Genomic DNA, 139,745 nt, shown 5'->3' with positions numbered 1-139,745 from the left:
TACTGTAATATTTATACTAAAATATTCTAGAATAATATGCAACATGACTATTTCCTTTCGGTCGAATGTGTGTTGAATGTCCAACGTCAAACTAACTCACCCGTGATTTGTATCACAGGGTAGAAACGATACATTACAGCAGCCAGTTTTTAGGAATCCTTTTTTATAGTACTTGTAGTACAGGAGAGCAGGGTTATTTCTAGGGTGACACATTTATTGAATGATAATTTTGATTTGGTATTTATGTTAGAGAAACTCAGGAGGGCTGATGGTAAGGAAAACCAGGCTACAGAGGGTGATGAGGGCAATAAAGGAGACATCACGGGGGCAGGAGGTTCGGAGCAGCGAAGATGAGGTGGTGGTAGAAATTGTACACGGTCACTAGATGGCGACAGCTCACTGGCAGAGATGACCTCGAAATTCTTGTAGATATTTCATGCATACAGTTTTCAAACCCTGACAGCATGTGTGTGTGTGTGTGTGTGTGTGTGTGGTGGGACTGATGTATGTGTTTATAAAAACTGCACGGAGGAGCAACTATCATAGGGTGTCTACTATAGCCCTGAACTATTCCCAAAAATGGCCAGAACTGTACACTCAAATTTGAGAAAACTGGTAGAACATTGATGTTCAACTGCAATATGCAACTGTGATGACTTAAGACAACTAATGCAAACTTAGCTTGATCCCAGGAGAACACTGGAACACACAAAACACTGGAACACACTGGAACAAATTTAATATACAGTATATCAGACAATTACACATGCATGGAATAAATCAGTATCTCAGAAATTCATAAAAAACTTTAGAACATTTTACTATTTACAGATTAATCATAATGTACCCGGGAACTCTGGTTTACAAACATAGTTTTGTTTCTAAATATATATTGACCTAATATTTTTTAAATTGCTTTTAGTAAGGTGTATGATATATCAAGAGCTAATATATAACTAATAGAAATGTAGTTTTTTTTTCAGTACTATGTCTGTGTGTATCTCAAGTTGTTGCAGGTATCTAGTCTAGAAGTTAGCTGGTGCTGGGGGACTTCTAGGGCGAAGAGTCCAAGTCATCCCACCTTCCCTGGTCTGGATCAGGGCAGTGTTTCCTGAGGGACAAGGCACCTATGTTGGACTTAGACCACCTGTGAAATACCTAAATTATTGTTTTTGTGGCAATACCTCAATAAAAGCTGAAATATTATACAAAATTTGTCTGTTTTCCCTCATGAGGTATATACATACAAAAATAGTTCAGTGAAACAGCAATAGTCAAAGCCAACTTTATTTTTAACCAATGCACCAGCACCATAATGCTGGATAAGTTACCGTCACAGTTCAGGTACAGTCATGGGCAGTTGGTTGGGGAGATGTGAGGATCTTTTTTGTCTTCACGTGTTGGAAGACGTCGGAAGCAGTGGAGGATGCAGCTGTTTTCCTCGACGCCACTCTAGAAGGTATAAAGAATAGAATAGCAGATTAATGAAATGACAAGTATTTTCTATGTATCTCACAACCTTTACAGATCTAAACAATAAATAGAGGTAGTTAGATCAGTTTTAATGGTGATTGGAGCAAACACGTTTTCAACTTATTTTATAGTGCTGGTTTGTTAAATCTTAGCATGACATTAATGACCTCCTTTCTGTCAGGTTGCTCAAATTCTGCTCAGAGGGCCGGTGGGACAGGGATGTTTACAAGGTCCTCCAAACAACAAGAAAGACACACCTGAGTCCAGCAGGACTTTATTGAAGATGGTCTCCATCACATTTTTCACATAATCTGCACCATAACACTAGAGTTATAAATTACCTGTCAACAGACTAAAATATCAAAATAAATTGACCAATTGCATACAAAGTAAATACATAGACAATAATATAGATCAGATTATACATACCACAACTACTGAAATGTGAAATGCAAAATCTCTGTCAAATAAAATATTATTGGCCAACAAATGATTATACTGTTGGAAAATGTACATACCTTTGCTCCTGAGGTGAGCTACAACTCTTCTACAAGGTAGCCGCGTGTCCACAGCCTGCAGTGGCATCAGTTTGAGAAGCAACCTCCTCGCATTTCGGTAGCTGGCATGCGTCAGCCTGTATAAAAAAAAACACGTCACGTTTACAGCTAAAGTAGCTGACTAGATAAGCAACAACACACGTTAGATTTAGATAGAACTTGCAATAACCCAAATTCACGGGTCTACTCGGGCTACAACATACACACGACAGGCTCGGTAGTAATTAGAAACACAGCTGACTCTCACAACTTACTAGCGCTAGCCGCTAACGCTAGCCGCTAACGCTGCGCTACCATCGCGCTAGCAGCTACAATGTGAGCTGAGTGAATGACCTTAGTACCATATATCACACGATTCGAACCGGACAAATGCTGGAGAGGCTTGGACTCATCCAAATTGATTGTCAGCACCTTGCAACACTGTGTCTCTCTGTCGTTGTAGCTGTTAGATTCAATGTTTCAGGTACATTTAGGGGTCCAGGTTTGTCTGGGGGTGTGGGCTGGTTCTGCGATTGGTCAAGCGAATGCAGACGTATCCGGTCCGCCAAATTTCAAACGATGCGAAGCGAACCGAATTGGATAAACTCTCAAAAATGTGAAATAAGTAGTGAAGTGAATTTTGCATATGCGGGCACCTTTAAACGTCTTCTCTAAAGAGTATGTTCATGACATTTATCATGCTGTACATCAATGCTTACCACCACGTTCTGGAGAGAGGTGGGCAGTTTATGACCGGATAAGCAGTGTTCCCAGACATCACTGGACCGAGGCCGTTACTTCTGCCGGCTACAGCCACAAACACAGTGGGTACGCCATCACCTGGAGAAAAGCAAATGGGTGTTATTCTACACAAACAGAAAGCCCTTGTTTAGAAAGCAGTCAGCATGCATCTAAAGTGAAACCACACCTTCATATTGTGCTTTGATGCGGAGCGTCTCATCTGGACCTTTGTAGGGTGAGGTGACTATTAAGTCTATTAATTAAGACTATTATTATTAAGACTATTATTATATACATGAAAAATAGGATTTCAAATAGTTGTGTTTTTTAAATAAACGCAAATATGCTTAAACAAATATGATGTGTAAAAAAATCAAGTGAAATCTATTAAACAGGTTGGTCAGCAGGGTAATGCAATTAGATTACAATAAATTAATGCTAATCCAGAACAATTGTATCCATGGACACAGGCTTTAAGGTAATCCCTTATAACATGTTTAAGATTCCTCCCACTCACCCTCCAAAAATAAAAATCAAAATCAAAAGTCAAAATAAAATGACTGAGGCTAAAATCATTTTAATCATTGCAGTGCATTAAAAAACAATAACTTACTGTTAAAATGAAAAAGAATAAATGCGCACAGCAATTTCTCAAAGCAGATTAATAACAAACTGGACGACTAATGCTGTAAATATTGTATCAGCCCAGGGCTCCAGTAAGAGTCCAGGAAAAATTTCCACTCAGCCTGAGGATTTTTCAGAAGAGATGAAAGTATTGATTAAAAAAATAGCAGATCAGAGCCCCAAACTTCAGAAAAAAATTTGTCTGAATAAAAAAATCTTTTATTTACCAAAATGGCAAACATGTCTCATCACTGTAGTAAAACATACAACACAGTAATAATAACATATACCATATTTCCTCAGGTGGAGCAACAACAGAAAACAAGGGAGATCAGGAAGCAGCAGCAAACTGACCAATCACAACAGAAGGAGGCAGAACAAGAAAGTCTAAGTAACATAGCAGGTCTGTTGTGAAAGCAGACTACAGAGTCTTCCAACAGGAACCTCATGTACTAGAAAAACCAAGTGTTGGTAAACTGATCCTGTATCTGAACTCCTGCTTCTACAATATGGAGACTTTGAGCTGGTTGTGGTATTACAAGAAAATGAAGATGCTGCTGGTGTTTGTGATCCTCTGTCACGGTAAGAGAAACTGTGCAGGCAGGTTAAGCCAAATATTGATTTGATTTGTCTTTTGTTTATTCATTGCATTGCACAGTAGATCCAACTGTCCCTAATAAGGATGTTTTACAAAAAATAAAACCTCTTCAAAACAAACCGTGAATTGTACTGACAGTTAAAGGGTGTGACTGTGAAACAACCCTTTACCTGTTTTTTTACATTCCAAAAGCTGCTTTTTATGTAAACTGAAACTAAGGGTGCTGAGTGTCAGGAGATGTGATAACTAAGAGTGGTAGTGGATCGACCTCCTAGGGTTACGGTTGTTAATTAGTTGTACAGTTTTTTATTTGGGTAATTGGCCCAAGTGTTAGCTCAGATAGAATACCTACTGTATGACCCTCATAGAGACAGAGTGGTTGGCTTTCTATTTGGTTTGATTCTTCTGCTCTAGAGATGAACTATGCAGCATCTGTTAGAATGTGTGTTAGAGATGCAAATTTATATAGCACATAAAGTACTTTACCAGCCAAGACTCCTGGATTTAAAGATACCCATTCAGTACAGTATGTCACCTTTGCTAGGGGACATGCTACAAGCTATTTCATGTAGAACAACACAATATCCTGACTGAGCAGATTATAAAAGATTGTATAAGATTGTATTGCTTTTGTAGGACAGTAGTTGCTGCATCTGTGCGTTTAAAATCATCCATCCGTCTTCTACTGCTTATTTCCATAGGGGGTTGTGGGGGGGCTGAGGGCAAGAGGCAGGGTACACCCTGGACAGATCGGGAGACAAACAACCATTCGTGTACACACTCACGCCTACAGTACTGGCAATGTAGAGTAGCCAAAAACCCCAAAAGAATAAACAAAATGCATGAATATAGACAAAGTGATTTATTTGGGAGCTGTTTGGTGACATTTTTTATTGCACCAGGGCCATAAAACGTGATCAGCCAGTCTTACTGGCTACCAGTCCTGTCAATCTTATGTTGGTGTTTTTAGGCCAATTCATGTAATCGAAACTAACTTTTTGCTGAGTTGATGTGCACCGATTGTGCTATGATTTCATGGGGGCTAGAAGTTTCAGCAGCCTCTGCTTTACTGATATATTCATTCTACTATTCATTACTGAAACATTTAACTTTTCTATTATTCATAAACATCCCATCATTAACACCTACACTAATTGTACACCTGATCTTACATCTCACAAGTGTCCCCTACATTATGACACTATTTGTTTATTTTCAAACAGTCTTTGTGGTTCCAGAGATAAATTAATCTAAATGGAGCTATGCTATTTTTCAGAAAATAGGCTAACTAAGTGCACGGTTCTGGACCGTGGTAGGAAGAGTGGTAGTGGAAACACGTGAACACGGGGAGGACATGCAAACGCCACACAGAAAGGCAACAGTGCTACCCACTGCACCACCGTTGTTTAAAATCAGTGTATTGAAATAACATATCAGACATGTCCAAGCCTAATGTTGTAATGAATCATCTGTTTATCTGGGTCATTTGACATGTGGAGCCACTACGTTCACCTGTTTATGTTTCTCTTGTTGTGTCCTCAGGTTTCCTTCATGTCTTGTGTGTGGAGGTGCTTGAGGGAACACCTTCAGTGGTGTTGCCCTGTCAAATCTCCTCAGTTCCGATAGGTCCCACTGTTGTGTGGAGCCGCAACAAACTCAATCCATCAACTATCCTCCAGCGTAATGCGAATGGAGACAACCTCAAAGACCAAAACTTGTGTTACAGTGGCCGGATATCGATGAAGACCGAAGCTCTAAAGACTGGAGACCTGAGTCTCACACTGAGAAGACCCAGTGTGTCTGACAGTGGCAACTACACCTGCACTATCACAGCATTTGGAAACGAACGAAGACTGGCCGATGTGGAACTAAAGGTCAAAGGTCGGACACAAGTCCTAACACCTACTGTAGATATGGGTCAAATATCAGAACCCGAAATGTCTTTTACAGTTTTTATCAGTCGCTTTGACGCAGCTGTCCTGTGAAACAACACATTCTCTTTACAGATCACACACAGGTCTAAATGCTCCAATGTCATAATAACACACTTTGTTTGCTAAAGGCCCTAACCGTGTCAAAACACTAAAACTACAGATGGAGCGGTTTGTTTTCGCTGATTTCAGTCGACTGTCAGTCACCTTTCTGACGCTGATCACACACTTATCACACCCTCATCAGCCCACTGTCAGCAGCCCCCCTCCTTGGTCTGTCTGGGGAAGGTGTTAAAAATGTTAATAAGGTCACCTCCATTTTAGCACCAAAGACGCAATTCCAGGGTAAAACCAAAAGGTGGAGCTTTAGTATCTGACCTGTAGAGTTAGGGTCAAACAGCAAGTATAGGCACATTTCTGAGAACAGGACATAGATCTGATAATGTCAGTTCTACACTGTTTGCTAGGGCAGACAGACAGACAGACAGACAATAGTCTGTCCAAACAGTCAACTAAAAAGTTGAGAAAACTTGAAAAGTTGACTTCATGTCAGAATTGAATGTTGTTTAATCATAGATAAGCATCGGCAGCTCACGCTGCCACAGCTGCCAAACTACCTTCTGGAGGTTTATCAGTTACTGGCTGTATTAGGTTGAGTTGGACTTCACAAAAGTACCTAATGAAATTATTAAATTCTCATTCTATATATTATTCTTATTCACGTGAATGTAGTGTGTGTCAGTCTGCCTGCTTCAGGAGCTGTTTTAAATTAAAAAAAGAACATTTCAATGTTCTAATCAAGCTTAGATGAACATAACAATAGAGAGCCTTTTTTCAGACAGAACGACCAATCCACAGCACTAGTTAGACTGGTTTCACACCACCCCCTTCTTCCCAAAACACCAGAGTCCTGCAGTGCTGTTACCTGATGTGATGTAACCAGATACATTTGTGAACTACTTCATCCATCCATCACTTATAAGAGCCTAGTGGTTAAAGCACAAAACTTCTCACCCACAGTTTTTAAATAAACTGTTTTTGTTAGTTGGTGGTTTAAAATAAGAAACTTTTATATCCTAAAGCCATAGACTTAACACTTTCTTTTTAACAAGTTTTATTTACAGATTTTATAAACGTCCTTCAAGGGGGAGGTGGTCTTCACACCTTCTCACAGTCCTTTGTTCAACTGATGAGCCAGTTCTTTACAGGTGTGAAGTGAAGCCTATTGTAAATAGAGGATAGTGCCTAATTTTACTCAGACTGAAGGTTCCTGCACTTTTGGTAATGCTTCTGCTTTAAGAAAAGTCTGTAAGTTAACTTGAAAATTACTGAGCAGTCACAATCAGCTGATTGCGGTGACATTTGGCAGTAAAAGGTGACTGAAATGACACTGAACTGAAAGAATATCAGCTGGCATAACTCATGACACATATGTATGCAGATCTCTGTATTTTGTGTCAACTGAATTTGTGTGGTAAACAAAAGACACCAGAGGCAAGTTCACACCAGGAGTCTCTAGCTGGGAGCTCCTGTGCCTTAACCACTAGGCTGTTGGTCCTCTGAGGGAGACCTACTGTATGGACGGTAACTAAATTCCTTCATACAGCATTATGTTAACAGAGATTTTATTTTAGTGTATTCTTTAAAGTTATGGATCCATGAAGAATTTTCTTTTTAAGCAGTTTACAAATATATCTGGTTTTCATGGCTCAGGTGAAGTTGTGTGGAAGTTGAGTCAGGTCAACTCTTTCAGTCTGGTGTCCTTCTTGGGGGAGGGTTCATCACACCTACTCACTTTTGTGTCTTTTGTTCACGTAACGAGCCAGTTCTTTGCAAGTGTGAAGTGAAGCCAAACTGGTGGATAATATGGAACTTCCCTCAGACTGAGGAAGCTTTTGGTCTTTTGTCAAAAAATGCCAGTAAATTTAGAGCTAGACATTACAATACAGTAATACATACAATACAGTATAATTAAAACAAAAAAATATCCATGTGGATGTTGACTGAATGTTTGACTAAAGGGCATTGTATTCACAACAGCTGTAATTTTCTACTTGCTTAGACATAAATAACTTTGTGTCATCTCTCTCTCTCTATATATATATACTATATATATATATATATATATATATATATATATATATATATATATATATATATATATATATATAGTACACAAACCTCATGCACTTCCAATCTACCTGTGGGCCTGGATTACACATCACTGCTCCACCTGGTGCATGAATGTGCAATTGCAGGTAATTTCTGACCTGCAATGGGTGGTCATGACTGGTGTAGGGGGGCTTGGTGGAATGGTACCTAAGTCATGCTGATGTCATGACAAGATCAGTGTGAAATCCTGCAGCAACGAGGCAACGAACATTTGCCTCTGTATGCTGCAGAAACTCATTTTGCCTTCAAACAATACAACTTGCAACCAAGTACATAGACACGTCCAATCAGTCATAACAGAGTGGACAGCAACATACAAACCAATGATCTCAGTGTGAATGATTGCATCATTGATTGTAGTTTATGTCTAATTTACCTTCTATGCAAAGAATTGGATTCAGATTGTCAGGAACACACGGAGGAGGACCCAAATGCACAGCGCAGACGAGGTATTGGGTTAATAAGCAGCGTTTATTGTCTAGGCGTAGTCAGGCGATCCAGGTCATACACGATAAATCTCAATTCTTCAGGTACAAAGGAACAGGCAAGCTCAGATCCGGCAAACAGACAGAGGTTCGGTGCACAGGTAAACTCGGCAAAGGTAAAGGCAAGGGCTAGGCAAAACTCAATGGTCAGACAATCGGGAACGATACCAAGATCTCCAGGCGTAGGTACAGACAGGGTGTATGCAGAAATCGGCGGTCGGGTTCTGACAGGATCGTGCAACAGGTTAGCTATACGAGAACGCTGGAAAGTGGTCTTGGCAACTCAACAATCTGGCAAGGTACTGGGGTAAGAGGTGGTGCAGGTGTGGATAATGACTGGGTGACGCAGATAGCAGCTGAGACATGATGTAAACAGAAAGTCCTTTCAAAGTTACGGCGGAAGTTGACCCAAGACGTGACACAGATGAAGACATGCTTTGATTAATTGAATCAATGACATGACAACTGTGGCTGAAAACTGAAATATTGTGAATATTACAGAAAATATGTGTAAACTAAAATGCAGTCAAATTTATTGGAGGATGAGACACTGTTGATACTCAGTCTCTGCTTTAGACATCCTCCATCCACGCTGGTAAAAAAACACACAGACCTGACACCTTTTTTAAGATCCAAAGACTGATAGCAAATTGAAGATTTTTGTGGAGGAGTGTCAAACAGATGCTATGGTGAGTTCATACTGGTCTTGCTGGTTTCTAATAGTTAGGAACAGGAACAAGTTTTCTATTTGGTCACCAAAGCCAACACAATGAAGTTTAGACTGTCTGAATGACATCAGTGTTAACTGTTTTACAAAAGGTTGTGTCAACTCAATAAGAACGCATTTACACATTTGCTTCATGTGTCTGCTGCTCTACTGGAATAGTGATGATGAAGACTGAGTGGAAACTAGTTTCATAAAACAGGTCAAAGTGACTAATAAAAACTGTAATATAGCATACGTTTTTTTTTCTTATACAGTAACTTGTAATTGTTATTTTACTGTACTTGTTGCTAGTACCACTCTTAAGATCTGCAGATGTAAATGTAAACTCCTGGCCATCTTTTCCATAGTTACAGTAATGAAAATTGTTTGAATCTGTTTGCATTGATGACCAAGTAAAATATGTTATAAGAACATGACACAACTTTACACAAAATCTATTTGTACCACAAGTGAATTGGAACTTTCTTTCCTCCACAGAACTGAAGAGTCTGCCAGTTGATGTCTCAGTTCTCCTAAGTTTCTTGCTCATGTCGCTGACTACCATTATGTTTCTTGGAATTTACCTGTGGAGATTGAAAAACAAAGGTATGGATATGAATTTAGTGATTCTGGTATACCATGGGTGTTGTTGTTGTTATAATATATAGGCTTTATTCTGTGATGCAATGAGTCATTCCTGATGAGATCGGAACGATAGTATCCCATACATACATATGTAAACGTTGTTACTGCAAACTACCACAGTGAACAAAAGTGATGTACAAACAGTACTCAATAAATATAACACAATAAATATATAATAAATATATACGTGAAAAAGTAAAGTGTAATAAGCAAGGGAGAAATAAAGAAAAAATGCTAAAATGCTAACATCTTAAAAAAAATTTAAGAAGAGATTTAAAAACAGAAAATGAAGCAGCTTGTTAAATGTGCATAGGGATGTGCTTAATGGTGAAGAGAGAGGTAGCCAGGTACCAGATAAAAGGTTTATTCATAATACAGTATTTATTTATTTAACACGTGTGTAGACGAGTGATTCAATTAAGAGCAATTTCCTTATACATAAAAATGGCGACGCTATATACAGACTGGGAAAAAACATATACATAGTGAAACAAACATGTACAAGACCTACAATGACTGGACGAAGTGTACCTGTGCAAACGAAGGTAGTGGAAAATAAAAATTCAAAGTAACCGAAAAAGAAGACTGTTACAGTTTATGAGCGAATGTAATGTAATGATTTGTTTACGACTAAGCTGTCCATACTCTCAGACTGACGTTAGTTAAATGGGGCGATAGCTGTAACAGAACAGAACAGCGGGCAGTGGAAGAGGAAGTGTGTAAGGACGATGGCAGTTGTAACCGCTTACAAGAACTACTCTCCATGATGGCGGTTAAACAAAACAATCTCGCAGAATTTGAGGGGGAGATTGAAGAGGAGATACCGATGGACGAGCCGGAGGCGGACAGTCGATTACCAGGATAACGTAAGCATGTGGAAGGCTTGCGCGACGATGATGCGGGTGAACGCCGTTGTTCAAGATTGACTCGTTTCCAGTTTAACTGATGACCGACTTCCGAATGCTGCTATGGTTGTTCTTAGTTACGGCATATGTTTGAAGCATAAAAAAGCGGGTCATGTATTCTGGGATGCAAGTGAAAGAGTTTACACTGCCTCGACTTGAGTTTATGGGAGTCCTAATCACAGCAAGAATGGGAAACAATCTGTTAAAGATGATGAACATGCAGCCATCTCAGATTTGTATGTGGTCTGACTCCATGATAGTTATTTAGTGGATTCGCAGCTCAGCACACAGGTGCAAACCCATTGTAGCGAACAGAGTGATGGAAATACTGACACTGACGGTCAAAGAAGTCATTGCATCCTGTGTCACCTGTAAAGATTCAAGACTAAGGCTGCACAGCAGATAACAGCACCATTACCAAAAGACCGGATAACAGAGTCACCCCCATTTGAAATTGTTGGAGTAGACTTTGCAGGTCCCCTCTATGTCAAAACCAAGAACACACCGGAGAAGGCCTACATAGCACTATTTACCTGCAATGTCACTCGTGCTGTGCACCTAGGGTTGGTGTCGGGTCTATCAACAGAAAAATTCCTGCTGGCCAGGTAGATTAAAGGTAGACTTTAATTTGTGGAAAACTGGACAAAATGGCTATTTTAGGTTATTAACCTAAATAAATATACACTGTACACAAGGACACAAGTAATACCTAGATCTAACTTATAAAAAGTGAGGCAAACGGCTGCATTGGATGTTTTAAGTTGAGTCAACTTTCAGCCTTTTTAAGTGTAAGAAACACTGTAATAACACTTAATACAAACACAACAAAATTAAGTTAAGTTAACTAATAGTACTAGTATTGCCCAGTTAGATGAACCTACTTTTATTGGTACAGGTAACTTATTTATGGGTTGCCACAAGTAACCTGTACTCATTTTAATAATAAGAATAAGAATAAGAAAACCTTTAATAGTCCCGCAGTGGGGAAATTACGTCTCACAACAGCAGTACAGATGAGCGAGAATACAGGTACAGAACAGTATGTGTTGGCACAGTGCAAAGCAGTACAGTACAGTTAGAGTGAGTATGAGGTCATTGCAGGGTTATTGCACAGTAATGGGTATAAGATTTGTACCGGTAACAATATACATGATTGTTCACAGATTTACACAAATATTGTGCAGAGCAGGTTGCTATATAAACCACTGATGCAGTGGGTGAGTGACTGTAGTGGGATGTGGTCAACAGTTCTGATTGTACAGTCTGACAGCAGCAGGTAGGAAGGATCTACGATATCTCTCCTTCACACAGCGAGGGTGGATCAGTCTGCTACTGAAGCTGCTCTCCAGAGCAGACAGCGAGTCCTCCAGTGGGTGAGAGACCTGGTCCATGATGGATGTCAGTTTAGCCAGGACCCTTCTCTCACTCACCTCCTGCACCGTGTCCAGAGTGCAGCCCAGGACAGAGCTGGACTTCTTGATGACCCTGTCCAGTCTCTTCCTGTCCCTCACTGTGATGCTGCTGCCCCAGCAGACCACACCGTACAGGATGGCTGATGCCACCACAGAGTCATTAGGTTTTATAACTTTATTTTCTTAGTAAAATGAACCTAATCATATGTGAATAAACATTTTAATTGAGTGCTGCCTATAACCTCAGTTTATTCAATGTCAACCAGTGTCACTTTTAACTGAACAATAAACAATAAAGAAAAATAACCATGTAAATTATATTACCTGAGCAACTTGTACCTGTCAAATGAGTCTTAAGGTCAAAAACAAACAAAAGAAATCTGTAGGACTACTTATTTCAAATCAAAATACTAGTAAAATTCAGAGACAAATATTTATATCACCCTGAAGATGATCCAATTATCTTGATTAAGTTACAGTATGTTTTTGTAGGCATTTAGCAAACTCACCTAACATACATAAAAAAACATTGCCAGATGCCACTGAGAAGACAACTTGGTAAGGGCATACTCGGATGATGGTTTAGGATGTATGGGGTCCAATCTCACAAAGAGCCTCTGATATATCTTAAAAGTATGCACCATTTTGGAGGGATATTTGAGGTCGAGGGCATAGGTAAGTCCAAACAGGAGGCAGCATGCTTTCGACAGGTTTGGTAAACCTCTGAACACAGGCTGTCCTTCTATGATGATTCCAATGGTGTTGGGCTGATGGCACATGTAAATGTTCAGTGGGCAACTGCCTGTCAGGGACTCGAAGCAGGCAGACGGCGAACCCACATGCACAGCACGGAGGCGATATTATAATCAACAAAAGGTTTATTCTTAAGGGCACGGTCAGACGGTCCAGGTCATACACGAAAAGGCTCGGCGAAAGTACAGACAGGGAACAGGCAAAAACTCACGGTAAGTAGATAATCCAGGGTCGGGCAGGATACACGATACAGACAGGAACACGACACGAGAAACACGAACACTCAGGGAACTCAACTCATGAAACACGAACACTCAGGGAACTCGAATACGACAATCTGGCCGCGAACTAAGGACACAGGTGGTGGTTAAATACACAGTGACTTGATGACTAACAGAGTGCAGGTGTGGGTAATGAGCAGGGACAGCTGTGACAAGACAAGAAACCGGAAGTAAAGCTAGAACACAAAACAGAGACCGGGAGACTACCAAAATAAAACAGGAAACGGAAACTGGAACCAAAATAAGACAAGCAGGACATGACGTGAAAACAGGGAACAACTAGAAACAAAGACACGGATCATGACAGTACCCCCCCCCCTATGGCGCCTTCCACGGCGCCTACGGAAGCCTCCCCCCCCAAACCAGGGCGGGCGGAGGGTGGTCCCAGGCGGAGGGACCGAATCCCTACCCCTCAAGGTACATGAGCAGGGTGGGTGGAGGGAGGACCGGAGGAGGGCCAAAACAAGAGTCCACACGAAAACCTCAAAGTCCATGAACAGGAAAATAAAAAAAAGTCCAGGGATTCCGTCACGGAGGGTGACGGCGTGGCGAGATCCTGCTCAGCAGCCGCTGAGCCAGGATGGCACTCTTAGTGCCCTTGAGCTGGGACCACCCCGCATGGCAGCGTCCACCAGGCGGACGCTGATCCAGGCGGTTGAGGAGTCGAGGCGGACGGCGCCGCAGGAGGCAGCGCCATCCCAGCAGCAGGATGCGCCGAGGGCGAGGCCACCAGTCCGGCAGCAAAGGCAGAGACGAGGCAGGAACCAGCGGCGTCCTCCTTGGACCACCGCGACGAGAGGCAGGAACCGAAGCAGATGCGGCCGGAGCCGGACCGCCAGGGACCGATGCAGATGCGACCGGAGCCGGACCGCCAGGAACCGATGCAGATGCGGCCGGAGCCGGGACGGGAGCGACCCCCTCCTGGAGGTCGGCAGGAGCTACGGCGGGAGCGACCCCCTCCTGGAGGTCGGCAGGAACTACGACGGGAGCGACCCCCTCCTGGAGGTCGGCAGGAACTACGACGGGAGCGACCCCCTCCTGGAGGTCGGCAGGAACTACGACGGGAGCGACCCCCTCCTGGAGGTCGGCAGGAACTACGACGGGAGCGACCCCCTCCTGGAGGTCGGCAGGAACTACGACGGGAGCGACCCCCTCCTGGAGGTCGGCAGGAACTACGACGGGAGCGACCCCCTCCTGGAGGTCGGCAGGAACTACGGCGGGAGCGACCCCCTCCTGGAGGTCGGCAGGAACTACGACGGGAGCGACCCCCTCCTGGGGGTCTGCCGGGACTGCGGCGGGCGCGACCCCCTCCTGGGGGTCTGCCGGGACTGCGGCGGGCGCGACCCCCTCCTGGGGGTCCGCCGGGACTGCGGCGGGCGCGACCCCCTCCTGGGAGTCCGCCGGGACTGCGGCGGGCGCGACCCCCTCCTGGGGGTCCGCCGGGACTGCGGCTGGCGCGACCCCCTCCTGGAGGTGCGCAGGAACTGCGGCTGGCGCAACCTCCTCCTGGAGGTGCGCAGGAACTGCGGCTAGCGCGACCTCCTCCTGGAGGTGCGCAGGAACTGCGGCTAGCGCGACCTCCTCCTGGAGGTGCGCAGGAACTGCGGCTAGCGCGACCTCCTCCTGGAGGTGCGCAGGAACTGCGGCTAGCGCGACCTCCTCCTGGAGGTGCGCAGGAACTGCGGCTGGCGCGACCTCCTCCTGGAGGTGCGCAGGGACTGCGACTGGCGCGACCTCCTCCTGGAGGTGCGCAGGAACTGCGACTGGCGCGACCTCCTCCTGGAGGTGCGCAGGAACTGCGACTGGCGCGACCTCCTCCTGGAGGTGCGCAGGAACTACGGCTAGCGCGACCTCCTCCTGGGGACCGGCGGGCGCTGCGGCTCCACGGGTGACGGGGACTGGAACGACCGCTACAGGGCCGACAGGAACGGGGACTGGAACGACCGCTACAGGGTCGACAGGAACGGGGACTGGAACGACCGCTACAGGGTCGACAGGAACGGGGACTGGAACGACCGCTACAGGGCCGACAGGAACGGGGACTGGAACGACCGCTACAGGGCCGACAGGAACGGGGACTGGAACGACCGCTACAGGGCCGACAGGAACGGGGACTGGAATGACCGCTACAGGGTCGACAGGAACGGGGACTGGAACGACCGCTACAGGGTCGACAGGATTGGGGACTGGAACGACCGCTACAGGGTCGACAGGAACGGGGTCAGAGACAGGGGTGACCTCTACTTGGCCTACGGGAACGCCCTCAACTTGGCCTACGGGAACGCCCTCTACTTGGCCTACGGGGACGCCCTCTACTTGGCCTACGGGGACGCCCTCTACTTGGCCTACGGGAACGCCCTCTACTTGGCCTACGGGAACGCCCTCTACTTGGCCTACGGGAACGCCCTCTACTTGGCCGACAGGGACAGGAGCTGGAACGACCTCAACTTGGTCGACAGGGACAGGAACTGGAACGACCTCAACTTGGTCGACAGGGACAGGAACTGGAACGACCTCAACTTGGTCGACAGGGACAGGAACTGGAACGACCTCAACTTGGTCGACAGGGACAGGAACTGGAACGACCTCAACATGGCCGACAGGAACAGGAACTGGAACGACCTCAACTTGGTCGACAGGGACAGGAACTGGAACGACCTCAACATGGCCGACAGGAACAGGAACTGGAACGACCTCAACTTGGTCGACAGGGACAGGAACTGGAACGACCTCAACATGGCCGACAGGAACAGGAACTGGAACGACCTCAACTTGGTCGACAAGAACTGGAACGACCTCAACATGGCCGACAGGAACTGGAACGACCTCAACATGGCCGACAGGAACTGGAACGACCTCAACATGGCCGACAGGAACTGGAACGACCTCAACATGGCCGACAGGAACTGGAACGGCCTCTGCTTGGCCGACAGGAACTAGAACGGCGTCCTCCTCTGAGGAGCCGACAGGAACTGGAACTAGAACGGCCTCAATATGGCCGACGGGAACAGGAACGGCGTCCTCCTCTGAGGAGCCGACAGGAACTAGAACGGCGTCCTCCTCTGAGGAGCCGACAGGAACTAGAACGGCGTCCTCCTCTAAGGAGCCGACAGGAACTGGAACTAGAACGGCCTCAATATGGCCGACGGGAACAGGAACGGCGTCCTCCTCTGAGGAGCCGACAGGAACTAGAACGGCCGCAACATGGCCGACAGGAGCTGGAACGGCCGCAACATGGCCGACAGGGACTGGAACGGCGTCAACTCCGGAGCTGGCATGACAGCTTACAGCTGCCGAGCTCGACGGGGAAGACGTCGGGCCTGATTGGGTGGGGTTAACAATCGTCAGACGGGCGGTGCCCTCTGACGGGGACAAGGACGGAACTGGGGTCTGGGCAACACACGACTGATCTGGGGTCTGGGCGACACACGGCTGATCTGGGGTCTGGGCGACACACGGCTGATCTGGGGTCTGGGCGACACACGGCTGATCTGGGGTCTGGGCGACACACGGCTGATCTGGGGTCTGGACTAGGTTCGACTGGGCTGGGGCCTGGAGACGACAGGGCTGCACCGGGGCATGAGTAACACACGGCTGAACTGGGGTCTGGACTAGGTTCGACTGGGCTGGGGCCTGGAGACGACAGGGCTGCACCGGGGCATGAGTAACACACGGCTGAACTGGGGTCTGGGCAGCGCGCGGCTGATCTGGAGACTGAGCAGCGCGCGGCTGATCTGGAGACTGAGCAGCGCGCGGCTGAACTGGAGACTGAGCAGCGCGCGGCTGAACTGGAGACTGAGCAGCGCGCGGCTGAACTGGAGACTGAGCAGCGCGCGGCTGACTTGGAGGCTGAGCAGCGCGCGGCTGACTTGGAGCCTGAGCAGCGCGCGGCTGAACTGGAAACTGAGCAGCGCGCGGCTGAACTGGAAACTGAGCAGCGCGCGGCTGACTTGGAGACTGAGCAGCGCGCGGCTGAACTGGAGACCGAGCAGCGCGCGGCTGAACTGGAGACTGAGGGCCGCGTGAGAGCAGGAAATCCTCCCAGGGAAACAACCATGGAGCTGGGCAGGTTGGTGTAGGCACGACGATCCGACGGGGCGGGGAGAAGGAAACCGAAACCATCGGCGGTGCGACTGGCGCTGGCGTGGTACAGAGCGCGTCGCTTAACTCGTCAAACTTCGCGCACAGTCGCTCGTAGAGGCGATGAACGCTGGGGTGATCTAACGCGGTGTCATCGTCCTCCAGCGTCACTATTGCCACCTCTACGGCGCTGCGCTGATCCTCCGAGTTACTAGCCCGTCGGTAATCCTCCGCAAGGATCTGGAAATACTTATGTAGGTCGCTGGGTAGCTCGGCGCAGGTAAACTCCATACTTCCGCGGGAGAGTTATATTTGCCGTAAAAAAAAACAAGGGAAAAACAGTCACTGACCTGACCGGAGGCTAAGTGCTGGCTGGGTCCAAGTGTGGCCAGATTGTTCTGTCAGGGACTCGAAGCAGGCAGACGGCGAACCCACATGCACAGCACGGAGGCGATATTATAATCAACAAAAGGTTTATTCTTAAGGGCACGGTCAGACGGTCCAGGTCATACACGAAAAGGCTCGGCGAAAGTACAGACAGGGAACAGGCAAAAACTCACGGTAAGTAGATAATCCAGGGTCGGGCAGGATACACGATACAGACAGGAACACGACACGAGAAACACGAACACTCAGGGAACTCAACTCATGAAACACGAACACTCAGGGAACTCGAATACGACAATCTGGCCGCGAACTAAGGACACAGGTGGTGGTTAAATACACAGTGACTTGATGACTAACAGAGTGCAGGTGTGGGTAATGAGCAGGGACAGCTGTGACAAGACAAGAAACCGGAAGTAAAGCTAGAACACAAAACAGAGACCGGGAGACTACCAAAATAAAACAGGAAACGGAAACTGGAACCAAAATAAGACAAGCAGGACATGACGTGAAAACAGGGAACAACTAGAAACAAAGACACGGATCATGACACTGCCAAGCTCAGTTTGCACCAAGAGTTTGGTCAAACAGGTAATGACAATAACAAATGTGCCTCACAATGTAAATACATACAAACAGGAAAATAAATGGGTAGCTTTAAGCCCAGTACATACGTGGTGGACACTGATGAGGTTTTCTTGTCTCTGCCCCGTGTACTTAATCAGGCATCTCAGGACCACTTCTCTTCTTTTCTGCACAGAGGCAGATGGATCCTGTTAAAAAGTAAAATCTGATCAAAATTCACAGCAAACTAATCTCAGCCCCCCAGTACAGTAGGCGACTTCGCGTTACTTTACATCACCAATCATTTGGTTAAATTGCTCTTACCGTGTTAATAAGTGCGTGAAATTTAGATCCGCTGCAGCCAAGCATCTGTGAAAGTCTGCGTAAAAAAAGGAAAATGAAAACTTAATAATTTAAAAATATTTATGTTTCATTAACACGCCTCCCACATCAGCAGCTGCTCTAATAAATTGTGTATGTCAACTCACTTTTATAACATTTCTTGTACACAAAATACATGTACAAATAACTAACCTGAATAAATGACTATTGTTTTATTTACAATATATGGTTATATAAAAACTGATATATTTTAAGTAACGGGGAAGTATATTGATACTTTTTAGTAAAAAACTAATATAATCTACTATATTACAAATATTTAAAGTATATAAAACTTTGTGGGTGCAGCACTTTTTACAGTGTTGTTTTCCTCTCCACTGCCAACTGCTCAGTTGAGTTCTATATAGTAGTATCTTTTTATTGTGTAAGATATTAAACCTGTTTAGTACAGTTAGTTCTTACTCTTAATTAGTTTTAAAGGGCACCAGGTCAGGACCCAGTTGAAGTCCACAGACTCTTTTTACATTACTTCTCACAATCTTGCTACATTCATGTTTTGTCTAAGTTCTAAATAAGATTGCACTGTCAAAGTTTCGCACAACTCATTTTAAAAGAAAAGAAAAATCATCTGGTGATCTGATGTGTTTTATCATTTCAGCCATACAGGCCGTAGCAGATTCAGGAGAGGAGTCTGTCCTGCTTTTCTGCACAACCACAGCTTACTTGCCTGAAGACATCAAAGTGGAGTGGTGGGACAGTGATAATGATAAGGTCCATGTGTATGAGAATGGTTCTGATCAGAATAAAGACCAACACAAGTATTACAAAGAACGAACAGAGATAAAAAGAAACCTCCTAAGAACTGGTGATGTCAGTCTGAGCCTAAAATACCCAACAGATGGAGACACAGGGACCTTCACCTGCATTGTCTACAACAGGGAGGGAAAAATCTTGATGAAGAAACAGGTGGATCTGCTGGTCAGAGGTCAGTTAAAACTATTTTACCTCAAAGTCAACTTTGGCCATAACATTGCAAAACCAGCACACCAGCACGCAATCCTATTGCCAGAGCACCAATCACCTGACAAAACAGACAGAAATGTAAATGACACTCCGGAAGCAATCTTGACCCAGCAATATGTAACTGCAACAACATCAAAAGAAAAAGACAGATTAATTACACATTACACATTAGAACACATTACACATTATAACACAATCATTTCCTTTTGTTCCTGCTCTGATGATGCAGCTATTATCATGTCGTCTGCAATAACATAGGCGCCCGGAATGTCGCCCAAGGTCTTGCAGTTCTTTTGTTGAAACACTTCACTGGCTGATTTGATGCGAAATGGCAGTCTGAGGAAGTGGAGCTGACCCCATGGCGTGTTGAAAGCACATAGGTTTGATGGTGGTTTATCTAGTTCATTCTGCCAGTATCCATTCTTCTCATCCACAATGGAGAATATAGATTTTCCTGCCGGTCTGGTGCATACATCTTCTGGTGTAGGAATAGAGAAGTGTTGGTGTTGGACTGCCTGATTCTGTTCACAAGAATCCAAACACATCTTTAGCATCCCAATCTTTTTCTTTGTTACGAGACTGGTCATTCAGTCGGTTCATTACAGTTTTTCTTGGTTGTTTTGACCTGTTTCGCCTAACTAGGTTCCACTCATTTTCATCATCACTATTACAGCGGTGCATCAGACACATGTAGCAACCCTCATAGAATAGATAAGATGCAGTTCCACAGCAATAGATGAAGCTCCACACAAGAATCTCCACCCAGGGTTAGTTTGTTGTCCTTACATCCATCCTTAAATCCATCACAGCTGTTGGCTGTTTTATATGAAACACAATTTCTTTCTCTGCTTTCATTTCCATGTAACATTGCTATGTACACCAAGCCATCTTCATTTTCTACGTTCACATTTCACAATGTTGTTGTTCTGAAGCTTGTGCCCTTGGCAGCATTCGCTTTTCAAACCTTCATAAAGTGGTTGTTCTTGCCATATTTGTGACACTTCATGCTCCATATGCTGGATACTGATGAGGCTAATGTTTATTGCCACATCTGGGACACTCTGCAGGTTGTTTCTTTTTTTTTTTTTTGTTCTGTCCAGCAGTTTAACAAGCAGCATATCTTACGCTGAATGCCATATTGTGATGGACAGCTTTGCTTTAACAAGAGGAGTATATATGAAATATATAAGGGGTGCAACCAGCTGCTGAAAGCAAGCAAATATATAAGGGGTGCAACCAGCTGCTGAAACCAAGCAAATCTGTTAAGTAAACAATTGGAGCAAAACAAATAAGAAGCAGGGATGTACCTTAGGCTAACACATTCATAACTAAACAACTTTTGTACTGTGGTTTACCTTGGAGATTAACACTAATACCAATAATAGTGTTAAGGTATGTGCACATACTCATACAAACATATGAATATCATATACATACACATGTGCATTGTTATACATATCCCATACTACTTAATAAAATTCATGACATACAACACCACAATTTCCATATTCACACATTATTGATATTGGTAGTGATAAGTATCAGTAATACTTACAGTTGGATTTGGAAAGTGTCCCACTACAAGGTTAGTAAGGCTGTAGCTTAATATTATTCACCCAGGGGTAAGGCAGGCCCTTTTTGGCCCGACCTCATCCCCTGGCACAACACCGGCCTGCACAAGGCCAGCAATTGGTGAGGGTCAGCAGAAAAGAGACCACCCGGGCAGATGATCATCGAACCCTGGGCGGAAAACCGGACCCCCCACACTCCAACCGCACCACACGCATACAAACTCACACAAACACAGACGCATACACCCACCCACACGTACAACACACATCCTCACATCAACACACACACACCATAAACTCTCTCACAACAAACTAGTCAATCATACGTGAACCAATGCACTCTCAGATACATTCTCGCACCCACACCAGTCGCTTGATCACATTCGTGGGGACGGTAGGTCTCCGGCCTGCCGTCCATGTGGCCCCAGGCAGGGACCGCAGCTCCTCCCGAGCCCCGCCCAACTCCCCCAACCCGGGGGAGGCAGAGGGCAGCCGAAAAGGCACCCCAGAACCCTGCAGCCCAGCTTGGACGTGAGTGTGTGGAACTAAAGTGCACTGAAGGTGGGTAACACCTCCAGGAGCACGACCGCTGGCTGACGGTATGTCCCCCGGACAGTGCCCCGCCTCACCGTAAATGTCTTTTTGCAGTTAAAACTGGGTGGTGATCTCTCCACCAGGGCCAGTGGGCGAGACCACAACTGGCCTCAGCCCGAGGCCCCATGGAAAGAGCCCACCCCCGGCCCTAAATGTATGTGTATGTGGCTAAGTATGAGGAACTTTGGGAGATTGCCAATTCTCCGAGGGGTCCAGCAGACAGAGCCATCAATGGGAAGGCTCCGTCTTTGCCTCCTCTCCTCTTTGCCAAAATTGCTGCACAGGTGACCATGACCAGAATGCATGTAGGAATCTATCTGCTGTGTTATCTGTACAGTGAGGGCAAATATTTGAGTTTGTGAGACCCATGTGGAACATCCTCTGTCCTGTATAGTGAGTTCTATGAAGAATTTTGTATTGTATTAGTTGTAAATTTGTATTTTTTGTCATTCTGAATAAATTAGTTATTCCAGAACGTGTAATGAGTGGTGATGTTGACATCAGCTTCCCATTTAGAGATTGGAAGGCTCACTGTCTGGTCTACATTGGAAATAAGATATAGATTTTGGATACTGTCCTTTTCCCTGATATATCAATAAATGGCTCTATTACTGGTGGTGGTTGCATGTGGATGGGAGTATTCTTACTTTTTGCATTAAGTATTGACTTTAGTTGTTGGTATTCTAAGAAATTGGCACTAGTGATTTCATAGTGGGACACTAATTCTTCAAAAGAGGTAAACTTGTGTCTTGTGAAAACATGTTTCAGATGTGTTATCCCTTTGATATGCCAAGTTGGAAAGTGTATTGCCTTTTTGTTTTGTATGATGTCTGGATTGTTCCAGAGAGATGTGTTTTGGCAAAGAGTAAGCGAAGACCCATTAATTTTAAGAAAATCCCACCAGGCTGTCAGAGTTGCTTTTATGCTAATGCTCTGGTAACAACTATGATGTTTGATTTTGGTGCTGATAAAGGGCAGATCTGCAACTTTAATATTTCCACAAAATGTTTGTTCAATGTCCATCCAGGAGGAGTATGCTGGCATGGGTTTTATCCATTTGTGGACATGGTTCAGTCTATTGGCAAGAAAATAGTGGTGGAAGTTAGGTAGTTCTAGGCCGCCGCAGCGTCTGGTTTTTCGAAGAGTTTTTAAACTAATTCGTGGTGGCTTGGTTTTCCACAAAAAACTGTGAGATGTAGGAGTCTAATGTCTTAAACCACGCCTGGGCTGGCTGAGTTAGAATCATTGAGAATATGTAATTAATTTTTGGCAGGATCATCATTTTTATGGTGGCAATTCTTCCCATAAGTGAGATGGGTAAGGACTGCCATCTTTTGAGGTTGGCTTCTATTTGTTTTAATAATGGATTGTAGTTTAGATCAATAAGCTCTGATAGCCTAGATGACAATTCAATGCCCAAGTATTTAATGTTCCCTGAATGGAGTGTGGTAGAAGAGATGTTAGTCACCTTAAGGTTAAGTGGTAGCACTATAGATTTGGTCCAGTTAATAGAGTATTCTGAAAGTCCTGAGAATTCATCCATGAGGCTGATAGTTGATGGGAAGAGACGTCTGAGGCTCCAGGAGAAGCTCCAGGAGAAACAGTAACGCAGCACTGTCGCCTCACAGCAAGAAGGTTCTGGGTTAGATTCCCGGAGGCGGCCCTGTGGCCCTTTCTGTGTGGAGTTTGCACGTTCTCCCCGTGTTCGCGTGGGTTCTCTCCGGGTTCTCCGGCTTCCTCCCACAGTCCAAAGACGTGCATTAGGTTGGACTCTCTCCATTGCCCGTAGGTGTCAGTGTGTGTGTGAATGGTTGTCTGTCTATGTTGCCCTGCGATGGACTGGTGACCCGTTCAGGGTGTACCCTGCCTCTTGCCCATAGCCAGCTGGGTTAGGCTCCAGCTCCCCCCGTGACCCCGCATATGGGAATAAGCGGTTTAGAAAATGGTTATTTGGTCGATATTCCAGTAATTCCTTCATGGTGTCTTATTGCTGCGGCTAGAGTTTCAATAAATATTGCAAATAGTGATGGGGAAAGTGGGCAGCACTGACTTGTCCCTCTATGCAGATTAAACCTTGGTGACATCTGGTTGTTTGTTCTGACTGCTGCGTTTGCTGAGCTGTATAATATTTGGATCCAGTCTATGAATGATTTCCCAATGCCGAATTTGTGCAGAGTGGCTAAAAGAAACTTCCAGTTTACTCTATCGAAAGCTTTTTCTGCATCTAAGGAGACGATGGCTGACTCTAGTTTATGGGTGGTGACATAATCAATTAAGTTGATTAATCTGTTCATATTGTTGTTGACTGTCTACCTTTAATGAAGCATGTTTGATCAGAGTGAATTATATATGGAGTGATTTTTTCTAATCTTCTAACAAGTGCTTTACACACTATTATTAGATCTACATTTATTAGTGAAATTGTTTTTTTGGAGCAAGCTCTGCGAGGGAACGAGTTTGAATACTGGATGTAAAGTTATAACACTTAGTTGCATTGCATCAATTATTTTTTTAACAAACCTTTTATATTAAACCATTTTTTACATACCTGCTAGTACAGCCACGGAGTTGCTTCCCGGTCCCGGTAGAGCTCTCCGTTGACGTACAGTTTGTCGCCGCTGATGACAGCCCTGCAGCCTTCTGCCTTAAACTTTTTGCGGATGGGGAACAGTCGTTGACGGCGGTCGAGGAACTCCTTGGGGAACTGGTCGTTGACGCTGTAGTCGGTTCCCTTCAGCTGTCTGTCCGGCTCTTAACCAGTTCCTTCTGCTTAAAGTCACGAAACTTGGCAACGATGGGTCGAGGGCGCTGGCCATCCGGTCGTCTTCCTTCGAGTCGGTGGGAACAGTGAAATGCCATCTTGTCGACAACTTCCACTGGAATCTTCATCTGTTGTTTAAGGAAGTTTTTAATGGTGGTTTCCGCGTTTTCATCCGCCTGTTCTGGAATCCCCAAGAACACCAGGTTGTCCCTCATGCTGCGGGCCTGCAGATCAATGATGCCTTCTTTTATTTTTTTTATTTTCAGCCGCTATCCTCCGTCAGGGACTGCACCGTTCCCTTCAGGGCCTCGTTCTCGGTTGCGAGAGAAACCACCTGCTGCTGGCTAAATTCCAGAGAGTGGCGGAGGGCCATAAACTCTTTGTGGAGGAGTTTCACTAGCGCAAGACGCGCCTTGAAGCTTGATATTTTTTTCTCGATGGACTCCAGGATGTCCGTGATGTTTTTGTCCGCCGAGCTAGCTTCAGGTGACTCAGGTGAGTCAGACGGACGGGACCTCTTGTTTGGGGCCGTGTCCTTTTTCCCCTGTCAGGGTTCGTTCGGATGAGGACCCACATGCACAGCACAGTACAAGGTTTTCTGGTGTTAAGGAGTGTAGTTTATTCCAATATGCGGAGTAAGGTCCAGGCAGGGTCATACACAGGCGATCAAACAGGTTAAATGGGATCAGGCAGAGACGTAGTCAGGAGCAGGCACAGATCATATCCGAGAGGTGAGTACAATACCATACATCAGGCGTTGAATCGTGGTCGGGCAGGCAAGGTCGGTAACAGGCGGGTACAACACCAAGGCAGACAGAACAGGCAGGGATTAGGCAGGCTCAGAATCAGCAGTCCAGAAACAAGATACGTAAAACACGGCCGGACAGAATCAAAGAAACTGGGAACTATGACGGGTACACACAAACGACGATCTGGCGGAGAACTAAGGACACAGGTGGTGGTTAAATACAAAGTGGCTTGATTATTGATAAAGTGCAGGTGTGGATAACGACCAGGTGAAGCAGGGACAGCTGTGACAAGACAAAAACCGGAAGTAAAGCTCGAGCAGAAACAGAAACCAGGAGACTACCAAAATAAAACAGGAAACAACTAGACACAAAACCCAGATCGTGACATCCCCATCAGACGCTCGAAGCACTCGTCTATGTACTCGAAACTTTCTTCGGTGATATCCGGAATGGTAAGATGGTTGATTATTTTCCATAGAATGAGGTAGTTATTTATTTATTTAAATTGGCGGATAGTTTGTCGCGCTGTTGTTTACTACCGGTGTTGCGCCGCCTTGTTGAATTTCTCGTGCGTTCTCTCACAGCAACGTGCCTCCTCACCTCCTCAACCTGTTTCTGCAGGTTGTTTCTTACCGTTTGTCTTCTTTGTGAAGTGTTGGTCTGTCCTCGCTTGTCCTGTATCTTGAGTGCATCCACTGAAGCATCGTGGAGAACAGACAATGACTGCATAGCTTGTATCTGTATTTTGGCTAACTCTGCTGATCTGCAACTTTTTATGGCATTTTGTAGGTTGCGCTCATTTCATGCTGAATAGCAGTGTATGTTACAACCGGGTCAAATTGAACTATAGAACCAGGCTCACCATGAGCGAGAAAACAGGGCTGCTAAGGCCTACAAACGAGACAAGAGAGAGAAGCCAAATGAGACAGCCCAAAAACTCAATTTTAACAATTAAAGTTTTAATCAAATAAGAAGATAATAAGAAAAAGACAAATAATAAAATAACTAACTTAAGGCACTGTTAAAGCAGGGAAACGAATAAACCTAAACGTGTATCTAAATCTTTAACAGGAACGAAAAATCACTGCATTGATGGACATGATAACATGAGGCAATGAACCAACAAAGACTGTAATGTACACAAACAAAGCTTTAAATACAATTTAAAACACGTGAACCCAATCCAACTAATCACAGGCAATGATCTAACAGGAAATGAAATGACAATTAGGAGAGGACATTAAAGAAAAAGGAAATCAGAGTGCCCCCTCGCGGCATAGCCCTCCCCTTAGGGCCTGCTTCCAGACGGCCAACATCAAATCAAATCAAGTTTATTTATATAGCACTTTAAAAACAACATCTTGTTGACCAAAGTACTTTACATAAGAGAGAAAAAGTAAAATAGATCTGGTGCTGCTCTGACATCAAGAGGCAAGCTATTCCATAGCCTAGGAGCTAACACTGAGAAGCACTCCAACATTTGCGATTTTCCCTTGGGACAACAAAAAGAAACTGATTATCTTGCTGGAGTGTGAAGCTGTAACAACTTGCTGAGGTAGTGTGGAGCAAGTCCGTTTAAAGCCTTAAAAACTGAGGACAATAACATGCACGAACCAGATGAGCTCGGATGGGTGGAGGAAGGTCTGGAGGAGGGTCAAAGCAAAATGCATGTATAGAAAAACAGGACCAGAACTAGACAGAATACAGATAACATAACTGAAACACACAACAGATCAATGTAAAACAATAGCAAAATAATCCAAATAAAATGCAAAGACTGAGGGAGTCCATGAAGTATGTCTCTTAATGTCTGACAAATCTGACAGATCACAGTGGCATTTAACAAATCCACCCTGCAGCCACTGGGGACAAAATGGAACTTCCAGTGCCAAGGTTTAAACTCAAAGACCTCCAGGAGGTTGGTGGTGAAACAAGACACCTTCAGGGTCTTGTGAGCAGCAACAGCATCCTCTAGACATATGCCGGCTTGGTGTCATGGATCCAGAATCATTATCATGTCTGTGTGTTGTTTCCTGCTTTATTATTGGTTTACTTCCTGTTTAGTTCCTGGTCTGCGCTAGTTTTCTCCCGTTTTACTTTCCAGTCATGTGATTTCACCATCTGCATTCAATCGGTCATTAGTTGGTTGCTTATACTCCTTCACTCACCATCTTGCTTTGCCAGATTGTCTGTTCTGTTACCGTATTTACATAAGTCAGCATTCCAGTGTTTCAGTCCTACCGGTTCTGTTCTTGCCTGTCCTGACCTTGCTCTCCCCAGTCTTTGTTGAAACCTCAGCCTGTATTCGGATTTACTGTTGTGTACCGACTTTTGACGACGAAGAGCCTGAATAAACCCTCACCTACCAGAGTTCATGCAAGCTGTGCGTGTGGGTCCTTCACCTTGAACCGTGACAGAACAGTCTGGTGAACTTTTGGCTTTCAGTTGTTTTGAGTGGCGTGGAATACGTTTTTTTTTATTTTGGCTATGGCTTTTACTTGGCCCGGCTTGCCCGAGGACCTTCGGTGGTGTTTCTTGGAGCTCGCAAGAGAATATGTGGAAGCCCCGGACAAGGGGCTTGGCTCCAGGTGGTGAAATGCTGAGTTGCTGCAGCATCAGATGAACCAGACGACGCAGATGAGGGTGGCGAACCAAAAAATGAAGACGAACCAGAGGCTTAGATGCCTGACCTACTGCAGCCAAAATAACAGTCCAGTTCTAAAAACTAGTCTGCTATGCCTGGAACAGAAACAAGTTGTTGTGTGGTCAAAATAAAGTCCATGGCCTCATAACAGACTCTACTCTTAGCCCACATGCTGGAAGCAACAGCCACTTCGACCAAAAATTGCTTGGATTTATACTTTCCCTCATGTGAAGAGCAAACCCGGCACCACAAGCAAATCAAACTTTGTTCACACCTGGGATCAGCTGAACTCACTAAGTTTTGCAGCAAAATACCTGACTCTGCCAGAAACGTCAAGCTTCCCCGAAGAAATAAGGAGGAAAATGAGGGGATGAAGAAGAGGCAAAAAGACTTGTAGAGGGAATAAAGACCGAAGAAAGACGCTGCACAAAGAGTGGAGAAGAAGAGAAGAAGAAGAAAGGTGAGCCGCATCTCCCTTCGCTGATTATGTGCAACATGAGATCACTGGATAATAAAATGGATGAACTGACAGCTCTAGTGAGAGAGGATAAAATCTTTCCTGAATGCAGTTTTTGTGTTTCACGGAGACCTGGCTGCATGACGGCATCCCAGACTGCAGCGCTCACATTGACGGGTTCAGCACCGTGCGCTTTTACAGAGACTGAGTGGGGACCAGGAAGAAGCGAGGAGGATGGGTGGCCGTTTTTATTAACAATAAATGGTGCCATCCTGGACACGTCACGGTCAAAGAGCGGATCTGCAGCCCTCCTATCGAATTGCTGGGCGTGGGCCTCCGTCCATATTATTTACCCGGAGAGTTAAAGTGTCAGTGAATAAGACGTAGCTCTGACCTCTCACATCATGAAAGCTTTTGAGAGGCTGATCCTGGACTCCCTGCGTTCTCTGGTCAAACCCTCACTCGACCCCCTCCAGTTTGCATATCTAGCACAACTAGGTGTGGATGATGCCATCATACATCTGCTCCTTCACACCTACAACCACCTAAACAAGCTTGGTGCCTCAGTGAGGATCATGTTCTTGTTCTTCTCTTCTGAAGGACATGCAGGTTGAGGGATGGATCATGGACTACCTCACCACCGCCCCCAGTACGTCCGCCTGCAGAACTGTGTGTCTGACATGTGGTCTGCAGCACAGGTGCTCCACAGGGGACAGTCCTGTCTCCCTTCCTCTTCTTCCTGTACACCTCAGACTTCAGGTACAACTCAGAGTCCTGTCATTTCCAGAAGTTCTCTGATGACTCTGCTATTGTAGGATGTATCCAGGGTGGTGACGCCACAGAGGTTAGGGAGTGGTGGACAGCATTGTGGACTGGTGTGGACAGAACCACCTCCAACTGAGCATCAGTAAAACTAAGAAGCTGGTGATCCGAAATCTGGGAGTTCTGTCAAGAGGTGGAGGCCGTGACTGAGTACAAATACCTGGGAGTGTACTTGGACAATAAACTGGACTGGAAAAAGAGCTGTAAACAAGAAGGCTCAGAGCAGGATGTACTTCCTGGGCCTCCTGAATGTCTGCAGCACCATGCTGAGGATGTTCTATGGGTCTGTGGTGGCGGTGTTGTGTTATACGCTGTGGTCTGCTGGGGCAGAAGCATGAATGTAGCAGACAGTAACAGACTAGACAAACTGATCAGGAGGGCTGGTTCTGTTCTGGGGGTGGAGCTGGACCCCCTACATGCTGTAGCTGAGAGGAGGATGCTGGTCCAACTCCTCTCTATCCTAGACAACACCTCCACCCCCTACACAGGGTGCTGGTTGGACAGAGGAGCACCTTCAGCCTGAGGCTGATCAGTATTAGGTGCTCCACAGAACGCCACCGGAGTTCCTTTCTACTGGTGGCCATCGGTCTGTAACTCCTCCTCCCTCTGTAATGGTTGATCCATACAATAACATGTATAATAAAACTTTAGCTAGTAATTAGATGTAATTAGACAATAGTAATTAGACTTTATGTGAGTGTGTGTTGATGTGTTAGCATTCTTATTTTTAATCTCCCTACCTTCTTGTGTGTGCCTCCAACTGTGACAGCGATCAAAGTGTGCAATATAATTTCCTTCCGGGAATTGAAGTAACAGTAGTACTTACAGCTAAGTTTAGAAAGCCTGTTTATCAGCTCAGGTGTCCCACTACAAGGTTAGTAAAGCTGTAGTTTAACATTGTTCAGCTAAAGGGTGAGGCAGACTTTGGTGCATGAACAATGCCACTTGTGAAATCCAGGCTGATTGGAGGAGCTTGGCCGCTACACCCAGCCAACGAGCAGAGGAGAGAACCCTAGCAGCCAGGTAGCCCACACACCTTCAGTTTCACACATATGTGTGTGTGTGGGGGGGACCCACATTCAAGGCTGACTGCGAAGCAACTAGTAGTTTAGTGTTCCAACATCCACAAATGGCAACTGCTATCACAACTTGAGATTCATGAGATACAACACGAATGCTACGGCAAGGGGGAGACAGGACACCAGGTCAGAGGGGAAGTTTCACCATCTCCCCAACTGGAAATTGGGTACGAAGCCCCAATGAGCACAGAGGCAGAGCGAGGCAGCGACTGACCTGAAAGATAAGATCATGGCGAGATTGAACAGGCAACCCCGAAACCAACTACAACGGCTAAGTGAAGTACCTGTCACGGAACGGCAGATACAGGACCCACATGCACAGCACAGAGACCACAGGCAGGTGGTAGAGTTAAACAGTTTAATTCAGAATTCGGTATCACAGACGGTCTGGGTCATACACAGTAAATCGCGGGGCTTCGGTACCGGTGGGGCAGGCTGGGTCAGATCCGAGGACAGGCAGAGCTTCGATAACATGAGGACACAGGTTACAGTACTGTTCGGGAGCAGGCTGTCTCGTAGTCAGGCGGTCAGGTTCGGCGTTCTGGAAATCCTCAGGCAACAGTACGGGTTAGGAGCAGGCGAGAGTCAGGAGTCAGAAAACACAAACGGGATCAAAAACATGCAGGCAGGATAACTAGGTGCTGGAACGTGAAGACTAGAATACATACAACGATCTGGCAAGGTGTTCTGGGACTGATGGTGCTTAAGTATACTGTGGGTGATTACTAATACGGAGCAGGTGTGACTAATGAGGACCGGAAGTAAAGCTGGAACCAAAACAGAAACCGGGAGACTACCAAAATAAAGACAGGAAGTGGAAACTGGAACCCAAAACATGATGATAAGACAGAACAACAAAGTGCCTTCAAAATAAAACTAAAAACAGAGCCAGAACCTGACAGTACCATCGGAAAGTCTCATGGAAGATGTGAATGCAGCATTGAGAGCGATCCCTACCACAACAATCACAGAAACCAATGAGCTGATATACGCTTCAGCATCAGTGATCCTAGAGATGCTTGGGTATAAGAGCAACCATGGGAGCCATGAGAAACAATACCCACCATGGAAACGAAGGTTGGAGGCAAAAATCAAGGCAGTTCGGAGGGAAGTGAGCCAAATGACAGAGGCCCAGAGAGGTGCAATGCAAAGACGGATGCCCAAGAGGTACAGCCAGATGCCCATACCTGAAGCACTCGAAACTGCCAAACAAAGGCTACAAGCCCTGGCCAGCCGCCTAAAAAGATACACCAGAGACAACGAAGCCAGACGAATCAACCGGCTGTTCGCAACACAACCTGCGAAAGTATACTCTCAATGGCAGGGTATTAACAGCAGAGCAGACCCACCAAGGCTGGAAACTGAACAGTACTGGAAGGGTATATGGGAGAGGGAGGCATCACACAACAGCGATGCACAGTGGCTGGTGGATCTGAGGGAAGACCACAGCAACCTCCCTGAACAGAATCCAGTGACTATCACAGTGGCAGACATCCAACAAAGAGTCTCAGGTATGAAAAACTGGACAGCACCTGGCCCTAACATGATCTAGGGAGCTTGAGGGTTCTGCGCAGTATCCTTGCTGTTCCTAGGACTGCACTTTTCTGGACTGAGATGTCGGATGTTTTTCCAGGGATCTGTTGTAGCCACTCCTCCAGTTTGGGGGTCACTGCCCCTAGTGCTCCAATCACCACAGGAACCACTGTGGCCTTCACCTTCCAAGCCTTCTCCAGTTCTTCTCTGAACGCTTGGTATTTTTCTAGTTTCTCATGTTCCTTTTTCCTGATGTTGCCATCGCTTGGTATTGCCACATCCACCACTACGAGTTTCCTCTGCTCTTTGTCCACCACCACAATGTCTGGTTGGTTCGCCATTACCATTCTGTCTGTCTGTATCTGGAAGTCAGGATCTTGGCTCGCTCGTTCTCTACCACCTTGGGAGGTGTTTCCCACTTTGACCTTGGTTTCCAGTCCATACTCTGCGCAGATGTTCCTGTATACTATGCCAGCCACTTGGTTATGGCGTTCCATGTATGCTTTCCCTGCCAGCATCTTACACCCTGCAGTTATGTGCTGGACCGTCTCAGGGGCCTCTTTGCACAGTCTACACCTTGGGTCTTGTCTGGTGTGGTAGATCTGGGCCTCTATGGCTCTGGTGCTCAGGGCCCGCTCCTGTGCAGCCAGGATGAGTGCCTCTGTGCTGTCCTTTAGCCCAGCCCTTTCAAGGCATTGGTAGGATTTGTTGAGATCAGCCACTTCAGTTATGTTCCGGTGGTACATCCCGTGTAAGGGCTTGTCCTCCCATGATGGTCCCTCTTCCAGCATCTCATCCTCTGTTCTCCACTGCCTGAGACATTCACTCAGAACGTCATCTGTCGGGGCCTTATCCTTGATGTACTTATGGATCTTGGATGTTTCATCCTGGATAGTGGCTCTCACGCTCACTAGTCCTCGGCCTCCTTCCTTGCGGCTAGCGTACAGTCTCAGGGTGCTGGATTTGGGGTGGAACCCTCCATGCATGGTGAGGAGCTTTCGTGTCTTAACATCTGTGGTCTGTATTTCTTCCTTTGGCCACCTTATTATTCCCGCAGGGTATCTGATCACTGGCAGGGCGTAGCTGTTTATTGCCTGGGATTTGTTCTTGCCATTGAGCTGGCTTCTTAGGACTTGCCTTACTCGTTGGAGGTATTTGGCTGTTGCCGCATTCCTTGTTGCCTGTTCAAGGTTGCCGTTTGCCTGTGGTATTCCAAGGTACTTGTAACTGTCCTCAATGTCTGCTATTGTTCCTTCTGGGAGTGAGACCCCTTCTGTGTGGATTACCTTGCCTCTCTTTGTCACCATCCTCCCACATTTCTCGAGCCCGAATGACATCCCGATGTCCGAGCTGTAGATCCTGGTGGTGTGGATCAGTGAGTCGATGTCTCGCTCACTCTTGGCGTACAGCTTGATGTCATCCATGTAGAGGAGGTGACTTATGGTGGCCCCGTTCCGGAGTCAGTATCCATAGCCAGTCTTGTTTATTATTTGGCTGAGGGGGTTCAGACCTATGCAGAACAGCAGTGGGGGCAGTGCATCTCCTTGGTATATGCCACATTTGATGGATACTTGGGCAAGTGGCTTCCCATTGGCTCCACAACCTCATCGAGTTTGCAATGAAGGCCCTTAGAGTTCTATTGATGTTGTACAGCTCCAAGCATTTAGTGATCCATGTGTGTGGCATTGAGTCATAGGCTTTCTTATAGTCGATCCAGGCTGTGCACAGGTTGGTGTGTCGCACTCTGCAGTCTTGGGCAACTGTTCTGTCAACCAGGAGTTGGTGTTTGGCTCCTCTGGTATCCTTACCAATGCCCTTCTGTGCTTCGCTCATGTATTGACTCATGTGCCCACTTATCATAGCTGCGATGATGCCTGACATGAGCTTCCATGTTGTGGAGAGGCAGGTTATTGGCCGGAGGTTGGATGGGACTGTACCCTTTGAGGGATCCTTCATTATCAGAATCGTTCGCCCTTCAGTTAGCCATTCAGGGTGAGTCCCATCCCTTAGCAGCTGGTTCATTTGTGCTGCCAGGCGCTCATGGATTGCAGTGAGCTTCTTTACCCAGTAGGCGTGGATCATGTTAGGGCCAGGTGCTGTCCAGTTTTTCATACCTGAGACTCTTTGTTGGATGTCTGCCACTGTGATAGTCACTGGATTCTGTTCAGGGAGGTTGCTGTCATCTTCCCTCAGATCCACCAGCCACTGTGCATCGTTGTTGTGTGATGCCTCCCTCTCCCATATACCCTTCCAGTACTGTTCAGTTTCCAGCCTTGGTGGGTCTGCTCTGCTGTTATTACCCTGCCATTGAGAGTACACTTTCGCAGGTTGTGTTGCGAACAGCCGGTGTCAGACTTGGGCAGGCGTCGGACCCACATGCACAGCACAGAGGCAAGGTGAAGGTTAATACAGAGTTTATTGTGGAAAGCAGAGTCAGACGGTCCAGGTCATACGCAAGGCTTGGCAATGAGATACAGCAGGGAGCAGGCAATCTCAAGTCCAGTAAGCAGTCAAGGTTCGGTACACAGGAGATCTCGGTGACGGTACAGGCAAGGGCTAAGCAAACTCACGGTCAGTTGTTCAGTCAAGGTTCTTTCTCTGGCGACGGTACAGACAAGGTGCAGGCAGGATACGGAGGTCAAGGCAATCAGGATCAATACACTAGAGACTATACACGAAACGCTGGAAAGAAGTATGTAACTTAACAATCTGGCGGCTTGAGTCTGTGAGACGTGGAGGTTATATACTGGTGAGTGATTACTAATTGCGGACAGGTGTGGATAATGAAAACCGGTGAGTGAACAACTGAGAACTGGAAGTCAACAAAATAAAACAGGACATGATGTGAAACATGACAGCCGGTTTATTTGTCTGGCTTCGTTGTCTCTGGTGTATCTCTTTAGGCGGCTGGCCAAGGCTTGTAGCCTTTGCTTGGCAGTTTCGAGTGCTTCAGGTATGGGCATCTGGCTGTACCTCTTGGGCATCGGTCTTTTCATTGCACCTCTCTGGGCCTCTGTCATTTATCTCACTTCCCTCCGAGCTGCCTTGATTTTTGCCTACAACCTTCGTTTCCATGGTGGGTATTTTTTCTCATGGCTCCCATGGTTGATCTTATAGCCAAGCACCTCTAGGATCACTGATGCTGAAGCGTATATCAGCTCATTGGTTTCTGTGATTGTTGTGGTAGGGATCGCTCTCAATGCTGCATTCACATCTTCCATGAGACTTTCCGATGGTTCTTCACTTAGCCGTTGTAGTGGGGTTCGGGGTTGCCTGTTCAATCTCGCCATGATCTTATCTTTCAGGTCAGTCGCTGCCTCACTCAGCGTATCTGTGCTCATTGGGGCTTCGTACCCAATTTCTGGTTGGGGAGATGGTGAAACCTCCCTTCTGACCTGGCGTCCCGGCTCCCCCTTGCCGTAGCATTTGTGTTGTATCTCGTCAATCTCAAGTTGTGATAGCAGTTGCCGTATGTGGATGTTGGAACACTGAGCTACTAGTTGCTTCGCTGTCAGTCTTGAATGTGGCTCCGCCCCCTATTAGCCGGACCAATGCTGGGGCAGGTACAGAGGAAACCAGGAAGCATTAGTTAAGTTGTAGTCTGTGAGCCCGAGGCAAAATTTTTATCTGAGATGTTTAAGAAGCTTTTTCCAGAGGAATACATGATAATTTATTTGTATGAAAAATATGGAGGAATCTGAATGTCCCTTCATTCTTACATACTACTGTACATGAGGTGGTTTTGGTCAACCCCTTTAAAAAAGGTTTTCCTTTATTGTCTCCTACTACAGTGACTTTATCTCTGATAAGAATTAAATCACTTAAGACTGTGACTCCACTCTCCACTTGCTCCACTCTGAGTTGTCACAATGTAGGGAGACTAAGCAACATGGCCATGTTACTAGAGAGTAGAGAGGCTGTGTCCAACGTGGGATGTACACAGCCTTCTAATCAGCCCAGGTTTTCCCCCAATTTTATATTATATAAAATTATGATCTTATTATGATACTTAAGTATAACCATTGTATTCTCTAGCTTCACCTTTCAGACAATAATGTCACCAATGATCAGAGTGGGTTTCTCAGTGGGTGTGTCACTGAGTGTGGAGAATCTGTTTGAAATGTAAATCAGTTGGTGGTGAACCGTGGGCACCTGTCTAAAGCTACGTTTCATACAAGCCCAGTCACCCAGTCACGGCCCAGCTGATCGGGACCTGCCGAGGGACTTCTACATTAGCAGCTAAGCTAGGAGGCTTCACGCCGGAAAGAATTAAAAATCTGGGACTAACATTCAAACTGTGACATAGAACTGTGCAAGAAACTGATGAAAAGAGGCAAGTTAAAGGGAAGTTAAACAATGATGTACAGTAATAGCCCCCATTGTCGTAAGATGACAATTATTTTAATTATTCTGCCTTTTGCATATGTTTAACTTCATTTCAGCAAAGCTTAAGATACTTTATTCATTTTCAGCAGTTTCAAAACAATTCCCATAAGTAGCTTCAATTTGAAATTCAAAAGCTTAGCTTTTTATGCTAATATTTAGCTCTGCTTAAAAAACTGATAATTCTCTTTAAATACATTAATCTATGCTGTATTAGGCCCTGTTCCAACCAAATTTGGTTGGCTAGAGTTGGATAAGACTGGGTCTCTTTAGGATTCGATGGACATAAACATACAATGACTGACTATAGAAATGCGTAATAGCAAATTAAACGGAAGAGGTGGGCGACAGCACTATATAAATGTTTTTTAGGTGTATAAAACACAGCCTCAGTAAAAAACAAATAAACCTAACACAATAACCAATAACATTACTTTGTCCAAACCTAAAAATCTACAACAACTTAACTGAAAGATTCTAAGGAACGTAAGGATATGGCCAAAGCATACTAGCTAGTACAGGTGGTGAGTTATGAACAATGAACAATAAAGTCTAAGCTAATAGCTAGCTAAATAAACACTCTAGCTGAGTAAACATTCAAATATTGTCACTTATAGTCCATTTTACTTGCGTCCCAGTCCCATTCTCTGTTATTCCTACATTCTGGGAACTTACCCAATTGATCAGTGGCTTTCTAGCCCTCCCACAGAACTTTTCTCAAGTGATTTATCGGTTCACTACCTGGTCATGTTTTTTATTGCACCGAGGCCATAAAAAAGAAAAAACGCAATCAGCCATTCTTAGTGGCTGTCAATCATGTGTTGGTGTTTTTAGGTTTTTAGGCCAGCTTCTAACGAGTAAATAGACACCTTATTGGCCACAGTCAGTTGTTGCAAGGCAGATATATGGCCACACAGACACCTGGTTATATCTGCCAGATGTGGACAGGCTGGACGACGGTGGACAAGGACTGTTTAATTGTGCTATGTTTATATTTGGAGGTTTGGAGCTGCTGAGGTCTCTTTTTGCAGAAATATTCATTCTGAAATTACAGTACATTTTCTTAAATCTTCTTAAATGTACTTACATTTTCTTAAATGTACTTAATATTTAATACTTTCAGAAATGTTGCATCAGTAACACACAAATCTTTACACCTCATATCACATCTTACAAGTGACCCCTACATTATGACACCAAAAGCATTCAAATAGACCTTATAGTTGCAGAGTTATACCCATCTTTAAAATGGGCTAGTTTTGTCTGTGATGTCAGATGTTGTTGAGTTTTGTTATCTTTCAGTGTGTCAAGTGGAGGTGGAGGAGGGGGCGGATTCTGTCCTGTTGCCCTTTAGGACCCCAGGGAACCTGCCTGATGACGCTGAAGTGCAGTGGAAACGATATAGACCTGACTACATGGAGGTTCACAAATATAAGAACAGTTCAGACCAACTTGGAGGACAGGATCGCTTTTACAGAGACCGAACAGAGTTGAAGGAAAACCTACTGGAAACCGGAGACATTGGTCTGACTCTTAAGAATCCAACAGTTAGAGACACAGGAAGATACCAATGTGAAATCTGGTGCAGCAGCATCTGGAGATGCAAAACTGTGCAGCTCAATGTCAAAGGTTAAATGTTTATGTTTCCCTCTGATTGAGTTTTTTCCTATGGTGTATATATAAACAGCCAGAGACAGTGAGTGAGGTCAATTATGACTCAGACTCAAATAAAACACCAACAAGAACTGTTGGTTTGTCTATTGTTGTTGCTGAAAACATTATGCGATCAAATTTAAAACACATCAATTTTAGATTGATGACAGATTTAACTAAGAGATGAAAGGCCGAATGAAACAATAGTTTTAGAGGAAGAGGAGAAGAAAAAGAAAAAAGAGACTTTCATAAAAAGTAAAAATAATTTACTTTATTTTAAAAGAACTGCTTTACACTGATTTCAAAACTGCAGTTGGCCTGTCAGGGTGGCCTCGCGGTCCAAGGCGCCAGACTTATATTTCTGGTCTCCTGTTGGAGGCGTGGGTTTAAATACCACTCCTCACAGTACCTTTTGTTCATGTGTTTTGACCATGAGGTTTTGATATCTTTGCTTGTATCTCAGTCAATTTGAAAATAAGAAGCGATTTATACTCTTTTTCGGTTTCTGTCATATTCCCTATATAAAACCATGTGGACAGCAGTGGAGAAAATGTTTTTTGAAAAGCTTTGTAAGGTGGAATTACATAATTCGATAAACAGGGAGGTGCAGTAGATAGTATTTGAAGGTCATAAAGTATACATTCAAGACAGAAAGTGGGTTTAGGATTTTGAAGATAAAAACAAGCAAGCAAGAGGTTCCACTGAGATTTGAACTCAGATCCCTGGATTCAGAGTCCATAGTGCTAACCACTACACCATGGAACCAAAACATACAAGGTGCAGACAACTGTGCCATGCCTTCTGTACAATCACCACAGCATTTAATCTTATTTTTGTGGAAGTACTCGAAGACAGAGTGCTGTATGGCGGCAGAGTCAAGGCTTGACTCCTTCCTCAAAGCAAGGATCTGGCCTATTTTGGAAGTGCTGGTTTAAATCCTGAGATTGAATTTAATTCATTTCCTTGGACCATGAAGTATAGATGTGTGCTTGTATGAAGGTAAAATGCATGTTTTTCTGTTTGTGTCTAATTTCCTATCTGTGCAACACTGGACACAGAGTATTTTCTATAGCTTTGTAAGGCAGAATTGTATTATTTGGAAAACAGCGAGGTTCAGTAAGCAGTATTTGAAGGTCATAAAGCATACAGGCATGACACAAAGTGGGTTTATTTGTTTTTAACATAACAAACAGCAAAATAGAGGTTCCACCGAGATTTCGAGTCGGATCACTAGATTCAAAGTCAAGAGTGCTAACCAGTACACCATTGAACTAAGACCTATTCCTTGCAGGCACTTGTGCAATGTCTTTCTGTGAACGGACCACAAATTTGAAATTGTCACTGCAAACAAAACCAAAACATGATTTTACTTACTTTTAAAAGAACTACACACTGATTTCAAATTCCAGTTTGCCTGTCAGGGTGGCCCAGCTGTCCAAGGCGCCAGACTTAAGGCTGCTCCTCTTCTTCAAAATAGAGATTTCTGGTCTCCTGTTGGAGGCGTGGGTTCAAATCCCACCCCTGACAGTACCTTTAGTTCATGTGTTTTGACCATGAGGTTTTGATATCTTTGCTTGTATCTCAGTCAATTTGAAAATAAGAAGCGATTTATACTCTTTTTCGGTTTCTGTCATATTCCCTATATAAAACCATGTGGACAGCAGTGGAGAAAATGTTTTTTGAAAAGCTTTGTTAGGTGGAATTACAAAATTCGATAAACAGGGAGGTGCAGTAGATAGTATTTGAAGGTCATAAAGTATACATTCAAGACAGAAAGTGGGTTTAGGATTTTGAAGATAAAAACAAGCAAGCAAGAGGTTCTACTGAGATTTGAACTCAGACCCCTGGATTTAGAGTGCAGAGTGCTAACCATTACACCATGGAACCAAGACATAGAAAACATAGACAACTGTGCCATGCCTTCTATACAACCACCACAGAATCCACATGTTACTGCTGGCAAAAACAAACCATTGTTTAACCTCACTTTAATAGAAGTAGTAACAGACTGAGTGCTGTATGGAGGCAGACTCAAAGGCCCGGCTCTGTCTTCGAAACACTGATATCTGGTCTCTTGTTGAAGGTGTGGGTCCAAATCCTGAGATTAAATTTAATTCATCTATATAAAACCAAGTGGACAGCAATGGACATAATGTTTTTTGTACAGCTTTGTAAGGTGGAACTACAATATTCGATAAACAGGTAGGTTCCGTAGACAGTATTTGAAGGTCGTAAAGTATACAGGCAAGATAGAAAGTGGGTTTAGGATTTTGAAGATAAAAACAAGGATGGAAGAGGTTCCACTGAGATTTGAACTCAGATCATTGGATTCAGAGTCCTGAGTGATAACCATTACACCAATGAACCAAGACATGCAACACTCACACAACTGTGCCATGCCTTCTGTACAATTACCACAGCATTTAACCTCATTTTAGTGGAAGTACTCGAAGACAGAGTGCTGTATGGCGGCAGAGTCAAGGCCTGACTCCTTCCTCAAAGCAAGGATCTGGCCTATTTTTGGAAGTGCTGGTTTAAATTCTGAGATTAAATTTAATTCATTTCCTTGGACCATGAAGTATAGATGTGTGCTTGTATGAAGGTAAAATGCATGTTTTTCTGTTTGTGTCTAATTTCCTATCTGTGCAACACTGAACACAGAGTATTTTCTATAGCTTTGTAAGGCAGAATTGTATTATTTGGAAAACAGCGAGGTTCAGTAAGCAGTATTTGAAGGTCAAAAAGCAAACAGGCATGACACAAAGTGGGTTTATTTGTTTTTAACATAACAACCAGCAAAATAGAGGTTCCACCGAGATTTGGAGTCGGATCACTAGATTCAAAGTCAAGAGTGCTAACCAGTACACCATTAGACTAAGACCTATTCCTTGCAGGCACTTGTGCAATGTCTTTCTGTGAACAGGCCACAAATTTGAAATTGTTACTGCAAACAAAACCAAAACATAATTTAACTTCATTTTAAAAGAACTACACACTGATTTCAAATTGCAGTTTGTCTGTCAGGGTGGCTGAGCGGTCCAAGGCGCCAGACTTAAGGTTGCCCCCAATTTCAAAATAAAGATTTCTGGTCTCCTGTTGGAGACGTGGGTTCAAATCCCACCCCTGACAGTACCTTTAGTTCATGTGTTTTGACCATGAGGTTTCGATATCTTTGCTTGTATCTCAGTCAATTTGAAAATAAGAAGCGATTTATACTCTTTTTCTGTTTCTGTCCTATTCCCTATATAAAACCATGAGGACAGCAGTGGAGAAAATGTTTTTTGAAAAGCTTTGTAAGGTGGAATTACATAATTCGATAAACAGGGAGGTGCAGTAGACAGTATTTGAAGGTCATAAAGCATACATTCAAGACAAAAAGTGGGTTTAGGATTTTGAAGATAAAAACAAGCAAGCAAGAGGTTCCACTGAGACTTGAACTCAGATCACTGGATTCAGAGTCCAGAGTGCTAACCATTACACCATGGAACCAAAACATACAAAATGCAGACAACTGTGCCATGCCTTCTATACAGCCACCACAGAATCCACATGTTACTGCTGGCAAAATCAAACCATTGTTTAACCTCACTTTAGTAGAAGCAGTAACAGACTGAGTGCTGTATGGAGGCAGACTCAAAGGCCCGGCTTCGTCTTCGAAACACTGATATCTGGTCTCTTGTTGGAGGTGTGGGTCCAAATCCTGAGATTAAATTTAATTCATTTCTGTTTGTCCAATTCCCTATATAAAACCAAGAGAACAGCAATGGACATAATGTTTTTTGTACAGCTTTGTAAGGTAGAACTACAATATTCGATAAACAGGTAGGTTCCGTAGACAGTATTTGAAGGTCGTAAAGTATACAGGCAAGATAGAAAGTGGGTTTAGGATTTTGAAGAGAAAAAGAAGGATGGAAGAACTTCCACTGAGATTTGAACTCAGATCATTGGATTCAGATTCCTGAGTGGTAACCATTACACCAATGAACCAAGACATGCAACACTCACACAACTGTGCCATGCCTTCTGTACAATTATCACAGCATTTAACCTCATTTTAGTGGAAGTACTCGAAGACAGAGTGCTGTATGGCGGCAGAGTCAAGGCCTGACTCCTTCCTCAAAGCAAGGATCTGGCCTATTTTTGGAAGTGCTGGTTTAAATTCTGAGATTAAATTTAATTCATTTCCTTGGACCATGAAGTATAGATGTGTGCTTGTATGAAGGTAAAATGCATGTTTTTCTGTTTGTGTCTAATTTCCTATCTGTGCAACACTGAACACAGAGTATTTTCTATAGCTTTGTAAGGCAGAATTGTATTTTTTGGAAAACAGCGAGGTTCAGTAAGCAGTATTTAAAGGTCATAAAGCATACAGGCATGACACAAAGTGGGTTTATTTGTTTTTAACATAACAAACAGCAAAATAGAGGTTCCACCGAGATTTGGAGTCGGATCACTAGATTCAAAGTCAAGAGTGCTAACCAGTACACCATTGAACTAAGACCTATTCGTTGCAGGCACTTGTGCAATGTCTTTCTGTGAACGGACCACAAATTTGAAATTGTTACTGCAAACAAAACCAAAACATAATTTAACTTCATTTTAAAAGAACTACACACTGATTTCAAATTGTAGTTTGCCTGTCAGGGTGGCCGAGCGGTCCAAGGCGCCAGACTTAATTTGCCCCCTTCTTCGAAATAAAGATTTCTGGTCTCCTGTTGGAGGTGTGGGTTCAAATCCCACCCCTGACCAAACCTTTAGTTCATGTGTTTTGACCATGAGGTTTTGATATCTTTGCTTGTATCTCAGTCAATTTGAAAATAAGAAGCAATTTATACTCTTTTTCTGTTTCTGTCCTATTCCCTATATAAAACCATGAGGACAGCAGTGGAGAAAATGTTTTTTGAAAAGCTTTGTAAGGTGGAATTACATAATTCGATAAACAGGGAGGTGCAGTAGGCAGTATTTGAAGGTCATAAAGCATACATTCAAGACAAAAAGTGGGTTTAGGATTTTGAAGATAAAAACAAGCAAGCAAGAGGTTCCACTGAGATTTGAACTCAGATCACTGGATTCAGAGTCCAGAGTGCTAACCATTACACCATGGAACCAAAACATACAAAATGCAGACAACTGTGCCATGCCTTCTATCCAACCACCACAGAATCCACATGTTACTGCTGGCAAAAACAAACCATTGTTTAACCTCACTTTAGTAGAAGTAGTAACAGACTGAGTGCTGTATGGAGGCAGACTCAAAGGCCCGGCTTCGTCTTCGAAACACTGATATCTGGTCTCTTGTTGGAGGTGTGGGTCCAAATCCTGAGATTAAATTTAATTCATTTCTGTTTGTCCAATTCCCTATATAAAACCAAGTGGACAGCAATGGACATAATGCTTTTGTACAGCATTGTAAAGTGGAACTACAATATTCGATAAACAGGTAGGTTCCGTAGACAGTATTTGAAGGTCGTAAAGTATACAGGCAAGATAGAAAGTGGGTTTAGGATTTTGAAGATAAAAACAAGGATGGAAGAGGTTCCACTGAGATTTGAACTCAGATCATTGGATTCAGATTCCTGAGTGCTAACCATTACACCAATGAACCAAGACATGCAACACTCACACAACTGTGCCATGCCTTCTGTACAATTATCACAGCATTTAACCTCATTTTAGTGGAAGTACTCGAAGACAGAGTGCTGTATGGCGGCAGAGTCAAGGCCTGACTCCTTCCTCAAAGCAAGGATCTGGCCTATTTTTGGAAGTGCTGGTTTAAATCCTGAAATTGAATTTAATTCATTTCCTTGGACCATGAAGTATAGATGTGTGCTTGTATGAAGGTAAAATGCATGTTTTTCTGTTTGTGTCTAATTTCCTATCTGTGCAACACTGGACACAGAGTATTTTCTATAGCTTTGTAAGGTAGAATTTTAGTTTTTGGAAAACAGCGAGGTTCAGTAAGCAGTATTTAAAGGTCATAAAGCATACAGGCATGACACAAAGTGGGTTTATTTGTTTTTAACATAACAAACAGCAAAATAGAGGTTCCACCGAGATTTGGAGTCGGATCACTAGATTCAAAGTCAAGAGTGCTAACCAGTGCACCATTGAACTAAGACCTATTCCTTGCAGGCACTTGTGCAATGTCTTTCTGTGAACTGACTACAAATTTGAAATTGTTACTGCAAACAAAACCAAAACATAGTTTAACTTCATTTTAAAAGAACTACACACTGATTTCAAATTGCAGTTTGCCTGTCAGGGTGGCCGAGCGGTCCAAGGCGCCAGACTTAAGGTTGCCCCCTTCTTCGAAATAAAGATTTCTGGTCTCCTGTTGGAGGCGTGGGTTCAAATCCCACCCCTGGGGGGACGCGATGCTGTGAGAGAACGCGAGACTCTGCGAGAACAGCACGAGAAATTCAACAAGGCGGCGCGACACCGGTAGTAAACAACAGCGCGACAAACTATCCGCCAATTTAAATAAATAACTACCTTATTTTTCGGAAAATAATCAACCACCCTACCATTCTGGATAACACCGAAGAAAGTTTCGAGTACATCGACGAGTGCTTCGAGCGTCTGGTAATGGGGAAAAAGGAGACGGCTCCAAACAAGCGTTCCCGTCCGTCTGACTCACCTGAGTCACCTGGAGCTAGCTCGGCGGACAAAAACATCACGGACATCCTGGAGTCCATCGAAAAAAAAATAACAAGTTTCGACGCACGTCTGGCGCTAGTGGAACTCCTCCACAAAGAGTTTATGGCCCTCCGCGACTCCCTGGAATTTAGCCAGCAGCAGGTGATTTCTCTCGCCACCGAGAACGAGGCCCTGAAAGGAACGGTGCAGTCCCTGACGGAGGATGTGGCTCAGCTAGCGGCCGAAAATAAAAAAATAAAAGAAGGTATCATCGATCTGCAGGCCCGCAGCATGAGGGACAACCTGGTGTTCTCGGGGATTCCAGAACAGGCGGAGGAAAACACGGAAACCACAATTAAAAACTTCATTAAACAACAGATGAAGATCCCAGCGGAAGTTGTCGACAAGATGGCGTTCCACCGTTCGCATAGACTAGGAGGAAGACGACCGGATGGCCAGCGTCCCCGACCCATCGTTGCCAAGTTTCATGACTTTAAGCAGAAGGAACTGGTTAAGAGCCGGGGCAGACAGCTGAAGGGAACCGACTACAGCGTCAACGACCAGTTCCCCAAGGAGATCCTCGACCGCCGCCGCCGACTGTTCCCCATCCGTAAGAGGTTCATGGCAGAAGGCTGCAGGGCTGTCATCAGCGTCGACAAACTGTACGTCAACGGAGAGCTCTACCGGGACCGGGAAGCAACTCCGTGGCTCTACTAGCAGGTGGTATGTAAAAACAATGGTTTAATGTATAAGGTTTGTTAAAAAAAAAACAATAGATGTAATGCAACTATGTGTTATAACTTTACATCCAGTATTCAAACTCGTTCTCTCGCAGATGTTTCATATAAATGTTTATTGTCATTCTAATGTCACTCACTCACTCACTTTGCAAAGCGCTCACCATACGTAATCACCCACTTTCCTTTCACTTTAATTTTCCTTCCCTTTACTCTTTTTCCTTCACCTACTTTCACTCCACACTGTGTACATCCTTCTTTCCTCGATTCTTCTCCCACGTAGTCAGCCAGCTATGTAGCCCTCCAGCAGCCACACACAAACATCTACTGCACAGGGGAATCACGTGCACATACATAGATAACACACAACTCAGAATACACAGGTACTTAGACTTTAGGTGTGTGGCTAACCTTGTCACACTACATACACACAAGACTAGTGATCCACAGCAGTCAGGTAAGATATGACACCACTGAAGATTGTCACTTGGAATGTACGTGGAATCAATAAGAAGGAGAAACGATTTAAAATATTTAACCATTTGAAAACCCTACAAGCAGACATTGTTTTACTACAGGAAACTCATATTCCAAAAATTATAAATTACACTCTGGCATCAGCAGAGTTCCCACATGCTTACTTAGCCGGTTACAATTCTAAACAAAGAGGGGTCGCCATCCTGATAAATAAAAAGATTAACTTTACGCATAACGATACCATTGTAGATCCAGAAGGGAGATATATAATCATTAATATCTTGATAGGAAACATTGAATATTGCATAGCTAATGTGTATGGCCCTAATGCTGACGACCCCTCTTTCTTTCACAGCTTCTTCACACCACTGTCTGCTCACTCTGGTTCCAAACTTATAGTAGGAGGGGACTTTAATTTAGTATTTAACCCAGAGTTGGACAGGCTAAGCAAAGCTGTGAGCAACAGGAACTGGCAATCAGTACAGACCTTAAAACAGTACATGGATGACTTTGGTCTCTGTGACACATGGCGTTCTCTTCATCCTACATCCAGGGAATATACCTTTTTCTCGCCAGTTCACCACTCTCACTCCCGTATAGATTATATTTTAGTAAATAACTCAGTCTTACAAGATGTCTCTGACACCAATATTCACTCTATCACAATCAGTGATCATGCACCAATATCCATTTCGATGATTAAGACAGCCACACCATCAACCAGGAATTGGAGGTTTAATACATCATTACTCAATGATCAAGACTTCATCAGTTATGTCAGGAGAGAATGGAAAACCTTTATAGAAATCAACGATACACCGGAAATCTCACCCTGTGTTCTTTGGGAGACTGGGAAGGCAGTTATGCGCGGTAGAATTATTTCATATTCATCACACAAGAAAAAAAAGGACATGTTACTTGAATTAGAATTAGAGCAAAAAATTAAAACTCTAGAGATTAAATATGCAGCCTCTCCAACCAATGATGTCCTAGAAGACCTAAAGAATCTAAAGCTGAAATTAAATAATATAATTGATTGCAAAACTCAGTTTCAGATAGACCAATTACGCTGGGAGAATTTTGACCATGCTAATAAATGTGGTAAATTTCTAGCTAACCAATTAAAAAATAATAAAGAGAAACAAATCATCCATTCAATAACTAATAAGGAAGGCAACATTACTCGTGATCCCCATGAAATAAATGATACCTTTAAAAACTTTTACCAAGAGTTATATACGTCCCAAATAGATCCACCCACCTCAGCCATAGAGGCGTTTCTGAATAAACTAGAACTGCCAAAGCTAAATGAAGAACAATCTACAACTCTAGACTCATTGTTATCTTTGGCAGAACTACATGAAGCTCTGCAGGAGATGCCCAATAAAAAAGCTCCAGGACCAGATGGATTCCCAACTGAATTATATAAAGAGTTCTGGTCCATGCTGGCACCCAGCTTTTACAAAATGTTAGCTGAAATTAAACAACAACATTCATTACCCACAAATATGAATTCTGCCTTCATAAGCCTGCTCCAAAAACCAGGGAAAGACCCTACACTCCCATCGAGTTATAGACCAATTTCACTAATAAATGTAGATCTAAAAATAGTGTGTAAAGCACTTGCTAGAAGACTAGAAAAAATCACTCCATATATAATTCACTCTGATCAAACAGGCTTCATTAAAGGTAGACAGTCAACAAACAATATGAACAGACTAATTAATTTAATTGATTATGTCACCATCCATAAACTAGAGACAGCCATCGTCTCCTTAGATGCAGAAAAAGCTTTCGATAGAGTAAACTGGAAATTTCTTTTAGCCACTCTGCACAAATTCGGCATTGGGGAAACATTCATAGACTGGATCCAAATATTATACAACTCAGCAAACGCTGCAGTCAGAACAAACAACCAGATCTCACCAAGGTTTAATCTGCATAGAGGGACAAGACAGGGCTGCCCACTGTCCCCATCACTATTTGCAATATTTATTGAACCTCTAGCCGCAGCAATAAGACAGCACGAAGGAATTACTGGAATATCGACCAAATCAGTAAATCATAAAATAAGTTTATATGCTGACGATGTGTTACTGTTTCTCCTTGAGCCACAGACGTCTCTTCCTACAACTATCAGCCTCATAGATGAATTCTCAGGACTTTCAGAGTACTCTATTAACTGGACCAAATCTATAGTGCTACCACTTAACCTTAAGGTGACTAACATCTCCTCTACCACACTCCATTCAGGAAACATTAAATACTTGGGCATTGAATTGTCGTCTAGGCTATCAGAGCTTATTGATCTAAACTACAATCCACTATTAAAACAAATAGAAGCCAACCTCAAAAGATGGCAGTCCTTACCCATTTCACTTATGGGAAGAATTGCCACCATAAAAATGATGATCCTGCCAAAAATTAATTACATATTTTCAATGATTCCAACTCAGCCAGCCCAGGCGTGGTTTAAGACATTAGACTCCTACATCTCACAGTTTTTGTGGAAAACCAAGCCACCACGAATTAGTTTAAAAACTCTTCAAAAATCCAGACGCTGCGGCGGCCTAGAACTACCTAACTTCCACCACTATTTTCTTGCCAATAGACTGAACCATGTCCACAAATGGATAAAACCCATGCCAGCAGACTCCTCCTGGATAGACATTGAACAAACATTTTGTGGAAATATTAAAGTTGCAGATCTGCCCTTTATCAGCACCAAAATCAAACATCATAGTTGTTACCAGAACATTAGCATAAAAGCATCTCTGCAAGCCTGGTGGGAGTTTCTTAAAATTAATGGGTCTTCGCTTACTCTTTGCCAAAACACACCTCTCTGGAACAATCCAGACATCATACAAAACAAAAAGGCAATACACTTTCCAACTTGGCATATCAAAGGGATAACACATCTGAAACATGTTTTCACAAGAGACAAGTTTACCTCTTTTGAAGAACTAGTGTCTCACTATGAAATCACTAGTGCCAATTTCTTAGAATACCAACAACTAAAGTCAATACTTAATGCAAAAAGTAAGAATACTGCCATCCACATGCAACCACCACCAGTAATAGAGCGATTTATTGATATATCAGGGAAAAGGACAGTATCCAAAATCTATATCTTAATTTCCAATGTAGACCAGACAGTGAGCCTTCCGATCTCTAAATGGGAAGCTGATCTCAATATCACCACTAATTACACGTTCTGGAATAACATATGTTCTAATTCATTCAGAATGACAAAAAATACAAATTTACAACTAATACAATACAAAATTCTTCATAGAACTCACTATACAGGACAAAGGATGTTCCAAATGGGTCTCACAAACTCAAATATTTGCCCTCACTGTACAGATAACACAGCAGATAGATTCCTACATGCATTCTGGTCATGCTCACCTGTGCAGCAATTTTGGCAAAGAGTATGTGAACACCTGTCAACCCAGTTAAGCTGTCCAATCCCAGCAGCCCCTGCACTTTGTCTTCTAGGAGATCTAAGTGGGCTTGATCTAGAGACAAACTCATCACACACACTTCTTTCTGCCCTCTGTGTCGCAAAGAAAATCATCCTCATGAACTGGAAAACTAAAAAAAAATTAAGCATTACTCAATACCTGAACAGCTTGTTAGATTATACCACCTTAGACACATTGTCTGCTTCATCAAATCAATGACCAAAACTATACTCTGATTGATTCCATTTCCAGGTAAGGATGCGTGGGGCTCGGGTGCTGCGTCATGTCTGGCACAGTGGTGGGGGGGTGACTGGTGGTTGGTGGTGCCTGCCTGCCTAAAGAACCGGGACAACGGGTTGGTGGACTCAGGGCTGGCCGCAGGGGTCCCCTGCGGCGGGGGTGTGGTGGCTGCTGGGACCGGCGGCCCTGTGCCGGGGTGGGACCATTTTGAGGGTTGGCGTGTGCCTGTCTCCGGAGAGCCGGAGGCGGGCCTCCCTGCCGGTGTGCGGGGGCGGACCTGGGGGTGGAGACCTGGGTAACCTGCGTCCGGGGGACTCCCTCTGGGGGTGCCTGCCCGTGCCCGGAGGGGTGTCTCTCCCCTGGGGCGCTGCCCCTGCTCGGGTGGGGCGCTGCCTGCCCTAGCGGTCCGACGCCCTCTGGTAACTGCTCGGGCCTGTTGCAGGGGGGGTTGGCGGACTACTCAGGCTAGAACCTTCATTGGGCCCTGGGCGGAAGCTGGCCCTCAATGCACAACCGCAGAGTATGTGTGTGGGTTTGAGTGTCACACTACACGGGGCGAGCATGGGCATACTTGAGCGAGAGAATGGGTAAGTGTGAAAGAAGGGTGAGGATGGCTCTGGCTGTGCTGCGTGTGGCGCCTGGGCAGTAGTACTGCGGTCCCTGGGTCTCGGCTGTCCCTTCGTGGCTGGGGGTTGTGGGGGGTGGTGGGATAGGTAGCAGAGCCAGTCGGGAACCTGGCTCTGCGGACCCTGGAGCTCTGCTTCCCAACTACATTTCTCCGCATTCATCCACTTAGGTCTGCAAGGGGCGTCCTGCTGATGGAGGGACCAGGGCTACTGGGAAGTGGTTCCGTCCCTTCCAAGTGGGATGCTCTGCAGTTTTAATTGCATTAGTCATACACACTTGTCCAGGAATCTGGAGGCTCCTTCCGGGGGGGCCAGTAGACTTCCCATTGATGGCTCTGTCTGCTGGACCCCCCGGAGAATTGGGTATCTCCCAAAGTTCCTCATACTTAGCTACATACACATACATTTAGGGCCGGGGGTGGGCTCTTTCACTGGGGCCTGGGGCTGAGGCCAGTTGTGGCCTCGGCCACTGGCCCTGATGGAGAGATCACCACCCAGTTTTAACTGCAAAAAGACATTTAGGGCGCGGGGGGGCACTGTCCGGGGGACACACCGTCAGCCAGCGGTTGTGCTCCTGGAGGTGTCACCCACCTTCAGTGCACTTTAGTTCCACACACTCACGTCCAAGCTGGGTTGCAGGGTTCTGGGGTGCCTTTTTCTGCTGCCCTCTGCCTCCTCCGGGTTGGGGGGGTTGGTCGGGGCTCGGGAGGAGCTGCGGTCCCTGCCTGGGGCCACATGGACGGCAGGCCGGAGACCTACCCTCCCCACGAATGTGATCAAGCGAATGGTGTGGGTGGGAGAATGTATCTGAGAGTGCATTGGTTCACGTATGATTGACTAGTTTGTTGTGAGAGAGTCTATGGTGTGTGTGTGTGTTGATGTGATGATGTGTGTTGCACATGTGGGTGGGTGTATGCATCTGTGTTTGTGTGAGTTGGTATGCGTGTGGTGCGGTTGAAGTGTGGGGGGTCCGGTTATTCGCCCGGGGTACGATGATCGTCTGCCTGGGTGGTCTCTTTTCTGCTGACCCCACCAATTGCTGGCCTTGTGCTGCAGGCCGCTGTAGCGCCAGGGGATGAGGTCGGGCCGATGGGGTAGGCCCCGCTCCGCCCATGTGGGGGTGGTGGACTGGGGGCGGGCCCCACTCTGGGCGCAGGGGCATCTTCTGGCGGGCTCCCTACGGACCGTGGGTCCTCGGGCTCTACTCTTTCGGGCCGACCCTTCCGCCGGGGGGAGTGTTTGCCCCTGGTTCTCATGGGGCGGACAGCGTTGACCCCCGGTGGCCCACTCTGGCCTCGGGTGCTGTCTCTGTGGCTGCTGCAGCTCTGCCTGGGGGGCTCTGTGTGGGCGGCTTGGGTCGCAACACCTGCCCTCCTGGAACTGAAGGTGTGTGTGCTCCCTGGCTGCTAGGATTCCTTCCTCTGCTTGCTGGATGGGCGTAGTGGCGGAGCCCCTCACATCACCCTGGCTTCCACAAGTGGCATTGTTCATGCACCAACGTCTGCCTCACCCTTTGGGTGAATAATGTTAAGCTACAGCCTTACTAACCTTGTAGTGGGACACTTTCCAAATCCAACTGTAAGTATTATTGATACTTATCACTACCAACATGAATAATGTGTGAATATGGAATTTGTGGTGTTGTATGTCATGACTTTTATTAAGTAGTATGGGATATGTATAATAATGCACATATGTATGTATATTGTATGTATACGTTTGTATTAGTATGTGCACATACCTTAGCACTATTATTGGTATTAGTATTAATCTCCAAGGTAAACCACAGCACAAAAATTGTTTAGTTATGAATGTGTTAGCCTAAGGTACATCCATGCTTCTTATTTATTTTATTTATTTTATTTTTTTTTGCTCCGATTGTTTACTTAACAGATTTGCTTGGTTTCAGCAGCTGGTTGCACCCCTTACCCCCCCTCCCCCCCACCCTCCCGCATACACACCCTAAAGCAGATCCCTAACCTGTCCACCAACACAGCAACATCACACACATTTTGGATTAGCTAAATAAACCATTAAATAAACCATAAATCAGGAAGAGTATATATATTCTATATATACTCTTCTTGTTAAAGCAAAGCTGTCCATCACAATATGGCATTCAGCGTAATATATGCTGCTTGCTTAACTGCTGGACAGAACAAAAAAAAAAAAAAAAAAAAAAAAAACAAAAAAAAAAAAAAAAAAAAAGAACTACACACTGATTTCAAATTGCGGTTTGCCTGTCAGGGTGGCCGAGCGGTCCAAGGCGCCAGACTTAAGGTTGCCCCCTTCTTCGAAATAAAGATTTCTGGTCTCCTGTTGGAGGCGTGGGTTCAAATCCCACCCCTGACCAAACCTTTAGTTCATGTGTTTTGACCATGAGGTTTCGATATCTTTGCTTGTATCTCAGTCAATTTGAAAATAAGAAGCGATTTATACTCTTTTTCTGTTTCTGTCCTATTCCCTATATAAAACCATGTGGACAGCAGTGGAGAAAATGTTTTTTGAAAAGCTTTGTAAGGTGGAATTACATAATTCGATAAACAGGGAGGTGCAGTAGACAGTATTTGAAGGTCATAAAGCATACATTCAAGACAAAAAGTGGGTTTAGGATTTTGAAGATAAAAACAAGCAAGCAAGAGGTTCCACTGAGATTTGAACTCAGATCACTGGATTCAGAGTCCAGAGTGCTAACCATTACACCATGGAACCAAGACATGTAAAATACACACAACTGTGCCATGCCTTCTATACAACCACCACAGAATCCACATGTTACTGCTGGCAAAAACAAACCATTGTTTAACCTCACTTTAGTAGAAGTAGTAACAGACTGAGTGCTGTATGGAGGCAGACTCAAAGGCCCGGCTCCGTCTTCGAAACACTGATATCTGGTCTCTTGTTGGAGGTGTGGGTCCAAATCCTGAGATTAAATTTAATTCATTTCTGTTTGTCCAATTCCCTATATAAAACCAAGTGGACAGCAATGGACATAATGCTTTTGTACAGCATTGTAAGGTGGAACTACAATATTCGATAAACAGGTAGGTTCCGTAGACAGTATTTGAAGGTCGTAAAGTATACAGGCAAGATAGAAAGTGGGTTTAGGATTTTGAAGATAAAAACAAGGATGGAAGAGGTTCCACTGAGATTTGAACTCAGATCATTGGATTCAGATTCCTGAGTGCTAACCATTACACCAATGAACCAAGACATGCAACACTCACACAACTGTGCCATGCCTTCTGTACAATTATCACAGCATTTAACCTCATTTTAGTGGAAGTACTCGAAGACAGAGTGCTGTATGGCGGCAGAGTCAAGGCCTGACTCCTTCCTCAAAGCAAGGATCTGGCCTATTTTTGGAAGTGCTGGTTTAAATTCTGAGATTAAATTTAATTCATTTCCTTGGACCATGAAGTATAGATGTGTGCTTGTATGAAGGTAAAATGCATGTTTTTCTGTTTGTGTCTAATTTCCTATCTGTGCAACACTGAACACAGAGTATTTTCTATAGCTTTGTAAGGCAGAATTGTATTTTTTGGAAAACAGCGAGGTTCAGTAAGCAGTATTTAAAGGTCATAAAGCATACAGGCATGACACAAAGTGGGTTTATTTGTTTTTAACATAACAAACAGCAAAATAGAGGTTCCACCGAGATTTGGAGTCGGATCACTAGATTCAAAGTCAAGAGTGCTAACCAGTACACCATTGAACTAAGACCTATTCCTTGCAGGCACTTGTGCAATGTCTTTCTGTGAACGGACCACAAATTTGAAATTGTTACTGCAAACAAAACCAAAACATAATTTAACTTCATTTTAAAAGAACTACACACTGATTTCAAATTGCAGTTTGCCTGTCAGGGTGGCCGAGCGGTCCAAGGCGCCAGACTTAAGGTTGCCCCCTTCTTCGAAATAAAGATTTCTGGTCTCCTGTTGGAGGCGTGGGTTCAAATCCCACCCCTGACCAAACCTTTAGTTCATGTGTTTTGACCATGAGGTTTTGATATCTTTGCTTGTATCTCAGTCAATTTGAAAATAAGAAGCGATTTATACTCTTTTTCTGTTTCTGTCCTATTCCCTATATAAAACCATGAGGACAGCAGTGGAGAAAATGTTTTTTGAAAAGCTTTGTAAGGTGGAATTACATAATTCGATAAACAGGGAGGTGCAGTAGGACAGTATTTGAAGGTCATAAAGCATACATTCAAGACAAAAAGTGGGTTTAGGATTTTGAAGATAAAAACAAGCAAGCAAGAGGTTCCACTGAGATTTGAACTCAGATCACTGGATTCAGAGTCCAGAGTGCTAACCATTACACCATGGAACCAAGACATACAAAATGCAGACAACTGTGCCATGCCTTCTATACAACCACCACAGAATCCACATGTTACTGCTGGCAAAAACAAACCATTGTTTAACCTCACTTTAGTAGAAGTAGTAACAGACTGAGTGCTGTATGGAGGCAGACTCAAAGGCCCGGCTTCGTCTTCGAAACACTGATATCTGGTCTCTTGTTGGAGGTGTGGGTCCAAATCCTGAGATTAAATTTAATTCATTTCTGTTTGTCCAATTCCCTATATAAAACCAAGTGGACAGCAATGGACATAATGTTTTTTGTACAGCTTTGTAAGGTGGAACTACAATATTCGATAAACAGGTAGGTTCCGTAGACAGTATTTGAAGGTCGTAAAGTATACAGGCAAGATAGAAAGTGGGTTTAGGATTTTGAAGATAAAAACAAGGATGGAAGAGGTTCCACTGAGATTTGAACTCAGATCATTGGATTCAGATTCCTGAGTGCTAACCATTACACCAATGAACCAAGACATGCAATACTCACACAACTGTGCCATGCCTTCTGTACAATTACCACAGCATTTAACCTCATTTTAGTGGAAGTACTCGAAGACAGAGTGCTGTATGGCGGCAGAGTCAAGGCCTGACTCCTTCCTCAAAGCAAGGATCTGGCCTATTTTTGGAAGTGCTGGTTTAAATTCCTGAGATTGAATTTAATTCATTTCCTTGGACCATGAAGTATAGATGTGTGCTTGTATGAAGGTAAAATGCATGTTTTTCTGTTTGTGTCTAATTTCCTATCTGTGCAACACTGGACACAGAGTATTTTCTATAGCTTTGTAAGGCAGAATTGTATTTTTTGGAAAACAGCGAGGTTCAGTAAGCAGTATTTGAAGGTCATAAAGCATACAGGCATGACACAAAGTGGGTTTATTTGTTTTTAACATAACAAACAGCAAAATAGAGGTTCCACCGAGATTTGGAGTCGGATCACTAGATTCAAAGTCAAGAGTGCTAACCAGTACACCATTGAACTAAGACCTATTCCTTGCAGGCACTTGTGCAATGTCTTTCTGTGAACGGACCACAAATTTGAAATTGTTACTGCAAACAAAACCAAAACATAATTTAACTTCATTTTAAAAGAACTACACACTGATTTCAAATTGCAGTTTGCCTGTCAGGGTGGCCGAGCGGTCCAAGGCGCCAGACTTAAGGTTGCCCCCTTCTTCGAAATAAAGATTTCTGGTCTCCTGTTGGAGGCGTGGGTTCAAATCCCACCCCTGACAGTACCTTTAGTTCATGTGTTTTGACCATGAGGTTTCGATATCTTTGCTTGTATCTCAGTCAATTTGAAAATAAGAAGCGATTTATACTCTTTTTCTGTTTCTGTCCTATTCCCTATATAAAACCATGAGGACAGCAGTGGAGAAAATGTTTTTTGAAAAGCTTTGTAAGGTGGAATTACATAATTCGATAAACAGGGAGGTGCAGTAGACAGTATTTGAAGGTCATAAAGCATACATTCAAGACAAAAAGTGGGTTTAGGATTTTGAAGATAAAAACAAGCAAGCAAGAGGTTCCACTGAGATTTGAACTCAGATCACTGGATTCAGAGTCCAGAGTGCTAACCATTACACCATGGAACCAAGACATACAAAATGCAGACAACTGTGCCATGCCTTCTATACAACCACCACAGAATCCACATGTTACTGCTGGCAAAAACAAACCATTGTTTAACCTCACTTTAGTAGAAGTAGTAACAGACTGAGTGCTGTATGGAGGCAGACTCAAAGGCCCGGCTCCGTCTTCGAAACACTGATATCTGGTCTCTTGTTGGAGGTGTGGGTCCAAATCCTGAGATTAAATTTAATTATTTTCTGTTTGTCCAATTCCCTATATAAAACCAAGTGGACAGCAATGGACATAATGTTTTTTGTACAGCTTTGTAAGGTGGAACTACAATATTCGATAAACAGGTAGGTTCCGTAGACAGTATTTGAAGGTCGTAAAGTATACAGGCAAGATAGAAAGTGGGTTTAGGATTTTGAAGATAAAAACAAGGATGGAAGAGGTTCCACTGAGATTTGAACTCAGATCATTGGATTCAGATTCCTGAGTGCTAACCATTACACCAATGAACCAAGACATGCAACACTCACACAACTGTGCCATGCCTTCTGTACAATTACCACAGCATTTAACCTCATTTTAGTGGAAGTACTCGAAGACAGAGTGCTGTATGGCGGCAGAGTCAAGGCCTGACTCCTTCCTCAAAGCAAGGATCTGGCCTATTTTTGGAAGTGCTGGTTTAAATCCTGAGATTGAATTTAATTCATTTCCTTGGACCATGAAGTATAGATGTGTGCTTGTATGAAGGTAAAATGCATGTTTTTCTGTTTGTGTCTAATTTCCTATCTGTGCAACACTGGACACAGAGTATTTTCTATAGCTTTGTAAGGCAGAATTGTATTTTTTGGAAAACAGCGAGGTTCAGTAAGCAGTATTTGAAGGTCATAAAGCATACAGGCATGACACAAAGTGGGTTTATTTGTTTTTAACATAACAAACAGCAAAATAGAGGTTCCACCGAGATTTGGAGTCGGATCACTAGATTCAAAGTCAAGAGTGCTAACCAGTACACCATTGAACTAAGACCTATTCCTTGCAGGCACTTGTGCAATGTCTTTCTGTGAACGGACCACAAATTTGAAATTGTTACTGCAAACAAAACCAAAACATAATTTAACTTCATTTTAAAAGAACTACACACTGATTTCAAATTGCGCTTTGCCTGTCAGGGTGGCCGAGCGGTCCAAGGCGCCAGACTTAAGGTTGCCCCCAATTTCAAAATAAAGATTTCTGGTCTCCTGTTGGAGACGTGGGTTCAAATCCCACCCCTGACAGTACCTTTAGTTCATGTGTTTTGACCATGAGGTTTCGATATCTTTGCTTGTATCTCAGTCAATTTGAAAATAAGAAGCGATTTATACTCTTTTTCTGTTTCTGTCCTATTCCCTATATAAAACCATGAGGACAGCAGTGGAGAAAATGTTTTTTGAAAAGCTTTGTAAGGTGGAATTACATAATTCGATAAACAGGGAGGTGCAGTAGACAGTATTTGAAGGTCATAAAGCATACATTCAAGACAAAAAGTGGGTTTAGGATTTTGAAGATAAAAACAAGCAAGCAAGAGGTTCCACTGAGATTTGAACTCAGATCACTGGATTCAGAGTCCAGAGTGCTAACCATTACACCATGGAACCAAGACATACAAAATGCAGACAACTGTGCCATGCCTTCTATACAACCACCACAGAATCCACATGTTACTGCTGGCAAAAACAAACCATTGTTTAACCTCACTTTAGTAGAAGTAGTAACAGACTGAGTGCTGTATGGAGGCAGACTCAAAGGCCCGGCTCCGTCTTCGAAACACTGATATCTGGTCTCTTGTTGGAGGTGTGGGTCCAAATCCTGAGATTAAATTTAATTCATTTCTGTTTGTCCAATTCCCTATATAAAACCAAGTGGACAGCAATGGACATAATGTTTTTTGTACAGCTTTGTAAGGTGGAACTACAATATTCGATAAACAGGTAGGTTCCGTAGACAGTATTTGAAGGTCGTAAAGTATACAGGCAAGATAGAAAGTGGGTTTAGGATTTTGAAGATAAAAACAAGGATGGAAGAGGTTCCACTGAGATTTGAACTCAGATCATTGGATTCAGATTCCTGAGTGCTAACCATTACACCAATGAACCAAGACATGCAACACTCACACAACTGTGCCATGCCTTCTGTACAATTACCACAGCATTTAACCTCATTTTAGTGGAAGTACTCGAAGACAGAGTGCTGTATGGCGGCAGAGTCAAGGCCTGACTCCTTCCTCAAAGCAAGGATCTGGCCTATTTTTGGAAGTGCTGGTTTAAATCCTGAGATTGAATTTAATTCATTTCCTTGGACCATGAAGTATAGATGTGTGCTTGTATGAAGGTAAAATGCATGTTTTTCTGTTTGTGTCTAATTTCCTATCTGTGCAACACTGGACACAGGTTATTTTCTATAGCTTTGTAAGGCAGAATTGTATTTTTTGGAAAACAGCGAGGTTCAGTAAGCAGTATTTGAAGGTCATAAAGCATACAGGCATGACACAAAGTGGGTTTATTTGTTTTTAACATAACAAACAGCAAAATAGAGGTTCCACCGAGATTTGGAGTCGGATCACTAGATTCAAAGTCAAGAGTGCTAACCAGTACACCATTGAACTAAGACCTATTCCTTGCAGGCACTTGTGCAATGTCTTTCTGTGAACGGACCACAAATTTGAAATTGTTACTGCAAACAAAACCAAAACATAATTTAACTTCATTTTAAAAGAACTACACACTGATTTCAAATTGCAGTTTGCCTGTCAGGGTGGCCGAGCGGTCCAAGGCGCCAGACTTAAGGTTGCCCCCTTCTTCGAAATAAAGATTTCTGGTCTCCTGTTGGAGGCGTGGGTTCAAATCCCACCCCTGACCAAACCTTTAGTTCATGTGTTTTGACCATGAGGTTTCGATATCTTTGCTTGTATCTCAGTCAATTTGAAAATAAGAAGCGATTTATACTCTTTTTCTGTTTCTGTCCTATTCCCTATATAAAACCATGAGGACAGCAGTGGAGAAAATGTTTTTTGAAAAGCTTTGTAAGGTGGAATTACATAATTCGATAAACAGGGAGGTGCAGTAGACAGTATTTGAAGGTCATAAAGCATACATTCAAGACAAAAAGTGGGTTTAGGATTTTGAAGATAAAAACAAGCAAGCAAGAGGTTCCACTGAGATTTGAACTCAGATCACTGGATTCAGAGTCCAGAGTGCTAACCATTACACCATGGAACCAAGACATACAAAATGCAGACAACTGTGCCATGCCTTCTATACAACCACCACAGAATCCACATGTTACTGCTGGCAAAAACAAACCATTGTTTAACCTCACTTTAGTAGAAGTAGTAACAGACTGAGTGCTGTATGGAGGCAGACTCAAAGGCCCGGCTCCGTCTTCGAAACACTGATATCTGGTCTCTTGTTGGAGGTGTGGGTCCAAATCCTGAGATTAAATTTAATTCATTTCTGTTTGTCCAATTCCCTATATAAAACCAAGTGGACAGCAATGGACATAATGTTTTTTGTACAGCTTTGTAAGGTGGAACTACAATATTCGATAAACAGGTAGGTTCCGTAGACAGTATTTGAAGGTCGTAAAGTATACAGGCAAGATAGAAAGTGGGTTTAGGATTTTGAAGATAAAAACAAGGATGGAAGAGGTTCCACTGAGATTTGAACTCAGATCATTGGATTCAGATTCCTGAGTGCTAACCATTACACCAATGAACCAAGACATGCAACACTCACACAACTGTGCCATGCCTTCTGTACAATTACCACAGCATTTAACCTCATTTTAGTGGAAGTACTCGAAGACAGAGTGCTGTATGGCGGCAGAGTCAAGGCCTGACTCCTTCCTCAAAGCAAGGATCTGGCCTATTTTTGGAAGTGCTGGTTTAAATTCCTGAGATTGAATTTAATTCATTTCCTTGGACCATGAAGTATAGATGTGTGCTTGTATGAAGGTAAAATGCATGTTTTTCTGTTTGTGTCTAATTTCCTATCTGTGCAACACTGGACACAGAGTATTTTCTATAGCTTTGTAAGGCAGAATTGTATTTTTTGGAAAACAGCGAGGTTCAGTAAGCAGTATTTGAAGATCATAAAGCATACAGGCATGACACAAAGTGGGTTTATTTGTTTTTAACATAACAAACAGCAAAATAGAGGTTCCACCGAGATTTGGAGTCGGATCACTAGATTCAAAGTCAAGAGTGCTAACCAGTACACCATTGAACTAAGACCTATTCCTTGCAGGCACTTGTGCAATGTCTTTCTGTGAACGGACCACAAATTTGAAATTGCTACTGCAAACAAAACCAAAACATAATTTAACTTCATTTTAAAAGAACTACACACTGATTTCAAATTGCAGTTTGCCTGTCAGGGTGGCCGAGCGGTCCAAGGCGCCAGACTTAAGGTTGCCCCCTTCTTCGAAATAAAGATTTCTGGTCTCCTTTTGGAGGCGTAGGTTAAAATCCCACCCCTGACAGTACCTTTAGTTCATGTGTTTTGACCATGAGGTTTCGATATCTTTGCTTGTATCTCAGTCAATTTGAAAATAAGAAGCCCCTATATAAAACCATGTGGACAGCAGTGGAGAAAATGTTTTTTGAAAAGCTTTGTAAGGTGGAATTACATAATTCGATAAACAGGGAGGTGCAGTAGACAGTATTTGAAGGTCATAAAGCATACATTCAAGACAAAAGTGGGTTTAGGATTTTGAAGATAAAAACAAGCAAGCAAGAGGTTCCACTGAGATTTGAACTCAGATCACTGGATTCAGAGTCCAGAGTGCTAACCATTACACCATGGAACCAAGACATACAAAATGCAGACAACTGTGCCATGCCTTCTATACAACCACCACAGAATCCACATGTTACTGCTGGCAAAAACAAACCATTGTTTAACCTCACTTTAGTAGAAGTAGTAACAGACTGAGTGCTGTATGGAGGCAGACTCAAAGGCCCGCTCCGTCTTCGAAACACTGATATCTGGTCTCTTGTTGGAGGTGTGGGTCCAAATCCTGAGATTAAATTTAATTCATTTCTGTTTGTCCAATTCCCTATATAAAACCAAGTGGACAGCAATGGACATAATGTTTTTTGTACAGCTTTGTAAGGTGGAACTACAATATTCGATAAACAGGTAGGTTCCGTAGACAGTATTTGAAGGTCGTAAAGTATACAGGCAAGATAGAAAGTGGGTTTAGGATTTTGAAGATAAAAACAAGGATGGAAGAGGTTCCACTGAGATTTGAACTCAGATCATTGGATTCAGAGTGCTGAGTGCTAACCATTACACCACGGAACCAAGACATGCAACACTCACACAACTGTGCCATGCCTTCTGTACAATTACCACAGCATTTAACCTCATTTTAGTGGAAGTACTCGAAGACAGAGTGCTGTATGGCGGCAGAGTCAAGGCCTGACTCCTTCCTCAAAGCAAGGATCTGGCCTATTTTTGGAAGTGCTGGTTTAAATTCTGAGATTGAATTTAATTCATTTCCTTGGACCATGAAGTATAGATGTGTGCTTGTATGAAGGTAAAATGCATGTTTTTCTGTTTGTGTCTAATTTCCTATCTGTGCAACACTGGACACAGAGTATTTTCTATAGCTTTGTAAGGCAGAATTGTATTTTTTGGAAAACAGCGAGGTTCAGTAAGCAGTATTTAAAGGTCATAAAGCATACAGGCATGACACAAAGTGGGTTTATTTGTTTTTAACATAACAAACAGCAAAATAGAGGTTCCACCGAGATTTGGAGTCGGATCACTAGATTCAAAGTCAAGAGTGCTAACCAGTACACCATTGAACTAAGACCTATTCCTTGCAGGCACTTGTGCAATGTCTTTCTGTGAACGGACCACAAATTTGAAATTGTTACTGCAAACAAAACCAAAACATAATTTAACTTCATTTTAAAAGAACTACACACTGATTTCAAATTGCGGTTTGCCTGTCAGGGTGGCCGAGCGGTCCAAGGCGCCAGACTTAAGGTTGCCCCCTTCTTCGAAATAAAGATTTCTGGTCTCCTGTTGGAGGCGTGGGTTCAAATCCCACCCCTGACCAAACCTTTAGTTCATGTGTTTTGACCATGAGGTTTCGATATCTTTGCTTGTATCTCAGTCAATTTGAAAATAAGAAGCGATTTATACTCTTTTTCTGTTTCTGTCCTATTCCCTATATAAAACCATGAGGACAGCAGTGGAGAAAATGTTTTTTGAAAAGCTTTGTAAGGTGGAATTACATAATTCGATAAACAGGGAGGTGCAGTAGACAGTATTTGAAGGTCATAAAGCATACATTCAAGACAAAAAGTGGGTTTAGGATTTTGAAGATAAAAACAAGCAAGCAAGAGGTTCCACTGAGATTTGAACTCAGATCACTGGATTCAGAGTCCAGAGTGCTAACCATTACACCATGGAACCAAGACATACAAAATGCAGACAACTGTGCCATGCCTTCTATACAACCACCACAGAATCCACATGTTACTGCTGGCAAAAACAAACCATTGTTTAACCTCACTTTAGTAGAAGTAGTAACAGACTGAGTGCTGTATGGAGGCAGACTCAAAGGCCCGGCTCCGTCTTCGAAACACTGATATCTGGTCTCTTGTTGGAGGTGTGGGTCCAAATCCTGAGATTAAATTTAATTCATTTCTGTTTGTCCAATTCCCTATATAAAACCAAGTGGACAGCAATGGACATAATGCTTTTGTACAGCATTGTAAAGTGGAACTACAATATTCGATAAACAGGTAGGTTCCGTAGACAGTATTTGAAGGTCGTAAAGTATACAGGCAAGATAGAAAGTGGGTTTAGGATTTTGAAGATAAAAACAAGGATGGAAGAGGTTCCACTGAGATTTGAACTCAGATCATTGGATTCAGATTCCTGAGTGCTAACCATTACACCAATGAACCAAGACATGCAACACTCACACAACTGTGCCATGCCTTCTGTACAATTATCACAGCATTTAACCTCATTTTAGTGGAAGTACTCGAAGACAGAGTGCTGTATGGCGGCAGAGTCAAGGCCTGACTCCTTCCTCAAAGCAAGGATCTGGCCTATTTTTGGAAGTGCTGGTTTAAATCCTGAGATTGAATTTAATTCATTTCCTTGGACCATGAAGTATACAGTGGCAGCGGTTCAAAGTGACTAGGGTTTTTACTGCAGTACTGCCGCGTCACCACGGCGCAGCGAGTGCGTCGCTGACTAAAGATTTTTAATCCTGCAGCCGGCTGGAAAAAATCAGGACGCTAGTCTCGTTTTAACCACCAGGTGGCGCAGCGTTGATTAGAAGCCTCCAAAGCACTACAGCGTAACTGAGGTCCGACTGTTCATTTCTACCTGTAACACACATATATTACACCAGACCTATTTTACTATTAAGTCTTTACTATTAAGTATCTGTTGTGTGCTAAAACATGGTGAGTGTGAAGGGCAACAACTTGTTGATGGCTTAGCTGTTTTCTGTTCACTGCAAAGTTATAATTGTTCTGTGTGGTTTAAAACAGGCAGCGCCACAGCAGCAACACATTCTTGTTTTCATTCTCCTCAGCTTTTTCGTGTCTTTAAATAGAAGGCGTCTCTTAAAAATATGTACACACCCACCGCTCTAACATCTGATACAACATATTGGCTTCACATAATACCATGATTATGCGTCGCGGTTTAATTAATATAATTTGAATGCGCAAGTAAAGACGTAGAGCGCAGTCCATCTGCGACTACAGCCGCTTATTTAGGTTTTAAACTTCCACAACTTGTTAATGAATGTTTTCCAATAGTCGTAGATTTTACGTAAATAACCGTAATAATCATAGGAATTTGTTTTACAGCAGTTGTCGGTCGTAATTTTGACAGGACGCCAGAAATCAGCAGATCTACAGCGACGCATTACAGCAACATGTTTGTTCCTACGTGTTTACCCTGTGTCTGCAGAACTGCAGTTTGACTTGTTTTGACTGTGCGTGTCATTGTAACTGAGGCTGAGAGACTTATTCGACCCGTGTACGTTTCAACATTTTCATTTCCCATCCGTCCATCCAGCCACTTTCACCGGCGTTTTCTTTCGATGAGCTGCAAACGGATTTTAATCAAAGCACCGCCTTACAAACCAATAAAACAGGCAAAAATATTTGTTTTTTACAAAAAGACACGGAATTGGAGTTAATATGTTTTTATTGTTTAGAGACAAACGGAAAACAAAAAGTCGTTCTCTCGTTACCTCTGCTTATAATTTGGTGGAGACATCAATCTCTTACACAAACACGTGACGTGTTTCGGAGTCATGTGTCCAGACAGAGAGTGACCAATACACAAATGTATGGATGTGCAAATGCGGGCTACGAGAGGAACGGGGCAGTGGTGCACGAGATGTAGCGAGAATTTGTTTTGACTGTGCGTGTCCTTGTAACTGAATGAGTGGCTGATGTGACTTATTCGGCCAGCTGCAGGTCTAAGACTCATTAATGCAGCAAGTAGTTTGTTCTACATACGTTTACTCTGCAAAAATAAACGTATGTATTTATCGTAGCTTTCTGATCTAAGTTATTTGTAGCACTTCGACATTCGTTTAAAATATGCAGTGCTTTTTAAAATGAAAATACTAATATTATTATTTATTACCTTTATTGTAAACACAGTATTAATTGAACAATTTGGACTGGCGAAGATTTGCGCTTCTTTCATAATAATCATGGATAATCAAGGAAGAAACTGCAGTTCATATTTGTTATTCAGGGACGGTTTAATAAAGATTCAGTATGGTTTTTGACTGAACTGTCAGCCAAGGTACGTGCATTATCAAATGAATGCGCCTGTCAGCGGGGAAGACATCAACTCTATTCAGTCGCTCTTCAGTCGCTGCTGCCGTCTCCTCCCCAGTTCACACACCTTAACACTAGTACTACTGGGTTTTCTAAATATACCAGTTCCTACTACAAGGTGTTCCTACGAAGTTAACCAGCTGTTTATTTCGTTATTACTCCTTTCACCTGTACCACATAAAGTCATTGCAGAGCTACAGCCATGTTCCCACAAAGTTAACCAGCTGTTTATTTCGTTATTCCCTCTTTCATGTCCGTCTGGTGAATGAAAGTGGGCGTGGCCATCCACGTAACAGAGCAGGGACACTGGGGGAAGGGGAACGCGCATCAACACGCAGGACAAAGATCTGCGTTTCTCTGCTGCTACAGCCTCGGCTGCGTTGGGTTGTTAGTCTCCCTTTCACCTGTACCATATGAAATGTGTTCCTACGAAGTTGCTCAGCCGCTTCAGAATTCCCCATGCAGGTTTGAACAGGGCAAACATTATTTTTATTTACAAAAAAAAATTAATACGTTTACAGATTGACCGGTGATGCCGCTCGGGTTGCTCTCAGTTAAAACAGCTGTTTGAAGCAGGGAAAAGCGAGTTAGCTGTCCTTGTCGATGCCTTGACAATGTTTTAGCATCGGTTAGATCTCTGAGCCCCGACTTTTATGTCTTCTTTGGATTAAAAAACAAATGTTGAATGTTCTCAAATAATATAATATTGCCGCCCTCCGCGGCTCCCAGTGTTTGTTTTTTTCATTTAAAACTTGGGTGTTACCGGTGGCAGACCTCTGGTCTAGATCATCCTTATTCACTTTTTTAAATTGTAGTAGTGTAACCTTAGTTAGTATTCCTTTTTATTTTTTTTATTTTATGTTTGGGAAACGTGACATTTCAGCTACTGTGATTTTATTTGTCATCAACATTAGTTCCTACCTGTCCTTGTTGACGGGGGACAAGAAAATGTGACGCACGTTGGATAAGCGCGGCGTAAAGACAAAAGTGTACATGTGCCGTACTGTCTTGCCGTGTGGTGCATTAAAGAAGCATTCCACGTAAAGAAAATTGCCCGTACCAACAGCAAGAAAGCAGGGTTACAGTAGCTTGTCTGCCATAAATCGAACGCTGCACGCGGGAGGGCGCACCGTTCAGCTTCCTATTTTCGGTTTTAAACTGCCATAATTTGCCATAATTTACTTACGTTCATAACTTCATACTATAACGCGACCAGCGGTTCATGGTCTTGGCGATTCATGCACTAAGTAATACAACGTTGTCATCTCGTGATCACATGATGATGATGAGACGCTGTTTTTCCAATAATTAAAATAAAAAAACTGCTTCCACTCAGACTCGAACCCCGGACAAAAAGAAAACGTTGTGGCCATGCACGTTAACCACTAGGCCACCCAAGACCTGATCATTGGTTGTTCTACAAGAGGCTATATGACGTAAGCAACTACGATGTTTCAGGACCAAAGGTGGGAGTCAATCGCCACCTACAGGCCAGAAGGACGTAACACACTCCTCCCGCAGTACAAACCCGGCACTGACGCGGCAGATTTGAAACCCAAACACGGTGGGGGTAGACACTTTTACCGGCTGCCTCTGTAGATGTGTGCTTGTATGAAGGTAAAATACATGTTTTTCTGTTTGTGTCTAATTTCCTATCTGTGCAACACTGAACACAGAGTATTTTCTATAGCTTTGTAAGGCAGAATTGTATTTTTTGGAAAACAGCGAGGTTCAGTAAGCAGTATTTGAAGATCATAAAGCATACAGGCATGACACAAAGTGGGTTTATTTGTTTTTAACATAACAACCAGCAAAATAGAGGTTCCACCGAGATTTGGAGTCGGATCACTAGATTCAAAGTCAAGAGTGCTAACCAGTACACCATTGAACTAAGACCTATTCCTTGCAGGCACTTGTGCAATGTCTTTCTGTGAACGGACCACAAATTTGAAATTGTTACTGCAAACAAAACCAAAACATAATTTAACTTCATTTTATAAGAACTACACACTGATTTCAAATTGCAGTTTGCCTGTCAGGGTGGCCGAGCGGTCCAAGGCGCCAGACCTAAGGCTGCCCCTCTTTTTCAAAATAGGGATTTCTGGTCTCCTGTTGGAGGCGTGGGTTCAATCCCACCCCTGACTGAACCTTTAGTTCATGTGTTTTGACCATGAGGTTTTGATATCTTTGCTTGTATCTCAGTCAATTTGAAAATAAGATACACCAGAGATAACGAAGCCAGACGAATAAACCGGCTGTTCGCAACACAACCTGCGAAAGTGTACTCTCAATGGCAGGGTAATAACAACAGAGCAGACCCACCAAGGCTGGAAACTGAACAGTACTGGAAGGGTATATGGGAAAGGGAGACATCACACAACAGTGATGCACAGTGGCTGGTGGATCTGAGGGAAGACCACAGCAACCTCCCTGAACAGAATCCAGTGACTATCACAGTGGCAGACATCCAACATAGAGTCTCAGGTATGAAAAACTGGACAGCACCTGGCCCTGACATGATCCACGCCTACTGGCTAAAGAAGCTCACTGCAATCCATGAGCGCCTGGCAGCACAAATGAACCAGCTGCTAAGGGATGGGACTCACCCTGAATGGCTAACCGAAGGGCGAACGATCCTGATAATGAAGGATCCCTCAAAGGGCACAGTCCCATCCAACTACCGGCCAATAACCTGTCTCTCCACAACATGGAAGCTCATGTCAGGCATCATCGCAGCTAAGATAAGTGGGCACATGAGTCAATACATGAGCGAAGAACAGAAGGGCATTGGTAAGGATACCAGAGGAGCCAAACACCAACTCCTGGTAGACAGAACAGTCGCCCAAGACTGCAGAATGCGACACACCACCTGTGCACAGCCTGGATCGACTACAAGAAAGCCTATGACTCAATGCCACACACATGGATCACTGAATGCTTGGAGCTGTACAACATCAACAGAACTCTAAGGGCCTTCATTGCAAACTCGATGAGGTTGTGGAGAACCACCCTTGAAGCCAATGGGAAGCCACTTGCCCAAGTATCCATCAAATGTGGCATATACCAAGGAGATGCACTGTCCCCACTGCTGTTCTGCATAGGTCTGAACCCCCTCAGCCAAATAATAAACAAGACTGGCTATGGATACCGACTCCGGAACGGGGCCACCATAAGTCACCTCCTCTACATGGATGACATCAAGCTGTACGCCAAGAGTGAGCGAGACATCGACTCGCTGATCCACACCACCAGGATCTACAGCTCGGACATCGGGATGTCATTCGGACTCGAGAAATGTGGGAGGATGGTGACAAAGAGAGGCAAGGTAATCCACACAGAAGGGGTCTCACTCCCAGAAGGAACAATAGCAGACATTGAGGACAATTACAAGTACCTTGGAATACCACAGGCAAACGGCAACCTTGAACAGGCAACAAGGAATGCGGCAACAGCCAAATACCTCCAACGAGTAAGGCAAGTCCTAAGAAGCCAGCTCAATGGCAAGAACAAATCCCGGGCAATAAACAGCTACGCTCTGCCAGTGATCAGATACCCTGCGGGAATAATAAGGTGGCCAAAGGAAGAGATACAGACCACAGATGTTAAGACACGAAAGCTCCTCACCATGCATGGAGGGTTCCACCCCAAATCCAGCACCCTGAGACTGTACGCTAGCCGCAAGGAAGGAGGCCGAGGACTAGTGAGCGTGAGAGCCACTATCCGGGGTGAAACATCCAAGATCCATAAGTACATCAAGGATAAGGCCCCGACAGATGACGTGCTGAGTGAATGTCTCAGGCAGTGGAGAACAGAGGATGAGATGCTGGAAGAGGGACCATCATGGGAGGACAAGCCCTTGCACGGGATGTACCACCGGAACATAACTGAAGTGGCTGATCTCAACAAATCCTACCAATGGCTTGAAAGGGCTGGGCTGAAGGACAGCACAGAGGCACTCATCCTGGCTGCACAGGAGCAGGCCCTGAGCACCAGAGCCATAGAGGCCCAGATCTACCACACCAGACAAGACCCAAGGTGTAGACTGTGCAAAGAGGCCCCAGAGACGGTCCAGCACATAACTGCAGGGTGTAAGATGCTGGCAGGGAAAGCATACATGGAACGCCATAACCAAGTGGCTGGCATAGTATACAGGAACATCTGCACGGAGTATGGACTGGAAACCCCAAGGTCAAAGTGGGAAACACCTCCCAAGGTGGTAGAGAACGAGCGAGCCAAGATCCTGTGGGACTTCCAGATACAGACAGACAGAATGGTAATGGCGAACCAACCAGACATTGTGGTGGTGGATAAAGAGCAGAGGAAAGCCGTAGTGGTGGATGTGGCAATACCAAGCGATGGCAACATCAGGAAAAAGGAACATGAGAAACTAGAGAAATACCAAGGGCTCAGAGAAGAACTGGAGAAGGCTTGGAAGGTGAAGGCCACAGTGGTGCCTGTGGTGATCGGAGCACTAGGGGCTGTGACCCCCAAACTGGAGGAGTGGCTACGACAGATCCCTGGAAAAACATCCGAAATCTCAGTCCAGAAAAGTGCAGTCCTAGGAACAGCAAAGATACTGCGCAGAACCCTCAAGCTCCCTGGCCTCTGGTAGAGGACCCGAGCTTGGAAAGTGGATGAGACCACCCGCGGAGGGTGAGAATAGAGTGTGTATATATATATATATATATATATATATATATATATATATATATATATATATATATATATATATATATATATATGATGGACATCCAGATACAGACAGACAGAATGGTAATGGCGAACCAACCAGACATTGTGGTGGTGGACAAAGAACAGAGGAAAGCCGTAGTGGTGGATGTAGCAATACCAAGCGATGGCAACATCAGGAAAAAGGAACATGAGAAACTAGAGAAATACCAAGGGCTCAGAGAAGAACTGGAGAAGGCTTGGAAGGTGAAGGCCACAGTGGTGCCTGTGGTGATCGGAGCACTAGGGGCTGTGACCCCCAAACTGGAGGAGTGGCTACGACAGATCCCTGGAAAAACATCCGAAATCTCAGTCCAGAAAAGTGCAGTCCTAGGAACAGCAAAGATACTGCGCAGAACCCTCAAGCTCCCTGGCCTCTGGTAGAGGACCCGAGCTTGGAAAGTGGATGAGACCACCCGCGGAGGGTGAGAATAGAGTGTGTATATATATATATATATATATATATATATATATATATATATATATATATATATATATATATATATATATATATATATGATGGACATCCAGATACAGACAGACAGAATGGTAATGGCGAACCAACCAGACATTGTGGTGGTGGACAAAGAACAGAGGAAAGCCGTAGTGGTGGATGTAGCAATACCAAGCGATGGCAACATCAGGAAAAAGGAACATGAGAAACTAGAGAAATACCAAGGGCTCAGAGAAGAACTGGAGAAGGCTTGGAAGGTGAAGGCCACAGTGGTGCCTGTGGTGATTGGAGCACTGGGGGCAGTGACCCCCAAATTGGAGGAATGGCTACAACAGATCCCTGGAATAACATCCGACAACTCAGTCCAGAAAAGTGCAGTCCTAGGAACAGCAAGGATACTGCGCAGAACCCTATATATATATATATATATATATATATATATATATATATATATATATATATATATATATATATATATATATATATATATATATAGCTAAATGTACAATAGTACCGGCTAGCTTTGACTAGTCTGTAGTTACATTTCAAGTTTTTATACAACATTTGTTCTTCTTTTTTTCTTTTACAGATATAGATATAGATATAGATATAGATATAGATATAGATATAGATATAGATATAGATATAGATAGCAGCAGCAAGGATACTGCGCAGAACCCTCAAGCGCCCTGGCCTCTGGTAGAGGACCCGAGCTTGGAAAGTGGATGAGACCACCATATATATATACACACTCTATTCTCACCCTCCGCGGGTGGTCTCATCCACTTTCCAAGCTCGGCTTTCTTGTAGTCGATCCAGGCTGTGCACAGGTTGGTGTGTCGCATTCTGCAGTCTTGGGCGACTGTTCTGTCTACCAGGAGTTGGTGTTTGGCTCCTCTGGTATCCTTACCAATGCCCTTCTGTGCTTCGCTCATGTATTGACCCATGTGCCCACTTATCTTAGCTGCGATGCTTCCATGTTGTGGAGCGACAGGTTATTGGCCGGTAGTTGGATGGGACTGTACCCTTTGAGGGAGCCTTCATTATCAGGATCGTTCGCCCTTCGGTTAGCCATTCAGGGTGAGTCCCATCCCTTAGCAGCTGGTTCATTTGTGCTGCCAGGCGCTCATGGATTGCAGTGAGCTTCGTTATCTCTGGTGTATCTCTTTAGGCGGCTGGCCAAGGCTTGTAGCCTTTGCTTGGCAGTTTCGGCTGCTTCAGGTATGGTCATCTGGCTGTACCTCTTAGGCATTGGTCTTTTCATTGCACCTCTCTGGGCCTCTGTCATTTGGCTCACTTCCCTCCGAGCTGCCTTGATTTTTGCCTCCAACCTTCGTTTCCATGGTGGGTATTGTTTCTCATGGCTCCCATGGTTTGCTCTTATAGCCAAGCACCTCTAGGATCACTGATGCTGAAGCGTATATCAGCTCATTGGTTTCTGTGATTGTTGTGGTAGGGATCGCTCTCAATGCTGCATTCACATCTTCCATGAGACTTTCTGATGGTACTTCACTTAGCCGTTGTAGTGGGGTTCGGGGATGCCTGTTCAATCTCGCCATGATCTTATCTTTCAGGTCAGTCGCTGCCTCGCTCAGCGTATCTGTGCTTATTGGGGCTTCGTACCCAATTTCCGGTTGGGGAGATGGTGAAACCTCCCCTCTGACCTGGCGTCCTGGCTCCCCCTTGCCGTAGCATTTGTGTTGTATCTCGTCAATCTCAAGTTGTGATAGCAGTTGCCGTTTGTGGATGTTGGAACACTGAGCTACTAGTTGCTTCGCCGTCAGCCTTGAATGTGGGTTTCTCCGTTCCCATTCACCGCACATTCTTTGCATGTAGCCCCTCTGACTAGGGTTATATAAATATATATATATATATATATATATGTATATATATATATATTTTGATCTTGATATATCTTGACATCTATCTATCTATCTATCTATCTATCTATCTATCTATCTATCTATCTATCTATCTATCTATCTATCTATCTATCTATCTATCTATCTATATAGATTTATCTATCTATCTATCTATATATATATATATATATATATATATATATATATATATATATATATATATATATATATATATATATATATATATATATATATCTATATATATATATATATATATATATATATATATATATATATATATATATATCTTGCATCTTGATCCGGGTTAGAAATGACACCAAGGTTCCTCAGAGTAGAACCTAAAGCCAATCAATGCAATCCATTCAAGTACTGGTGAGATTTAAAGGGATACTACTGTAAACTCAGCAAAACTATCAATTCTGGGCTCAGTTCTTCTCGATTCATGGTGAATAACATGTCCGTCAGAGGAGCAACAGTCATGTTTGTAACAGCCCTACATGGGTGTTGTCTGTTTACTGGGAAACACTTAGGACTTTTTATGGGAGCAGGAGATCGTTTATTGTCGGCCGAGTGCACAGTTTAACAGCTGCCGTGTGGATTTTTAAATGATGCTCATGAAGCCCGTGTGCAGGCAAACTTCGCCTTCCGTCAGCTCGGTTGCTCATAAGTGGCTGCAGCAGGCTTGGCTCACCACGTTTGGTTGAACAGTTAACCTCATATGAAGCGTGGTCATCAGGACAGAATGGATGATTAACCCTACATTTAAACATCTAGGAGAGAAAATGCTTTTCTCTGTTGAATGAAATGCATGTTTATGCATGTATGTTGCTCATGGGTGCGTATGAGCAGACATGTTATTGCTGTCACTTCAATGTGCATGTTTCTGATTTCATACCATAAAATATGGTTTGGTCGGGCACTGAGCAAACACACACAAGCTGAGCTGTTTTCCTGCCTCTCTCTCTCCCCCATTAGTTGCCCCATACGTGGACCTGGCACTGTGGACGCTTGAACAAACAAACGGGCTGATTCTGCAGCTCCCACTTCACGGTTTCCACGCGAGGGCGAGCTGCCCCTCAGACAGGCGGAAGGATGATCGACCATTCAGGTGTGTCCTAGCTTAACCATTAAACCCAGACTTTATCCCTTGAAGTTCCACTGTTCTCTTCCTCCAGCCACTGAATGCGTTCGTTTCTCGTCCTCTGGGAAAATGTTTGAAAAGATTTTATTCCTGCTGTTTTTGTCATCTGCTTTGGCACAAGAGTTGTGCGAGCCTGGTAAGTGACCAGACCCAATACCTTCAACTGTAAACCATTTGTTTCTCACAATATGTTGTATTGTAATATAGCGTACGTGAGGTGTTATTGTAAAACCGCTCTACTCTGTATTTCCTCATAGCTCCTCCAGTTGGTGGAATGTAGCTCCAATCTAGATTAGACATGGCTGAGATATTGACCTCGTACCAACATATTCAGTCATCAGCCATGAGAATACTTCTATGCTACTGTACGTGGTGACAATTCAAACCTAGTTTGAACCTACTATTTGGAAGCAGCGAGTGAGGCCGGTAATGTTAAACTCTCCTACGTGAGGCCAGTGTCATTGTGCAGCTCTATCGGCAAAGCAGCAGGAGCCTGCTCCTAAAAACCTGAGGCTTCAAATCAGAAGATGTGGAGAACAGTTAAAAATGTTTTCTCTTTATAGGTACTTCAGATGGATACAAAGTTCGATTCAGCATCAGAACGGCTCTGGGATCTGACGCTGTATGTGCTGTGACATATTGCCCATATGAATGCTGTGTCATACTGTTCGAATGCTACAAGGTCTGTGTGCTGACCTTTACCTGACCTCTTGTTGCAGTATGCCTGGAATGAGGATGAAAAGTTCCTTTTCCGAGCGACTCTGGCTTATGCCATGAGGAAGCAAAAGAGCGAACTGCAGTTTGAGTAAGAACCAAAATGATGTTTGAAGAAGCACAGTACAGTAACTGTAAAAGTGTAAAGGTGTCGTCTCGTTTTCTGATGACATCACTGACTGACCTAGAGACGTTACATCCTCTCTCGTGCAACTTCACCAGAGTGTCAAACGTCATCGTGTGTGGGGAGACTCAGAGGGTGTCCTTCTGGTTCGTGGTGACGTCGCCTCTGAACGCGACGCGCCTCATTAGTAAGGTGGATGTGGAGTCGGCTGTGAGGTAAATAATAACATGAAATATTAAAAGCCACTGTTAGAAATGAGGAACATCAAACAGTCATTTCTGGGTAAATCCCATGGCTGACGCTAAATCTGTTTACTGTGCGAATGATGGGATAATGAAAAACACACAGTAACAATTAGAGAGAGTAAATACCTACATAAAATCTGATACCATCAACAAACACAAACCACCATAAAGCATTAATGCACTTTAGGTACAGTAGAACAAAGAAGTAGGTGGTGCCGGTCACTTCTAACATTTTGACCTACATTACGTAATAAATGTGAAGCAGAGAGAATTTAAACTCTAAGCTTCTTAACTTGTTGCTCATTAGGAAGTCCAGGCCTCGCATCAACAGCGCTTTCCTGCTGACTGATAAGACCCTGGAGTTCGTGGGCATATCTCCAACCCTGGCGGCCCCGGTGGAGCCCGCCACCCCACCGTGGCTCATTGTGTTCGGCGTCGTCATGGGTCTCGTGGCCGCCGGCATCGTTGCGCTGCTCGCCTCCTCTCTGGTCCAAAGGAAACGGTGAGCGCGTGATTTAAGATGCGTAAAAAAATGCATTAAGACGCGAGGAGCTTCATCGGTTGCGTCTTTGGCTTTTTGATCCCAGCAGGAAGAAGGAGGCTCATGAGAGACACACGCAGAGGCACCGAGAGGAAAACGGCAGCGCAAACGAGGGTGTTTACAACATGTCATTCTCAGATAACGAAAGAGTCACACAGATGTGAAGCGCCTCCATATAAAGTCCATGAAAGGATTCAAACCATTTTCTAAGCTTTCCAGGTTGTTGCACTTAAAGTTATGAGCTGGAAGGTGATTCATTTGTAGCTGGGTTAATTATTTGTCCACCTGGGAGCGTTTCCAGGTCAGAGACGAGTTCATTGCTATATTTAACCTTCGTCTTTCTTCCCATTTTGATTGATTTGCCCAGAACAGACGTCTGCAGTGAGCAGATCCTCGGGCTGTTTGTTTGCTGCTGTCATATTTCTTTATTCCTGACAGTGAGAGTGGAAAAGCCCCCAGAGTTATGGACTCAGCCTATTACCACAATGGCAGGCAGAAATGATGCTTCACGCCTTTCCATGTATGAGTCAGAACACAAGGTTTATCTCATCAGTGAACTGTTTGAATTTGTTGTCAATAAGGCTGAATTATTCACAGCTTGGCCACTGAATATAGTGTGTGTACAAACTGGCGCTGTGTGACTCACAATGAAACACATGATGCCTGTTTTATGGCATTTGTAAAAGACATTTAACAATGGTCCATTTAAAACGTGAATATACCGCCCCCTGCAGGCACTTTGGGGTAATACATTTTGTGTTATATGACACTTACTTCAAAAGTATTCTCTAATATTAGAATCTAATTATCCCCTTAGGAATCTTATGACTGTTGAGACTTATTCTTAGAGAAACGTGAACCATGTGCATGTCTCTTCGACATGGTACAGAAGGTGACCTGACTTCCATCAAAACAAACCACTTGTTTGTCAGCATGTTTTATTGAATTAAAACCACTTGCACTGGCATTAAAACTGCACAGATGATTGTGATATTGCTCTGAATCAATGGTTAAAATTAGCAGTTGCCGTTCTCCGCATAATTCAGCCGCTGTAATGTTGTCCGGCATTCTTGACATGTTGCTGCTGTAGGTCTGATGTCCATTGAGTAGAAAAAACAGAAAGTGCTGTGGGCAACAGATGGCCCTGTAAACGGCCTTCATCAATGCGCCAGTGAAAGACGGATGCAGTCCATGCATTGAACTTCAGGTGGCACCATTGCACTGCCAGTCACTCAGAGTTGCTGATGATGCTGTCCCCTACTTCACATTGGCCCTCTCTGTATCCTTTTAAAAGCCGGTGTGTAAATCAAACATATTTTAATTCATTGTTATCCTATTTTGGCTCTGGCTACGTTTGAAGTGCTAATACAGAAAGTATATTTAGTTCATTGTTGGATTAAACCTGTTCCTGTGATCTGTTAGGAAAGTGTCTCACAACAATATGCACTTGTAGTAAAACACCAGGCGATCTCTGTCGTTCCTGGTAACACTCTGCATGATGACAACTAGTTTAATGAATCCTGCTCATTTTGCTCTGAATTCCAGTCTCATGGTTCTGGGGGGCTATTTGTCTGATGTCTCATTTTTCTTGTCAGGATGATGAAGATTTTCTGCCAAATGTATTGTACAAACTTCACCATATCATTTGAATGTTTGTTGACAAATTAATCTTTACTGCAGAGGGAGACAGAGAACTCAAATAATTGCAAGGATATGAGATAAATTCTGCCATAGATTGAAAAGAGAGTGTGATTATTTTATTCTCCTCCTTATTATGAATAATAAATCCATTGTGAAACAGCAATAGAAATAAGTCATTGTCAAATGACAGATTGCCTTAATAACATTAAACAATCTCAAAGCGAGTGGTTATTTTGTTCTTGGCTCCTCACAGGAACAACTTGTGTGTGTGTGTGTGTGTGTGTGTGTGTGTGTGTGTGTGTGTGTGTGTGTGTGTTCCCCTTTAAACGGCGGAAGACAAACACGCCTTTGGAGATAATTCTAATGGAGCAAACAGAAATGGTGAATTATAAATAATCACGAGTGGGTTAAATTATGCGGAACATTGTATTTGGTGAACTTCTATCTGCAGCTGTTTCATAATCAGATGCTTAATTTCCTGCGTAGAAATTCCAGTAAACATTCCCCTGCAGACAAACCGCTCTCGAGCAATAACCATAAAGCCGAATGTTAATTTTTATCTACATATCCACATTATTTACTGTACTTTCACAACAGTACACTAGTCTTTGACAGTGACAAGATAATCATTTTTTTAATGTGTCCAGTTGCATAGCGGGCAGGTTCTGCTACTTTAACGGTGACGGCGAGACACAACATGAATTTCCACATTTAGCGAAGAGGCAATGAAGACGTGGACTTGCATCGCTACGCTGGTGTGTTCTCAAAAACGCTCCGATTTAGATGCAAATGTTGCATCAGGATCCCCGGGATTCCTGGTGAGTGTGCCTCTATTAAACTATCAATATTAAATGTCTCGATTTCAGTCAATATTTAATGAGGCCCATTTTCTAACAATGTGGGTTTTTGAGCTCAGAATCAATATTTTAAAAAAATTAATTTTTCATAACTTTTTTTATCCTTGAAAGCCCAAGTGCATTATTCACATCCGTTACACGAGGAGAGTGAAAAGTGACAGATTTCATACGTGTTCTCTAAACATAGTGGTGTGTATACATTGTGCACTGATTCTAGCACAAGTCTTGACTATACTGTCAGCGTCCAGGGTTTTTCCTGGTAGGGGGGGAAAAACAAGCAAGCTCCTGTCAGCGCCGCTGAAGTTTGCCACCCCTGCTGTGTTTAAAATCCATCACTGTCAGACAAGTCCTCCCTTCCCAATCTGTCTTTTATTGCAGTCTAGAAATCCCATTTCTGCTGCTCTGTTTCTTTGTTCCTGGTTTGTTTATGGCTTTCTTTGAGAGGAGCCTGTGCAGTCTCGCCTCCCCCAGCCACCCGTGTCTCCCCTCCTTCCTTCTCTTTCTCCCTCTCCTGGATGATCTCCACCAGCCTCTGAAACTTCTGGTTTAGCTCCTCCATCCCTCCCACCACCCTCCCATCGTCCTTCTCTCCGTCGCTCTCCAGTGAACTCAGTGACTCAGCCCTTGAATCACGGCCCTCGAACTCATAAGTCTGCAGCGAGTCATAGGGCGGCTGCGACAGGTCAAAGGTGACCTGGTCCAGACGGAAATTCAGGAGCTCTTCCATTTGGAGAGGCTGTGGGCTGGCGGCTATTGTTCTCGCGGGCTCAGTCCCCAGTGCCCAGCCTCTGTTGTTTCCAAACATCACCCCTGGTAAGGGCAAATGCTGCGCTGTCACATCCTTTCTCTGCAGTCCGCACGTGCTCAGTAGCTGCACCCCCGCTGGGTACAACCCGGTGCCGCTAGTCCCGTTCATGCACGTCCCTCTGCTATTTGGATTAAGCGAGCCCACAATGCTGTACGTGTCTCCTTTCAGGTGTACTGAAGATTTTCCAGAGTTGATCTGACTGCAAGTTGGATAATTTTGCTCTGAAAGGGAGGGAATAGACGAATCAGTATCAATGTCATCTACGGAGAAGCTGGTGGCTCCAGTGCTGATCAGAGTTTGCGATGACCCCGGTCGTCCCTCTTGCTGGTTTGATGTGGAGTTAGTGTGACTTTGGCACGAGGACTCATGTAGGTCACTGTAAGTCACATTTGCAGCGTTGTCTGCTGGTGTCGACTCCAACTCTGTTGACTTTATCTGTTAAAGAAAAAGGGAGACATTCAGTGATTCAGAAAGCCATAAAGAAATACAATATACTGTATGGAAGCAAAAACCGGCCCTCAAAAACATTTTTAAATAGCATTGTGAAATTTGATTGCTACTAACCTAAACTGACTTTAGTAGACTGTAAATCAATTGATCAAATGTATTTGAATTATTTGTGCCCAGTTTTATTCTGTGTATTAAAAAACACCTACAAGAACGTCTGCTTCTATTATTTCATAATTGCAATGAGGTTCACAGCCACAGAGACATAGAGACATAGACAACCTTTTACACCTACTGACAATCCCCAATCAACCTGACTGCATGTTGGAACATGGGAGGAACCTGGAGAAGCACCACTCAGAATGATTCCACCTGGAATCAAATCCTTGCTGTAAGGCAATAAGGTCTTGAAGCCACCATGCTGCCCCTTCACTTGTATCTGACTATTAATGTTTTTCTATTAGGATGCAATTCCACTGACCTTGGCCTGGTCCTGATTCTCTCTTGTATCAACAGGTTTGACTTCACCGTCTGTGATTTTGTTCTTTATCTGCACGTGCTCTGCTTCATGACTGCCAGAGCTGGTCTCAGGAGAGCGCAGTAGAGACTTGAAGGTGCTCTGTTCCTGGATGACGAGGGGACTGCCAGCAGGACCCGAGCTGAGCACGGGGGTCAGCTGCGATAGCTGCAGGCCTGCTTCCAGTGGCCCCGCTGCGTACTGTCTAACAACCGGCAGTGTGTGGATGCCGTAGCACAGGCGTCCGTATAGCGGAGCGGAGCCTGGTCGCTGCTGAGGGTCCAGGCCAGAGTGAGGGTTACGGCTCCAGCTGTACGTCCTGGCCCTCGGCTGATTCTGCTGCGTGTACCATCTGTGCCAACAGATAAATGTCAGACAAACGCACGCGAACATGAACACGCTCCCATGAGCCACCGTGGAAGAGACGAGGGACTTATTTTAGTTTTTAAGGCCTCACATGTTCCTGTTGTGCATGTGCTGTATTCTGTGCATGCTCTGCAGCGCTGTGATGTCAAAAGCTGCCGTGTCCGCTTCCCCTCCCCCTTCATCATCGTAGGATATGATGTTCTCCCTGACATCATCTTCCTCGAAGGGTGAGTGGGAGTCTCGCTTCTGATGGCGCAATGACAGTGACAGTGCACACACCACTAAAGGGCAAAAAAGAGACGCATGACCACATACTCCATGGACTTTGCAGAAGCAACCTGACACAACTGTTCAACATCTTTCAAAAAGTCACAAATAACATAGTCACAGTGATTCACAGACTTCAGAGACCCGGCTGAACGTACCCAGCAGAGTGGTGACACAAGCCAGCATGGCTAATAGGGTGACCAAGCTGAATATGAGGGATGGAGAAGTGGAGGTCACAGGCAGACAAACCGAGTGAGTCTCCCATGTCCTGTCCTTCTGTCTCCCCCGATCCTCCGTCTGCATGCCCCCTCGCAGACAGGGACAAATGGTCACAGTAACTGTGCCAGTGTTGGTCAGACCTGAGGCGCCATCACGCAGCACAACTGGCACATACAGGGCGAGAAGGGAAGACGAGAAACCAGGAAGAGGCTCCAAGGCTGACTGGAGCACCAGGCTCGCTGTCACACCTGACAACACAGCAAGAAACACGGTCACTGTACAAAGAGGGTGCCCCACTTTTGGCTGGTGTCACTTATTTAATGGGAACACAATGGCTCTACCTCCAGTTTCTCTGATGGTGAGGTTGAGGGCAGAGGTCGACTCCGGAGGGATGCTGAAGTGAACCGGGGTCTCCTGCCCTCCCTGGTCCCTGTCGATGGCTCTCAGAACCTGAACAACCTGTAGAAACAACACACATGAAAGTATTAAACAAAAAACGAGAAGAAAATGACTCTTAATGGAACTATTGACAGTGAAAGCTATGCTGGTGCGTGCCAGGCCTTTTAAAAGACACAATGATAAAAAAATGTCTTTACTTATAAAGCAATATGTTTATTTTTTCTTAAGCACAGTGATCCCCGCATGACTTTATTGAAGCAGAGGGTCTCCTCAGCACAAAGACCAATCTAAAACTTCAGACTCAGCTTGATCTGCAAACACCAGAGGCCTCGAGGGAGCCCTATTTTCCTGTGTACCCACCAAACTAGAATGCCAAAGAATGCTCGTGCTGCACCACTGCTGGCTTGGAGCATGCCTGGGATAATAATCAGTTTACCACCGAGTTGTCATTTTAGTGTGAAACTTCAGGCTTAACAACACCCCAAGAACTGAAGCGCAACAGTATGACCACCAGCAACAGCAAGAAGACACATCACAAAGAGATGATGCACACGATCAATTTTGCTACGAGAATCTAAGTTGGTGCCAGAGCTCACAATGAACTGTCCTCCCTCCTCTCTCTGAACATCTTTAATATTTCTGGCACAACGTCTGACAAGGTGAATATGACAGGAAAGCAAACATATACTAATATATCCAGAAACGATTGCACATTAAAAACAACTTTACTAGGGCAACTCATGCACAACCAGCGCTACTAAAAACATGAAGAGGCACCAAAGCACCTTTGCTTTTTAACATGGTGAATACAAAACCATCCTGTTCAGTTATAGTAGATGCTCCAGAGACTCATAAATACTGGCCTGCACATTACCGGCAACTCCCTGCCCTCATGTGGAAGCATCTGCAGATCGTTCTGGGGAAGAGAACCCGCTGCTGCCATAAGCTCGTCAACCTGCTTCCTTCTGGTAGAAGCTGCATTAAAACCCCACACCTTGAATCTGAAGAAAGGTTCTACCTCACAGTCAGAACTAAAGTGAAACTAAAGATAGTTCAATGTTACAAACAATTTCATGACTTCGGTCTGCACAGTTAGTTGTTATTTGTTTTGATCTACTTATGTATAGTTATTTGTTACATCTTCCATTGTACAAAGACACAAAAGGAAACAAAAGCGAATGAGTCAGAGTCTACATTCAGAACATTTCTCCATCCACGACACGGCTGACTTTACTCATTTATCACGTTCTGGCATTATAAATGTTCCTCCATTCAACTTTTATGAAACACAGGGCTTTCATCATTTACATTTTTAATTAATCACAAATAAGGTGTTGTGTCATTGATAGGACTCACTGCCTCTAGCAGCTGTTTCATTTGTTGTAGGTCTCTCATACAGACCGCCTCTGAAATGAGACTCATTTATTCACTTGCCATTTATTTTTATCCCCCTTTTTTTCCTTTTGTGCTAGTTGCAGTGTTTAGTAGCGTTAAGTCGTTCGTGCTTTCTTGCGCTTGGCATCTCCGTTACATAAGCCAAGGAGACACGTTTAAACTGTCTAATGAGCTGTTTTTTTATGTGCATCAAACCGCTGCATTATTCATATCTATCATGACTAATTATTGTAGCTTTGGCTTCTTCCTAGCTGTACTACTTGGAAATTTACTGTAACGCTGCTTAAACACACACACACAAGATCAACTATAGCCATTTGTCATTATGGATTCAACAAAGTAGGAAAAAAAAGTCAGGTCTATAATGAAATCGAAAACGATGCCTTCAAAAGTACCTTTTAAAGAGAATGGATGAAACAAGACAAATATCTGAGGACTAATGAAAGATCAGGGAAAATCGAAAAAGTACGGACCTGGCCAGGGGCACTGGAGTCACATACAGATGTTGTGTACTGTCTGTCCAACTCGGGTGCATTGTCATTCTGGTCTAGTGTCTCTATGGCAACCACAACCCTTGACACAAGATTTAGATTGTCTGAAAGAAAAGGAAATTGACAGTAATGCTGGATTTATTACTGCGTTTCTATGTTTTTTTTTCCTCCACACTCCAGGTGGAGCTCTTTGAAATATGATGCTGCTAAGATCTGAGGCTGATAGCACCCGAGGGCAGAGCAGCTGACATACCCCTCTGCGTGGCAATGACAGTGATATTATGCCACTGCTCCTGCTCACGGTCCAACTCCATCACTGTGCTTATAGAGCCCGTGTCAGCTGCGATGCGGAACAGAGCCTCCGGATCCGACTGGGGATCGATTGAGAACCTGAGGTGCAGAAACACGGCACAAGCATGAGCAGGATGTAAACAGATAGTGGAGCGAGTGTGCGACTGAAGAAGAGAGCAATGGCATTATATCCACCTGATATTGGTGCTTTGCCCCGTGTCTGGGTCCACGGCGTAGACCCGGCCGACAGAGCAGACGGGAGGGCAGTTCTCAGACACGTCCAGATGGTACCGAGCCTGGGAGAAGCGCGGCGGCTCATCAGCATTTAGCACCATGACCCGGACTGTTGCCTGGTCCTTAAAGGGACCTTTCCTTAGGTACCGGGGATCCACTATGGGGTTGGCAACCTCCACTGAGAAAGTGTAGGAATTGCGGGCCTCGTAATCCAGCAGCTGTTGGGGAGAGGAAGCAACCAGGCTGCACTTTACTGAAGACCTTTCATGTATGATTCATATATATGTGTGCTCTGTATTTCTGACCATATACTTCATAATTCATGCGAGATACTCACTTTTCTTCAACCCTCTATATAACTCACATCTTCCATTTTAGACTGCTTTTATCTCCCTCTAATACTCTTCTTTGGCAATTACTCATCAAGCTCGGCGCTAACCTCACCCTCCAAAGCCTTCTAATTTAAGACTTCACCGTACAATGCTGTAATTATCTTGAATGCCCAATGCTGTTGAAACCCTTAAAACTAAGACACATTGGGCCTACTTACATGGCCTACCCCCTTTAAATGAGCTGCAATTTTTCACCAGCTGCCTATTAGCTCATTGTTTTCCATTAATTGCTTTCTGTCGAGCCTGGGGAGTCTGAACCTGTCAGCAACGCAGGGTGTGTGAGCGGAGTATCGAAGTGTTTAACTGACTAAATAAAATTAATTTGCAATACCGAACCGAAGCAAACGTGCTTAATCTTCTGGGATGTTGCATATCGGATCTTTTTCTCATTATGTGTTTGTTTAGGCTACACGTCACATTAGATCCTCCATAATCATTACACACGTCGATAGGGACAAACTTAAAAGCGATTCACACGGTCACCTCCGCGTGTGTGCTTGCGCATGTCCACACACACCTTGTTCAGCACGATGACAGCCTCCCTGCCTCTTCCGCTTATGTTGAACGTTTCAGCCTCTTCGGCGTCCAGAATGGTAAACTCCAGCTGTGCATTTTCCCCCAGATCAGGATCAGTGGCGGTGAGACGGCCCACCTCCACACCTGGTGCTGCAAGCTCAGATATAGAGAACGACCACGCACCTGTACAGAGGCAAACAATGATTATGGTTTTTGAAAACTGGCAAAAGACGAGAATAGAGAATAAATACACAAAGCCCTTGAGTTGTTGAATTCTTAAAGTAATATATATTTAAATGAGTCAAATCGAGCAGGTCTCTTTCAATGATACTTGTTTGGATGTGCATGTCCTTTCACAGAGCTGCGGGATAGACAAGAGGCTTTTTTGGTATTAAAAGCACTTGGAAGTTACCCACTTCCAAATGCTCGGACTTCTGAAGCTTCTTTTAAGCTTTCAACTGAACACCACATTTCTGTACTGACTGCGGATTTTGTCCTCCATCACTTAGGAAGGAATCTCTTCAGAGAAAATATCCTTTGTTTGACATAAATACTCTACATGATCGTGATCAGGCAACAATTTATAGACACTGTTGTGTTTGTAATAGTACAATATATTATTTACAGTTCCGTGAAGATTTTACTGACCAAAGAAATCAAAATGAAAAGAACTCAAGTCAAGATCATATGGGATCTTTCAATCTCATGCTCCATCCTTCCCTCTGGGCTCGAGAACCATGGTCACAGATTCGGAGGCGATGATTCTCATCTCAGCTGCTAAAAAACTAGAGAATAAATCCTGCGGTCCCCCTCAAGACCCTGGCTGTGCCTCAAAATTCTTTTCAGAAAAATAATGTTAAGAACAAGTGATAAAAGGCAGCCTTGAGCCCAATGCACCAGGACCAGGTGTGGCTGCTCATGCAAACCCAGGTCTTGCTCTGGTTGCACAGGTACCAGACAGCCCTTAACAGCACAACATCTCAGAAATATACTATATAAACCTCACTTCCACTTATTAAACCAAGACTCTGAGGTTTGTTGAACTCATCTAGTTTTGTTTTGCTGGGATCACAGTCTCTCCACTTAGAAGGCAACACAAGACACCCAGTGATGTGCGTCAGCTTGTGTCATCTCTCTGACTTACAGTACGTAAAGACGTCTGCGTGCTTGTGATCCTGCACATTCGGAGGAACGTCTCCATTTTATTCTGAGCATGTACGCCACACTGACTGTTAATCATTCAAATCCTCCGCATAATGAACAACATCTGAAAATCACGCTTGCTGCATTCAAGAACATGCTAAATGAGCCGTAGATTAAATTGCGAGATTATCGTAAATAATCACCTTAAGTAAAACTGTGAGGGTAGAAATATATCATTAGGGATTGCCAAATGAATAACACACGGCTGCCATTTGAAAATATTAAATTGCCTCCACAAAGCGCTGTGTTGCGGCACAATATATCAACACCAGAACTAAACATTAAGTTGAACGACAGCAAGCAAAGAATGGAAGAAGAACCAGGAAACAGGTCGAGAAGCAAATAGAAAAGAGGGAGAATACTGTATAAAGAAGTGCAGTATAGGTCTCAAAGTGTTGGACACATTCTGCAGTGATTTTACTGTCTATTGAAGCATAAAGCACTGAACTTTAGCATGAAATATTAATAGCGTGGAACAGGGAAAAGCTGGGATAAGAAAAAGTGGACATGATCTTTCACTCTTCTACATCAAGCCACAGTCCATTTGAACCCCAGGGACTGAATGGGGGTGTTTATACGAATGTTAATGGCAGTCAGTTTGGTAAAGGTTATATTATTGCAAATCATGTCAAAAACTATCATTAGGGAAGAGTGTATGAAATAAAAGCAGATACACTGAAGTGACAAGCTGGTTAGTTACTTTGAGCTTATATCTTATCGCGAACCTGTCAAGGGACTGAGAGTATCAGACTGCTGTCACAACTGCCATTACAAGATGTTTCATCATTTTAATCCTGACATACACACGCGGGACAGATATTGAAAGCCGCCAGTTTAGCGGTGATCTGATAACAGCGGCGCTTACTCCGTCTGAAGTGAGGCGGGTTGTCGTTGACATCGCTCAGCTTCACAGTAACCGTCGTGGTCCCTGATAGTCCGCCCAGGTGCCCGCCCATGTCTTTGGCCTGGAGGACGACCAGGTATTCATCCTGAGTCTCTCGGTCCATGTCGGGGACAGCCGTTCGCAGGACGCCTGGTGGAGAGCGGAGCAGGGAGTGGAAGGAAAAATCACAACAGAAACATATTTCACAGTGACATAACGTCTCATGAAATTAGCATCAAACAGAGTCAGATGCATACATTTTTGAATCAGGACACTGGAAAAAACAAAACGACTCCAGGCTGTGGACGTTGTGAAATGTGATTTAAAATATTCTTAGCCAAGATGGACATGCGATGGCAGGGAAGCAACGTATGATGTCTATGAGCACCGTTGGTAGTTATGGTATCGGATGAATTCATCGACATGTCACGCTATGTCCAGACCTGTCTGAGGGTCCACGGAGAAAAAGTCCTGGCCCTGAGTTATAGCATACACCAGCCGGGCGCTGTTTCCATAAGTTGGGTCATCAGCGTCTCTGGCTGTGACTTGGGCTATGGACGTACCTGTAAAACAGAGAGGAACGGTTTGGAGGAGCACTGCAGAGCATAGTTCATGTGTGGTGTGACATCTTAAAACTTACATACAGGATATATACAGGAATACTGTATGAAAAGTGAGGATGCAGTGTTACCTGAGAACATCAGCGCTGTGACTGTGGCAGCATTTCATGTTAACAGATTGTTCCAAGCGAGTGTCTGTAACAACTGTGTCATAGAGCTGCTGGAGTGACTCACTCAACAGACTGTCCAGCGTAGCTATTACGCAACTAAAGTGGTCAGTTAAGCTAAATGCTAAATGACACGTCTCTAAGTGGGACTCGCTCCAAATGCAGTGTCAATATTAACTGAACTGTTGGTCATTAAAATGTGCTAAAGAAAAGCATATTTTATTATATAACTATGAGCAAAATGGCTCGTCATTACATAATGTCAAGATAAATAACGGATGGCGCAATTTAAATGATGAAAAACTGGAGACATCTTGATGGAAACGTGGCATTCATTTTGATTTCCTATATTAATTTCACATCTCGTGCCACATGGATCTGTTCATCTCTGCCCTTTATATTTTCATGCCTCATGACTCATTTTCTAAGACTCATTCTTTCTGCGTTTGGCTTAATATCACAGCGTATCAACCTCAGCAAAGCATAAACACGTTTGCCGTGTTTCGACTTTGCGGCATTTCCTCCAAAGCATCTTGTTAAATGAGCTGAACTGCATGAGTGTGGATTTGAGACAAAGTCTTAGTCCTGCTTCGCTCTTGAAAGCACGCTACCTTTGGAATCAACTGGAGGCAAAATAGACATACTGTAGTAAACTCAAGCTGAATACGAACGCATTGCGAATGACAACGCTGCTACAGTAAATTGATATTCGGTGGAGCTAATATTATTTGTGCTCTGTACCTATGTTGGACATCTCTGGCACTGAAGCAACATACGGCTCGTTGGGGAAGACGGGCGGGTTGTCGTTGATGTCTTGCACTCTGATGATGAACTCAGAGGAGGGCTCCAGGGCCCGGCCGGTCTCTCGGTCCGTAGCCGTTGCAACGAGTCGGTACTGGTCCTTCTCCTCGCGGTTCAGGGCTTTGGTCACGTGTATGTTGCCCGTGTTGCTGTCGATAACAAACACGGACCCCACGCCCTCGCCTTCCAACATATACTTAGTGTGTCCATCCCCTTTGTCCATGTCTGTGTGCAGCTGGAAAGCGAACACAGACAGAACGGAGGCAATTAGTGCTACACCTTCAGGACGATGCAGCCGTCGCTTATTAACGCGCTGCTATTTGCCCTGCAAGTCCTGCAAACACACAAGCGTTAGATGGGTGATTTACGTTAAGACAGGATGTGCTCAGTGAATCTGAGATGAATGGCACCAGGTGTGGAAAACACATATGGGACCAGGATGAGTGCTGATGCATACAGCTAATTAACTCGTTGGACCAAATATGCCACTGGGGGGTTGTTGAGGGCAAAACCACATCAACACAGACAGTAGCCCTGGAAATGTCCTGCGTGGAGACTCTAGCACAGACAGTATCCATCTGTAAATCTTCCTGCGTCTACTATCCATCTGTCCCTCGCATCCCTGTTCTTGTAAATCCATCTGCCTGACTTGCCTGTACCTTTTAAACCACCTCTTCTCCAGTCCTTGTGCCGCTCTCTTTTCATCAGGTTACCTCGCTTACACAGAATGCCCATCTGCTCACATTTCTCATTCACCTCTCTCTCTCTCTCTCTCTCTCTCTTCCTCTCTTGGTCTATGTGTTTTGCTCTCTGGTGCAGAATACTGGTTCGGTATTTAATGGCAGAGAGGATATTAGTGTGGGATAGATAGGTAAAAGGCCAAGCACACAGAAATAGAAAAGCTAAAGCGATTACTCAGCCTTCATCACACTGAGCTTTCTGACCAGGAACCTTCACATCTCCCTACCCTCGAGGCGCATCTGCACATGTTCATAATCCACGAGGCTTACTCACAAACTCTGCTGTGGACCTTAGATACTCGGCAGCACTTGCCTTTTGTAAATTCAGCCGCAACAATGGCGGCGCAAAATTTCCAAAGCAATTTCTAATGTGTTTGTTTTTTTTTGCGACACTTTGAAATGCAGAAACATGAGTCAAAGCGTGTGGTTAAAACAGACGCATACTTCAAAGCTCGAATGTGCTGCACCACAATACATGATGGTAATATGTACAGTCTATTCACATGCTGCATAACATTCATGGAGAAAAATATAAGATTAGTGTACATTCTGTGCACGTGTGGTGCTGTGTATGTGCTGCAGGATGAAGTGGAGGATTAGAGGAACTCATGATAGAATACCCAACAAATTGCTAGATAAGGGACTCCGGGGGTTTTTTATTCATCCCTACACCCACATCCCCCTCTCACTCCTTTCTTCCTTAAAGCAAGGCTTCCAATTTTGATACCACACTTCACCACGAGAGACATCTTTGTCAGAGCCTGTGCCTGTCTCACTGCTCTCCACCCTTTTCTGTTCCTATCTGGCCCTCCTCTCCTCGCTGGCTAATTGCTGGCTCAGTCCTGCTGTGCTTCAGTCAGCATGAAGAAAAACACTCTCATCGCGCGGAGGAAATGTGCCCACCTCGTACAAACAAAGCTGGGGAAAAAGAAAATAACCAAAATCCTCTTTTCCTGCACTTGTCTAATCTTCCCGCCTCCCCTCGCTCCTCCACCCTCAGGTTCGTACCTGCTTCCCACTGCTGCTCGAACACGTCGCCCGAGCTGTTGATAATTCACCTGAAACCCCGCGCTGGCAATTTCTTCGGCGTGATTATCTCACTAAACAAACTGAGTTGCCTTTCAGGAAAAAATGTACTTCCAACGCTTCTGCAACGCAGGGATGCTATTTTGCATAAATATCAACATGAACGCTGCACTTGCACAGGAATGAGCAGCCCCACGTGCCTACTGATTGCTTTAACACTATTCCCGGACTCTATCAATAACAACCAGAGAGAGAGATTAAACATTTATGAGGTGTATACTGCACTGGTACGAATCCAATCTAGGCTGTCATTATAAAGTATACAGCTAGCTACGAAGTGGCTGGCAACACTCCCTGTTAGCGCTACAGTTGATATAATCCTGCTCTAGTACACTGTAGCTGCCAGCAGCTGCATTAGTGGGGAGCGCCTGACTGTGAAATGCCACAAGTAAACCCCTGGGATGTAAATGGCTCAGGTGTGCTGTGGACTAAATCATCTCAGACACTTTTCGTGGCGTGACACCGACAGCAGTTGAAGGTTGCTGGTGTGGCGACTGTGAAGACTCGAGTATGTGACACGACAAGTGGAGGGACTGCTGCACAAACACTGCAATTATGTCCCGTGGGCTTTACTGCACGTGTCTTATTCCCGACTGTGTAATGGAACATTTCAGGCACAGGAAAAGACAAGATTTCTTTCTAGCACGCACATGCAGAGATGATGCAAACAAAATAAACTATCACTTAGGCTTTACAATATATTTTGCATTGCCTCTTGGGCATTTAGTTAAACTATGGCTTGCTCTGCTCTGTATGCTCTCAGGTTTGTCTGCTAATGGGGGAATTGGAGTATAGGCAATTTCTAAGCATCTGATTTTTGTCCAAATGGATAATCAGTATTATATTGGCTGCCAAGGAAGAAGGAAGGTTCTTGGGAAGGTAAGGAAGCACGATCTTAGTTTATAAATGACTGGTTGAGATCTAGTCTTCATACAGTATCTTATAGCTCACTCTCACTCGCCGTGAAAAGGAAGTGACTGCAAACCAATAAATCACTAGTGTGCTGGCCTTTTATTCCAAATTAAATTTCTGGTTTATTCAGAGCACAGTTTATATAAGTGTGTATAGTAGCAACATAAGTGTATGAGTAGCAAAACTACAGTGCAGTGATTCAAACTTGCTATCTACAGGAGCTGCTTTTAAGGAGGCTTATGCTGAGGCGCTATCAAAATAGTTTTTAGATAATTTACAATTCCAAGTAAGTTCTTTTGTTTCTAAAAATAGTCCTTAATACAGAATCTATTCTCATCTTCTGTCTGACTGCAATAACAACATTTGTAATTATACCAGAATCAGCTACACTATGACTCAGCTTGACTATAATTTCAAACCTGCCCAGCCCAATAAACACAAATAACATCCAAATATATAAATAAATAGCCAAAATCTAAGAGAATGGGATAAAACACATAATTCTACAAAAAGGTCCTTTTCCTTGCTTGTTTATAATAAAAGGTACAAACAGTTTCCAACAGTTAGGAACAAGTGATCGTCATGTGGCTGCTGATCAGCTGTGACAGGAACTTACCCGTCCAATAAGCACCGGCTCGGGCCCTTGGTACTCCTCGATCACAAAGAACTGGTTCCAGAGCCAGCTCCTCCGGCAGCGGGAGCGAGGCCGCGACCCCCCGTCTTCAGACTCCTTGACCCACTTAGAGCGGCCCCGCGTCCTCTCAGGCGGAACGTCACCGACACCTGTCTCCAAGTGCAGCTCAGTCGGAGGACCGTGCTCCTCATCTGAACCGAGAGCTAGACTGAGACCATTGATTACACCTTGAATGTCTCCATTAGTCAGATTGCTCATTTTCACTAGGTTCAGCCTGAGTTCAGGACTATGTTTAGCTATTGGAGATTTGGCAGCAGGTTCTGCTGTTTGCCTTGCTGTGTTCTTAAAGTCAGATTCCTTAGGTCCCCTGTCATTTAGTCTAAAAGTCACATTTGGCAGAGTCCTTTTATCATCCTTTTTAATCTGGGGTTGGCCTTCCAATTCTCTCCTACTCCAAAAAAAGTTATTCATGGAGTATGGATGAGGTAAAACTTGTGTTTTGCTTGACATTTCTTGCAGATCCCGATCCTCTTCTAAAAGGGCAGCAGCCACTAAATTGGCATTTCCTTCTCCTTTACTTAATAAAAAAAGAAGAAGCACGATTCGTGCTGCCATGGCTGAGGTTTACTGATCCGTTTGTCTCAAAGAGCGGCCGGCTGGTTGATCACACGCAGGTTTTCGTGACGGCCCATCTTCTATCTTCTTGTGAATCGGGATTCTTCTTCCCAGAGCAAATCTTCATTTAACCGCCTGCTCTGCCACTTGCCTGCAGTAGACATGCTGCACAGAATCACCCGAGAGAGCACAATTAGTGGGATCCTCACTGTATCTGTAACACAGGCGGAGAAAGACAAAGAGAAGAGAATGTGACACTGTTACCTGTCTTCACATAAAAGGTGAAAATCTGGAAGCATGGGCATTTTTCATCTTCTCGAACAGCTCTGTTTTAATCAAGCTGTAAAATAGCTGTGTTTTGCATAGAAACTAGGACCATTACAGGCTGATAAAAGATTACCTTTGTACCTGGTTGTCATATTCTCCTCATTGCTGTTGTGTTTCTGTCCCTTTATTGATCACTAAGACATTCTCGCAAAGGTAAGTGTGGTCTTAAAATTTTTCAATTAATTTGGCGCCCGCGGTTCCGCCACTGAGGTGGAGCTCAGGTACTTTAATGTTCCTTGTCTCACATAATTGCCTGGACATCAGGTGATTGATGCCAACCCTAAAGTTGGTCTCCCTATACCTCAATGCCCAGTAGTCAAAGAAGTTCCCCTAAAGAAATTAATTAGACTCATAAATAATGTAATCAATGACTTGTCCTCATTTCCCAAAAGTTTAATGATCTGACTTTGGTTAGTATTTAAGTCAGATTGGGCCCATTGATCTTTGAAACCTGATGTACTACAAAGTGTCAGCAGCTTAACAAGAGTGAAACCATGCCGTCACGCTGCTTCCATCCACGTCCCACCTGCATCCATCACTCTGCCTCGCGGCTTTCTCCGCCAAATGTGAATTTTCTGACATCTGTTTTTCACTTTGTGCGTGCGCGGGGGGACGCATTATCAAACGCACGTACGCGGCGCCATGCCGCATGAGTCACTGGAGCACAGGGATGTGGTCGTCAAATGAATTTGAACAAAGTTATCCGGGTTAAAACGCTAAAAAACGCTTAAGAGATTTCTCAGCGCATCCTGCTGTGCAATGCAAATTATCAATAAAGAGCATTTAAATCACATACGGCACACTTATGAAGCTAAATCCTCTGGCCTCATCTCACTAAATAAATGCACAGTGAAAGTTTACACCCACTCTGTGCTAATTTAGATGCAAATAAGCTCAGAGTGGGCCTATAGTGAAGCACATGCCTTTGATGGCACTGTATTATATGAGCCATAAGACTGTGTGATATATCCTCATTGAGAGGACTGACACATGGAAATGAAACTAATGCTCTTCCTTCCTTCCACATACTGACCTACTTTCTAAAAAGTAAGCTGGAAAACAGAGTCAATTTACGCGTGTGATCCTAAGAACTATTAAGTCATCTCTGCTGTGCTTACGTCACCGTTTCCTCTAAAGGAAATTCATCCTTGGATGTTTTTTTTGTTGCATTTTGCACATCAATTACACCAAGTCATCCATATGTAATGCTTCGTGCTGAGCATCTGCATCTGTTTGGCATCCTCTGAAATCAGGCAAAATACAAGCAGTGGCTCCTCCAAACACTTCTCTTTTTGTCTTGCTCAGCTTTTGTGCATTAGCAAACAGAGCTTACCCTTCTCTCTGCCAGCTCTGATCCAAAACCATGTTGCCAGCAGTGCACGCCATCCACTGTTGTTTGAAGTCTTTAGAGTATAAGTACGAATTAGATATGTGTGAAATGTAAGGCAGGGGTAGACGATGGAAGCGTGAGGGGCGATTTGCTGTTTGCCGGCTCGGGACGGAATGATGAGTGGTGACATAGCTCTAAATTGCAAATCGCTGTTTCAGTCTCACTTCGCTCTGCATCGAGACGCGCCGCTGCAACAAGGCTTTTTCATTTTTATTAAAAATAGCCCCCATCTCGGGCCTTTCGCGCAGTGAAAATGGGAGACGCTGGCAGGAAAAAGGGGATGAAGGGTGAGGGAGGCGCTGGTGGTGGATGTAGTGGAAGTGGACTGGGGGAGGATGGAGGGGTGGGGGCGGGGTGGGGGGAGCCTGACTGGCTTACATGACCAGGACGGGAACAGATTCTGCTCCATTTGAGCATCCCTGCCTTTCTCTGCTCCTGCCATTCATCCTAATGCTCCCCACTCTCAGACGTCTCTCCGCGTCTTCGGTAATGGGGCTGGTGAGGAGAGCTCCACTGTACTCAGCACATCACTCACCTCATTATTGTCAGGCTCTGACACTCAGGCAGTTTAACCCCAAGTGACACCGCGGTAGCCATGTAAAAAGGCTTCAGCGCTAACGAAAGGCAGCGCTGGGTGTAATTCTGTGTGAGACAGTAAATATTTTCTTGTGTGGCGTCACGCTGTAAACACGGTTAGACATTATTCATTGCTCCTCTTACGTCTCAGTCACACACACACACATACACGCCAAACTACGCGCGCGCGCCCACGCACGCGCACATCTGCTCCTCTAATTAGCATATCTAGTAGAGCTACGCTAAACAGCCCGGAGCGCGACCTTACCTTGTTAGCGGAAACCAGAAAAGTGACCTACTTGATGCATGTTAATGTGATTTACACACTTGGGCTAACTGTTATAACGGCGTCCCGGCCATTACAGTTAGACGACGTCAACCGTGGGCTAAGAGGCGCGTGCGAGCGTCACCGGTGCGAAAAGTGCACGCGGCGGCAGGTGAGTGCGGCGCGAACTCACGCGCGCGCGCATACACATACACAAGCGTTACGATGCCTGTAAAAAAACGGCCGAAGAAGAAGAGAGGGGTCCGGTGTCCCCCGTCATTATTCTTTCACCTAAACATCCCGAGCAGCCGCTCGCGTTTCTGGACGTCGTTAGAGATCCGCTTCAAACTGACTGAGAAACTGTTGGAAACCGCCTCGTCGCCGCCAAAAAGACTAAACGACAAAGTGGCAATGGCTGGAAACAACCGCGAGCGGCATCACTTGAATAAATGAGTCAATCGCAAGGATATTAAAAAACTTCATGCACTACTCGTCGGAGCCTTACCGTGTGTGCGCAGCGCTGCCTCGGTGCGTCTCCGGGTCTATCGGAGCTGAAGCGATCCAACGTGGGAAAGGACGCCGAGGTTCGTCTGAGCTCAACGTGAGGTCTGTCCACTTAGCCCAGTGTATCCATGTACCCCTCTCTCCCTCCCTCTCTCTCTCCGTGTGACTCTACCTCCCTCTTTTTCCTCTCTCCATTAGTTTTTTACTATCTCAGAAAGACGACAGTCGCCCTAAAAGCCTACTATTTTTGAGGGAAGTGCCCGCTGAGCACCGCGCTAGCAAACATTACCATTATAGTTTTATTTGTTTACTTAAATGCGTCCCCAAACTGCGCTTTCTATTTATTACGCTCATTGCGGTGCTCTCAACAGCCCCGCAGAAGCCCCAGAATGCAGCCTGCTCACGTCCGTTTCCCATCGTTTCCTTCAAGCAACGCAGTGTTTGATAATCTCCTTAAATATGGCCAGTCTGCATAATCATCTTCAAGATGTTTGCATTTTCTTCCATGGGTTCAGCCCAGAAGCAGGGCTAGAGAATTAAAGCAATGATGCATCAAAAATTAAATCACACAAGTAACCCGGTCTTCTCCCACTTGATGGAAACATATTCATATGCTGCTTCCACATGTTCTTCATATAGATGATGATTTGGTTTACTATTATTAATATTGACAATGGTATATTTTTTATGAGTCTATTAGTTCTGGTTTGTACTGTTGCTTTACATTTTGGTACATAGTAAAGTGAATGTTGGTTATAAGTGGTGCGAATGCAGGTGGTAAGAATGTCGGCAATAGGCTCACTCTGTGAATGACAGGCGCTCCCAGCTAGATGTACTAGATTGTTAACACGGTAAAAGGGAATCTTAAAGGTTCACGCCAAGGTGGGCAGTTCCCCTGGCAATGTGTTAATAAGAGCGATTTTATGACTGAATTACTCGAGAAATTTCTCACATTTTTCGAAAGATGATTCAATCTGCTGCCTGGCAGAGGAGCTGGTGGCGGACCGCATTACACTGACTAAACCTGTGGACTTCTATTCACCGAGCGAGAGATGAGATGTGAGAAACAGGGTGATCTCAATTCATCTTACTCATCCCCTGAACCTCGCAGGGGTGGCTGGAGAATATATCCCAGCTGTCATTTGGGGCAAAAGGATCCCTCTATAAAATGTAGAGACAGACAGTCACTCACACCTACAGTGCATGTACAGTATGTGCACTTCTGGATTCCCAAGCTGGATTCCTGCCATCTGATATTTATGCGCATAGTCTCATAAAGTTAACTCCAGCTTCCTACAGATGCACTTCAGGGCTATAGTGTGTTCATTAAACCAAGGCTTGGCTAAGTTTCTCTCAGAGGAGCCATATTGTCTAAGATTGCTACAGTATACAAGTAGTGTTCAAAGAGCCACGCAGCTCCTCAGTGGCGGAAAAACACAAGGCAAGTGCTGGTGTTAGTGGCTGCGGCACACAACAGAATCTGTGCCAAGAACCAAGATCCTAATGGAAAACACAGTATGGGAAAAGGGACAGACAGCACAGCCTTAAAGCCTAATGTACAGTAACTGTGTCCTCCAAAGCCAGGTGTCAGCTCAGGTGTGACCTGTGGAGTCTGGCATTGAAGGATGCTGCTCCACTTTGCACTCTGATAGCCCGGACTCCATGGTTGCTTCAAACGTCTCCTCGTTTTTTGAATTTGAAACTGAGCAGCATCTGAGTTCTATAAAACATGATCTTTCTTCGACGCAGTTCAGCAGCTTTACGTGACGCTGCTTCTTAATTCTTCTTAAGTTCAGTCCCGTGACTATGAAACGAAGTGGTGAGATAAGTGTTTATGGTTATAAGTTAGTAAGTAGTGAGTGAGGGTTTTTTTGAGGAGTTCAACTGAACAAAACTGAACAAAAACACTGGACAGGGCAGTCAGGGGAGTTTTTACAGCCTTAGAACATCGACAACAACTAATCCTGGGCTTCTTTGCAGCGCAACTTGCTCTGCATTTCAACCGTGTCCCTGGAAGCTCTAGGAATCTGGACCACCCATTTAATTTCCACTTGTTTTTTTGCTTTTCGCTCGCTCAATAATTCTGTGGTTAATGAACTTCCGAAGAGGGGAATTATGGATGAGGGTGGGGAGGAAGGGAGGCTTCCCCTCCTTTTTACGCTCACGGTCGCAGTCAATCATATCCCCGTTCCTGAAGACTGTCTGAACATCTGAGCATCGTCACGCTACCATGCCTTTAATTGACTTTGTACAGTTAACACATGAACACGCTCTGTGTACACACATGGACACACTCTCCATTACAAATGGCTAAAAACGAGCTTACATTTTCTGCACATAAAACACACCATTAACCACGGCGGCGTTTTGACATGTAGCATAATCCAGCTGCAGTAAAACTGCTCCTGCCCTCGATGGGGGCAGACAGCTCCACACCTTTGACTTAATGCCCTTTGCAGAGTCACGTCACTTTAATAATTACCCACGTGTTTAATTTACTACCAGCTCAAATCGAAAGAACGAGCCGGTTCAGCAGAAATCCGCGTATTCATTAATTTATTGACGCGCAGGAGAAACTTCAGAAGTATTTTGGCAGCGCACAAATCACCTCTCAACTCCTTAGCACCACTGAACGTGTTCTATTATACGCAGCAAACGCATTATGATCATCGGCCTCCAGACATTTACATTCTTTCCGCTTATTCACAGAGGTCCCTTTTTCGTATTTTCTCTATTTGTGCGCTTCAAACGCCGGCGCCAGTAGGTAGTAATTATCTCACATACTTGAAATGATTCATGATGTTTTTAACATCTAAATCAAAACGCCAGCCAGCAGCGCGCCGTGTAGAATACATTTTATCATCAGCACAAACAAAACATCAGCTGTTTATTAGAGGGAACGATATGCATGCCCAAATCACTTGAGAAATAGCCTGGAGGATGCAACTGTCTGTCCTATTCATTAATTTAGTATCTGCTGCAAAGAGATGCCATCATGTCTCTCCAAAATACTCCCCGATGTTTGCTTTTCTTTTCTCTTGCCATTTTTGTTTGTTTCATGTCTCTATGCAGACAAAGTCACATCCTGTCTCATCATTCTCTCTTGTCTTGCCTTTTCTCTGTAATATTCTTCTTTCAAATCCTCCCTGCTCCTGCGAGTCCACCCTTTTGAGGTGATGTGATAGATGTCTACGTTGTTGCCTGAGTACGCATCCCTGTGTGTGGCTCTGTACACAGCCTCTCTGGCTATTGATGTGGCCTCTTCCACTGTCAGGCCCCATTTAACTCCTTGGTCCAAAATCGAGTAGGCATAGGGGGATCCCGAGCCCACGGAGAAGAGTTTTCCCTGCAGACGAGTGCCGTCGCTGCACACGTAACAGAGGCGGGGTCCAGACGTCTTCCTGCCCGAGAACTGTTGAGAACCAGTTGAAGAGCAGCTCTCACGGTTGGCTTTCGCCAGAGAGCTCTTATCAAGGCAGGTGCCACCCACACTTTTCTTTGGGTCTGAGCAACTACTGAGATGAGTCTCTGTGTCACCATCATCATGGCGTCCATCTACCTCTCCTCCGTCCCACCCACACAGAGTGGCAGCTACACACAGCTCAGTCCCCTTGAACGGGTGAAGCATGTGAGAAAGCAACTTTGCAGCTCCGTTTGTGGACAACCGCCGGCCGTGGCGCAGTTGGTAAAGCCTGAGCTCTCGAGACAGGATGCGTTTCCAGAGGGCACAGTCTGCCGAGGTACCTGAAGTGGTGCCGACGAGGTGGCTGTGGATGGGCAGGATTTTCTGGGAGGCCGGGCACGCCACGAGTCCGGAGCAACTGGAACGAGTGTCTGCCGCAGCCAGCACCCCGCCCTGAAACGCGAAAGCCAGGGTGGTGGTGCCATGAGACATTGGAAAGGGCAGAGGGACAGATTGAGAGGAGGCAAAAGGAAGACTTGAGGGCAATGAGAGAGATGGTAGGATGGAGTCGTGAGGGGACAAGGCACTGGAGCTCTGGATAGTACTAATCTGTCCAAACTGCAGTGGACCTTCATCCAGGTAGTCGGCGACTGGTATATAAAAATTAAACAGGCTTGTGCTGTCACTGAAGGGCAAACTACTCACACAGGTAGAGGTGGTCTTCTTTCCAAAAGGAACCAGAGAACATTTAATGGTTGTACTGTCCTGGAAGGTGTCCTGGAAATTGCATAGTTCCTGTAAAGCCATTATAAATATATAGCTTTCTTCTCTAACTAAGATCTTTCAAAATATTTCTCTCAATATTCGGACAAAGCTTCTGTTTCCTTTGGAGGTCTGGGTGTGATCTGTCTGTTCAAGTACTGCCACCCTTTAAATAGACAACACGGCTGTGTTCATCCACATGTGGTCATCTACAGTAAAATGACCCATCAGCAGCAGATACCGACGCCTCATTCCTCGACTTTGAAGCATCCTCAGTCAGTTGCTCATGGGTAATTAATTTTGGCTGTGATATCAGGTTGTTTTTCAGATCAAATGTCTTCAAAGTCTTGTGTGGGCGTAGGCCAAAGAGGGAGGGTGGGGGGTTGTTGGGGGGGGCTTGATGGCAAAGCCTGTAGCACATCAAATTAAGTTAGACTCTGAGCTTTGATGCATCACTCCCTAAAGTTCCTTAATGGAACCAGAAACAGAATGAATCAAACAGCATTTTTGTCACACAGCACAGTAAATTAAAGCGAGTCCTTGAGGTGTTGTGCCGCGGACGGCCCTTTAAAGGCGTCTCAGGCAAATACCAGAACTTGCAACACCAGAAAATCCGGTACTGCTGCATCGCAAAGGGTGGAAGATGCATTAAGCTACTACCTGTTTGGTGATTTAGAGCTGAGGCTTCTTTATATGTCAGGCCGACCGGAGCTTGTTTCTCTTCACGTTTAAATCTGTCTTAAACCAAACAAACTGAAATGAATGTACTAATCTGTTTTGTCTTCACTGCTGTTCTGGTAAGCAACTCCATTTCTCTATACAACCACCATAATGATGAATTTGTGAATCTGTAAAGCAACAATATTTTATATCTTCCAATACTGCACTTGACTTTTTCTTCACTAATTATAAAAAAAAGTTTTAATTGTGTGGCAACAGTGCAACATGAATGTTATGATCTACTATATATTTGAGACTTGGCTGAGATTTTAAGCATTTCAGCTCATTGTTTACCCCCTGGCTCATGGCCTGTTCCTGTTTTGATGACCCGCAGCATTGTTCCCGCTTTAGTATTTAGCAACATATATAATTTAAGTGCATTGGCTTTAAATAAAACAGGTTATAGCACAGTGGGCTGTTCAGGGTAGCCAAGGGGGGAGTAGAGGTTGGGGGAGAGGCACTTTGAAGAAACAGAATCATACCTGCTGATCACCACAGTTTTTGGCTACAGCAGCAGGCAGCTGTTTCCAGTAGAGCTGTAAAAACAACCTTGTGCTGTCATCGACTATCTGCTAAATACGATAGAACATTGAGCCGCCGAAGCTATTTCTCTCAGGAGCTGGTACAATAGAAAAACAGCTCAGAGAGAAAACGATTGAATCTGGCAGATGTGTAGGACTGCAGAATGTGTAAATAAGCAGCTGTTTCAAGTTCACCATACGGTGATAAATAGTGATCATATGCTCCCAATGAGCGAAACCAAAGCCAATGCGTGTAGTGGGGCTCCTCTTCAAATCAAACACTTTCTGTCTAAGAAGACTGCACCCTGTTTGTTGTTCTTATGTTCATTCTATTTACATATCTTCTCCCAGGGACAGTATGTGTTGCAAGCAATTTCGACCCAGGGCGGTGAGAGCCTGCCTGAAAATTTCATAAGGTTTGACTCAGCCCCTGACACACTGCTGGACGGCTCATGGGTTCGCGTGGGGTATCAGTGCTCCAGCACCTGTCAGCTTGCAGTGGAGGTGGCGGTGTCCATGTTAAGAAAGACAGAGTTGGTGGTGTTCAGGAGGAAATGGACCAGCAGCTCATCCCAAGCCTACAGGATCTGGGACGTGGTCCTGACGTTGCCTCCATCCATTTCATACGGTCACGACTTTTTCAACAGGAATGTCTTGGAGGCCGAGAACGCGACAGTTCGCGCTTGGTTGGACCTTAAGGACGGCAGAAAAGCCAGCACATACCACAGTTCTATTTTGAGGACTTATAAAGTGTTGCGGGTAACAGCCCTCTCGGAGCGTCCAAACAAACTTCCCACTGAGTGCCCTTCATGGGCTGCTCAGCTGACGTGGAGGATGATGAGAAGCAGGATCCTTCAGTGTCTGCACGAGTCAGGTCAGAACCTCAATCACGTTCAACTGTCTCACTAAAGCCTGTACTGGTGCAGGTTTGTGTGATTTCTGCTGCTCTACATATTCATAGACGTAGCCGATATGATCGCGTTCCCTCTGGCGAGCACTGGTGAGCGCTTTGGAGTCGTCCGCCTGTTCCAGCCGTTCGTCGCCGGAGCCTTGGAGAGCGCTCGGCTTCACGCTGTGACGCAGCCCAGGTTGGACTCACTGACTTCTCAAATGAAGTTGGGACTTATTCTGTGTGAAGCTGCACAGCATGTAACAGTGTCCCGGCGGGGCTCCATAAATGCTGAAACAGCAGAAGGATGTATATCACACAAGATATATTACAGCAACGCGTTGATATGCTTGATGGGCTACAGGTCAGCGAATGTTTCCTGAACACAGTCCACTTTCAGTTTTATTTCTCAATCATCACAAATGACTCTACAAGCTTCATGAAGCCTAACTCACCAGAGCATATAAGCTTTTTATTCATAGTCACTGAAAGACAGTGAGGTCAGTGGCTTTTAGCAGCCTGCGTGCGTTTTAAGATTACTCTCACGCTTCAACGGCAAAATGAGCCATTTGTCAAATCCTGCGTTTTTTTTCTCTTGGTTTTTTTTTGCCTACCTCGCAGCGCCGCCTTATCCGTGTGGATCTACCTGCTGAATTGGTGCCACAAGAAGTACTGTGGGATCATCCATCATGTTGATAGGAACATGCTATACAGCTCGGTTCTGATGCAGCTTACAGACACAGGTGGGTCAGAGCAGCTGCGCGTACACCTGATACCAGTTTAAGGGATTAGACCATTATGAGGTGGTTGTGAGCGATAATGTGTGTAGAGAACCTGTGGAACAGACTGCGTGCTGACTTAATAAAGGGCTCTGGATGTCCTGTGGTGAATTATATGACTGTCATACTTCTCGCACAGGTAATGTCGTAATTCAGGCACGTGTGACAACGGGAGAAGATGAAGCTTTCCGGGCCAGTGTGGTGTTGCCTCTGTGGAAATGGATCAGATTAGATTGTTACATTCAGAACTCACAGGTACTGTATGGAAACGCAGCATGAGCCAGAAATCAAAATAAATGCTCTGAGTGTTTTGCAGTGTTTGTCCCTGCTTGTTTTTCTGTGTGTGCCAAACTCAAACATCTTTACATCTGACTTTCAGGTGGTTCTGAATGCAACATGGAGCGATAAAACCCGCACATATGTTTACGTGTAAGACACTTAATATAATATAGTCTTTCTGTTTTATAATATAATCACTTGGGCCTGATAAACCAGGAACGTCTGATATGCACTCAATAAACACAATGTCTGGTTTGAGTATTAAACATCTTCACAGATTTCAGAACAATATCCATTATGATGACACTGATGGATACTTCGGGATTGGAGGAAACAAATACCTGTCAGGCATTCACGCATATTTTGGGCCGATCAAATACTACCGTCTGGGAACTGAGGAGGTAAAGCTCCTTCCTTCTACTGTAGCTGCATGTCAGATTTCATTGTTTTTGGGTTTTTTTTTAATCCAGTCATTCACTATTCACAGATCAAAAATGAACTTCAACCCAAGGCAACATTAGAAGAGCTAGACAGAACTCATCAAGAGTGTCAGGAGATAAAAGCCCTGACACAAACCTTTCTGCAACAAGTAACTGAGAGTCACTCTCCGTCACCAATCAACAAAGGTGAAATATTGTTTTGACAAGTTCTCTGAAACAGCGTTGTAACCGTTCTACGAGCAGCCTAATATAGATCTAATAGCTCACATAGCGTATTAAGTGTGAGCATCAGTGTTAATAGGATGCACTTTGTGTTTCATTTCCAGGTGTTTGCACCCCACGCATCATGAGCCCGTGGGGTCAGCTTGAAGAGGAGACCTGCACACAAACATGGAGCTGGGAAACGCAACTTAAATACAAAACGCTTTTCCAGTTCTTGAAAACAAAAGAGGAGGGAATAAGAACAGGTGTTATACGTGTGTGTCACGCTGCTCTGAACCGTGTCAGGGATCATTTACGTTACTCAACTGTTCTGTTCTGTAGGATCTGTGGCCGTGAAGCACTTTGGAACTGCTTTGTTTCAGGAGGCAGTGGCCACAATGTTCTCTCTTGACCAGATTACGATCACGTCCAAATCAACTGCTCTCCTTCAACTGGCCTCCTGCTTTGGAAACCACAAAGCGTCTCTCCTGCTTGCCTCCATCTACTTCTCCAGCATGGGACACTCAGTAAATCAACAGCAGGTGAAGCCGACACCATCCTCGTACCTCAATTACTGCTTGGATGTGTAATATTGCCCCCATAATGGTCACTGATAACATTGACTCTGGCGTGTTTCAGGGCCTTGTCTATAGTTTGATCGGCGCATCGGGTGACGACCGTTTTGCCCTGATGCATGCTGGGTACAAACACACACATGGAATTGATGGGTTCCCTAAAGACCTGGACATGGCATATGGTTACTATTCCAATGCTGCGGCACAAAGCATGACTGACAGCTCCAGGATACATGACCAAAAGGTAAGTTTAAACTACTTAAAGCCATGTTTAATCAGATTATGATTGACGGAATGCTTCCCAGACAAAGTTTTATTGTAATGGGTTTGTGTTTATTGTGTGAAACGTCGCCTGTCCACGTGTATGTGATAGACATATGTTTATGTTTGTATGTATTCATATAAATAGGACAAGAAAAAATAATAAGAAAGACAAAGACATAAATGAAACAAATAGGATGTTGGATGTTGATTTGAATTTAAACGTGTGGTACAAAATGTGCTGTCTGTCTCTGAAATATGATTAGTTTATTGTTTGTTGTCTCAGCCAGGTGGATGGTGAAGGTGTGAAGGGTGAATAGGTTGGTCTTAAACCTAATTTAAAATGTGAATGAGGCAGCCGTCGCTGGGGAGAGCACTGCAAAGATAAGGGCCCCATTATGAGAGAAATCTACATAAGACTAACTTGGAAAATTTAAATAAGCTGAATTTATGGCATAGACATTCATGAAAACAAAAGGAAAACCTTCCTGTCGGCTCTCGGTTAAAAAAGGAGCCAATCAGCTTTTTTCGAGGTCCAGAGTAGATGGCAGTGCAGCATCCCTCTCGATCCTCTTGGAACGAATGGCCCCGAAGGCCCTCTTTTATTTTTTAACAGCTTCTCAACATGACCACAAAATGTCCTGCCAAAGTTTGAATTATCACACATGAGTGATTCTGTCTGGGTGGTTTTGTCTGAGCACTTCTGGCTGCTTTAAAGTGGGTGGTGCTCAGATGCAACAATGTGACGCCATGCGCTTCCGAGCGCTGATCGAGATTTGGCTATATTTGAATCGCCGTCTGATGACTGTCATGGCGTTGTTTGCTCACGTTGGCAGCCCTGTCAATCAAACCCAGTCACACCCACATGGCCCTGATGAGTCAGAGCAGTCAGGATTTAGGGGGCTGAAGTAAAAAATAGCTATAATGCTGCTTGTCCTGTAAGGCTTTTTTTTTTAAATCACTCTTTCTGGTTTTGTTCAGCAAATTACCCCTGAACACATCTATCTAAGCAGCCCAGACGATTTAAGCAGCCTGACGCATGAGACAAACGATGACTTCCAGTACCTGAAACTGCTTGCAGAGAGAGGAGACTTAAAATCTCAGGTACTGTCTGAGAATGGAAGCTGTATTTCCTGTCTCATTCCTCCCCCGTGGTCAGTCGACACGTCCAGTCAGTTTTACAGCTAATCTAACATAACGACTGTTGTGTTCAGAGGCGCCTGGGAATGTTCCTTTACTGGGGACAGAGGGGAGTTACAAAAGACGCTGCAGGTGCGGTGAAGTGGTTCGAGAGGAGCGCCATGCAAATGAAGGACCCCACGGCGACGTATGACTACGCCATCCTGGTGCTGAAGGTACAGTACGACGGCCCGGCCTGTTTCATCATCGGCCTGAACGCCGGATGCTGCGCGTCTGTTTTGACAGTCATTGATTCACGGATTGATGCTGATGCCTTCAGGGCCTGGGAGTGAAAAGAAACCACACCCGAGGTTTTCAGCTGCTGAAGAAAGCTGCCGAAATGGTGCGTGCGCATTAATCAATCTCCATGTTTAAAGTTGGCACCTTCTCTATCAATAGTGCCTGTTTCCTCGCTTCAGGGCTCAATTAACGCCTTGAATGGCTTGGGCTGGTACCACGGGGAGATACTGAACAACCACGCAAAGGCAGTGAAATACTTTGAGCAAGCTGCGATGAATGGGAGCGAGGAAGCCTTGTTTAACCTGGGAGTTTATCATCTTAATGGGAAAAACCCAGAAAATCCATGGACGAACGAGGTTTGAGCCGGCCGGTGCTGTCAGAATCGAGTTTTATCGCTGGTACGGTGTGATCGATACAGTATGCCGATGCTCCATCCACAGACGGCTGCCTTCCTGCTGTTCCTGAACGCGTCTGACTCGGGTCACGTCACTGCGGCGGTGGAAGCGTCGTGGTACCTGTCGACCGGACGCCTGGAAGGGGTGTCTCAGGACGTGGGCAGGGCAGTAATGTGAGAGCCTTTCATTACTGTAGCTTGGTGATGGATGCTCTGTTATGGGGCTGTTGCACCGTAGCCTGCGGCTTCCTGGCATCTAATTTCAATGACAGCGGCTAATTCAAGGTCAGAACCTAGCATTTGCATATCTAAAAATAAGAGCGTTGTTGACGGCCCACAGGAACACGCCGCTCGCCCACCCGTCTTCTGGTTCCTTGTGAATTTAAAGAAGCTCCTGCCGCAGCTGTTGAGGCTTTTTTTAGAATGACCTCAACAATCAGAACCTATTTTTAGATTATGTTAAAAAACATCTATTTATGTGGAGTAAATTATATTCCATAATTCATCAGCCTCCCTGTACCTCCTGTGCAGCATGCTAAAAAAGGTCTGCGAGCAGAACGGACACCTTGGATTTATGATCAGAGAGGCTCTCCAGGCCTACCTCAAGGGTTCCTGGTAGGAGCATTTGTTTCACTTTCTTTTTAACTGTCCTCCTTTCATCATTCTCCCTCTTCTCATCGCTCCTCACGTGCGTTGTATTGTGTTGCCAACAGGCAGGAGGCGCTTGTGAAGTATGTCATGGCGGCTGAAACGGGTCTGGGTTCGGCCCAGAGCAACGCCGCTCACCTGTGTGAGGTACAGTACAGTATGCAGGGAGTAAGACCTCAGTCCGCTAAAGACGGAAGTTTGGCAGCACAGATGATCACATCAACTTTCTCACTGCTCTGCTGTTTCCCGCCCTGTGCTCAGGAGCTAAATCTCAGCCACGACTGTCAGTGGCGATATCGTAACTACTCCGTATTAGGCCCCGATCCCCATCCGTCTGGTGAGTTCCTCTCATTTCATTTGGCTTCAACCTCTCCCTCTCCCTGTCAATCTGGTCGATGAACAGCGAGCATTTATCTTCTTTTATAGCGCTGCTGAAAATGGGAGACCACTACTACCGCTCCTCCTCCTGCACACAAGAAAACTCATTATCCCTGCTTGGTCAGGCTGTATCAATGTATAGCAGGGCGGCTCTAGCAGGAAGCCCTCAGGTGACAGATTTACTTGGCTGTAATCTCATCACCCTATGATAAACGTAATTAAAATTCCACAAGCTCAGACCCGCCGCAGTCAACACAACAAACAGAATTACCCAGAGTTTTTATTCTGAGACTTATATGATGAGTTTATTAATTTATTGATTTATTCCCACTGATTCACAGGGAATGTACAATCTAGCTGTTTTGGTGCAACAAGGCTGTGTTCTTCCTCTGAGCGCCCGTGGCTGGTTTAACGTGACGCGTGATGACGAGCTGGATGCTGTGGTGGAAAAAATCCTGAGAAGGTGAAGTATCAGTGTGCAGGACTGTTCTGTTGGCACCGTGTGAAATTTGTTCTCTTGCTGAGAGTCAAATGAGAAGATATATGACGATAATTGTCCAGTAAATAGGAAGTGGAAGCTGCTGACCTTTAATGCATGTACATTTCCGCTGGAGAGGTCAAACTAAAACATAAGGGGTTAATTAGTGAGCTTTAGGTAAACACATTTATTGTAGCGCCTGCTTATCTTCTCTCGCACACGCCGCTCTTTGACATTATTTTCAGCATTTCGCCAGCTTTCATCTATTGCCATTTAATAACAATGCGAAGGCCTCATTTTGACTCATATAGTTCTGTTTTTGTTTTTCTTTCTCGTCCTCAGATGTGTAGAGTCTGAGAATGAGAAGACGGTAACACCCTGTTCTTTAGCTCTGCTCAGAGTCCAGATCGAAAAAGCCTTGAGGAGAATGACTCAGAACGGTGCTCAGCTCCTCTTGGTAAGCGCAAGGCAGTCAACTCATACTTTACTGTGTGTAGTCAGAGCTAACAACACATTGCTACACTATTTCATTCCTTTGATAATTTGATCTACCTTTAATTATTGAAATATGTGAAAATGCAAATGGCGCATTAATAATTAATGGTACATTAAAGCGACTATAGTTTGCTATTTTGAGGAAGAAAAGTGGTGATTTATTTAGCTCATTCTCCTTGTTTCTCCACAGACATATGCATCCGTTCTTTCTATCTGTGTCGTTGTCGCCGTGGTGACGCTACAGAGCTGTTTCGGTGAGTAACTGTGCTATTCACGACTTGATTTGCCACAAGATGGTGCAGTTTCCCCACCGAAGCGTGTCTCTCAGCGCCCGCTCTGACAACTACCGTTTGTTTCCACCACGCTCACCGCCCTCGCCTCCTCACACCCTTCTCATCTGCATATGGACACAGAACAAAGGGCTCCCAGTCGACGAGGTCGTCATCGCCATCAGGCGGGTACGTCACCCGGCAGCCAGGATGAAGTCAACTCAAACGCAGAGCGAGATGCCGATGTGGGAGGCCTCCACAGAGCGGCGGGGAATCTATGGCTTAGGCTGCTGAATGGCGGCCGCTGGCTCGGGCAGACCGGTGATTTGGCTGTGACACTGGCGGGCGTGTGCCTGTGCGCTTTCTGGACCACACTCCTCTATCACCTGCTATGACTTACAATAGCCGGCACAGTGATCCAATAGCCACAGTGGAAGCCCCAGACAGTAGAGACTGAGAGGACGTACATTTAGCGGATGACTTGCAGCGTTATTCATAGGTCACGCTTGTGTTTGGGAGGCAGGTGACTCATTTTAATACAGAAAGGCGAAAAAGTGCTGATCATGATGTGAGTGTGCTGTTTTATCAGTGTTGATGGGGTTTCCTTGGTGACCAAGCGTTAAGTAGTTTGGTTGCAGGAGATAAAGTACTGTTGTAATTAATGCTGAATCCGACCTGCAGTGGATGAGTTGGGAATGTGGTAGCAAAGTTTCTGTTACAGCTCACGATGGCGCCAGTAAAAATATTATAAAAGTCAATATGAGTTTGATTCATTTGTCATGCATCACGTCAGGCACAGCGTCGCTAAATGAGCCCGCTGTGCCGTTTAACAGCACCCGTGACGGCTGCGTTGGGAGATGTGCCGGGAGCCTGGCTCTAATAGGTCAGCCATTAAGCCGCGTTCCCGGCCCTATCGGTGACACGCTGACCACCAGCGCTGCGCTGCAGAGAAGGCATGCAGCGCTCTGACACGCGTGGTCCGAGGCCACAGCAGTGGAATTCCAGAGGTATTGATTCAGACTGTGGCTGGGCTGTTGCTTCTAGTCAATATATAACATAAAACAATAGCTTTAGCATCGCTATAGGAGGCGAGAACCAGAGGACGCCACGCCTTTAGAGCTTTTACAGAGGCGATGGTGAACAAGAAGCCTTTCTCTGCCGTGGCCCTGTTGAAAATAACATAATAGGCGAAGCCCTTGGAGGGATTTCTTTGCATGTGAGGAATAGGTGGTGTTACTCAGTTCTTAACAGTTATTTACAGCTGCAACCGTCAATGATGTGCAGTTTATGGCAGTGAGTGATGTTGCCTTGAATTCGTGAGGCTGTCATTAGTTAAATAAGCAGTTTCACAGTGTAAACAACACCGCGCGGCGGTCCTTTACTTTAGGGTGCAGTTTGTGTGTAATTTGGGGCTGGAGCTCCGTCGCTTGTGTCATCACTCTGTTCCTCTGTCCTTAAAGGGGACGGGAGGAGAAACGTGCTGTATTGAGCTGTCTTTAGTATTAGTTAAAACTTAAACAATAATTGGAGTGAAGCTTACGTGTTACTGCATCACACAGTGGTGAAATGTCTCAGCTGATTCACAGGTGAATTAAACTCTGGATGAACTCTGAGATGTTTGATTAAGGATAAGAAATGTTAACCAGTAGAAATTCTTGTCCACAAAATTCAAATATTTGATTTGTACATGTGTCTGAGTCTTGTGACTTCCTGACGCTCACGTTCACACATTCAGGAAAAACTCTGTCTGGTAATAGCCATTTATTTTTCACAGCTCCTTTTTTTTTCTAGTCGCTGTAGTTCTTAATTAGGGAATCTGACGATGCCTTATTTAATCACCTCACTTGTAAGACTAATGTGTGGACTTGAGCTGTTGTGTGTTGTGTGCTGTTGTGTGTTTTTATTCATTAAACAACTCCTCAGTTAGTGTTTTTCTGTTCAAACCTTTCACACCAACTGTAAAACGTGGAGCATCCTCCAAAAAGTTAAAACGTTTTAACTGCATTTGTTTGTTTGTGACCACAGTGCTGTGTACACACACACACACACACACACACACACACACACACACACACACACACACACACACACACACACACACACACACACACACACACACACACACACACACACACACACACACACACACACAGCCTCAGGCCAGGTTCCCGGGCAATGTGAGGATTTGCCGTCAGCCTCAGCCTGACCCAAGGCTGCAGGGATGAATTTTACAGTCTAAATCTAAAATCTGTACGTATGTATGTGCTTTACTCGGACGTGAGCAAATTACAGCCTAATGTGGAAAGAACTCAGAACGGTTAAGACAGTCTCTGGCGTCGTGAGGAACAGAGCGTTCGACGGTACAGATCCAGGATCCTGACTGATTCCAGGTCAGAACACCACTTAGCCTAAAAATGTCACCAGCTAATAAAAGTAGCGCATATTCTGAGCGCGCGGTCGTGATGCACTCTGTGAGACTGAGTGCATCTAAGCATCTGAGTTTGTATGGGAAGCCTCAAAGGAAAAACATGTCACCACCCACACAGCTAAAAGAAAGCTACACTTTGTCACAGCCACTCACACACACTCTAAAGCTTCCATGGCAGTTTTTGGCTGCGCGTACAGTAGTTAGTGTACTTTGAATTAGAAAAACTCCAGGATGAGGAGGGCGACGACTAGCTGCTTGCAGTTGCTGTGACTCAGAGAAGCTGTTAATCACTGGACTGGATCGCTGGGGCACATCCAGGTGTTATCTTCTTAGGGGTGTGTTTAATCGTTCTGTATTCAGGATAATTGTGCCACAGACGTTGCACCTGCAGGCTGATTGTCTCAGCCTCCTTTAGAGTCTCATTCTCCACCATATAAATACCTCAATGCAAATCAGTGTCTTTAACCTCTATTAAATGTTATTTCCTTTCAAATGGAAGTGGAATTGAAATAATTTGTAATTTACATCATCAGTCAACGCTCTCATTTCATAGGAAAATATTTAGTGACAAAATCTTATTTAAATAAGATAAGCAGTAATCAATGACCCTCAAAGAAACTCAAAGCGTGACAAAGGAAAGAACCAGTGAGTTTTTATATTTTCTGCAGAAGCATTTAACTTGTTATAAAACCAAGATATTCTCCAAGTCTCTCAAGCACAGATCAAACGTACTGGCGGAGCAAAATTAAAGCACCCTAGTGACGTTTTGATATAATTTAGTTGTATTTATGGTGGTGGGTGAGAAACCCAATATAATATGCACAGGCCACAGTGGTGAAGGCGTATGAACAGAGAATACAAATACACATTTTGAAGTTCTGTGTGTTTTAAGCTGGGCTTGGATCACAAGAGAGCAGAGATAGTCAAATTAAATTTGATGAAATCAATGAATCTGAAGCATCTGGAGAGCGGGATGATTTGCTCAGTGGTTCTGTGGAGCTCAAGCACTTGGTAACTGGACTCAGGAAGACGGAGCTGAGACTAGATACCTTCCACTGATCTCTGAAGTAAGGGAAGTTTATGTGAGGTGAATGGTTGCAGTTGAGGCTTTTTTTGAACTTATGTATTATCTAAAGGGAGCTCCGAAATGACTGGGAGTTACTAAAATGCCAGAATGTCGACTGTTGTAAAGTCTGACACTCACATTGCTGAAAACATGTAGCTCTTTTTTTTTATTTCATTACTTGTTGACCTGGATTGATCTCCAGCGTAGCTCCACCCAGCTACAACAGGTCTAATCAGCTGCAGCAAGTGGAAAACACTGTGTGGGTGTAGAGGGCCTTTAAAATGAGGCCATATATGTAGTTTATTTTTAACTAGTACGGACTGTCTTTGACCTTCACCCATCAGCAGCCTCTACGCTCCTACCTGAACCTGAACAAACCTGCGACTGTTTGGACTCTGCTGGTGATCACACTGACTGTCGATGAATTAATATTTTTATTGAAATATGTAAAATGATTTAAAGAAGCTGTGTATTTTGGGGATCGTGTGTGGCCCCTGTTTCAGTGGGAGAGCGTGCACCTGTATCCACTCGATTGCCAGCTTGGCTCCAACTTCGACAGAGACCAGTGTGGGTGACCTGGATTTTCCACAACAGGTCATAAATTTGCTTTATATTGATCACAGCAGTTAAACCACTGCAGAGTTGTTCCTGGCACTACTGTGAAATGATTCCATAATAAAATACAGTGTGGTCATCATTTCTTAAGGCTAAGAGCTAAGGTGTGGAGCTACACAGAGCTGCTACCATCAGGAGAATTCAGCAATATTCAGCTTAATGGGTCTGCATCTATTGTCAAAGGTTTTACAGCACTACTGCCAAATAGCTATTTTAATTAAAGCCTTAAAACAACTCCAACAGTAAACAATCTGAATATTACACCATTCTCTGCAGTTTCCCCAGTAAGTAAACTAACTAGAAAGAAAATACATGCAGTGTCTTAATCTGGTTTTATTGTGGCCAAACAAACAAGACTAACGTTCTGAATTACTAATAACAATTAAAGTGTTTTTGGAGCGTTTAACGTAATCTGCTTTTGAATCTCACATTTGCTAGATAACCTGAAATTATAATAATAACAGGTTCAAACTGGAGACACCTGATTTCATAAGGAGCTGATAAACTATAATCTTGTCATATCAGACGGGTCAAATGTTTGAGATAACCCACAACAGGCTGATAACCACGGCCTTCTAACACTTTTGTAGAAAAACATTATAAACCTGTCACCATTTGTTGGTTGTTGTTTTTTGGTTGATTCTCTGAGTTAAACCTGTTTATTGCACTGTCTGATGTAACCTTGATTGGTGGTATTCCACTTTATTGCCTGCCGAGTGAAGGGACAGGCTGCCTCTCGATCCAGAGGGACAACCTCGGACATTTCTCACAATTTACAGCACCTGAGAATACTGTTTGACCACTTGATCTTAAAAATATTCAATATGAAGAGATTAAAAATATTAAATATGAAGTTTCTTTCCTATTTAATCACTGTTGTTATGATCACAAAGGAACTAGTTGCCTTTGAACCGGATGCTGTGTAGTTATTCTGGGGAAAAATAGATTCAAATCAAAAGCACGTTTTCCCAAATCAAAACAAATAAGCTTCCAGTGCAGGTGAATTTATCCCAGGTCAAACCTATTCACTGAACATGTTTCAGTGAACTGTACTTCCCCTGCTGATATCTTTGTAGACATTCTTTGTGTGGCTAAATACTTGATACTCTCCATGCTACACAAAGACTGGTGCTTAGTGCATGAAGAGTTATAGTAAACAATGAAAGCGGAGAATATTTAATATTGACTACAAAGTAAATGTGATTGTGCAAAACCTTATTTATACTCTTCAGACTCAGACAAACAGATAGATGTACAGTACATACTGTGGGATTTCATAGGGCATGGAATTTGCATTCAAAGCTATAAATACAGAAGAAATGCTCCTGATAGAGCTGCGCTGAGGTTGGTTAGTCGGCACTTCCCAAAAACAACACACCTCAAGTCAAGTCATGTTTAACGACTAAATAAACAGAATTTAATAAAACAATAAAAGATGTGATCAACATTCGTGAGTGCCCTCCTGGACCTCATAAATGCAGGAAGGGTACAGGTCCATCTTCAGCAGTGAAGGATGGAGGAGATACTTTGACCTGCTCTGAACTATGTCATTTCTACTCTATGAAAAATGTATGAATTTTGAACATTTCAAAAAAGAAAGCCTTTTAATTAAGCTTTGGCCTTTTTTATCATACTGAATTGGACATTCAGAGCTCAGAGCTACTTAATTAGTGCATATAGTGGTGAAGGAAGTCAAGAGGAAGCCAGAGCAGCTCTCGCTCCATCACATGAAAGAAATGCATGTGCAGCAATATCTGAGATTTTAAATATCTGAGATATGAGAAGATGTACGTAAGACGTTCATGCAATTACTGTTTTATGAAATAAAATCAACAAACAACACTGTAATTTAAAAATAGCAATTATTTATTTACAAATATTCTGTCATCTTAAATACTGAAGAGCAAAACAACAAAAATCATAAATGCTACATTAAATGTTTGACAATAAAAATAAAACCGAAGGCCTCTCACACATATCATAAAAATGTAAAACCAAGTAATAACATTCAGGATAAGCCGCAGTAAAGCCATAGAGTGCGAGTCCAGTCCGACTCTTCTCTTATTCTCCAGCATGATGCTGATGGACAGTTAATATCAGCTAATAAAGGACAATGAAGTGTGTCTATCAACTGTCCACTGTTTGATCAGTGACTGAAACCCCAGATAATGGTTTGATTAGTTGGTCCACTCGTCTTTTTTCCTCAGTGTAAACAGGTCTCTTTGTGCATATCTTCCTTTTTTCAGTGTTGAGGCTCTATCTGTTTTTTAGCTCATGATCAGTAGAGCGGCTACTCCTGCTGCTGTGCCCTCGCCTGCCCCCGTGAAGACTCACTGACTGGTACATTACAGTATTTGCTCAGCTACTTCCTCAAACCACGTGGTACCAACTTGCTTTCAACACAATCTAGTGGCCGTGACTCACAAAGCAGTCGCGTTCTCTCCTTCTTTTATAACCTCGCTCATCCCTGAAGCCCTGGGTTGTTACATGTGTTGCATTTCAGTGTTGTCTATTCAATGTTTGCTTTTGGTTTTGGTATATGTGAGATGAAACACGTTATGCTGTAGTTAAAGTAACACTACAATCAGAATAACATTAAAACAACAGTATTGCACAGGGTTGTCCTCAGTTTTGTCGCAAACTAGAGATACTCATTGAAGTTAAAAATGCGTGGAAGTCACGTTGTCGTCTCTGGACATGGCCGGGTTGTCGTACATCTCCACAGTCTTGCAGTTTCCTGTTATCTTTTCATCCTCCTCTTCTTCCTCCTTCTTGCAGCACTTGGAGCACTTGCAGCATTTGCAGCAGCAGCAGCAGCAGCAGCAGTGCTTGCAGCAGAAGGTGAGCGACGAGGTCACCACCCGGTCCCACGGTTCCATGGAGTGGAGGGGCCGGGGCAGGAACTCCCAGTCGCGGAGGACCCCGGGCAGGAAGCGCGGGCACCGGGACTGCATCACGTTGATGACGATCACGAAGACGACCAGCGCCACGACGGGCACGCCCACGCCGACCAGGACCTGCCAGCCGGCCATGGACAGGCCGAAGACGGACAGGGGCAGCACCAGGAAGCACAGGATGAGGTAGAGGCCGGCGAACCAGCGGTACTTGGCCGTGTGGTTCCCCAGGCCTCTTGCTAACCGGATGGGCACCCGCATGAAGGGGATGGGATACCACAGCATGATGCCCATGATGTTGAAGAAGAAATGGCAAAGGGCAATCTAGAGAAGGAAAAGCACAGGGGCTGTACTCCTGGATGTGTGGCAGAGCATCACGGAGCTGCTGGGCAAAAACAAGGGTACCTGCAGCGAGTTGCCCAGCGTTTCTCCAGGACTGGCCATGGCGGCGAGGATGGCCGTGGTGGTGGTGCCGATGTTGGAGCCCAGCGTCAGAGGGTACGCTCTCTCCAGGCTAATGACGCCGATGCCTGGCGAAGCGAGACGCGGTAAATATGTCCTGGTGTGAACGAAGGGGGGTCAGTGTGCCGATGCACTTACCGACGAGAGGAGTTATGGCAGACGTGAAGACCGAGCTGCTCTGCACAATGAAGGTCATGCCCGCTCCCACCAGGATGGCGATGTAGCCAGTAACCCACGCGAAGGGGAACGGGAAGTCTGGAAATACAGGGAGGGGCCGTTAGCCTGCAGGCGCCGCGCTGCGCCGCGTCCACGAGCTACGACTGCCGCCGCCGGCTGTGCCCGCACCTGTGTTGAGCACCTTCTTGATGACCACGGCCACCTGGCCCTTCAGCATGGAGTTGAGCAGCTTGACGATGAGGATGAGGCAGGTGCAGAGGACGAGCAGCGACAGAGCCAGGAGGATGAGGCCCACTGCCAGGTCTGGCAACGAGGAGTCGGCGAAGATGTGTTTGCCTGCGAGCACGGTGGAGCGAGCGAGAGCGAGAGCGAGAGAGAGAGAGAGAGAGCGATGGCGATCAGGTGCTGTATTATGTCACAGCGACATGTGGGATCCTTTCATAAAGGCTGTGTAATTAGCCGGCACCACAGACTAGTCCTTGACTCTTACTTTGGCTATTTTAATAGCAAGCACAGAGGTATTTTTCTTAACTCTTTGAAGTAATGGCCCATTCTGTGATCGTGTGTCCTTCAGAGAAGCAGCATGAATAGAGCTATTGAGGTTCAACAGGAGGGCATTAGCTGAGTCACCGCAGCATCTCAAAGGTAGCCATTGTCCCAGCGGCAGAGCCTCTCTCTCGTATCGAGTGGTCCTAATTGCTTTGGAAACGTCCCCCTGATCCCCTATGGGAGGAATGCTTACACTTCTCCAGGTTTTGGGTCCACGTCTCGTTGAGCTCAGCCATGGTCTGGTTCCCGTCCTGCCAGCACACGACGCCGGCCGGGCAGCTGTCCACCGTTTCGTTCCAGAACGTCTAGAAATGGCACGAGCAGCAGACGGTGATATCACTCAAAAGTTAAAGTCAAGGCTCATAATCATCCTTAAATGCTTGTATGCAACTGCACACTTATTATTAAATAACACGGCTTCAAGGTGTGATCCAACAAAAGAACCATTGTTGTCGAGGTACAAGTAGGACAATATCAGTCATTAGCAGAGATTATATGTTTCACTACTGCTGTGCTATTACTGTATCTTGTGTTTTTCTTACCGTGTTGCTCCTTTTTTTACACCATCTTTTGATCAGACTCTTGTTCTGAGCTGCTGAGTTTCCAGTGGCGATATCAGTGATCACAGATTTATCCAGCTGCAGAGGAGAGGCACAGTGTTTCTCTTTTAAAAACAAAATGGACGCCGCCTTCGTAAGTTTTCGCGCGCCATCGCAGAGTCGCGGCCTCTACCTCGATGATGGAGTTGGTGAGCGGGTCCGTGATGACGTTGAGCAGGTCGGGGGCGTCCTCGCCGCTCTCGAGGTTGAACGACTCTATGATAAGTCCGGTGAGCTTGTACAGGGCGCCCGAGGCCACTTCCAGGGGGAGCAGCACCAGCACGGAGAGCCAGTTGAAGAAGTCGTGCACCGTGGCACCGGCAAACGCCCTGGAAGTGAAGGGAGAGCCCCGTGAACGCGTGCCAGGCAGCGTCTGCGGCGTTGCCATGGCAACCGGGCCCAGGTTTACCTGCGGAACTCATTTCTGTCTCCTGCCTGCATCACGGCCACAATGGTGTTGGTGACGGATGTCCCGATGTTGGCCCCCATGATGATCGGCACTGCAGACTTCACGTTCAGCACTGAACAGGATAAGAGTCGTGTCGGTCTTTGTGCGTGTTCACACTGTAAATCTTCCATTCGCGGGCATCAGCGACTGTGTGTGTGTGTACCCACATCCAGAGGACACCATGCTGACCACAATGGAAGAGGAGGTGCTGGAGCTCTGCACCAGCACTGTGACTAACACCCCGATCACCAGCCCGGCCACAGGGTTGGACAACACCGCATTGTCCTTGAAGATGTCACCAGCAGCTTTACCTGCACACACACACACACACACACACACACACACACACACACACACAGCCTTAAACCACTGCTCACGCCTGGCATTGTCCAGTGAATGGGCAAAGTGCACAAGAATGCTTGCAGTTAAGGCCCCTTGAAACTAAATTTGATTCATGTACATTCCTTTTACCTCCGACAAGCTGGAAAGCAGAACTGAGAATGTCCAGGGAGCAAATGAACAGGTAGAGGAGTCCAAGCAGCAGAATCAGCTTCACCATACCTATGAGCACTCGCTTAATTTTCCCTGTAGTGTCCAGATCTGCACAAAAAAAAAGACTGAGTCAGGAATGGGTCCTTAAATGCATCCACGCAGCAGATTAACAAGGTGAGGGGGCCTCACCTGACCACTTGACCCCTGTGTCTTTGAGATCTGGGAGATCCCAGGGATCTGCGTCAGCTGGATCCTTCTCCACCAGGTCAATGGTGGAATAAGCCGCCGGGATCTCTTTAGAATGAGTGGTGTCATCTAATGGAGCATATGGAAATACAGATGTTAGAATACTTGAAGTTTGAAGGGATTACAAATTCCAAGAGAGGACGACATACCAAGGTTTGGAGGAGATTCAGTGGTCACTTCTGGTCTTGGAGCCATGGCTGCATGGAAAACACAAAAAGGTTCAAATCAAAACAAAGCAGATTAAATGAATTAACTCATAACATGTACTGTTGTAATTTTGAAGGTCTAATAATTGTAGAAGCAGAGGTGTCCATGGGTTCATGTTGCCCAATCTTTCTAAATCAAACTGCTTTAATATTCTAGTAGATCCCAACTCTTCTGATCTGCCTCAGCAGTTAAAATTTCTGTAACACAGACAGAAACATCTTCCCAGGAGTCTGACTAATCTGACTAAAACAACAAGCTGTGCGTTAAAAAGCGTGTTTTTACAGCGGACCCTCACACACAGACCCTGGTCTGGCCGCTCCATCACAGATGGCTGCTTACCTGCAGCAGATCGCGCGTCCGCAGCTCCGAGGCTTCACCTGTCCCACCTGTTGCTCACTCGGAGGCTGAGCGCCGCTTTTATACTGTAGCGGCGCACCGAACGCGCGCAATGCGCGCAGACTGCGCTCAGTGCAAAGGTCGCGCACACGCGCTCGGAGCAGAAGTGACCCGTGAGGCGCATCAGTGTGCGGAGATCAGCGCACAACTGCGGAAGTCGGGAATCGCAGAGTTCGAACCGAACCTGGTCCGGTGAAACGCGTGTTATCGTTTAGTTCTACGAAGAGGAAACACGCACAATAATAATAAAACAACAAAACAATAAGCCAGATATTTTTACAAAATTGTATTGACCACAGGTAAAACACAAAGAATGAAGAGATTTGCCCCCTGGTGGAGGTGGACTCACTCACACTAAAAAGCAACTCCTGATTTCTAATTTTTGATACAGACTGGAAGAAAACATGGCATATGAGAAGAAAAACCCCATTACTCCATTACTGTGACCCTGAGCTGGAATGAGGAACCGCGAACTGTGGGCAACATAAACATACAGTACCAGCAGGTGTGTGCGCCTGACACACACACACACACACACACACACACACACACACACACACACACACACACACACACACACACACACACACACACACACACACACACACACATATTTATTGCTTATTAGTTAAGTAATATGTTTATAGCCACAGATACGGCAGATATGACTTTAAGAGCATCTGAAATAATCTGTGTGAATGAGTGAATGATTAAGCTGCAGTGATGTCTCAGTTACTCCCAAACGGCAATAAAATAATCACGACAGATTTAATGCTGTACTTATAAAACGAGTTCACTGAGTTGATGGAAAAAAAAGCTTTCAAAGGCTTAAAGCTTTTTAATATGTAAGTAGTCAACATGACAGATGATTAATGATAATTATCATTATTAGTATTATTATGGAAGTGTACACTGGCTTTGTTTGTCCATGTGAGACCTGGGAGCGGTGTCTGATTTAATCCTACGTCTGTGTTTCGGAGATGCAATTTGGTGACGATGTTTTCGCTCTGAAATGGAACTGTAATGACTCCAGCCTCTGAAAATGGACTCCAAAGGCAGCCTTAAGAGTCCCTCATGATGCATTTAATCTACTTTGTTTGCCAGAGTTGGTTTTATGTGCAGTACACTCTCCAGATTTTGATCCCTCTAGATGTTTGGAGCATTTTTTCAGGTCATTAGTTACACATGAAAAGCCTGTCATCCTCTTCATCTGCTCCTTTTATCACTTTAAGACTAAAGCGCACAAAGAAAAAAAGCAGCGCTGTGCATTTCTTAGCCACATCTTTCAGAAACACAATAACTAAAAAGTAATAAACGAAAGGACTGGCGCCCTGATTCCTGCGCGGATCATGTTTACTGCGGCTCCCTTCAGGACTATATTTCGTGTCGCTATGGAAGATGATTGCACCTGCATACATTACCAGACTCCCAGTGTTTGCTTTGTTGTTCTAAAGCAAAAGGGAGACAATAAAGGTGTTTGTGTTCTGTGTTCATCAGTTCATCGCCAGTGCCAGTGATGCAGATGGGCTCTTTAACGTCCACAAGCTGTTCTTTAAGGGAGAGCGACGAAGCACCTGTTCGTTTAGCATCAATGCACAGTAATTAATTACACCAAAGTACACATTCTGACAGAGAGCACGAGGTATAATGCCTGTATATGATCTACTGATTAATGCAGTAGTACTCATGTAGCATCATCCTCACAGTGTTTAATAAGTCCCAGGTAAAACATATTAACTGAATCCCTCCCATGGTTTAAGATGTTTCTTGCTCCTTCTTACTCTGTCTAACTGTTGTTAGACATTCAGGATTCAGTCATTCAGGTGCAGCGTGTGTCCACAGCTTTCATGACAGACTACACCCTATGTCAACTCCACTGCTTTAACTCGTAACTGCTCTGCTCCACCGCTTTGTACAGTAGGACACGCTCTGTCCCTGGGTTTGTTGCATGTGTTGAATCGAACATTTGCCACCACTCAGTAAAGAAGTTTTTGTACTGTACTGTACTATGTAGAGTTCTGTCATAAAATATAATTCATCTAGAACATGTAACGCATAAAAATTATTGCGTTTGCACCACAGAGTGAAACATGCAAAGAAAGACAATATATTTCAATGTCAGTATAATGATGAGACTGGTAAAAGTAAAAGATTAGACAAAAAATAAACATGGAAAAGACATTAAATTATATATTGTTGTAACACACAGTGTGGGGAACAATAGCTCAGAAAAGACATTTGTAAAACATGAACTAAATACGTCAAATATCTCATTACCAATGTTGTAATAAGTTTATTGTAAAATGTATATATTTTTACCAAACAAGCAAACAAACAAACAAACACTAATTATTCTCTTTTTTATCACAAAATACAGGAACTGTATATACTGACTGTATTTACAGTAAATATGTCCATATGATATGACAACATCATCTATAAATCACATAATGTTATTATCTATATTGTTTGATGATGAGGCAGAATAAATGTCACAAATAGATTTGTAATAATTATACATGCACTACACTATATTTCTAAAAGTTATAGTTATAGTTATACCATAAACCTTGAAAACTGGCCAGTTCTTTTTTCCCCAAACAGCTACAGTACAGTATGAGCAGCTGAACCACAACCTATAAATAACAAACACACACAAAGTACAAACTCTTTCTATCATTATGCTAATAAAGGCCTAAATATGATTTCATGTTGATAGGAATATTGCATTTCTGCATTTTAGCAGGAGCAGTGATTAGCTCCTAATGAATTTACAGATAAACAACATAAAAGTCAAGAGCAGCACATTAGTGATTACCAGCGTGTTCAGTAACTGATAATTGGCTGCTGGGGCCGGCGCCCGGAGTCTCAGCTTCTGTGCAATTACGACCCGTAAAACTGTGTCTGATATGATTTTGATGGTGGTTCTGGCTGAGGTTGTAGCTTCGACCTTGAACTCTCCACAGTCTACGACACAATCCGTGCATGTGACAATGGAGGTTTAAAGAAACAGCTCCAAAACGCTCTTTATATATATAAATATATATATATATTCCCACTTATTTAACAGTGACTAGACACAACCTTGAACATTTCATGCAGGTCGGCTGAAAGTACGATGTGTCTACAAACAAGTTTGTAATGATGAACAAATGAGTAATAAACATTCCTTCGGGGCCTAAACTGAACAATTCACTCGGTGGGATTTCACCTCAAAGTCAATTATAAACGCAGCACGACTAATCGTCCGGTGAAATCTGTTATATATTGACCATTGCATTAGGTGTTTTCTTTCCCCATTTGACTCCAGGAGATCTGCTTGCAGTGAAGGAAGGATCTGAGGCTACTGCCTTTAACCTTTGGAGCTTTCTGTCCACCCACATGCTATCAAAACACTCTGTAGTTATAGTATGACTGCAGTCGCTTCAGTTGGAAAGCTTCACCTAAAAACACATTAAGACGTCTGCCTGAAAATCATCTTCCTGCAACTCTTCCTGAGCGGAACAACAAACCATAAAGCACCATTCTCCGACTTATATAATTGAGATTAAATGTTTTACCTCCCCTGCTGTGGTATCAGACTCTGTCACCGCCTCCGGAGCTGCTGAGTCGGTGCCACCTGCAGTTTGTGCCATGCTGGCACGGTTCACGCAGGGTCACCGGGGTCGGTCTGAGAGAGCCTCACTGCGGCCGCGCTGCGCCGAGAGCCATGAAACCATAAAGAGCAGCTGTTGAAACTCATCCAAACTGATTAAGCCGTCGAAGGTGGAGAGGATGAGCAGCCGCGGTATCAAGGTTAAGAGCCCAGCGATGTGAGAAATAGTCTGCGAGTGGATCCACGTCCTCTAAAGACACAGGCTGAAGTACAGGAACAAAGATCATGTTTTAACTTCATGTGCCAACAGTGACATAATACACCTCGACTTTAAGTTGCGCTAGGAATCCCCCTGCGTTTACCTTTGGAAAGTTTAATCCAGGGTTAGGCTGCTGCTGAAAACCTCTCATGAAACTGCATTGCATATATTTTTAATGAGGAATGCAACATAAAGCTTGATGCAATGAACCATAAACCAGTGTCAGTGTCCTTTATTGATTTGAGTGAGACCCTGCTGCCTCCACATGGTCACTGCAGTTTTTACAGAATGTACAGAAGTACAAAGAGCAGATCCCCGTATTCACCAGAAGATGGCGACAGATTCATGTGAAAAGGCTCCTCTTCAACTCACGTTTCACATGTTTCACATAGTTACGCCAGAGAAAACAGCATGTGTTGAGTGCGAGATGGACTCATGATAAATGCTTGAAGCTGGTTTATTCTGTGTGCACATCCACGGTGAGAAACACCATAAGACACGAAAATTGATGAGAGGTAAATGTGTTTATTTTTGATTGGTCTCATAATATTTATAATGTTTATTTTGCAGTATAATATTAATAATTTAAAGTGTGTTTTGTTGGTAAGTGAAGCAAACATTCCATCTGTGTGTAAATACACACACACGACGTACTGGACTGGACTGTACCGCTGTCATTCATCTGAGGCGTTGCATCAGGACCAGACAGTGCTCACCGGTGCTGAGACCTGCTCGACCTTGGACATGACTGATAGCGAGGACTGATTCATAAGTCTTCCACGCGGGCTGATGGGCCATCTCTCACCGTGGGAGGAGTGTAATACAATGCGAGGTGGAGCTGTGCATTGTTTTACAGAGGAGCAAGGACGCTGTTTACTCTTTTAACTAATGCTTTATAAAGCCTGCAGGTGTCATTGTAATAATAGTTATATCGCTGAAATATTGCTTCTTTAATGTTTTGTAATCATGGATGGACTCCTCTGTGTCCGTGAACAGGGAGCAGTGGACCTGGAGAGCTGAGCAGTGGATTCTTAGTATTGCAGCATGACCTAAAGAGACAATGCGACTTCCATTAGTGGCAGGTTGATCGCGACAGCGTCTACTGCTGTACCGGCAGGTCAGCTCTGATTCAAAGGCAGCTATGGATGAACTCACTTCACTGAGCCAGTCGGTGAAGGCGGACACGCGGGTGAAGACAGTGGGCTTCTTCGCTTCATTGCAGACGCGGGAGGACACGAAGCTGGTCACGCCTTGGACGTACCACCTGCCATCTCCACCCAGGCAGTTGAGAGGACCCCCAGAGTCTCCCTGAGACACACACACACACACACACACACACAGTGGAGCAGCTGAGCCCCTTCCCAGACGGTTGATGATGCGCTTTCCGTTGCTTTCACTTTGTTTCCTCACGCACGTTGCAGCCGGCGACGACGTCTCCCCCGGCGCAGATCATGGTGCTCTTGACGTTGATGCCCCACCAGTCGCTGCGGCTGCACACGCTGTGCTCCACCACAGGCAGCAAGGCCTGCTGCAGCTTATCAGGCATGGGGCCGTGTGCTGAGGGAGGGGGGGCAACGATAGTTTGCACCTGTTAATATTAACCAGGATCTAAAGCCTCATTGTTGCTCCCCACAGGTGTGATGCGGCCCATAGGGGAGGACACAGTGACATTACTGTAGAGGTTGCCCCAGCCAGAGATGTAGCAGGCGGTGCCATGGGCCAGGATCTCCTCTGCCTCTGGAAGACAGGCTGCTCCAACGCTGTCATTCAGAACGGGGCTCTTGTCCAGTTTGAGCAGGGCAAGATCGTTACTGGGAAAACAGCATCACGGAGTAGGTTGATGTCACAATACAAATATTATCCACGTGCAAAGCGCTCATTACCCATTGGCCACGTGATCGATGTCCCACTTCGGGTGGACGATGATGCGCAGGATGTCGCGGACCTGCTCGCTCCCCTCCTGCTGGCTCATGTCGTGCTCCCCCAGCACCACGCGGTAAACGTCTCCGGGCCTGGAAGTCAACTTCGATTCACTTGTGGTTCGTTCAGTTCACACAGCAGCGTTCTCGTGTCAACGCTCCTCACCAGATGCAGTGTCCGGCGGTCAGCACCCAGCGGGGTCCAATCAGAGTCCCTCCGCAGGTGTGATGGTACCGGCTGCCGTGCTTCACCTGCAGCGAGATCTGAGAGGATACATGGAGACACATCGAGGATTAGACTGGGAGGATCATGCTGTAAGTGTGCTGTTAGATGTGGATTCACCTGCCAGGGCCAACTGTGAGGACGAGCATCCTCCCCGTTCACCACCCTGCCGACGTCAGGCTTGACAGCAGGAGTTCCACATCCAAAAACTAAACGCGCATCGCAGTTTATTATTCAACCTGATCTCGTGTTCAAATGTTTACTTATGTTACAAATTGCTTGCACTCCGCTCTGTTTTGTTGCTCCAATCCAGTCCTTTACTCACCGTACGCTGCATGCAGCAGCAGGAGGACTGCTGCCTTCAGCATCCTGTCAGTCTGTGGGACGTGTCAGGCCAGCGCAGCTCTTATACCTCCTCAGTGGGTCTGGAATCCCCAAACACACCTCACACTGAACCCGTGGAACTCTCTTATCGGCGCCCGACGCGATTATAGCTGAGAAAATCCCACCGCTCCACAGATGCATCGGCTGAGCCGCGACCGACCTGTCTGCTGATGGAGCGCTTTGTCATCTGGGAGCGACACAGACTCTCCAGCGCACGTGCTCCGTGTACATACATGTTTATACAGATCAGTTCCCAACACAGCAAACTTATATAAACGATGAATTCCAGACAATGTTCAATGCACCGTAGTCCTCAAAGAAACACATTTAGCAAGAAGATTTATAAAAAACAATAAATGCACAGCTTTTTATGTTTTGAAATCAAAACTATGTATATTTCTGTACAATAATAATAATAATAAAAATTGATTTAATCACCTTTATTTACTGTATGTTCCTCCTTTATTCTGAAATCATTCTGAAATTGTCTGGTGTTCTTCAGGTAAATATGTTATTTTGTAACATGAGTTGTTAACATGAATTGTTATTAATTCTAGAAACAATGGGATCATCTGCAGACTCCATTTAAATGCTTGGATTAGTGTGAGGGGGCAAACCAGACACCTCCTGCGTGGGAGATACCAGGATCCATGTGCTGGTGTGCAGTGGGTGGATGTTTGATAGTGGATGCCAGGAACAGCCACACATTCTGTGCAACGTATATGTGCAGCAGTAGTTGTCCAGACACAGGAAACGACCAAATGTTTATTACCCTGATCTCAGTTCTGCCTTTTTGTCCCAGTAGAAGGTTTAGTGGAGGCTGCTGGATTGGGCCATTTGGGTGTAGCTGAACACAGATAAGCCTCCAGCAAAGGCAAACAGAACAGAGGGTTCTCAGCAGCAACACGCTCGGGACCGTATGTGAAAGCAGCCCTCAGACGAGCTGAGATGAGAGTTTAGTGTCGTCAGCTCTTCCAGTGCAGAGCAGCGAGAGACAAATGTCCTCCCTGCGACCACAGAACTGGATATTATATTTGAAGGGTTACCTTCACAAGAAACAGCCCCATATGAACTTTCTCCCTCTCCTCCTGCTGAATCTGGCCCCAGTTCTCCAGCCCTGCTCATACAGCATCCTTCCCTCCTGAAGGGACACTAATATCACTCTCTGGAGCTGATATTAGGCAACGTCCATCGATGATATTTCCCCTTCGCAGAGTAAATCAAATCAATATCGCCTCGACGGCTAGAGGTGTCGCTCGCTGCTGCTAAACTGCACACATCGCGTGAGGATTTACGCATCAGACATGTGTTGTGTGTTTGCATAGCGCAGCAGTGACAGAACTATGAATAATTCTGATTAAGGCTACAGCTCGTGATGAATGAGCCGCCAGCGGTGTTTACAGGAGGTCACTCGGGACGGGCTTTTTATTATCAGCAAGTGTGTGTGCAAAACAATAAAATTAACAGAGTGATGGGGGCCCACGCACAAATCACTTTAACGGTACCGGAATACTGTTATACTTCACTTTATAGCTGTGAAACTTTATAACCTTCGATCACAAACACATGTTAAAAATCACTAAGGAGGAGGCGGAACAGAGACACATTTAGTATCTGTGAGCATTTAGCAAGAAAATGAATGAGTGTTCAATATTAGAAGCAGGAATTATTTTTAGTTTAAATATGGTTTAAAGATTCCTAAAGTCAGACATTCATGCCTGAACAAGACCTTGAATTCCCAGGATGAAATCTCTGTTAATCCCAACAGGAGCATTCTTTGCATCGTTACAGTGTGATGCAGATCACCATATTTCCAAATTATAATTTCCAAGTATATTAGGTCTTGAGGGGGTCATGAATGTCTCGTCCACATTTAATGATAAGCTATTGAGCAGCTTGTGAGATGATTCAGTCTGAAGCAGCTGAAATGCCAATAATAGCATTTTTACAGCTGCCAGCGAGGCTGAATTCAGTCTAAATTCAGTTCAGTTATAAAATAAAGTTTAGTTTAGCTATAAAATAATGGCAGGATCATATTGCGCTATATAATATTTTAAGAATAATACATTTAGAATTTATTATAAAATGTCTGGAAAAAATGTAGTTTGATATAAAATTATATGAGTTGTTCCTAAACCGCTTGCATCCATAACCCGCTTTATTGTTTCGCTCTGTAGAACCAATTCCATCAAGACATTGTTCTGCTGAACTGTGGAAATCGATATTTCCAAAGAGAACCACGGCTCGCCACAGAAGCAGGCCTCGTGCTCCGTTCAGCGCTGGCTGACGACAGAGATAAATTATGTGGGAGCAGCCAGCGCCGTTTAAGGCCAAGTATATATCTCACAAGGTTTTCAGATATGTCAGAAATGGGAGCAGCGCGGCCGGGAGACAGGAGGAACGCAGCCAATTAGGCCTTGACGTCATAAATCACACTTTACGGCCGCGTCGCATCGAGTGGCTGATGTTCAGTTTCCAGCCACCGAAAAGCAGAGTATCCGTCATTAATGGGAGGCACGGAGCCGTTTCGGTGGCGGCGCGGCACATGCAGCAGGTATCACCTTTCACCGCAGGGAAGGGAATACACCGGACGCGTGAAGCAGGAAAATAAAAGCGCAGAGCGGCCCAGTACATCACAAGCATATTATGGAAAAGGACAGAGCACACAGTGTTCAGAGAATTTATTCAGAACTTTTTTTATTGAATAATTTCCCCAAAAGGCCATAATGACACGTGCTTACGTGCTGTTGGTTTGTTTCTGTCACATCGGACCTCCCATGCGAGGCCGTTTGAAAAGCTAATCGAACCGCTAAACTAAGCTAAGCTAAGCTAACCACATCAGCTGCTGGTGACACATTTACACGGGGTTCCACCCAACTCGCAGCAGCGATGGCTGTTGTTCCGCGATCGATCAGCTCCGCGCCTCCCTTTTCTGTGGCGGCCCGTGGGTATTTTGTTACCGTGCGGCGTCCGGGGGGCTTTGAGGCCTCCGTCAGACATGATTACGTCTGCTGGTGGCTCTGCACAAATTGTAACCTCAAGGTTGGCTTCCTGACATGCAATCGTGTTCTCTTTAACTGCTGAGACTGTTCTGTTCCCGCTGCAGGCTACTGCTGCGCCTTGCCTCTGTCAGGGCGCACGGGATGGCTTTAATCCAATTATAGCAGCACATGTTGGGTCCGAGTATTTTTTTAAGGCATTTACTGAGCCATGAAAAGTAGAGAGAGTGTCATTTTTGTTTTATTTCTTTCAGCAGAGGCCCATTTCACAGTTCGACGCACTGGGGGTCAAGTGCTTTGTTTAGTGAGACGCTATACATGAAGAATTGGAAGAATCCTAAACATCATAGCTCGTATGTGCGTTTTGTACTCAACTGTCAGTTTGCGTTTGGTTCTGAAGCGCAGGTCAAACCGAGCTCAGCTACGGTTCAAGCCGGGGCAACAGAATCAGAACCAAACCCTGATTTGCCCTGGAGTGTCTCGTGCTGAGGGTGAACTGACGGTGAGGCCGTCGTCAGGAGGAAGAGCAACTGTAACGTCTTTGTTGTCTGTCGCAGAGCCTCAAGCTGGTGAAACAAAGAAGAGAGGCCTTCATAACAAGCCAATTAGACCCCATTCTGATAACTGACACTGACACATGATGGAAAACTAAACCCAAATAAACTCAGTGTCCCTCCGGGCGAAGCAGCTGGAGCTCCAGCGATTTAGGAACAGTCTCTTTTTTTTTAAAACCTATCGTCGTCTATTATTTCACGCCTGCCCGCTGATCCGGCCGCAGCCTCGGACCCCCCGCCGGGCCACGGCACCGGGTCCGTTTGGACGCCTCCGGGCCACCGCGGCAACAAGGTTCTGCCCGATTCATCTCCGGACAGTTTGGACCGGCCCTCCTCCTCCCTCGGTCCCCCCATCTGCCTCCTAACTGAAACCTGGCTGGTCAAATTAAAAACAGTTTAGCCTGCTGCGCTGGGTTGTATCCACATAAACACAAAGTGCTTTAGTCACGTCAGACAGACGCTCTGTGATTATCTCCACTCCTTCAGCTCACAAATCAAACGTGGCCTCAGCCGCAGGCCCCGACATGATAGACGCGTTCTATTAGGGAGAGGGGAAAACGAGAAGCTTGGTGTCTTAATGTGAAAGCCAGCTCAGCTGTGTCGCCGCGAAGGAGGCTCTCAGCAACGCACGCCGCCGTCTCAGAGGCCGAACGACAACGAAACCGCGCGGGATCTTTGTTCATCAAGAGAAGTCCGTTCACAACTGTTCAAGCGTCACCTGGTTAGTGTGAAGCCAAATTGAAGCCAGCAGATCCATAATCCGGGGGTCTACGACATCAAAAGGAAATAGACATAATAAGGCTTAATTGCTAACTTTTTGATGCCTAATGACCCCGAACATTGACTGTCGGGTTCGATTAGACGGGAACGTGCTGAACACTAACCTACCGGAGCCGGAATGGAACGTGCCGCACAGTTTTCAAAGGCTCCCAGAGACATTTGGAGACGTCAGTGGAAGCGTCGTGACAGAGAAACACCAGACGGGGTAAAGTGAGAGATGGTCTTTAGGCCTCTCTCCCACAGAGGCTTAGGTTTCCAGGCTGTGACTGATGGACAATAACAAGGAAGCCTCCCTACACACTACCCCTCCGTCGTTAGAGTTATGCCTTGTCATTGTGGTGTTCTTCTGATCTGGAATGCTGTTATTACACTGCAGATCAAATGGGAAAAACACGTGCCTTTGCATTCACCATACAGTCACTGATTCTCAACACACACAACACAGATTCCTTATAAGACATCAGTTTTTATTATGGCAGAGTTAGGTCTGTGAAACAGAAGCATTGCAATCGGTGTGTTATATTTAAATTGAAGCTCATCTTGGACTTTTCTCTGTGATATAATTATGAAGGAGCTCTGTCTATTCACAACGCGCTGCACTATTCTCATGCTCATTGAGTTGCTTCTGTTAATTAGCGCTGTTTATTGTCTTTGCAGGTTGAGGATCAGGTCGAATAAAAGCTAATTTAGACAAATCTAAATGTTCATAAGACGCAGATGAGCGTTGTCTAGGATGATCACTGCTGAAGGGTATTAAACACTTATTATTATTAAAGCTGCCTTGGTCCTCTTTACTGTCATCATCATCATCATCATCATCATCATCATCATCATCATCATCATCATCATCATCATCATCAACTCAACTTAATTTAAATCTATTGCGGTACTTTTCATTTATTATTCCCTGCTTTGGGACTCTTCAGGTTTACAGGCTTTTTTCCAACACTTTGTGTTTGGTGTTAAGCAGAAAATGAGCTCCTACAGGCTTAGTATTTTTTTTCTGTACTTCAAGTTTGTCATTAGTGATTTTATTGTATGTGCCATAAATTTAGATTATCCTAGCTAAATCTTTGCCTGTTAGCATTATAGTTCTACTGTTCTTTTACCTTAGTAAAGTCTCTCTCTGCACTGGTTCCATCCTAACAAACATCTGCATCACACATCTGCTTGTGCATATACTGTATAAGTGAGCATTTGAAGCTAATTGTGTTACTTTAAAAGTGACTTTATGTGTAAAATTTGTTATTAGTAACACTGGTAAGTTGAGTTACTACACATGTAGCTTAATTGTGGCATACGGCTCATATTCTGGCCTTTTTTTAAACTTTTCTCTCGTGCTGGGTTTATAATGGGGCCATTGACCAGCTTCAAATCACCTCACACTTCCACTGACACCTGCAACACCCCTGCAAATTGGCAGGCGGCAGCGGTTTAATAAAGCAAGCTGTAAAGAGTTCATAAATCTCCTCCAGCCCGGCTAATAGCAGCTTTGAGGCCACCGAGGAGTGAAGGCCACTCCAGGCGCAATCATACCCTTATTTATTGTCTGTCTCCCTTGAAAGATAACAAGATAAAAACCGAGATACAGTAGAAAAAAAAGCAACACAAATATAAAAATTGACAATAATGAGATGCAAAGCAATCCACTCGGAAATGTGCTGCACGCAACTACAGAACGCTGCTGCCGCCCCCAAATCGCAGCCTGTTCACATCCATCCAGTGACTGTGCGTAACTCTAGACGGCCTCGCCGTAACGCGACGTGTTAATGAAAGTGACACACACTCGGCTCTACCCGAAACCTGAAGCTTAGACCAACACATACAAATCATGGCCCCCCGGTGTGTCCAACACCGCCTCCGCAGTGCCTGGCCTCAAAGACAACACGGCCGAGAGCGGCTCCCCCCGTCCTTACAGGTAAATACACCTGCACATTTATAATTTTATGCAAACGTTATATAAATATTGTCACAGTCGTTGACGTGAAGTCGGAGCCCGCTGCCTGCCGGCGCCTCCACGGGTTTGCAGACAAACACAAAGAGTGCTCTGTGTGACATGTAAGCATTCACACATGCTCCCACACACACACACACACACACACACACACACAAACACACACACTGGGATCTTTTACACGTATAGACACATTCCCACTTTTCCCCATGTACATACTCTTGTAAATATTTGAACATTTCTTGCTTGTTATATATTTTTCTGTCATTTTTAAAGTATCTTCAGGCGTGTGGGGCTGGACGTGTCGTTCACAGTCACATTGTGCATGTGAACGTCCATGTGCTAGTGATTTGCGTACGCTGGGATAACAGGGCTGAAGTCTGGCCGGCCCGGTGCCGGCACCACCACTGTCAGCAACCACTAGAAACAGTTGATAAAAAGAGGCCGTGCCAACTGCTGTGATTGGGTGTTGTCCTCGCAGCGATCCAGCGCCGAGCAGCATGTCACGCTCTCACACACTCAGGAGGTTCTGCTGTTTCTTGTTCGATTTGACGGTTTTGTAAATATTTTTACTAAGTAAAAGTTTAATCAATTTTGATTATGCTATATTTTATTCATAAGTCAGTGCCAATAACTTACAATAATAGCACATCAAACGTTGGCTTACAATCACCAACTTAAAAAAAGGAAGGAGAAACCGGACGGTTGCAGTCCAAAGGTAGCAGAATCCGGCCGCCATAATCGCCGCGAGCTCCAAACAGCCGAGAGCCACTGCTCCCGGCCAAGAAATAGTTCTGCACATGACCTCTATAAATCCACAAACTGTCACCACAAGAGGGGAAAAACACGAAGCCCCAGCGCATTAGAGTAATGGCTGCACAGCTTGAAAGAGGAAAAAAAACTGAACACAAATAAAAGTCGCTCACCACCACGTTGTGCAGCCTGAGCCAAGTGCCAGTAATCGATAAATGGGCTCAGTTAATGCATGTTAGTTGTTGCTGGTCAGGACGTGTACTGCATTTATGTTTTGTTTGAATTTAAAAACAACAAAAATATTGTAATTGTGGAACTTCAACAGTGCTGTAGGTGGATTTTGGACGATTAAAGACTGTTTAGCCTCATGGTTGTACTAAATTGACCTCATATTTATTTAAAAAATACTTCATAGGTTGTATAAATATGATCACCAAACCCTTTGCCAAATGCTGAATACTCTGCTCTGCTCTGAAGTGTATTTTACACTACGTTAGTGTAGATTTCTTTCTTTGACCTCTGGAATCCGGGATGCTGCTTCACAGTCTTCAGGTCGAGCCTCACAGGCCTTCAGCGTTCGCCTCGTTCAGGCACAGTCTTCTGGGCTCATGTCAGACTTCGGGTGTGAGGACAGTGACCTCAGCGGACGCGCACAGAGACAGTTGATCACGCAATGACACGCTGTCTGTCTGAGGAATTTTATGAGCAGATCCACGTCCTCTTTAGCGCCGAGGCAGATGTTCTGAATTACACTGTGAGCATCAATCTTTGCTCCGTGCAGAGGAGCGAAAGGTGTGAACAGCACCGTCCACTAAAACTCTGGCTTTATTGTGACAGCTGAGCTGCTCGTTAGCTCATAACCGCTCGTATTTAGAGCGTCAACTCATGTCCCGTCTAATTCCTCTAAGTCGATCCAGAGGGGGGCACTGTCTCAAAAGGCATTCAAATTTAAAATGTCCCCAGCTTTCTTTCCTTCTTTCTCAATGAAAACATGCTGTGATGTTTAGCAGCCATGCTTTTACAAGCTGTTTGTGTTTCTAAAGGGTTAGATGTCTTTCTGTTGTGGTTTAAGCTTTAATTTAATCATTTACAACATAGCGGGCATTATTTTCTCGCTGAGCAAACACCTTGCAGCTTCTAAAATGTGAGAGGAAACCTGAGCTCTGTGCTCCACAGCAGCAGTTACTAACGAGGCCTGGGGAAAGACTTGTGTGTCTCGTTTTATTAATTCAACCACACCTGAAGAAGCCCCATCTCCTCACAGTGAAAAGCTCCTGTGCTGGTTTCTCCATCACTTGCCTTTTTATCGTCTGTCTGTTCTTGGGTTTTAGACTTTCAAACTCTCACACAACTGCTCTGAGGTCATGTTTGGATGTGATAATCCTCTTGAGCAGTGCGTTTTTAACGTAACGGGGAGTTTTCTTTCACGTCCACCGGATTTCACCACTTTTCGTTTGTGTATTTTGGGTTTTCTATTACTTGTTTAAAGCCCCTTCTGGTATCAGCAGCGGGATGCTCAGCAGGTCACCGTGCTGTAATGGCCCATCAGTGCAGGTGGCCGACGCATCATGGAGGACTGGGGAACGACACAGCAGTCGCCAGTAGATGGCAGTAGTGGGCAAACAGAGGTAGGAAGGGTTCCTCCGTCCTAAGTGATGTCATTTAAATATACACACTACTACAAAATACAGAAAAACACATTCCTCATAATCATTTCTGTTTTTGTTCATTTAGTGTGTAGATCACCAAAAAAAACGTCAATACACAATTCTTTATAGTAACATTTTTAGGGCAATGAGGCCTTTAGTCATGCATTTTTGCCAAGTATCAGGAGATTAAGTGAAATAAAGGGTTTGATCACACAGAGTTAATGGGAAGAGGTTAGTTTAAGTTCAAGTTTAGGTTAAGAGATTAGTTCTAACTGTGCACAGAAGACGGGCAAAGAGCATTTCAAGGTTGGCAATCAGTGGGAGCCTTGCTCATTATTATAATCCTACATTATAGGCTCTGTGTCTTCTGCTTAGTCTCTCTACACTCAACGCAACGTTTGATGACTATTGCAAAGAAAACCTTATATATTATAACTCACAAAGCAAATCCTGTTTCACGGCGACCTAGCGCCTCCTACAGTTTGCAGCTGCCCTATCAGTTATGATGAAACAAAACAGTTTCCCAATCTGAAACCAGACCAGAGCTCAAAGATGCTTGAACGTTCTGTCTGGTGTTTGAAATTCTAGAGTCTGCATTAGCTGCAGGTCTGTCACCAGGAACGATTTCACCTAGCATGCAGTCATTTGATCCGCTGGGAGTACAAAATATTGGTTCGTTATGAAGGAAGCACAGAAAGCGAAGAGCAAACACGTCAAGGAAATGTTTATTTTATGCAGTAATTTTGTCACATCATTTGATATGGAATATTTCATTAAACATTTTGTGGTTCACTACTTTGATGCTCAGCAGCCAACCATTGCCTTGCATTGGCCTCAGACTTTAAACTGTCACACACCTGTGACTGCTCAAATGAAAAAGTCTCACCAAAAAGCTTTTGCTAAGTTAATCATTTCCTCCGTGAGCCCGAACACGCACACAGGAAAAGTAAATTCTTCATACCTGTTACCATGGCCACGCATCTCAGAGCCGAACTCCGTTTCAGGCAATTCTTTTAAAAGCCTGCAAATCCAATTCATACTGTTCCCAAGTAAGATAAAAGAGCCAGTTGTTTTGGTCTGATGTCATCACTAACAGTAATGAAACAGTCTCGGTGCTGTTAGGAAAAAAAGCATCTTTCACTGAGTAAAATGTGAAACATCTTTCAACCAGATGATCTTTTACTGGTTTTAATGGAGTTTTCTAAAGATAAACCCCAAGGAAACCTTGTCTAGTATTACCTCCACCCAAATCTTTAACAATAATACATTCTGCATTCAGATTCTCTTCCTTGTTTGCTTTGTGTCTTCATGTTTAAGGGGTGGTGAATAACCGTGTCCAAATTGTCAACAGGATTGTTTCCAGGAGGTTGTAATGAAACACAGATCATTTCATCGCAGGGTAAACTAATAAAGCAGGACAAACAACCGCTCATGAACATAATCAAACCTGACGACAAGTGACAGGAGAGCATGAGCTGCAGTTTGCAGAATTAACATTTAGCTCTCCGACGGGCTAAAAGTCACATTTGAAAGGCCGAGGAGGAGTTCATGGAAGCGATTATGCGGCTGGCCCGTGGCCCTGGGAAGACCCTAACTGAGACAGGAGGTCGGAGGTCACGCAGACCATTAGCAGCCTCATTATGGGGTTTTGCTTTGCATTTAGTCTACATGCGGCCGGACAGAACCAGATCTGCAACTAAAACAAAGACGAGATTAGGCCGCACAGACGCGCGTCCACGCCTATGAATGCGCGCTTGTTCCGTCAAAACGAACATTTACGTCTGCCCGCTCATTTGAAGTCTGTCTGTCCGGCGAGAGAGAGCTTCACGCGGCAGCTGAATACACGTCACAAGCTGATCGCTGAGATGTTTGCCCAGCTTTATTCCGCTGATAACCCAGTTTGTGGGGGCTCAGACGCGCAATCGAACGTGTCACAGAGTAATCTCGGGAAAGACGTCTACGAAACGCTTGGATTAAAGAGTTCAGGCTTGAGTTATGCTTATCAGCTAACAATAGCACCGCGCGATCACACGATCCTCTTGATCCCAATAATTTAACCAAGATGAGAGGCGGCGTTTGCAGTGACTTGTCTCTGGTGACGCTGATGTAGATCAGAACGCTCCAAACTCTGTTTCACATCCACGGACTGACGGGGGATGGTCTCTGCCCGCCGCACTTGTCCGTCACACACACACACACACACACACACACACACACACACACACACACACACACACACACACACACACACACACACACAGCTTTGGTTTGTGACTCTAAGGGTCCGTTCCTGCGGGGGCACTTTTAATTGTTCGGTCATCGTCTCCATGCTCAGTGTGTCACAGTCAATAAAGCCACATTAGAGGAGACAGGAGGTGAGGGGTGAGGGGGGCCGACACAGGGGGTTAGGACCTCAGCGTGGAGCGAATATAAAGCGGCTAACACCCTCCCAGAGTGGCATTCTCCCGCTATCAGTGCTCCGCGGAGGACGGGCTGTCACTGTGGCCCATTGTGAGGCCAATGACTCATTCTTACTCAGGGAGCAACCTTCAGAAAAGTCTCAGGCGATTCAAACAGTGGGGACAAACCTCTTGGATGTGCTTCAGCTCATGTGTATGTGCACATTTGCATATGTGTACGCGGGTTTAGAATTAGAATAGGCCGAACCGGAGCCCGAAGCCATGTCCTCCATCAGCCATGTGACCGGCGCTTTGTTCAGTGTAACTGGCTGTAAGCCGCTGTCACTGATAACCATAACATGTCACCAGAACCTGGGAGGTGCACGATGGAGACTGTGATAACCCACCGCCGCGGCCGGGCCCCAATCCCCCCAGCCTCAACTGTCATGGTCAGACCACCAAGCCGGCGCTAATGGCCTCCCTTTGACCCTCCCCGCCTCACTGTCATGAACTGTGCTCGCCACACCCCCACCTGTGTGTCTAATGCGGGCCTGGCCAGGATCCTCTCAGTAAGTCCAAGGCATTTCTACTGATCCAGGGGCTTTAAGGTGAGGCCCAGGATCAGCCTGCACAGAACCTTTGCATGTCTTCATTAGAATGTACAGTAGGTGCACAGCTTCAACATTTCACATATTGTTGTTTGCTGTTATGTAAGTTCAGCTATTACTCAGCAGATTCACCCCCTCACTTCACCAAATTAAATGTGTAGCAGCGACACACAGCGTTTTAACAATTTAATGACAGAACCTTTCCTCTGTGTCACTAATGCGATCAAAGTGTCTGTACACAGTAGATTCCCTCAGCTTTCTGCATATGTTATATGAAGTGTACACATATTATTGTGAATGAATCTCAGCTGCCACTAAGGGACCGAATAGGAAGTGAATAAACTCGACACAGACCGGATCGGGGGGTACCCGACCCCCCTGTGTGAGGACACATAAGTCAGAAGCGGTTCTTGGACACTGTTCACTCCATAGAAATCCTGCTTGCTTCATGAGAGTTTACTGAAGCTCCACCCACACTTGTCTTCCTCACAGACACGGCCTGTTTATGGTCACAAATGTCCTTCATTCCAAACTTAAATGATGGTTAATGCATAATGGTTAAAAAGAACAAATCACTGAATGCAGCCTTCACCTCTCTCCCACATACATCTGATCTGTGACAGCAATTACTGTATGAGGCTAAATGTGATTTGATAACTTGTTTGTAGTGATCTTTATTAAAGGGATTAGACTGTAATCTTTGTTGTAATGTTTTGGGTCATATAAGCAGAGTGAGTTTGATGATACGATTATGCTAGATATTTTCTATATTTTATCCAAGCAATGGTATACTGTACTAATCAAATGGATGCTGCTTTTCCATTCTATGCAGTGAGACCCATACACTTATACTGTATGTTACATTTAATGTGCGTTCTGTCTCGCTTCACGCCCGTGACACTTGTCTTGTCCTGTAGTTTAGAACCCTTCCTGCCAAACTAATTTATGACGCTGTTAAGAGAAACACTGCCTGGGATCCTGAAGGTTGAATTTCGGGGCCCCAGCGCTGCTACAATATTTCACGATTATCAAGCTAACCCTGGCGGTATCATAAAACACCTCGTATTACCACGCTTCCCTGTTCGCCTCCGCTTCAGGATCTTTCACACCCTCTCTGTGGTGGGGCAACATATTTAGAGCTGCTTCAGGAGCTCGTTTTTCAGCACATGGTCGATGATCGTACCGTGCTGTCGCCGCTATTCTTTAGCTGTTCCAGGTGTATTGTTGTTTTTGCAGTAGATGTGTGTTTTGCTGGAAGTAATGCTGATGCAGAGGAGAGGAGGGGGCTGGCCACAAAGGGACTGACCGTGGCAGTGCTCCTCCGAGAAGTCTTTTACTGGTATTGTTTCCATTGAAGCGTATAATACTAGTGTTGATTTTAGACCAAGCCCAATCAAGCCCTGTTCAAGGCCTCTCCATCGTCCTCTGGGAGCAGAGCTGCAACTAGCTTGTAAAGTCGCTCATAAAGTGACACTAACAGTGCTGGGCTAATACACACAAAGCTTCCAAATGAGGACAGACTTAACTCACATGTGATTCCTTTGACCGTGTTAAGAGTCTTTCAACAGATAAAATTAATGCTACATTTATATTAAAGTTAGCTCTGCACTTTTGATGTAATTACTTTAAGAGGTGAGCCATGAATATCCCTGAAGGCGTTGGACTCAGAGCTCACATTCAAAAATAAAAGCGGGGCTGGATTAAGACATGATGTTTAAAACCTCTTGGGAGATGAAAGTTTGTAATAATCCAGAAGAGAATGACCTGTTAAACCTGCACTGCATTGAGCAAGAGTTCAAATAATAACCCCCTCCAGAAATACTGTGGCTAATCCCGCTATTACCTGGAAGAAGAACAACCGCTGGCTGGGAATCACCTCGGCGTCTTTGCTTACGCTTGTAATTGCAACAAGCTGAGCCGCGAGAGAAGAAAGGCTGCAACCCACCGCGGCGGTGTCACCGGGGCAAGCGTTCCCATCGGAACATCACAGCGATACGGGGTCTTTAAGCGCAGGTTCCCACCAGAACGGCACAGAGACCCAGCCAGCAAAGCCAAAGGCAGGTCTAAAGAGAAGCGGCCTCGTTTTACTGGAGAACTGTTAAATTGAGAAATCTACGAAGCACAAGAATTGCGGTCCAATGGAGCAACAAAACGAGGCAGAGCAAAGGGGTCAAAGGTTTTTGTTTTTTGCTGTGAATGGTGGAACAGTGACTGAGGAAGGAAGACAGAGCAGCATTTAAGGGCTCACAAAGCTGTGCATTTAAATAAACAGGGTTATGTCCTTCTCCTTTGGGCCCAATGAAGTCCATCAAAGAACATGGTAATGCCCTCCTGAATGGAGCCGAGGACGCCCCGACTCCCGCCTGTTCACTTCGTGTGAAAGAATGCGACATAATAAACACAACAGCCCCCCATGAAAAACAGACAAAAACAGAGCTTTAAATATTTGGTGCCCTGGTTACAGTTGAAAATCATTACTGGCGGCGCAGGGTGGACGAGTCCGCGGGGCAGGGTGTGCTCGCCGTTATTTGTGGGAAGTTAATAGGTAAGGTTGAGCCCTCGAGTAGTAAAAGCAATAATGGCCAACAGGAATCAATAAATTAGTGCTGCAGGGGCTGGAGCAGCGCAGGAAAATGTGTCAGCTCTGCTGTGGCCAATGAAGGCGAGTCTGCTGAGCTCCAGCATTATGAGCGAACACATTCAGCTTAACATGACATCACACGTTGTGAGGAACCACGAGATGCTTTAATTTGAAGAAGTAACGTGAGCATTGTCTTTTTGCTTTTCTCCCCAGTGCTGCTCCGTCCTTTATTGAACTTTATCTTTTGGGTGATCTTAGAATACTTTGTTCTTTCTGTACATGTCAGTGGATATTACTTTGGTAGCTAAAAAGATTGTCAAATGTCATATTACAGAACGTATTTGCTCATTTTGATTAAATTCAGTCAATTGAACGTCAGCCCACAGGCCTGGGTTTAAGTCCTGGGTCGCCCACGTGCCTTTCTGTGTAGAGTTGGCGTGTTCTCCCCGTGTTTGCGTGGGTACAGTACGTCCTCCCACAGTCAGATGCAGCCGTGTTGAGCTGAGACCCCATCTCTGGCTCCAGCACCTTTGGGAGGACAAGCCGGTCTCTCTCTTCTAGTTCTACCATTGGAACACCCACAGGCTGCACATAGTTATGGTGTTCTCTATCATTTGAATATGCAACATGTGACAAATAGATTTCATGAGGCCAGATAAGGCATCTATGTGTATCAGTACTTTCAGTACATCTGTGTTACTGGCCAACTGGTGAATGATATTGATGTTACAATTTTTATGTCCTAAGGGCAAAACAGCTGATATAGTGATAGTATCTACTGTCTTTAGCTACAAGTATAATGAGGCAGTTCTTAAATGTACTTCGTCACCTTTACCCATCACTGAAAGGTCATTTAAAGCCCAACGTCATTCACACAGTAAAACCTTTGATTAACCCAATCGTCCTCCAAAATGAGCCAGACATAAAGAACAAGAGCTTTTACGACTCTGAACAGATGTTATTCTTTCTGCTGATCGGCTGTTTCTACGCACACGCACACATGCATGCACACAACTGCCCAAGGAAAAGTCTTGTTTACGATATAGGCTCAGAGATTGCGAGTCGGTCCAATCTGGAGACAGGTGTTCCCCGCCAGCTTCATCCCAGCTGAGCTGCTACATGGATGCGGTTCCCCCGCTCTGCAAAACCCACTGCATTCCAAATACTCTAATTTTACAAGGGCCCATGGGGCCTCTAGACCCGCTCTGGCTCTGGATCTGTTGCATCTGGGATTGGATGCTCTCCATGGTCCCTAACTTTACACACACATCATTCTGTGCAAGGACTAAACTGCTCAAACATCTGCTCATTTACCTGTTATCATAGCGCCTGTAGTGCCCTTGGGCCATCTCATGTGGCCGGCTGCTTTGTTT

At 44.6% G+C, this 139,745-nt stretch overlaps 7 protein-coding genes and 22 non-coding genes across 37 annotated transcripts; 15 read left to right on the top strand and 14 right to left on the bottom strand.

Moving 5' to 3' along the window:
• Nucleotides 1–38,594: 38,594 nt before the first annotated feature.
• On the bottom strand, nucleotides 38,595–38,666 carry trnaq-cug (transfer RNA glutamine (anticodon CUG)). Its single transcript has one exon. It is a non-coding gene; the product is annotated as a tRNA-Gln (tRNA).
• Nucleotides 38,667–39,317: 651 nt separating this feature from the next.
• Nucleotides 39,318–39,428, top strand: trnal-uaa (transfer RNA leucine (anticodon UAA)). The gene is made up of 2 exons: nucleotides 39,318–39,355; nucleotides 39,383–39,428. It is a non-coding gene; the product is annotated as a tRNA-Leu (tRNA).
• A 1,492-nt stretch (nucleotides 39,429–40,920) lies between these two features.
• Nucleotides 40,921–41,030, top strand: trnal-uaa (transfer RNA leucine (anticodon UAA)). The gene is made up of 2 exons: nucleotides 40,921–40,958; nucleotides 40,985–41,030. It is a non-coding gene; the product is annotated as a tRNA-Leu (tRNA).
• A 288-nt stretch (nucleotides 41,031–41,318) lies between these two features.
• Nucleotides 41,319–41,390, bottom strand: trnaq-cug (transfer RNA glutamine (anticodon CUG)). Its single transcript has one exon. It is a non-coding gene; the product is annotated as a tRNA-Gln (tRNA).
• Nucleotides 41,391–42,540: 1,150 nt separating this feature from the next.
• On the top strand, nucleotides 42,541–42,649 carry trnal-uaa (transfer RNA leucine (anticodon UAA)). Its single transcript has 2 exons — nucleotides 42,541–42,578; nucleotides 42,604–42,649. It is a non-coding gene; the product is annotated as a tRNA-Leu (tRNA).
• Nucleotides 42,650–42,937: 288 nt separating this feature from the next.
• trnaq-cug (transfer RNA glutamine (anticodon CUG)) lies at nucleotides 42,938–43,009 on the bottom strand. The gene has a single exon. It is a non-coding gene; the product is annotated as a tRNA-Gln (tRNA).
• Nucleotides 43,010–44,158: 1,149 nt separating this feature from the next.
• On the top strand, nucleotides 44,159–44,273 carry trnal-uaa (transfer RNA leucine (anticodon UAA)). Its single transcript has 2 exons — nucleotides 44,159–44,196; nucleotides 44,223–44,273. It is a non-coding gene; the product is annotated as a tRNA-Leu (tRNA).
• On the top strand, nucleotides 44,257–52,295 carry LOC129603985 (uncharacterized). Its single transcript, XM_055508161.1, has 2 exons — nucleotides 44,257–45,260; nucleotides 49,471–52,295. Exon 1 carries the CDS (start codon nucleotides 44,487–44,489, stop codon nucleotides 45,252–45,254), a length of 768 nt encoding a protein of 255 aa, XP_055364136.1. The 5' UTR covers nucleotides 44,257–44,486; the 3' UTR covers nucleotides 45,255–45,260; nucleotides 49,471–52,295.
• A 31-nt stretch (nucleotides 52,296–52,326) lies between these two features.
• trnal-uaa (transfer RNA leucine (anticodon UAA)) lies at nucleotides 52,327–52,436 on the top strand. Its single transcript has 2 exons — nucleotides 52,327–52,364; nucleotides 52,391–52,436. It is a non-coding gene; the product is annotated as a tRNA-Leu (tRNA).
• A 288-nt stretch (nucleotides 52,437–52,724) lies between these two features.
• On the bottom strand, nucleotides 52,725–52,796 carry trnaq-cug (transfer RNA glutamine (anticodon CUG)). The gene has a single exon. It is a non-coding gene; the product is annotated as a tRNA-Gln (tRNA).
• A 1,149-nt stretch (nucleotides 52,797–53,945) lies between these two features.
• trnal-uaa (transfer RNA leucine (anticodon UAA)) lies at nucleotides 53,946–54,055 on the top strand. The gene is made up of 2 exons: nucleotides 53,946–53,983; nucleotides 54,010–54,055. It is a non-coding gene; the product is annotated as a tRNA-Leu (tRNA).
• Nucleotides 54,056–54,344: 289 nt separating this feature from the next.
• Nucleotides 54,345–54,416, bottom strand: trnaq-cug (transfer RNA glutamine (anticodon CUG)). The gene has a single exon. It is a non-coding gene; the product is annotated as a tRNA-Gln (tRNA).
• A 1,151-nt stretch (nucleotides 54,417–55,567) lies between these two features.
• trnal-uaa (transfer RNA leucine (anticodon UAA)) lies at nucleotides 55,568–55,677 on the top strand. Its single transcript has 2 exons — nucleotides 55,568–55,605; nucleotides 55,632–55,677. It is a non-coding gene; the product is annotated as a tRNA-Leu (tRNA).
• Nucleotides 55,678–55,965: 288 nt separating this feature from the next.
• Nucleotides 55,966–56,037, bottom strand: trnaq-cug (transfer RNA glutamine (anticodon CUG)). The gene has a single exon. It is a non-coding gene; the product is annotated as a tRNA-Gln (tRNA).
• A 1,150-nt stretch (nucleotides 56,038–57,187) lies between these two features.
• Nucleotides 57,188–57,297, top strand: trnal-uaa (transfer RNA leucine (anticodon UAA)). The gene is made up of 2 exons: nucleotides 57,188–57,225; nucleotides 57,252–57,297. It is a non-coding gene; the product is annotated as a tRNA-Leu (tRNA).
• A 288-nt stretch (nucleotides 57,298–57,585) lies between these two features.
• Nucleotides 57,586–57,657, bottom strand: trnaq-cug (transfer RNA glutamine (anticodon CUG)). The gene has a single exon. It is a non-coding gene; the product is annotated as a tRNA-Gln (tRNA).
• A 1,150-nt stretch (nucleotides 57,658–58,807) lies between these two features.
• On the top strand, nucleotides 58,808–58,917 carry trnal-uaa (transfer RNA leucine (anticodon UAA)). The gene is made up of 2 exons: nucleotides 58,808–58,845; nucleotides 58,872–58,917. It is a non-coding gene; the product is annotated as a tRNA-Leu (tRNA).
• A 288-nt stretch (nucleotides 58,918–59,205) lies between these two features.
• trnaq-cug (transfer RNA glutamine (anticodon CUG)) lies at nucleotides 59,206–59,277 on the bottom strand. The gene has a single exon. It is a non-coding gene; the product is annotated as a tRNA-Gln (tRNA).
• A 1,151-nt stretch (nucleotides 59,278–60,428) lies between these two features.
• On the top strand, nucleotides 60,429–60,538 carry trnal-uaa (transfer RNA leucine (anticodon UAA)). Its single transcript has 2 exons — nucleotides 60,429–60,466; nucleotides 60,493–60,538. It is a non-coding gene; the product is annotated as a tRNA-Leu (tRNA).
• A 255-nt stretch (nucleotides 60,539–60,793) lies between these two features.
• On the bottom strand, nucleotides 60,794–60,865 carry trnaq-cug (transfer RNA glutamine (anticodon CUG)). The gene has a single exon. It is a non-coding gene; the product is annotated as a tRNA-Gln (tRNA).
• Nucleotides 60,866–62,014: 1,149 nt separating this feature from the next.
• trnal-uaa (transfer RNA leucine (anticodon UAA)) lies at nucleotides 62,015–62,124 on the top strand. Its single transcript has 2 exons — nucleotides 62,015–62,052; nucleotides 62,079–62,124. It is a non-coding gene; the product is annotated as a tRNA-Leu (tRNA).
• Nucleotides 62,125–62,412: 288 nt separating this feature from the next.
• trnaq-cug (transfer RNA glutamine (anticodon CUG)) lies at nucleotides 62,413–62,484 on the bottom strand. The gene has a single exon. It is a non-coding gene; the product is annotated as a tRNA-Gln (tRNA).
• A 4,442-nt stretch (nucleotides 62,485–66,926) lies between these two features.
• On the top strand, nucleotides 66,927–67,036 carry trnal-uaa (transfer RNA leucine (anticodon UAA)). Its single transcript has 2 exons — nucleotides 66,927–66,964; nucleotides 66,992–67,036. It is a non-coding gene; the product is annotated as a tRNA-Leu (tRNA).
• A 5,933-nt stretch (nucleotides 67,037–72,969) lies between these two features.
• Nucleotides 72,970–75,495, top strand: cltrn (collectrin, amino acid transport regulator). Of its 2 annotated transcripts, none has more exons than XM_055508125.1 (6): nucleotides 72,970–73,234; nucleotides 73,662–73,720; nucleotides 73,818–73,903; nucleotides 74,035–74,151; nucleotides 74,489–74,683; nucleotides 74,772–75,495. In XM_055508125.1, the coding sequence occupies exons 1-6, from the start codon at nucleotides 73,168–73,170 to the stop codon at nucleotides 74,884–74,886; spliced, it is 639 nt and encodes a 212-aa protein (XP_055364100.1). In that variant the 5' UTR covers nucleotides 72,970–73,167; the 3' UTR covers nucleotides 74,887–75,495. The 2 variants fall into 2 exon arrangements, with proteins under 2 accessions (XP_055364100.1, XP_029002331.1); XM_029146498.3 differs by having other exon boundaries at nucleotides 72,979–73,234; nucleotides 74,769–75,495.
• A 148-nt stretch (nucleotides 75,496–75,643) lies between these two features.
• Nucleotides 75,644–94,368, bottom strand: LOC114853282 (cadherin-24-like). Of its 5 annotated transcripts, none has more exons than XM_029146486.3 (14): nucleotides 94,227–94,368; nucleotides 90,531–91,377; nucleotides 87,117–87,411; nucleotides 86,092–86,211; nucleotides 85,631–85,798; nucleotides 83,564–83,745; nucleotides 82,616–82,872; nucleotides 82,383–82,519; nucleotides 82,112–82,233; nucleotides 80,186–80,303; nucleotides 79,784–80,092; nucleotides 79,450–79,639; nucleotides 78,957–79,344; nucleotides 75,644–78,463 (listed from the first exon to the last, which is right to left on the bottom strand). In XM_029146486.3, exons 2-14 carry the CDS (start codon nucleotides 91,161–91,163, stop codon nucleotides 77,600–77,602), a joined length of 3,783 nt encoding a protein of 1,260 aa, XP_029002319.1. In that variant the 5' UTR covers nucleotides 91,164–91,377; nucleotides 94,227–94,368; the 3' UTR covers nucleotides 75,644–77,599. The 5 variants fall into 5 exon arrangements, with proteins under 5 accessions (XP_029002319.1, XP_029002322.1, XP_029002320.1 ...); XM_029146489.3 differs by having other exon boundaries at nucleotides 90,531–91,328; nucleotides 94,227–94,357; XM_029146487.3 differs by lacking the exon at nucleotides 94,227–94,368 and adding an exon at nucleotides 93,725–94,188.
• LOC114853283 (protein sel-1 homolog 3) lies at nucleotides 94,206–107,894 on the top strand. Of its 3 annotated transcripts, none has more exons than XM_029146495.3 (24): nucleotides 94,206–94,327; nucleotides 99,983–100,505; nucleotides 100,593–100,719; nucleotides 101,142–101,263; nucleotides 101,439–101,554; nucleotides 101,679–101,728; nucleotides 101,856–101,979; nucleotides 102,066–102,204; nucleotides 102,345–102,485; nucleotides 102,562–102,761; nucleotides 102,859–103,038; nucleotides 104,037–104,159; nucleotides 104,270–104,410; nucleotides 104,515–104,577; nucleotides 104,654–104,830; nucleotides 104,915–105,042; nucleotides 105,400–105,483; nucleotides 105,582–105,663; nucleotides 105,778–105,853; nucleotides 105,943–106,064; nucleotides 106,236–106,357; nucleotides 106,715–106,829; nucleotides 107,058–107,121; nucleotides 107,281–107,894. In XM_029146495.3, exons 2-24 carry the CDS (start codon nucleotides 100,148–100,150, stop codon nucleotides 107,529–107,531), a joined length of 3,105 nt encoding a protein of 1,034 aa, XP_029002328.1. In that variant the 5' UTR covers nucleotides 94,206–94,327; nucleotides 99,983–100,147; the 3' UTR covers nucleotides 107,532–107,894. The 3 variants fall into 3 exon arrangements, with proteins under 3 accessions (XP_029002328.1, XP_055364097.1, XP_029002327.1); XM_029146494.3 differs by lacking the exon at nucleotides 94,206–94,327 and adding an exon at nucleotides 98,811–99,187; XM_055508122.1 differs by lacking the exons at nucleotides 94,206–94,327; nucleotides 106,715–106,829; nucleotides 107,058–107,121; nucleotides 107,281–107,894 and adding an exon at nucleotides 98,802–99,187 and having other exon boundaries at nucleotides 105,943–106,108.
• On the bottom strand, nucleotides 97,290–98,435 carry LOC114852947 (proteasome subunit beta type-11-like). Its single transcript, XM_029145679.1, has one exon. The coding sequence runs from the start codon at nucleotides 98,433–98,435 to the stop codon at nucleotides 97,290–97,292; it is 1,146 nt and encodes a 381-aa protein (XP_029001512.1).
• A 5,196-nt stretch (nucleotides 107,895–113,090) lies between the features above and the next one.
• LOC114854369 (sodium-dependent phosphate transport protein 2B-like) lies at nucleotides 113,091–121,571 on the bottom strand. Of its 2 annotated transcripts, XM_055508123.1 has the most exons (14): nucleotides 121,276–121,571; nucleotides 117,659–121,158; nucleotides 117,262–117,309; nucleotides 117,056–117,181; nucleotides 116,846–116,974; nucleotides 116,542–116,685; nucleotides 116,336–116,447; nucleotides 116,060–116,255; nucleotides 115,870–115,965; nucleotides 115,521–115,632; nucleotides 114,947–115,114; nucleotides 114,740–114,856; nucleotides 114,545–114,669; nucleotides 113,091–114,463 (listed from the first exon to the last, which is right to left on the bottom strand). In XM_055508123.1, exons 3-14 carry the CDS (start codon nucleotides 117,305–117,307, stop codon nucleotides 113,906–113,908), a joined length of 1,929 nt encoding a protein of 642 aa, XP_055364098.1. In that variant the 5' UTR covers nucleotides 117,308–117,309; nucleotides 117,659–121,158; nucleotides 121,276–121,571; the 3' UTR covers nucleotides 113,091–113,905. The 2 variants fall into 2 exon arrangements, with proteins under 2 accessions (XP_055364098.1, XP_055364099.1); XM_055508124.1 differs by lacking the exons at nucleotides 117,659–121,158; nucleotides 121,276–121,571 and having other exon boundaries at nucleotides 117,262–117,641.
• Nucleotides 121,572–122,074: 503 nt separating this feature from the next.
• Nucleotides 122,075–124,365, bottom strand: LOC114853684 (chymotrypsin-like elastase family member 3B). Its single transcript, XM_029147345.3, has 8 exons — nucleotides 124,037–124,365; nucleotides 123,832–123,920; nucleotides 123,655–123,752; nucleotides 123,453–123,581; nucleotides 123,244–123,380; nucleotides 122,984–123,126; nucleotides 122,725–122,877; nucleotides 122,075–122,618 (listed from the first exon to the last, which is right to left on the bottom strand). The coding sequence occupies exons 1-8, from the start codon at nucleotides 124,077–124,079 to the stop codon at nucleotides 122,601–122,603; spliced, it is 810 nt and encodes a 269-aa protein (XP_029003178.1). The 5' UTR covers nucleotides 124,080–124,365; the 3' UTR covers nucleotides 122,075–122,600.
• Nucleotides 124,366–139,745: the final 15,380 nt, after the last annotated feature.

Source organism: Betta splendens, chromosome 4, assembly GCF_900634795.4.
Source record: "Betta splendens chromosome 4, fBetSpl5.4, whole genome shotgun sequence".
In the NCBI taxonomy this organism is placed as follows: Eukaryota; Metazoa; Chordata; class Actinopteri; order Anabantiformes; family Osphronemidae; genus Betta; species Betta splendens.
This window is presented reverse-complemented; position numbering and strand designations above follow the sequence as displayed.

Bases quoted from the DNA above. Each gene is read 5' to 3' on its own strand.
- LOC129603985 (XM_055508161.1), top strand. From the start codon at position 44,487: ATGGGGAAAAAGGAGACGGCTCCAAACAAGCGTTCCCGTCCGTCTGAC.
- cltrn (XM_029146498.3), top strand. From the start codon at position 73,168: ATGTTTGAAAAGATTTTATTCCTGCTGTTTTTGTCATCTGCTTTGGCA. The intron at 73,721-73,817 runs GTATGTGCTGTG...CTCTTGTTGCAG, and splicing joins CGGCTCTGGGATCTGACGCT to TATGCCTGGAATGAGGATGA. The intron at 73,904-74,034 runs GTAAGAACCAAA...CAACTTCACCAG, and splicing joins AAGAGCGAACTGCAGTTTGA to AGTGTCAAACGTCATCGTGT.
- LOC114853282 (XM_029146486.3), bottom strand. From the start codon at position 91,163: ATGGCAGCACGAATCGTGCTTCTTCTTTTTTTATTAAGTAAAGGAGAA. The intron at 82,520-82,615 runs GTGGATATAATG...TCTGCACCTCAG, and splicing joins GGGCAAAGCACCAATATCAG to GTTCTCAATCGATCCCCAGT. The intron at 80,093-80,185 runs GTAGAGCCATTG...CTGTGTTGTCAG, and splicing joins CACCATCAGAGAAACTGGAG to GTGTGACAGCGAGCCTGGTG.
- LOC114852947 (XM_029145679.1), bottom strand. From the start codon at position 98,435: ATGGCTTTACAGGAACTATGCAATTTCCAGGACACCTTCCAGGACAGT.
- LOC114853283 (XM_029146494.3), top strand. From the start codon at position 99,149: ATGAATGTACTAATCTGTTTTGTCTTCACTGCTGTTCTG. The intron at 101,555-101,678 runs GTACTGTATGGA...TCTGACTTTCAG, and splicing joins GTTACATTCAGAACTCACAG to GTGGTTCTGAATGCAACATG. The intron at 104,160-104,269 runs GTACTGTCTGAG...TGTTGTGTTCAG, and splicing joins GAGGAGACTTAAAATCTCAG to AGGCGCCTGGGAATGTTCCT.
- LOC114854369 (XM_055508123.1), bottom strand. From the start codon at position 117,307: ATGGCTCCAAGACCAGAAGTGACCACTGAATCTCCTCCAAACCTTG. The intron at 114,857-114,946 runs GTGCGGGCACAG...CTGTATTTCCAG, and splicing joins CAAGAAGGTGCTCAACACAG to ACTTCCCGTTCCCCTTCGCG. The intron at 114,464-114,544 runs GTACCCTTGTTT...TTCCTTCTCTAG, and splicing joins CGCTGGGCAACTCGCTGCAG to ATTGCCCTTTGCCATTTCTT.
- LOC114853684 (XM_029147345.3), bottom strand. From the start codon at position 124,079: ATGCTGAAGGCAGCAGTCCTCCTGCTGCTGCATGCAGCGTACG. The intron at 123,582-123,654 runs GTGAGGAGCGTT...GTTGACTTCCAG, and splicing joins ACCGCCGGACACTGCATCTG to GCCCGGAGACGTTTACCGCG. The intron at 123,127-123,243 runs GTAATGTCACTG...CCCCTCCCTCAG, and splicing joins TGGCTGGGGCAACCTCTACA to CACACGGCCCCATGCCTGAT.